At 33.8% G+C, this 123887-nt stretch overlaps 22 protein-coding genes and 1 long non-coding RNA gene across 25 annotated transcripts; 7 read left to right on the forward strand and 16 right to left on the reverse strand.

The window, feature by feature from the left end:
- The first annotated feature begins 3349 nt into the window (after window positions 1-3349).
- LOC142240941 (trypsin-1-like) lies at window positions 3350-4256 on the forward strand. Its single transcript, XM_075312686.1, has one exon. It carries the CDS (start codon window positions 3393-3395, stop codon window positions 4170-4172), a length of 780 nt encoding a protein of 259 aa, XP_075168801.1. The 5' UTR covers window positions 3350-3392; the 3' UTR covers window positions 4173-4256.
- Window positions 4257-8145: 3889 nt separating this feature from the next.
- Window positions 8146-9109, reverse strand: LOC142240933 (trypsin zeta-like). Its single transcript, XM_075312679.1, has one exon. It carries the CDS (start codon window positions 9051-9053, stop codon window positions 8229-8231), a length of 825 nt encoding a protein of 274 aa, XP_075168794.1. The 5' UTR covers window positions 9054-9109; the 3' UTR covers window positions 8146-8228.
- Window positions 9110-17752: 8643 nt separating this feature from the next.
- Window positions 17753-18640, reverse strand: LOC142240939 (trypsin eta-like). Its single transcript, XM_075312684.1, has one exon. The coding sequence runs from the start codon at window positions 18621-18623 to the stop codon at window positions 17835-17837; it is 789 nt and encodes a 262-aa protein (XP_075168799.1). The 5' UTR covers window positions 18624-18640; the 3' UTR covers window positions 17753-17834.
- A 3237-nt stretch (window positions 18641-21877) lies between these two features.
- LOC142240932 (trypsin zeta-like) lies at window positions 21878-22806 on the reverse strand. Its single transcript, XM_075312678.1, has one exon. It carries the CDS (start codon window positions 22771-22773, stop codon window positions 21931-21933), a length of 843 nt encoding a protein of 280 aa, XP_075168793.1. The 5' UTR covers window positions 22774-22806; the 3' UTR covers window positions 21878-21930.
- Window positions 22807-24167: 1361 nt separating this feature from the next.
- On the reverse strand, window positions 24168-25050 carry LOC142240934 (trypsin-like). Its single transcript, XM_075312680.1, has one exon. It carries the CDS (start codon window positions 25010-25012, stop codon window positions 24221-24223), a length of 792 nt encoding a protein of 263 aa, XP_075168795.1. The 5' UTR covers window positions 25013-25050; the 3' UTR covers window positions 24168-24220.
- Window positions 25051-26134: 1084 nt separating this feature from the next.
- Window positions 26135-26993, reverse strand: LOC142240952 (trypsin-like). Its single transcript, XM_075312697.1, has one exon. It carries the CDS (start codon window positions 26953-26955, stop codon window positions 26188-26190), a length of 768 nt encoding a protein of 255 aa, XP_075168812.1. The 5' UTR covers window positions 26956-26993; the 3' UTR covers window positions 26135-26187.
- A 2071-nt stretch (window positions 26994-29064) lies between these two features.
- On the reverse strand, window positions 29065-29915 carry LOC142240955 (trypsin-like). The gene has a single exon (XM_075312700.1). It carries the CDS (start codon window positions 29871-29873, stop codon window positions 29109-29111), a length of 765 nt encoding a protein of 254 aa, XP_075168815.1. The 5' UTR covers window positions 29874-29915; the 3' UTR covers window positions 29065-29108.
- Window positions 29916-34517: 4602 nt separating this feature from the next.
- LOC142240945 (trypsin-like) lies at window positions 34518-35353 on the reverse strand. Its single transcript, XM_075312690.1, has one exon. It carries the CDS (start codon window positions 35333-35335, stop codon window positions 34562-34564), a length of 774 nt encoding a protein of 257 aa, XP_075168805.1. The 5' UTR covers window positions 35336-35353; the 3' UTR covers window positions 34518-34561.
- A 4295-nt stretch (window positions 35354-39648) lies between these two features.
- Window positions 39649-40694, forward strand: LOC142240936 (trypsin-like). The gene has a single exon (XM_075312681.1). The coding sequence runs from the start codon at window positions 39662-39664 to the stop codon at window positions 40451-40453; it is 792 nt and encodes a 263-aa protein (XP_075168796.1). The 5' UTR covers window positions 39649-39661; the 3' UTR covers window positions 40454-40694.
- A 4978-nt stretch (window positions 40695-45672) lies between these two features.
- On the reverse strand, window positions 45673-46584 carry LOC142240944 (trypsin alpha-4-like). Its single transcript, XM_075312689.1, has one exon. It carries the CDS (start codon window positions 46532-46534, stop codon window positions 45761-45763), a length of 774 nt encoding a protein of 257 aa, XP_075168804.1. The 5' UTR covers window positions 46535-46584; the 3' UTR covers window positions 45673-45760.
- Window positions 46585-48756: 2172 nt separating this feature from the next.
- LOC142240943 (trypsin alpha-4-like) lies at window positions 48757-49748 on the reverse strand. Its single transcript, XM_075312688.1, has one exon. It carries the CDS (start codon window positions 49614-49616, stop codon window positions 48843-48845), a length of 774 nt encoding a protein of 257 aa, XP_075168803.1. The 5' UTR covers window positions 49617-49748; the 3' UTR covers window positions 48757-48842.
- Window positions 49749-57678: 7930 nt separating this feature from the next.
- LOC142240947 (trypsin alpha-4-like) lies at window positions 57679-58581 on the reverse strand. The gene has a single exon (XM_075312692.1). It carries the CDS (start codon window positions 58543-58545, stop codon window positions 57775-57777), a length of 771 nt encoding a protein of 256 aa, XP_075168807.1. The 5' UTR covers window positions 58546-58581; the 3' UTR covers window positions 57679-57774.
- Window positions 58582-60475: 1894 nt separating this feature from the next.
- On the reverse strand, window positions 60476-61404 carry LOC142240946 (trypsin alpha-4-like). The gene has a single exon (XM_075312691.1). It carries the CDS (start codon window positions 61367-61369, stop codon window positions 60599-60601), a length of 771 nt encoding a protein of 256 aa, XP_075168806.1. The 5' UTR covers window positions 61370-61404; the 3' UTR covers window positions 60476-60598.
- Window positions 61405-67099: 5695 nt separating this feature from the next.
- Window positions 67100-67951, reverse strand: LOC142240948 (trypsin beta-like). Its single transcript, XM_075312693.1, has one exon. The coding sequence runs from the start codon at window positions 67913-67915 to the stop codon at window positions 67145-67147; it is 771 nt and encodes a 256-aa protein (XP_075168808.1). The 5' UTR covers window positions 67916-67951; the 3' UTR covers window positions 67100-67144.
- Window positions 67952-68279: 328 nt separating this feature from the next.
- Window positions 68280-69132, forward strand: LOC142240950 (trypsin beta-like). The gene has a single exon (XM_075312695.1). It carries the CDS (start codon window positions 68315-68317, stop codon window positions 69083-69085), a length of 771 nt encoding a protein of 256 aa, XP_075168810.1. The 5' UTR covers window positions 68280-68314; the 3' UTR covers window positions 69086-69132.
- Window positions 69133-73848: 4716 nt separating this feature from the next.
- LOC142240951 (trypsin beta-like) lies at window positions 73849-74701 on the reverse strand. The gene has a single exon (XM_075312696.1). The coding sequence runs from the start codon at window positions 74664-74666 to the stop codon at window positions 73896-73898; it is 771 nt and encodes a 256-aa protein (XP_075168811.1). The 5' UTR covers window positions 74667-74701; the 3' UTR covers window positions 73849-73895.
- Window positions 74702-75029: 328 nt separating this feature from the next.
- LOC142240949 (trypsin beta-like) lies at window positions 75030-75877 on the forward strand. Its single transcript, XM_075312694.1, has one exon. It carries the CDS (start codon window positions 75066-75068, stop codon window positions 75834-75836), a length of 771 nt encoding a protein of 256 aa, XP_075168809.1. The 5' UTR covers window positions 75030-75065; the 3' UTR covers window positions 75837-75877.
- Window positions 75878-79374: 3497 nt separating this feature from the next.
- Window positions 79375-80073, forward strand: LOC142240958 (dynein axonemal assembly factor 19). Its single transcript, XM_075312702.1, has 2 exons — window positions 79375-79621; window positions 79704-80073. The coding sequence occupies exons 1-2, from the start codon at window positions 79464-79466 to the stop codon at window positions 79810-79812; spliced, it is 267 nt and encodes an 88-aa protein (XP_075168817.1). The 5' UTR covers window positions 79375-79463; the 3' UTR covers window positions 79813-80073.
- A 9125-nt stretch (window positions 80074-89198) lies between these two features.
- LOC142240957 (death-associated protein 1) lies at window positions 89199-90357 on the reverse strand. The gene is made up of 4 exons (XM_075312701.1): window positions 90210-90357; window positions 90057-90132; window positions 89647-89735; window positions 89199-89582 (listed from the first exon to the last, which is right to left on the reverse strand). The coding sequence occupies exons 2-4, from the start codon at window positions 90103-90105 to the stop codon at window positions 89427-89429; spliced, it is 294 nt and encodes a 97-aa protein (XP_075168816.1). The 5' UTR covers window positions 90106-90132; window positions 90210-90357; the 3' UTR covers window positions 89199-89426.
- A 2019-nt stretch (window positions 90358-92376) lies between these two features.
- Urod (uroporphyrinogen decarboxylase) lies at window positions 92377-94297 on the forward strand. Of its 2 annotated transcripts, XM_075312704.1 has the most exons (5): window positions 92377-92536; window positions 92705-92989; window positions 93060-93218; window positions 93550-93849; window positions 93912-94297. In XM_075312704.1, exons 1-5 carry the CDS (start codon window positions 92522-92524, stop codon window positions 94221-94223), a joined length of 1071 nt encoding a protein of 356 aa, XP_075168819.1. In that variant the 5' UTR covers window positions 92377-92521; the 3' UTR covers window positions 94224-94297. The 2 variants fall into 2 exon arrangements, with proteins under 2 accessions (XP_075168819.1, XP_075168818.1); XM_075312703.1 differs by lacking the exon at window positions 92377-92536 and having other exon boundaries at window positions 92612-92989.
- An 82-nt stretch (window positions 94298-94379) lies between these two features.
- On the reverse strand, window positions 94380-95002 carry LOC142240960 (transmembrane protein 234 homolog). The gene is made up of 2 exons (XM_075312705.1): window positions 94594-95002; window positions 94380-94530 (listed from the first exon to the last, which is right to left on the reverse strand). The coding sequence occupies exons 1-2, from the start codon at window positions 94916-94918 to the stop codon at window positions 94433-94435; spliced, it is 423 nt and encodes a 140-aa protein (XP_075168820.1). The 5' UTR covers window positions 94919-95002; the 3' UTR covers window positions 94380-94432.
- A 2036-nt stretch (window positions 95003-97038) lies between these two features.
- On the reverse strand, window positions 97039-100498 carry LOC142239432 (borealin-like). 2 transcript variants are annotated; one of them, XM_075311218.1, is made up of 4 exons: window positions 100014-100498; window positions 99818-99944; window positions 97970-98405; window positions 97039-97903 (listed from the first exon to the last, which is right to left on the reverse strand). In XM_075311218.1, exons 1-4 carry the CDS (start codon window positions 100233-100235, stop codon window positions 97711-97713), a joined length of 978 nt encoding a protein of 325 aa, XP_075167333.1. In that variant the 5' UTR covers window positions 100236-100498; the 3' UTR covers window positions 97039-97710. The 2 variants fall into 2 exon arrangements, with proteins under 2 accessions (XP_075167333.1, XP_075167332.1); XM_075311217.1 differs by having other exon boundaries at window positions 97970-98417; window positions 100014-100495.
- Window positions 100499-121388: 20890 nt separating this feature from the next.
- On the forward strand, window positions 121389-122822 carry LOC142238804 (uncharacterized). The gene is made up of 3 exons (XR_012722822.1): window positions 121389-121818; window positions 121884-122247; window positions 122312-122822. It is a non-coding gene; the product is annotated as an uncharacterized LOC142238804 (long non-coding RNA).
- The last annotated feature ends 1065 nt before the right edge of the window (window positions 122823-123887 follow it).

Here is a 123887-nt window from a genome sequence, read left to right on the forward strand (position 1 = left end):
GTGGCCAACTTACCGGTCCATTTCTTGAGATGAATTGTTCTCCGAAGTTTTCCCTCAAAATGGCCATAGAATCGCGAGCTGTGTGGCATGTAGCGCCATCTTGTTGAAACCACATGTCAACCAAGTTCAGTTCTTCCATTTTTGGCAACAAAAAGTTTGTTAGCATCGAACGATAGCGATCGCCATTCACCGTAACGTTGCGTCCAACAGCATCTTTGAAAAAATACGGTCCAATGATTCCACCAGCGTACAAACCACACCAAACAGTGCATTTTTCGGGATGCATGGGCAGTTCTTGAACGGCTTCTGGTTGCTCTTCACTCCAAATGCGGCAATTTTGCTTATTTACGTAGCCATTCAACCAGAAATGAGCCTCATCGCTGAACAAAATTTGTCGATAAAAAAGCGGATTTTCTGCCAACTTTTCTAGGGCCCATTCACTGAAAATTCGACGTTGTGGCTCGTTAGTAAGTCTATTCATGATGAAATGTCAAAGCATACTGAGCATCTTTCTCTTTGACACCATGTCTGAAATCCCACGTGATCTGTCAAATACTAATGCATGAAAATCCTAACCTCAAAAGAATCACCCTTTAAAATGTGGCTGAATTTTAACAAAAAAGTGGTAAAGTGTAAAAATGAGGCGCATAAATAAAAACAAGTATATACGGCCGTAAGTTCGGCCAGGCCGAATCTTATGTACCCTCCACCATGGATTGCGTAGAAACTTCTACGAAAGACTGTCATCCACAAATTTTACTCACATGGTTGTTAAATATCATATACTACCACCACGTATCAAATTTTAACCAGATCGGATGAATTTTGCTCCTCCAAGATGCTCCGGAGGTCAAATCTGGGGATCGGTTTATATGGGAGCTATATATATTTATGGATCGATATGGACCAATTTTCGCATGGTTGTTAGAGGCCATATGCTTAAAACACGTACAAAAATTTCAACCGGATCGGATGAATTCTGCTCCTCCAAGAGGCTCCGGAGGTCAAATCTGGAGATCGGTTTATATGGGAGCTATATATAATTATGGACCGATATGGACCAATTTTTGCATGGTTGTTAGAGACCATAAACTAACACCACGTACCAAATTTCAATTGGATCGGATGAATTTTGCTCCTCCAAGAGGCTCCGGAGGTCAAATCTGGGGATCGGTTTATATGGGAGCTATATATAATTATGGACCGATATGGACCAATTTTTGCATGGATGTTAGAGACCATATGCTGACACCACGTATCAAATTTCAACCGAATCGGAAGAATTCTGCTCCTCCAAGAGGCTCCGGAGGTCAAATCTAGAGATCGGTTTATATGGGAGCTATATATAATTATGGACCGATATGGACCAGTTTTTGCATGGTTGTTAGAGACCGTATACTAAGACCACGTACCAAATTTCAACCGGATCGGATGAATTTTGCCCCTCCAAGCGGCTTCGGAGGTCAAATCTGGGGATCGGTTTATATGGGGGCTATACGTAAACGTAGTCCGATATGGCCCATTTTCAATACCATCCGACCTACATCAATAACAACTACTTGTGCCAAGTTTCAAGTCGATAGCTTGTTTCGTTCGGAAGTTAGCGTGATTTCCACAGACGGACGGACAGCCGGACAGACGGACAGACGGACGGACGGACGGACATGCTTAGATCGACTCAAAATTTCACCACGACCCAGAATATATATACTTTATGGGGTCTTAGAGCAATATTTCGATGTGTTACAAACGGAATGACAAAGTTAATATACCCCCATCCTATGGTGGAGGGTATAAAAACGTATGTCCCTTCATTTCTTAAAATTTTTATCATTTAAATAGTTGACCTAACTCCTTGGGCAAAAAATTGAAAGACCGCCAAAATTTAATTTTCACCCGGAATCCATTAATCACAATTTCTTTTCTACATGGTGCCACATTTCAAAACAATTATTATGAAAATGGAAAAAAAAACTTTGGCAAAATTGTATTTTGGGTCACGGACACGGTTGCCACTCGCGCCAAAAATAATCTACCAAAATTTTAAAAAAATTTTCCAAAATTCTATCAAACTTAAAAAAAATCATGATTTTTGTGTATGGAAAATTTCGTCAAATTTTTATTTCTATAGAAAATTTATTTCAAAATTTCATTTCCATAGAAAATTTTGTAAAAATTTTATTTCTATAAAAAATTTTGTCAAAGTTTTATTTCTATAGAAAATTTTGTCAAAATATTATTTCTATAGAAAATTTTGTCAAAATTTTATTTCCATAGAAAATTTTGTCAAAATTTTATTTCTATAAAAAATTTTGTCAAAATTTTATTTCTATAGAAAATTTTGTCAAAATTTTATTTCTATAGAAAATTTTGTCAAAATTTTATTTCTATAGAAAATTTTGTCAAAATGTTATTTCTATAGAAAATTTTGTCAAAATTTTATTTCTATAGAAAATTTTATCAAAATTTATTTCTATAGAAAATTTTGTCAAAATTTTATTTCTATAGAAAATTTTGTCAAAATTTTATTTCTATAGAAAATGTTGTCAAAATTTTATTTCTATAGAACATTTTGTCAAAATTTTATTTCTATAGAAAATTTTGTCAAAATTTTATTTCTATAGAAAATTTTGTCAAAATTTTATTTCTATAGAAAATTTATTTCAAAATTTTATTTCTATAGATTTTTTTTTCAAAATTTTATTTCTATAGAAAATTTATTTCAAAATTTTATTTCTATAGAATTTTTTTTTTTCAAAATTTTATTTCTATAGAAGATTTTGTCAAAATTTTATTTCTATAAAAAATTTTGTCAAAATTTTATTTCTATAGAAGATTTTGTCAAAATTTTATTTCTATAAAAAATTTGTTAATGTTTTATTTCTATAGAAAATTTTGTCAAAATTTTATTTCTATAGAAAATTTTGTCAAAATTTTATTTCTATAGAAAATTTTGTCAAAATTTTATTTCTATAGAAAATACAATAGTTATCATGCCGGCCTTGCATGGGTTCAGTCCCAGTTTCGGCCAAACCCCAAAAGGTTTTTCAGCGTTGGAATACCTCAGATAACATTTCTGAATTTTCAAAGCTTCTATTTCGGTTAGACATTGTTAACAAACAACTTATAACCATTATCCCCATGTCTGTTTCCTTATCATACCATCTACAAGGGGCTTACCATTAAATCTAGCACCATATCCAAACTCATTCAAAATATCTAAAGTCTGCACTCTTACAATTCCCTACGATAAGACGATAACAAAATAGCTCTTGAGTATGAAGTATGGAAATTGTAGGGTTCTAAGGGTTGTGAAAGTTCCTATAAAAGTGCAACACATTTCGTAGATCAAGCATCATTAGTTTCTGTGGTCTTTTGGGAACATTTGAGCTATGCGTTTCTTCATTGCCTTTGCTGCCCTCTTTGTGGCTGGCTGTTCAGCTGCCGTACCTCGTATGCCTCGTTTGGATGGTCGTATTGTTGGAGGCTTCGAAACCGACATCAAGGATGTGCCCTTCCAAGTATCCCTTCAAAATGGATGGCATTACTGTGGAGGTTCCTTGATTGCCAAACGCTTTGTTCTTACTGCTGCTCACTGTACCGATGGCGATTCCGAATTCTATCCCAACTTCAATGTTCGCCTTGGATCTTCTTATTCCAGAAATGGTGGTCTCTTGGTTAAACCCGTTCGCATCCATCAACATCACAAATATGATGGCAGCACTGTTGACTACGATTTCTCCATTTTGGAATTGGAGGACTATGACGAAACTGTCTTGCCTTTCGAATTGACCTATGCCAAATTGCCTTCTGGTGATGATTTAGCCGATGGTACTCTCCTAACCGTTTCCGGCTGGGGTAACACCAAGAATCCCAACGAAGACAATTCAGTTTTGAGAGCTGTCCAAGTACCCAAAGTAAGCAAGGATGTGTGCGAAAAGGCATACAGTGGTTTCGGAGTCATTACCGATCGTATGTTGTGCGCTGGCTATCCTCAAGGTGGTAAGGATTCTTGCCAAGGTGATTCTGGTGGCCCAATGTCTCGTGAAGGTACTTTGTACGGTGTTGTCTCCTGGGGTTACGGTTGCGCTGAACCCAACTACCCTGGTGTCTATGCTCGTGTCTCATCTGTCTTGCCTTGGATTGCCGAAAAAACTGGTCTTTCCTTGTAAATCGATGAACTGAGGACATTTGATCTTACAACAAAATTCTAATGTTAAATTTAAATACATGAAAAATATTTGCTAAATATAAAATCCGATGTTTTATTTCTTCCTTGGAATTAAATCAAAGAAAAACTAATTGGGATTAAGTTAGGTTGCTTTGCATTGGCATAGAGCTTATTGTGATATAATTTTGGGAACTATAAATAAGTGATTCCCCAATCTAATTTTACCAGTATACAATGTGGATGAAATTTAAGGAAAAATGGCAAAGTGCAAAAATGAGGCTCATAAATAAAAAACCTTATATCTCCTCATTTCTTAAAATTTAACTCATTTAAATAGTTGACCTAACTCCTTGGGCACAAAATAGAAAGACCGCCAAAATTTAATTTTCGCCCGGAATCCATTCATCACAATTTCTTTTCTACATGGTGCCACATTTCAAATCAAAGTTTTTGTAGAAAGAAGTCGGAATTATAGGCCGACAACTATTAGGTTTTACACCATCGCACCCCGTTCGTCCCGGGAAACAGTTTTGAGACAATCAAAAAAATTAAATGTCTCAAAACTGTTAACAAAATAATTGAGGCACACGGTTGCCACTCGTGCCAAAAATAAGCTACCAATATTTTAAGAAAAATTTTCCAAAATTTGATCAAACTTTAAAAAAAATCATGATATACAAACTATGGAAAATTTCGTTAAAAATTTATTTCTATAGAAAATTTTGTTAAAATTTTATTTTTATGGAAAATTTTGTCAAAATATTAGTTTTATAGAAAATTTTCTGAAAATTTGATTTCTATATAAAATTTTCTCAAAATTTTATTTCTTTAGAAAATTTTGACAAAATTTTATTTCTATAGAAAATTTTGTCAAAATTTTATTTCTGTAGAAAATTTTGCCAACATTTTATTTCTATAGAAAATTTTCTAAAAATTTTATTTCTTTAGAAAATTTTGTCAAAATTTTATTTCTTTAGAAAATTTTGTCAAAATTTTATTTCTATAGAAAATCTTGTCAAAATTTTATTTTTATGGAAAATTTTGTCAAAATTTTATTTCTATAGAAAATTTTGTAAAAATTTTATTTCTTTAGAAAATTTTGTCAAAATTTTATTTCTATAGAAAGTTTTTGCAAACTTGTATTTCTATAGAAAATTTTGTCAAAATTTTATTTCTACAGAAAATTTTTGCAAAATTTTATTTATATAGAAAATTTTGTCAAAATTTTAGTTTTATAGAAATTTTTTGCAAAATTTTATTTTTATAGAAAATTTTTCCAAAATTTTATTTCTATAGAAAATTGTTGCAAAATTTTATTTCTATAGAAAATTTTGTCATTTTTTTTTTTTGGAAAAATTTTATTTTTATAGAAAATTTTGTAAAAATTTTATTTCTTTAGGAAATTTTTTCAAAATTTTATTTCTATAGAAAATCTTGTCAAAATTTTATTTCTATGGAAAATTTTGTCAAACTTTATTTCTATAGAAAATTTTGTCAAAATTTTATTTCTATAGAAAATTTTGTCAAAATTTTATTTCTATGGAAAATTTTGTCAAATTTTATTTCTATAGAAAATTTTGTCAAAATTTTATTTCTATAGAAAATTTTGTCAAAATTTTATTTCTGTAGAAAATTTTGTCAAAATTTTATTTCTATAGAAAATTTTGTCAAAATTTTATTTCTATATAAAATTTTGTTAAAATTTTATTTCTATATAAAATTTTGACAAAATTTTATTTCTTTATAAAATTTTGTCAAAATTTTATTTCTATAGAAAATTTTGTCAAAATTTTATTTCTATAGAAAATTTTTGCAAAATTTTATTTCTATAAAAAATTTTGTCAAATTTTGATTTCTATAGAAAATTTTGTCAAATTTTGATTTCTATAGAAAATTTTGTAAAAATTTTATTTCTATAGAAAATTTTGTCAAAATTTTATTTCTATAGAAAATCTTGTCAAAATTTTATTTCTATGGAAAATTTTGTCAAAGTTTATTTCTATAGAAAATTTTGTCAAAATTTTATTTCTATATAACATTTTGTCAAAATTTTATTTCTATATAAAATTTTGTCAACATTTTATTTCTATAGAAAATTTTGTCAAAATTTTATTTCTATAGAAAATTTTGTCAAAATTTTATTTCTATAGAAAATTTTGTCAAAATTTTATTTCTATAGAAAATTTTGTCAAAATTTTATTTCTATAGAAAATTTTGTCAAAATTTTATTTCTATAAAAAATTTTGTCAAATTTTGATTTCTATAGAAATTTTTTACAAAATTGTATTTCTATAGAAAATTTTTGCAAAATTTTATTTCTACAGAAAATTTTTGCAAAATTTTATTTATATAGAAAATTTTGTCAAAATTTTATTTCTATAGAAGATTTTTGCAAAATTTTATTTTTATAGAAAATTTTTGCAAAATTTTGTTTCTATAGAAAATTTTTGCAAAACTTTATTTCTATAGAAAATTTTGTCAAAATTTTATTTCTATAGAAAATTTTGTCAAAATTTTATTTCTATAGAAAATTTTGTCAAAAATTTATTTCTATAGAAAACTTTGTCAAAGTTTTATTTCTATAGAAAATTTTGTTAAAATTTTATTTTTATAGAAAATTTTGTCCAAATTTTATTTTTATAGAAAACTTTGTCAGAATTTTATTTCTATAAAAAATTTTGTCTAAATTTTATTTCTGTAGAAGATTTTATCAAAATTTTTTTTCTATAGCAAATTTTTTCAACATTTTATTTCTATGGAAAATTTTGTCCAAAATTTTATTCTATAGAAAATTTTGTGAAAAATTTTATTTCTATAGAAAAGTTTGTGAAAAATTTTATTTCTATCGAAAAATTTGTCAAAAATTTTATTTCTATAGAAAATTTTGTCAAAGTTTTATTTCTATAGAAAATTTTGTTAAAATTTTATTTCTATAGAAAATTTTGTCAAAATTGTATTTCTATAGAACATTTTGTCAAAATTTTATTTTTGTAAAAAATTTGGCAAAATTTTATTTCTGTAGAAGATTTTGTCAATATTTTTATTTCTATAAAAAATTTTGTTAAAATTTTATTTTTATAAAAATTTTTGTAAAAATTTTATTTCTGTAGAAGATTTTATCAAAATTTTATTTCTATAGAAAATTTTGTCAACATTTTATTTTTATAGAAAATTTTGTCAAAATTTTATTTTTATAGAAAAGTTGGTCAAAATTGTATTTCTATAGAAAATTGATGTACCTCTTATTTGGAAAGGTATATTTTGCAAAATCTACCAAAACATAATTGGAAAATTTTAGGTTTATCGCTTTCCGTGAACCACAAGTCCCGTGATCATTTCTCAGACCCTAAGCGCTTTTCGATATTGCACGTTTCTATAAATTCATCTCGACTACTGAACCCTGAAGTTCACTATCACTGGCACACAATCCACCAATAATAAAATCACAAATAAGATCATCTATAATAAATTTGTTAGCTTTCTCCAAAATCCAATAATTTCAAGTCATATATTGCTATAAATACCAGGTTACTCAGGGCTAGCAAAGCTCGCAATATAGAAAATAAATAACAAAACAAAGTCGTATTATTTTTCAAAACCCCAAATTAAGCCCTGAAAGTCCATACAGTGGTATAAACATCCTGGTTTTTAAGAGGTCAAACTATATAAAATATATATATAAAAGTCTTACTGTTGTTTTTTTCGCGCAGTAGTGCATATCACAAAACCCCCATTTTAGGAGCCTGAAAATATGCAAATATCTAATTGGAAAGTTTTAGTTTAGCGCCTTTTAGTATTGTTTTTTTGGAAATTCACTGCAAAATGTCCCAAGGTCGTTTCTCAGTGCTTTTTGATATTGCATTTTTTTATGATTTCACTTCAATTTCTTCTGCTGAACCCTGAAGTTCCATCTAGCTGGTCCACAATTCACCAATAATTAATATGAAGTTTCTTGGAACAAAAACACACATCGGTTCAGCTTAATGATATATACTTAAAAATTTTACACAAAATACTTTATTCGCAAATAAGATCAACTGCAATAGAATATTTACATTTAAATCTTCATTCCTTCGAACTGATGAGCTTTCTCCAAAATCCAATCACTTAAATTCCATACATTCGAATAAACTCCAGGATATTCAGGACGAGCACAACCAGCACCCCAAGACACAATACCTGCCAATTTATTACGAATTGCCAAAGGACCTCCAGAATCACCTTGACATGCATCTTTACCACCTATACCTCTAAGGCCGGCACATAACATTTGATCGGTTATGTCTCCATTATAATCTTCATTGCATAGATCTTGGCTAACAACCGGAACTTTAACTTCATACAATTCCAAAGGTGGATCACCGCCTTCTGTCAGTGTACCCCAACCAGTAACGGATGCCATAGCTCCAGCAATGGGAGCCGCATTTATCAACTCAATTGTACGTATTGTAAAACCATTCAGAGGTAATGGTACAGCCAATATCAATAGAGCAATATCATAGTTATACTTATTAGGATTATAGAGTTCATGCATAATAATTTCCTTAACGGGAACCATAACACCATCATTACCCATACGAAAATTGGAACCAGCTACCACTTTAAATTCACTGGGAACACTTGCTATAATACAATGGGCGGCTGTTATGATTATATTTTCGGAATATATGCAACCACCGCATATGTGCCAATAAGGAACTTCCGGATTGAATATGCTCTTCTTCCGTAAACTTATTTGATAGCCAAAGGCCCCAATATCGGCCGGTTGACCTCCAACAATACGAGACTCATAATTGTCCAATAGCTGGAAATTGTTATCCTCTGATGGTATGTTGTGACCTAAGGTCAATGGTAGACAAATAAGTAGAATGGCAAATTTCATATTTGCCGTATGAACAATGTTAGCCTAAAGAATTTCTAAACTATACTGATCTAAAGGTCATTATGGTCAATTGATATTGATATATGTACTAATGAGTTTGATAGATTTTTCATTTGTTCTTTGATAAAAATAACGCTTTATCATGATTTTTATCATACGCTATTTATTATCGTTATTTGTGCTAATATAGGATTCAGTAATTAGATTGTTGCGGGAAGTTTATTGGTTCCATAGATTATAATGGAATAAAAAAAGATTTCCTAAAAATATGCCACAATTTCAAACGATTATTCGACGCAATCAGCGTTATCGTTGAGAATTTCTAAAAGTTGGCAATAAAAAACAAGTATATATGGCCGTAAGTTCGGCCAGGCCGAAGCTTAAGTACCCTCCACTATGGATTGCGTAGAAACTTCTACTGAAGACTGTCATCCACAATCGAATTACTTGGGTAACACTTGCCGATGGCGAGGTATCTTAAAACTTCCTAACACCGTAATATATACCACATAGTCCATACGTGGTATATATTAAACTAAAAGGGCCGATTAAATACGTATATAATTAAGTTTAAAGTTTCTATAGATAGATTATTTTTGGCTCGAGTGGCAACCATGATTATGAACCGATATGGACCAATTTTTGTGTGATTGGGAATCGGCTATATATAACTATAGACCGATATGGACCAATTTTGGCATGGTTATTAGCGGCCTTATACTAACACCACGTTCCAAATTTCAACCGGATCGGATGAATTTTGCTCCTCTAAGAGGCTCCGGAGGTCAAATCTGGGGATCGGCTTATATGTGGGCTATATATAATTATGGACCGATATGGACCAATTTTGGCATGGTGGTTAGAGACAATATACTAACACCACGTACCAAATTTCAATCGGATCGGATGACTTTTGCTCCTCTAAGAGGCTCCGGAGGTAAAATCTGGGGATCGGTTTATATGGGGGCTATATATAATTATGGGCCGATGTGGACCAATTTGTGCATGGTTGTTAGAGACCATATACTTATAAAGGGTGATTCTTTTGAGGTTAGGATTTTCATGCATTAGTATTTGACAGATCACGTGGGATTTCAGACATGGTGTCAAAGAGAAAGATGCTCAGTATGCATTGACATTTCATCATGAATAGACTTACTAACGAGCAACGCTTGCAAATCATTGAATTTTATTACCAAAATCAGTGGCAGAAAATCCGCTTTTTTATCGACAAATTTTGTTCAGCGATGAGGCACATTTCTGGTTGAATGGCTACGTAAATAAGCAAAATTGCCGCATTTGGAGTGAAGAGCAACCAGAAGCCGTTCAAGAACTGCCCATGCATCCCGAAAAATGCACTGTTTGGTGTGGTTTGTACGCTGGTGGAATCATTGGACCGTATTTTTTCAAAGATGCTGTTGGACGCAACGTTACGGTGAATGGCGATCGCTATCGTTCGATGCTAACAAACTTTTTGTTGCCAAAAATGGAAGAACTGAACTTGGTTGACATGTGGTTTCAACAAGATGGCGCTACATGCCACACAGCTCGCGATTCTATGGCCATTTTGAGGGAAAACTTCGGAGAACAATTCATCTCAAGAAATGGACCGGTAAGTTGGCCACCAAGATCATGCGATTTGACGCCTTTAGACTATTTTTTGTGGGGCTACGTCAAGTCTAAAGTCTACAGAAATAAGCCAGCAACTATTCCAGCTTTGGAAGACAACATTTCCGAAGAAATTCGGGCTATTCCGGCCGAAATGCTCGAAAAAGTTGCCCAAAATTGGACTTTCCGAATGGACCACCTAAGACGCAGCCGCGGTCAACATTTAAATGAAATTATCTTCAAAAAGTAAATGTCATGGACCAATCTAACGTTTCAAATAAAGAACCGATGAGATTTTGCAAATTTTATGCGTTTTTTTTTAAAAAAAAGTTATCAAGCTCTTAACAAATCACCCTTTACCATGTTCCATATTTCAGCCGGATCGGATGAAATTTGCTTCGCTTAGACCAATCGCAAGCCAAATTTGGGGGTCCGTTTATATGGGGGCTATACGTAAAAGGGGACCGATATCGACCAATTTTTGCATGTTTGTTAGAGACCATATACTAACACCATGTACCAAATTTCAGCCGGATCGGATGAAATTTGGTTATTTTAGAGGCTCCGAAAGCCGAATCGGGGGATCGGTTTTTATGGGGGCTATATGTAATTATGGACCGATATGGACCAATTTCTGCATGGTTGTTAGAGACCATATACTTATACCATGTACCAAATTTCAGCCGGATCGGATGAAATTTGCTTCTCTTAGAACAATCGCAAGCCAAATTTGGGGGTCCGTTTATATGGGGGCTATACGTAAAAGAGGACCGATATCGATCAATTTTTGCATGTTTGTTAGAGACCATATACTAACACCATGTATCAAATTTCAGCCGGATCGGAGAATATTTGCTTCTCTTAGAGCAATCGCAAGCCAAATTTGGGGGTCCGTTGGGGGCTATACGTAAAAGTGGACCGATATGGCCCATTTGCAATACCATCTGACCTACATCAATAAAAACTACTTGTGTCAAGTTTCAAGCCGATAGCTTGTTTCGTTCGGAAGTTAGCGTGATTTCAACAGACGGACGGACGGACATGATCTGATCGACTCAGAATTTCACCACGACCCAGAATATATATACTTTATGGGGTCTTGGAGCAATATTTCGATGTGTTACAAACTGAATGACAAAGTTAATATACCCCCATCCTATGGTGGAGGGTATAAAAAGAAGTTATTTCACTACGATGAAATTCAACAATTAAATGCATTTAATTGTTGAATTTCCTTAACCCTGTAATGCCCAAGCCCGCCTTTAGGCGGTCTTCATTTAATAAGGAAGCTTTTAGTAAGACACACCTTAAGACAACAAAAATGGGTAAGATAAAAAGAAAACTTCGTTAACCCTTATATTATGTTGGGGTCATTTGATGACCCACATCGCATTTTTCATCAGCGCATTTCTTACTGTTGAAATATAAATAAAAGTTCTTACTACTCAGTGCATAATTTGTTGACATGTACTGAATTCTTGCTGAGTAGTAAGAACTTTTAAAATATATTCCAACAATAAGAAATGCGCTGATGAAAAATACCATATGGGTCATCAGATGACCCCAACGTAATATAAGGGTTAAAACTGTTCAAGAGGCTTTGCAGCATATACTGAATTTTACCGTATAATTTTTTCTTGTTTAGTTTCCTTGCTTGCTTTCGTTAACATTGAAAATTTAATCAGCTGGCAAAAAATTTGAGGCATTAAAGGGTTAATGAAAAAGTGTGTCACTTTTTGTGCCACTTTTTTTAAAAGTATACCTCCCTTTATGGCTTGTGACATTTTTGGTGTCACTTTGTAAAATTTCCTAACGGTAAAACTGTTTATATTTTATTGAAAATCGCTTCTTGAAATTGGTAGCTCAGCGGAGTAACGAAACCTACACACTCAACAAATTTTTATTTGTATACTTTTAGGCGGTATATGTCTCCGCTTCAAAAGATCATGGTACGAATAGGGAAAATGCTCACAAATACAGTATTTAAAAAAATTAATTAAAAATTGGTAAAACATAACAAAAAAATGCCAAAAACATTAAAAAAGAATAACGTTTAGTGGCACATCGGTGACATTGATAGCAATGGATTGTAAAAGCATTTAGTTTGGGTTAATATGCCCCTCTGTTACACCCATTTCCTTCTGGTATATACTGAAACATGAAATCTAACACAGTACGTATTTCCCAATAGTGCCAATCGTGGAGAAAGGCGGAGGATGACGTGTTTGATCACTACTAGGTCAGATTATGCATAAATAACAGCCGTCTATGAACAATCAGATTAAGATTTTAATTGCATTAAAAAAAAATCCATTAACAATTTTTTTAATCCTATTAAATTTTGTCTTAATTAAAAAAACAATGACTTATAAAAATTAATTGTAAAGAAATTCTCATATCTGTAATTGAAGAAATCTCAATTAATTGGATTAGATAATTTCGTGATTGAAGGCAAAAAATACCTTTTCTCTAAGTCAAGGAATATCTGCGCCATTTAGTGATAATCGACACATAAGCCATTGGGACACCACAGTAACAGTCGAATCAGTAGAGTATGCCCGCTGAACGTATTCAGAAGGAGGCACACGTTAAATTTGGATCAATTAATTTTTTTCATTGACGATAATGGTTGTTACTACAATTTCCGTGATTGACGAAATTTAAATCAAACATTAATTTGATCATTTAATTTCGTGATTGAAAACAAAAAAATAATTTTTTTCTGTGCAATTTAAAACCCAGCTGCAATAAAATTAAAACAAATACACAGAACAATATTTTTTTAACTAAAATTTTAATTGAATCTGAAAAACATCCATTAAATGTTCATTATCCCCCATGTTCCTAAACTCGGAATCGCAAATAGCAAAAAATCTTAGTTCTCTTTAGTGAGAAGTTCTAACCAAAATTGTATTCGAGTCCGAGAGTATCTCTATTTTTTCGTTACAAGAAAAATAAATGCTTGCAATTTGCTATTCCGAACGTCGGGGTATATATATATATATATATATATATATATATATATATATATATATATATATATATATATATATATATATATATATATATATATATATATATATATATATATATATATATATATATATATATATATATATATATATATATATATATATATATATATATATATATATATATATATATATATATATATATATATATATATATATATATATATATATATATATATATATATATATATATATATATATATATATATATATATGTGTGTATATAAAAGACATAGCGGCACATGTGTGGATATGTATATATATATATGTATATATATATGTATATATATATATATATATGTATATATATATATATATATATATATATATATATATATATATATATATATATATATATATATATATATATATATATATATATATATATATATATATATATATATATATATATATATATATATATATATATATATATATATATATATATATATATATATATATATATATATATATATATATATATATATATATATATATATATATATATATATATATATATATATATATATATATATATATATATATATATATATATATATATATATATATATATATATATATATATATATATATATATATATATATATATATATATATATAAAATCGCTATACATGGTTACTTCTCAAACGTGCCTAAAAGTATATCACACTTTAGTAAGATTTATAAATACTTTTATACGTAACCCAACATATATTTTATGTATTGGTTGTTAAATATGAACATTAATGCAAACATATCACAAAACACTATGTTATACACTGAAAGAAGAGTTTTCTTTTCTGGGGAACGAATTTTTAAGCCAAGTTTTCTTTTAACGCTAAAATTTTTTCTTTTTAAACGAGATAAATAATATTATCGATAATCTGAGGATCTTGCTCTTGCAAACAATAATTTAGGGCGTTTTCGTTTCGCAAAAAATATGTTGCCCTGGTGTTACACTACTTTTTCCCTCAAATAATAGTGTCATTCCAAAGATATTGTTAATTCATAATATTGTGAGGGATACAGGATCCAAAATCTATGACAGTGTCCTTTATATTTGGCAATCAATTTCGAGAATGTTGCACCTTTTTTCCCAATCGAAATCGCCATTAGATTAAAGTGGTATTTCTTTTGTCAAAAATTTTGTTCCGGAGGAATAAAATATTTTTATTAGAAGACCAGCGAATTTAAATTATGAGCTGTACAAAAATACAAGGACAGACATACAGACGGACATCATCAAATCGACTCAAAATTTAATTCTAAGACGATTGGTATACTCAGACCCTTCCTTTTAGCCATTACATAGGAATGCTGAAATTTATTGCACTCAAAATACAGTGAACCCACCACGAAGGAAAGCTTTTGTTAATTTTGGAAAATTTTAACTGTATTACAAAAGCACATGTCACGCAGATTTCACAAAAAAAAATATTTTTAAACAAATTCAAGAAAACTAAATTACACATAATTAATATGTGTGATGTAAGAAAACTACATAGTTCAAAATTACAAAAATATCTTAGTACCATACAAAGTTCCAAATAGGCGCATTATTGATAAAACAAGCAATTATTACCCAAATAACCCAATATGTCATATATTAATTAAAAATTATTAACTATACAATTGAAATAATTAACTAGGCAAAACAACTATCGCAGTAGCTTATCAATATTCTCCATTATACATGAGTTAGTAAAATACATTTTCTCATAGCCCCTAAAAATATGGAACATTTTTATACCCACCACCATAGAATGGTCATTCCGTTTGTAGCACATCGAAATATCGATTTCCGACTATATATATTCTTGATCAGGGAGAAATTCTAAGACGATATAAGCATGTCAGTCTGTCAGTCTGTCCGTCTGGCCGTCTGTCTCTTGTAATCACGCTACAGTCTTCAATAATGGAGCTATCGTCCTGAAATTTGGCACGGAATCGTTTTTTGTCTGCACGCAGGCCAAGTTCGACGATGAGCTATATCGGTCCAGGTTTTGATACAGCTCCCATATAAACCGACTGCCCGATTCGGGGTCTTGGTCTTCTAGAATCCGTAGTTTTTATCCAATTTGCCTGAAATTGGAAATCTCGAGGTATTCTAAAGGGTGATACGGTCAATATAAACTTGACGTATTTCTTTCAATTTTGCATTTAAAAAACCTGAAAACCCCTCATTTTGAAGGTGTGTGTGTGTAGAATGTTGCTCCTATTTTGATTTTGGAATTCACTCTTCAGTTGTCAAAATGCCGTCCAAGCAAGAAGAGCAGCGTATCAAAATTTTGCTCGCGCATCGCGAAAATCCGAGCTACTCGCACGCAAAGCTGGCAAAACCGCTAAAAGTTGCCAAATCAACCGTTACAAATGTAATTAAAGTGTTTGGGGAACGTTTGTCGACAGCCAGGAAGTCTGGATCGGGGGGAAATCGAAAACCGGAAGCCGCTGAGACGACAAAGAGAGTTGCCGATAGTTTCAAGCGAAGCCCTAACCTCTCTCTCCGAGATGCCGCAAATAAGCTGGGTGTATCGTCTACAACCGTGCATCGAGCCAAAAAACGAGCCGGACTATCGACTTACAAGAAGGTAGTGACTCCAAATCGCGATGATAAACAAAATACGACGGCCAAAGCGCGATCCCGGAGGCTGTACACGACGATGCTGACGAAGTTTGACTGCGTGGTAATGGACGACGAAACCTACGTCAAAGCCGACTACAAGCAGCTTCCGGGACTGGAGTTTTATACGGCAAAAGGAAGGGGAAAGGTAGCAGATATTTTCAAGTACATAAAACTGTCAAAGTTCGCAAAGAAATATCTTGTTTGGCAAGCCATCTCTACCTGTGGCTTGAAAAGCAGCATTTTCATAGCTTCCGGGACTGTCAACCAAGAAATTTACGTGAAAGAGTGTTTGAATAAACGTCTGCTGCCTTTCCTGAAGAAACACGGTTATTCCGTACTGTTTTGGCCGGATTTGGCATCTTGCCATTACGGTAAAAAGGCCATGGAGTGGTACGCCGCCAACAACGTGCAGGTGGTTCCCAAGGACAAGAACCCTCCCAACACGCCAGAGCTCCGCCCAATTGAGAAATACTGGGCTATTGTCAAGCGGAACCTAAAGAAGAGCAAAAAAACTGCTAAGGACGAGCAGCAGTTCAAGGCAATCTGGCTTTCTGCGGTGGCTGTACAAAATCTGATGGCAGGTGTCAAGCGTGAGGCCCGGCAATTCGGATTTGGAAAAGCGAAAGCCTAACTGAATATTTTCCTGAATTTTATACTAATTGAATTTGAAAAACAAATTTAATTTGATTTTTTAAATAAACGATTTCACCGATTTACACGCGTTTTCCCTTGACCAAATTTTGACCGTAGCACCCTTTAGGACCATAAAGAGGTGTGCTGAAAATTGTGATTATAGGAACATGTTTTGATATAGCCCCCATATCGACCGATGTCCCAATTTTACTTCTTGGGCTTCTAGATGCCGTATTTTTTACCCGATTTGCTTGAAATTGGAAATCTCGAGGTATTCTTGGACCATAAAGAGGTTTGGCGAAAATGGTGAGTACCGGTCCATGTTTTCATATAGCCCCCATATAGACCGATCTCTCGATTTTACTTCTTGGGCTTCAAGATGCCGTATTTTTTACCCGATTTGCTTGAAATTGGAAATCTAGAGGTATTGTAGGACCATAAAGAGGCCGAATATATTGTGTATCAGTACAGTATCCAAAATCTGACCTAGACTTCATAGGTAGAATCTTTAAATTTATCTTCGGGAAAAGTACTGGTTGAGTTGATCTGCTTGGGAGAATATTTGTCATCAATTCCCCTTAAATTCTCTATATAGTAACCAGCTACGATGAAGAGTTTTCAAAGTAAACTATTATACTTTATTCATGATGGTGGGTATTTAAGATTGGATCCGGCCGAACTTACTACTGTATATACTTGTTTTTTAATAGTTTCCTTAATCCATTCATGCAAAAGAGAAAAATTTTTCTTTGGTTGTAGAATATTTTTATCAATCCACTTAAATCGCATAGAATATTAAACATTTTGTTACATTTGTTTTTTTTAATATATTTTTTGTATTGGTTCGGTGTAAAGTTGTTTTTTCTTATTACTTTTTATTTCCATTAATTCTCTTGTACTACATTTTCAATCCATTTTCCAAAATAAACCACATTAGCATAGACACCAGGATATTCAGGACGACCACAACCAGTGCCCCAGGAAATAATGCCCACCAATTCATTGTTTGGATTCATCAAAGGACCACCAGAATCATTTTGACAAGCATCACGACCTCCTGCAGCTACACCAGCACACAGCATACTTTCAGTTATGCGATCAAAACCATAAGCCTCTTCACACTGGCTATGATCGATAATGTTCACCTCGACTTCTTGAAGTTTTAAAGAATTGGCACCTCCCTCCGAGGTGGTACCCCAACCACTAAGAATAGCCTTAGAGCCTGCTTTTGGCTCCTCTACAGCCAACTTGGCCGATTTAATTGTATACAAATTCATATCCAATGGAGTGGCCAAAAATACCACAGCTATATCATTATCCGTTAAGGCAGGACTATAGGCTTCATGTACAACAACTTTTTCTACGATTCCAATAAAACCATCTGCCCCGGAACGATTATCACTACCGGCAACAACAACAAATGAATTCGCTTCCCGTTGATATACACAATGGGCTGCAGTCAGGATGGTTCGCTCATTATAGATAACTCCACCACATGCATGCATAAACGTGCATCCATCACATGTCTTATAACGCAATGATATTTGATATGGATGTTTAGCTATAGTCACTGCGCGACCTCCAATAATACGACCTTCACTTGTGGCGGCTGCCCAGGTGGAAGCCACAGTTACCGTAAATAAAACAACGAATACAAGAGACTTATACACCATATTGAAGTGATATTGATTACTAAATAATGCCAATAGAAAGCAATGACTCTAGGGTAGCATATTGAAATGGTTGCTGCTAAAATGTTTATCATAGTCGGATTATCAAATACACAAAGCTGCCGAATTTTGAATATTTGATAAGAATTTATAGTGTTTTTTTATGAGCAGCCTACAATTGATATTGAAATGGGGTAATATGAAGTTAAAAAAAACATACACGGAAAAATATTTTTGGGTTCTAGAAATATCCATTGATTTGTTGATGTCTTAGAAATTTTCCATTTCCGCAACTGTAAGTCCAAAAATCCATTGGACGTTATTGAAATTAAAAAGTATGATGGTTTTTAAGATTGAACCCATTTGTCACTTTTTTCAAGTGTTGACATTTTTGTGTCACGAAATACCACACAGTTTTGGGCCACCCTTTTACCATGTTGTGCCACTTTTAATTAAATATAATTTTGCTGATATAATTTTTGTACATTATAATTCCGGATTCGTTTAAAATTACCGATGTGATCGCTGCCTTAAGGCCGTTATAAAGTTTATTCCCCCATCACGCGAACATATACAAAAGCCTTGTAAAATCCATTTAATTCATATTTTTGATTTATAAAAATATATGACATTTTTTTAACAATAGTATGCCACCTTTTATTGCGAATGACACTTTGTACTAAATTCTAAACGGCAATGCCAAGGGCAAGATGTCTATACATGGGATATGTTGTGACGCCTGAAGATATGCAAAGAAATTCGTCTGTAGCGTAACGCCTGAAAATTTGCAAACAAAATTTAGTAGATAAACTCCCTACTTAAACTCCCTTAAACAGTTAATTTCTGGGATTAAATTACGATGAAATTGGAAAAGAAATGGTTATTGGGTTTATTTTGACTAAATCGAAAAAGCTCGACTTCGAAATTTCATATTATAAAACTTGTAAAATCCATGTAATTAGTTTTTTTTATGTATGTGACACTTTTTTTAACAATAGTATACCACCTTTTATTGTGAATGACACTTGTTGTGCCACTTTTTAAAAATTGTAAGCGGCAATATGTCTATACATGGAAAAAGTTGTGACGCCTGAATATATACCAAGAAATTCATCTGTAGTAGATAAACCGGTTAACGCTTAAAGATATGCAAAACAAATTGTAGTAGGTAAACAGGGTTCTCCCTTAAATAGTTAATTTCAGGGATTGATTTACAATGAAATTGGAGAAGTAATGGTCGTTGGGTTTATATCACTAAAAAAAAAAAAGATTTCGTCAAAAATAGTACCAATATTCAAGGACAAACATCGCCGAATTGACTCCAAATTTAATTCTGGGACGATTGCTATATTCAAACCCTTCGTTTTAGCCATTACATACGAATGCTGAAATTTATTACTCTCAAAACTTTTTTAACAATAGTATACCACAACCTTTTATTGTGAATGATACTTTTAAAAATTCTAAACGGCAACGATGAGGGCAAGATGCCTATACATGGGAAAAAGTTGTGACGCCTTAAGATATGAAATGAAATTTGTCTGTAGTAGATAAACCGGGTTCTCCCTTGAACTTGAATTCAATTTGAAAAAAAACGTCTTCAAAATTTCGTAGCAAATACCTTATAAAATCCATTTAATTCATATTTTTTTATTTGTAAAAATGTTTGACACTTTTTCACAATAGCTTGCCGCATTTTAGTGCGAGTGATATTTTTCAGAAATTCTAAAATATAACGCTGAGGGCCAAATGTCCATACATAGGAACGTTGGGCCATACATATATATGGAAATCATATCTATTTGGGAACAATTATGAGGTCTGAAGATTAGCAAAAAACGAGTTCTCCCTTGAACTTCAATTTATTTTGATATAATTAAATAAAAAATTAAGTAATTTTTTCATGGAAAAAAGTATAAAAATCCGTTTAATTATTTTATTTTTTTATTAAAAAAAAATAATAAATAATTAAAGGAACGTTGGGCCATACATTTATATGGGAATCATATCTATTTGGGAACAATTATTAGGTCTGAAGATTAGCAAAAAACGAGTTCTCCCTTGAACTTCAATTTATTTTGATATAATTAAATAAAAAATTAAGTAATTTTTTCATGGAAAAAAGTATAAAAATCCGTTTAATTATTTTTTTTTATTTTATTTTTAAAAGTATGTTATGGGAGCTATATCTAAATCTGAACCGATTTGGCTGATATTTTCCATATCTTACGAAAGCCCCAAAATATTTCGCTGCCCGAAATTTTGAGAAAATACGTTGATAAATACGTCAATTATGGCCAGATCGGTGATAAATATATATGGCAGATATACCTAAATCTGAACCGATTTTTTATTCAAAATCAATAGCGTTTGTCTTTTAGCCAATGTAAAACTCTGTGCCAAATTTGCGGACTTAAACTGCGAGTTGTATTTGCACACAAAATTACATATACAGACAGACAGACGAACATCGCTAAATCGACTCAGAATTTAATTCTAAGACGATCGGTATACTAAACGATGGGTCGCAGACTTTTCCTTCTTGGCGTTACATACAAATGCACAAACTTATTATACCCTGTACCCTGTACCACAGTAGTGGTGAAGGGTATAAAAAAGAAAAAAGAAATTTTAACTAAACTGTATTAAAAAAGCAGATGTCACGTCGATTTCACAAAAATAAATATTTTTCGACAATTTTACACAGAAAAAATTTCAAGAAAAGTTTTCCAATTAAAATCTCAATTGAGTTTTAAGAAATATTCAATTAAAAATTTCATTGATTCAACTAATCTTTTTATTGAAACTAAAATCAATCACAAAAAATAATCGTATCAATTAATTTTTTAATTGGATCAATTAATTTCGTTATTGAATTAGAAAAAACAATTTTTTTGTCTATAATTTTCCCCCCATTTTTAGTTCAATTAACTAACCTACACAAAAAACGATTAAAGTCAAGGAAACTTTCTCAAAACGTAATACTTTAACTAAACTGGCTTTACTGACATATAGGGTTTACTTTTTTTGTCGTAACCCATTATAACAAAGCATTTCGTTAAGTGCATTAAAATGTGAACAAGCAATTATTACCCAAATAACCCAATATGTCATATATTAATTAAAATTTATTAACTATACAATTGAAATAATTGACTAGCCCAAACAACAACAATCGCAGTAGCTTATCAATATTCTCCATTATACATGATTTAGCAAAAAAAACATTTTCTCAAAGCCCCTAAAAATATGTCAAATTTTTCTTTAAATCAATTTCATTTTTATTTTCAACATTTATTAAAAATTTTCTTTACATATTTTTTTTAATAGTTCCCTCAATCCAATCATACAAATATGCCACACTAGCATAAACACCAGGATAATCACCCAAAGCACAACTGCGACCCCAAGAGACAATACCAGCGAGTTCACCATTAACCACCAAAGGACCACCAGAATCACCTTGACAGGCATCTTTGCCACCCTCACCCTCAACACCAGCACACAGCATACTATCCGTAATGCGACCAGGACCAAAGCCCACAGCATAGTAATCATCACAACGTTCATTACTCACAATTGGTACATTGACAGCCAACAATTGATCTGAAGCATAACCACCCGATTGGGTTGTACCCCAGCCTGTTATGGTGGATTTCGAACCATGTGTAGGAACTTTAGTGGCCAGGGGAATAGGTGCCATAGTTATACCATCCAGAGGTAATGGTGAGCCCAAGAACATTAGAGCAACATCGTTGGTATATATGGAACCATTATAATTCTCATGCATAATGATTTTATCAACTCGTGCCACAACACCATCGGCAGCATTACGAATGCTGGTGCCAGCCACAATGACGAAGTTCTCTGCATAACGACCATTAACACAATGAGCGGCGGTGATTATAACATTCTCATTGTAGATAGATCCACCACAGGTATGTGAAAAAGCACATGTGTCACAGGATTTGCGTCTCATAGAAATTTGATAGGGATGATTGGCTATATTGACAGGATAACCGCCTACTATGCGACCATCAAGTCTCAAAGATGGTTCAATGTCATCGATATCATTATGTTCTAATGGCAAAGTAGCTCCCAAGGCTATGGTGACTCCAAAAAGTAAAATTGTTAGAGAAACTAATTTGCACATTCTGATCGGAGGTTTATGGAGAAACTAAAAATTCTATCAAACATATTCCTTGCACAGACTTTATGACCATGAAATATTTTTTCCAGATTATCAATCAAATCGCCGATAGTAAATTTAAATGACCGCAAAAGATTAGATGGCAATTGAGGTGTTTAGATATTTCACACTGAAAGAAACAACATGGTGAGAACGAGAAAGTATGTTCGACATTGGAATCCAATAGTGATATTTAGAGAATTTTGCTTTAGATCAGAACGAGAAAATTAAACTCGACTCCATACCCTAATTCTGAACTGAACGAACAAATGTTCACCAGTACTTTGTTTACTGAAAAAGTACCAAAAAAAGTACTAATGGATCAACTTTATCAAACCTGCTTCCAAATGCAAGCCAATGGAATTTTTGGAGGATTTTGATTTAGATTAAAACACGAGACACGAACTCGACTACATACCCGAGCGAACTGATGTTCGCCATTAATTTGTTAACTAAAAAGGTACCAAAAAGGGTACAAATATTTTAATTTTATCAACCTTGTGCTTTCAAATGTGACTACACATAGTATATGTCTACACTAGCTTCTTTTCATTTTTGAGTATTTTTTCAGTGTTAATGCCTTTATTCCACAAAAGCCAAAACATTATCAATTATAGCGATATCATAACTTTCGATTCTATTTTCTAATCTAAGGCTTTAAGCATAAAATAAGCATAAAAAGTGTAAAAGCTCCAATAGATGGAACCTTCAGTTTGAAATCCGTAATTCCAGAACATTGCAACTTCAAGGAAGAATCCTCAAGGAAGTAGCCTCTGTACTTCAACCCTAAAAATACCAAGTAATGTTACCAAAGAAGGCAGTAGAGCCTATGAGTATCTACAATGTTATCAAATAGTCTATGTGAGTCGGGCTCAATTTTTTTTTTTGAATTGCTTAACCCCAGCTATATATTCGACCCTCACCACAAAGCAAATGATATTTTGTCAATCTTTTTGTAAAGAAGCTTCATGGTAAGGGAAATATTTGAAGAAACAAATATGAGACTGAAATAACAGACTGCAACTTCTAAGGGAGGTAGGGCTCAATTTTCTTTGGAATAACTCAGCCCCCAGCTATATATTCGACCCTCACAGAAATGCAAATAAAGTTTTTGTCAATCGTTTTGTAAAGAATTTTTTGTAAACGTTTCATGGTAAGGTTATGGCCACACGAGGCGAATATTTGAAGAAAATTAGTTTCACATAATTTTCTAGAGGTATTTTCCGAAATACCGAAACTATTTGCAGAATATACCACTAACTTGAGGGTCTGGGTGTAATGACGACATTTTTTTTTTAATTTCTTTCAAATATTCTCTCCATGGGACCTTGCAGTAACCTCATTCATATTTAACTCTCTTATTTTAATTTGCGATTTATTTCAGTTTTTACAATAAAACCTTAACCCCAATTTACATCTCCTTGGAAGTTTTTTCGATCCAACCTCTTACGGATGCAATATCAGCATATACTCCAGGATAGCCTGGGGCAGCACATCCAGCGCCCCAAGAAACAACACCAACCAATTTGTCATCAACCACCAATGGGCCACCCGAATCACCTTGGCAGGTACCTTGGTCAACGGCATAGGCACAGACCATGGTCTCCTTAACGTCTGAACCATAACCATAATCACTGGAAGCACAAGTCTTATAGTCCAAAATATCAACTTCAACTTCTTGCAAATTTTCAGATAAATCGCATGTAATGAAGCACGTAGTACCCCAGCCAGTGACAACAGCTGTTGTACCGGTAGCGGGTGTCTTCTCCACCAATGGAATATAACGCACATTCTTCGACTCTCTAACTGGAGTAGCCAGTTTAACTAAAGCCACATCATTCATTTTACTGTTTGGATCAAAGTTATCATGAATTTTAAGTGATTTGACGGCAACTAATTCGCCACCCATGTTGTATTTGGAGGCACCAAGACGTACTTTAAATTCGTGGGCCTGAATTTGATAGTCTTTGAGGCGCTCAAAGACCATCATACAGTGGGCCGCAGTAAGTATGATATCTTCAGCGATAATGGAACCACCACAAAAGTGGCTGCCATCATTTGTTTGTAATGAGACCTGATGGGGATGTTGTTGTATGGTGGTATAAACACCATTTACAATACGACCATCCAAAGGGATATTAGGCAAGAGCCCCCCAAAAACAGGGATCGAAAATGCAAAACCAATCAGACAACGTAGATACATTTTTTTCGACCACGAAAGTAATAATGAAACTGTTCGTCACTTTGCAAAAGTTGATATTTTATAGTCTAGAATTTTCGGAAGTAATGTGAAATTTCAAAGAATATTTTCTTCTTATCACTGTTGAGACTTTTTAATGCAAAAGGTATTAGGGTGGATTATTCGTAACGTAATGTAAAGAGCTTTTGAAAGATTTATGACGAACTTGAAAATTGCATGGCTCAATTGTTGTTAGAGATAAAAAATTCCACTTTTAGAAAATTCCATACACAGGAAACCCTTAAGGAATTTCATACACTTACAGCGAATGAAGAGAGTATGGAGACCTACTTGGCAAAAATGTCCGACACAGACAAAACGTGACCCATCTGGTTCTCTGGTATCGTATATACGTCAAGTTCTCTGATGTCTTGTACCCGATTATTTTCACTACTGTTGGAACTGAGTTACCATTAAGAATTTCCAAAAAAGTGGCACAAACAGTGTCATTCGCATTAAAAGGTGGCTCACTAATTGAAAAAAGTGGCATACATTTAAAAAATTACAAATATAATCAAATTTTCCTAGAAGTATGACCTCCAGTTCATCTATAATCACATCTTTTGTCCACCTTAGTTCTAAATTCAATATTTTTTTTTTTTTGAAGCAAAGATTATAAACTTTATTTTAATAAAAATTTCATTATTTGAAAGAAATTTGTCCTTAATAGTCTGTAAATTGCGCATCCTAATATTTAGTTTGCATAATCTTTAATTGGCGTAAATATTTTTTTTTCAGTGTGAGTGTTTCAAACCTTCTTTAAGGGATTTCATCGTAATGTAAAACGACCTTTGGACTCGGCTATATAAAGAATGACCCCAGTCATTTAGCTATACATGGAGTCGGGCAGCATTCAGTGGTAATGAACAAGTTTTGCACTGTGCTTTCGCAGCAGACTTTGGTTTCACTGTTAACAAACATTTTAAGAAAATTAGTGTGAAATATTTTTCCAGAGCTATTTTCCGAAATACGGAATATTTTCGGCATACCCCAATAAATTCATATTGTCTTGATACACACATGGACTGATGATACTTTTTTCTCTCAATATCATCTTGCAAACAACCGCAATCATATCTAAATCTCTTATTTTAATTTGCGATTTATTTCACTTTTTACAATAAAACCTCAAACCCAATTTACATCTCCTTGGAAGTTTTTTCGATCCAACTTCTTACGGATGCAATATCAGCATATACTCCAGGAAAGCCTGGTGCAGCACATCCAGCACCCCAAGAAACAACACCAACCAATTTATCATTCACCACCAATGGGCCACCCGAGTCACCTTGGCAGGCATCTTTGTCAACGGCATAAGCACAGACCATGGTCTCCTTAATATTTGAACCATAGCCATAATCACTGGAAGCACAAGTCTTATAGTCCAAAATATCAACTTCAACTTCTTGCAAATTTTCAGATAAATCGCATGTAATGAAGCACGTAGTACCCCAGCCAGTGACAACAGCAGTAGTACCGGTAACAGGTGTCTTCTCCACCAACGGAATATAACGCACATTCTTCGACTCTCTAACTGGAGTAGCCAGTTTAACTAGAGCCACATCATTGATTTTAGTGTTTGGATTATAGTTATCATGACTTTTAAAGGATTTCACGGCAACCAATTCGCCACCCATGTTGTATTTGGAGGCACCAAGACGTACTTTAAATTCGTGGGCCTCAAAGACCTGCATACAGTGGGCGGCAGTAAGTATGATATCTTCAGCAATAATGGAACCACCACAGAAATGCCTGCCATCATTTGTTTGTAATGAAACCTGATGGGGATGCTGTTGTATGGTGGTATCAACACCATTCACAATACGACCACCCAATGGGATATTAGGCAAGAGCCCCCCAAAAACAGGGATCGAAAATGCAAAAGCAATCAGGCAAGGTAGAAACATGTTTTAGTCCACGAAAGTAATAATGAAAACTGTTCGTTACATTGCAAGAGTTGATATTTTATAGTCTAGAATTTTCGGACGTAAATTGAAAGAATATTTTCTTCTTATCAGTAGATATTAAGGTGGATTAATCGTTAAGAACTTTTGAAAGATTTATGGCCACTTTTACAAAAGTCCATACATAGGAAACCCTTAAGGAATTTCATACACTTACAGCGAATGAAGAGAGTAGGGAGACCTACTTGGCAAACATGTCCGACACAGACAAAATGTGACCCATCTGGTTCTCTGGTATCGTATATATTCCAAGTTCTCTGATGTCATGTACCCAAATAGTTCTCACTACTGTTGGAACTGAGTTACCATAAACAATTTCCAAAAAATGGCGCAAACAGTGTCATTCGCTATAGAAGCTGGCTCACTGATTGAAAAAAAGTGTCATACATTAAAAAAAAATCCAATTAATAATGTCCACAAGTTCATCTATATCACTACTTTTGTTTACGTCAGATCGAAACAGGAAATAATGAAGAGGTATGTCCGCCTTGCATAGAAAGTGTCGCGTCGTGGATACAATCCCTGCTTCGACCGAAGACCAAAAAGTTTTTCAGCGGAGGAGTTTCCTCAATACTCAGTAATGTCATCAGCATTACACACAAAAATTTGTTTTCTGATTCAATCACGAAATTAATTGATCCAATTAATATTGTAATTGATATGTCTTCAATCACAGAAATGATAGTATCAATTAAAAAATAATTGACAGTCAATTAAAAAATTAATTGATCCAATTAAAAAATTAACTGATACTATTAATTTGTGTGATTGATTTTTATTCCAATTAAAAAAATTGTTGAATCAATTAAATTTTTAATTGAATATTTCTTAAAACTCAATTAGGATTTTAATTGGAAAAATTTTCGTGAAATTTTTTTCTATGTACTGAGTGTTGTTTACAAGCTTCTCTAAGTGGTTTCACTGCAATGTGAAACGCCGTTTGGACTCGGCTAGAAAAAGGAGGTCCTTTGTCATTGAGTTAAACATGGAATCGGGCAGCACTCAGTGATAAAAGAGAAAATCATCACTACACAAAAAAAAAATTCTGATTCAATCACGAAATTAATTGATCCAATTAATTTTTAATTGAAATGTCTTCAATCACAGAAATGATAGTATCAATTAAAAAATTAATTGATGGTCAATTAAAAAGTTAATTGATCCAATTAAAAAATTAATTGATACTATTATTTTTGTGATTGATTTTTGTTTTAATTAAAAAAATTTGTTGAATCAATTAAATTTTTAATTGAATATTTTTTAAAACTCAATTAAAATTTTAATTGGAAAAATTTTGGTGAAATTTTTTTGTGTGTATGGTATCACAATGGACATTATAGTCTAATTGAGTCTGAAATATGAGCCTAACCTAAGAGGTTATGGTGGCATGAAAATTTAAAAATTATGTCCTTTGGAGGCCAAAGTTATCAGGGCTTAGAAAAATTGGCATAATTTCGTATTAAGTGGAAAAACGTCCACATGAAAAATGTGGCAAAATTAGCACTAAAGTAGGTAATAGGAAAACGATGTGCTTATAGAAAATATTTCACGAAAATGTTTTAATTGGATCAATTAATTTTTTAATTGATACTATCATTTCTGTGATTGAAGACATTTCAATTAAAAAATTAATTGAATCAATTAATTTCGTGATTGAGTAAGAATTTTGTTTTGTGTTGAAGCAAAAGACAAAAGATGCAATATGACATTATCATCATGTGTACATGTTTCACTGATTGCGACAGAGATTTACCAGGACGCAATTCATTCAAATTGTTCCAGAGCACCTCAGCTTTTCAGCGGTCACAAGCTTGCAATACCATAGAGTATTAATTGACTAAGTTTGCGTATACAGCATACGATATATGCTCTTGGTAAGTGGTTTACCTAGATTTTGTTGGGTAGGAACTTCCTTGACAGACTAGGCAGGATCAGAAAAATTTAGTTATCTCTACTCCAACTTAATCATATTGATAGCATGAGTCATGACTTCTTTCCCATTCATGTGCCCAACTTCATAACAACAAAGCCATTAAGAAAAACCACTCTTGCTAATGATCAGCTAATCCCATTTATTTTATTCTCATAATAAAAATTTACAATGCCTTGGAAGTCTTTTCAATCCAGCTACGGAGAGAAGGAACATCAGCATATACACCGGGATAACCAGCCATGGCACAGCCTTTACCCCAAGAAACAACACCAACCAATTTACCTTCAGCAACCAAGGGGCCACCAGAATCACCTTGGCAGGCATCCTTGTTAAGAGCATAGGCGCAAACCATGGTTTCTCTGATTTGAGAACCGTATTTGTATTCACTGGAAGCACAGGTTTCCTCATTAACAATACCAACTTCGACTTCTTGCAAAGTTTTGGGTAAAGTATTGCAAGCCAAGAAACAAGTGGTGCCCCAACCGGTGACAACAGCTGGTGTACCATTGGCAGGAGTCTTCTCGGCCAATTTAACATAACGGATCGAAGCAGATTCCTTGACGGGACGAGCCAATTTGATAACAGCAACATCATTCACCATTGTCTTGGGATTGTAACCTTCATGGAATTTGAAAGCCTTAACTTCAACCAATTCACCACCTTTATGGTATTCAGTGGATCCGAGACGAACTTTGAATTCAGAGGCCGAGTAGGATTGCATGCAATGGGCAGCAGTAACGACAACATCTTCGCTAATGATGGAACCACCACAGAAATGGCTGCCAGAATTACTTTGCAAAGACACTTGATAGGGATGAGCTTCAATGGTAGTATCCACACCATTGACAATGCGTCCTTCCCAATCGTTGGAGGAAGGACCGGCGAAGGCCGAGCAGACCAAAGCAAATACGGTTACAAAACGAAACATTTTGTTACTCCAAGATGTAAAACAAAACTGATAAAGTTCCAAGCAAACCGTGGCCCAATTTATAGGGCATGAGTTTCGATACTTGAAAATATTTTCAGTAGGATTTGCACGGGAATTGCACTTATCTTATTTCCGTATAAAAGATAGTTATGAAGTGCAGATATAACTGGAATTATAGGAATTAAGTACTTATTGTCCAGTACTTGTATGTGGCATAGAAATGATGGTGCCATAATATTACGTTCTACTCTCATTAAATGTAAAACATCCACCTACTGCAAACCTACTTGCAAACTTTAGTATAAAAATTATTGCATAGTTTTAGGCGAACGGATTTAGATCCCATAGTATTCAGTTTGGTGAGCAACGTTGTTCATAATTCTATTTCTACTCATAATCTAACAAGTTCACTTGGATCCAAAGTCTTGATCGATAGATGCGGCTTCTTTAAACTAAAGATAGGAAGGAAGTATAGGAAGCTATCTAGATTCTAGAATCTAGGCCCTGTAAAATTAAAATTACCTTATAGATCTTGGAAAAACTTTAGCGTTTGCCCAACATTGTTTATTATTTTTTATGAATTTGAATTGTCTAAATAATGAATTCCTGAATATATGTTATACTTATCGATTTTTTTCAATTACCCATAAATTTTATCCATTTTGAATTACTTTCGTTTTGTTTTGTTTTGTTATTGTTGGTTTTGTACTTTAATCACTGTTGTTGTTTTTTTTTTTTTTTGATTTCAGCTTAAAACCATGCATTGACTAAACTACAAGTGTAGCTTAACCAACAGAGGAAAAGAATTACATTTACTAAAAATTCGCTGAATTGATATCGATAACGTCTATTGTTAATATTAGCTTTATAAAATTTAGCTTAGTGTATCTAAGCTATCTATTCCTTAAGATCCTTACTTTCACTTCACAACACAAAAAGGAGCAATGTCTGGACTGGCTGAGCGTTATCGTGATGCAATATCGTATCTTTCCAAATATTCTGGCAGTTTACCACGAATTATTCGGCTCAAAAACGAATTATTCGGCTCCTTTGTTCCCTTTGAGTCAGCTGTTCGCAAGTAAAAACATAGACAAATTAAAATAGAGACATACCTTGATAATTCACCATGGTTTTGTTTATTTGCAGTGCGCAGTCATTCCACTCAATTGCTCAGTCAAGTGACTCAATTTCTTTTTAGAAAACGAGAATTACCGTGCAAATCAGTCAATTTGCATTAAAAAAAGGTGTGAATGCATAGAATTTTACATGTTTTTCCAATATTTGGTGTTTCATCAAAAGAACAAAGGAAAGAAAACAAATTAAAGCCAAATTAAAAAACACTATATCATACCCTAAACCACCATTACTGAATTAGTAATCATAAGCATTTGTGGGGTAACATATAGGTCTGGGAGATAAACCGCAGTTGCATATTTAAGAAAATTAAGGGGTACATGTCTATGGGTGCTTTGTGTCAATCTGACAATGTTGCCAGGGAAAATGTTCGGCTTACCCTACAAGGACAAAAAAAGTTCCCTACTTTCCTATACATTCCCAAACAATTTTCCCTACTATATTTTTCGTTAAATTTAAAAAATTTTACAAAACAAAAATGGTTCTAAGTACTTTATTATCTTAAAACATGAATATGCAACGTATAAATATAACTTAGAATATAAATTTGTATTACCACCACGGTTGCCACAGTTGCTAGAATTTTACCCAAATTAGTAATCTTTTTTGTTAAATCTCTATAAAAATAAAATTGTGGAAAAAGTTTTTATAAAAAAATTTTTGTAATTAATTTTTCTATAGAAATAAAATTTTGACAATAAATTCTATAGAAATAAAATTTTGAGAAAAAATTCCACAAAAATAAAATTTTGAGAAAATTTTTTATAGAAATAATATTTTGAAAACAATTTCTATAGAAATACAATTTTGACAAAATGTTCTATAGAAATAAAATGTTGACAAAATTTTCTACAGGAATAAAGTTTACCACACATTGTTAAAGATCAAGCCTTGCCGGCTTCTAATTTCCTCCTCTAGAGCCACCAAAATGTAAAAATTATTACAAATTGTGTTGAGTGAAAATGTCCTACATTGTGGCCCTACGTCCCTACAAGACGCTAAATATTAGAAAAACCCTACATATAGGGAATTTCCCCTACTTCTAGCAACACTGGTTGTGTTGATATTGCACCTACGGGGTTAGTATGCCACTAAATTTGAGCCCATTATTAAAAAAGAGAAAATCGTTAAATTAGTGTGGGTAATAAATACAAATTTGTAAAAATCGAGCAATATTCTTATGTAAGAGCTACAAGTACGTATAAGTACGATCGGCTAGTACATCAAAATTTGAAATTTGAGTAACATTGGTTAATAAATAAGAGTACTATGGCCAAATTTGGGAAAATCGAGCGATGCATATATATGGAAGCTATATCTAAATCTGAACCAATTTGCATAATATTTTGCGGGTTTAATTAATACCACAAAAGGTTACCTTGTGCAATATTTGTGTAAGATCAGTTACGAAATGAGGCCTGTATGGTCAAACATAAGGTTATAGGGGCGAATTTTTCAAAATCGGGCAATACATATATGGGAGCTATATCTAAATTTGAACCGATTTCGATGAAATTTTGCACATATAGTTAGTACTATAGAGAACTGGATCTAGCGAACTTTTAGTAAGATCGGTTAATAAATAAGGGTTCTATGGCCAAATTTGGGAAAATCGGGCTATATATATATATATGGGAGCTATATCTAAATCTGAACCGATTTCGACGATTTTTTGCACATATAGTTAGTGCTATAGAAGACTACATTTAGCCAAATTTGGGTAAGATCGGTTGATAAATAAGGGTTTTATGGCCAAATTTAGAAAAATCGGGCGGTACATATATATGGAAGCTATCGCTAAATCTGAACCGATTTCGATAATTTTTTGCACATATAGTTAGTGCTATAGAAGATTATATTTAGCCAACTTTGAGTAAGATCGGTTGATAAATAAAGGTTTTGTGGCCAAATTTGGGAAAATCGGGCGATATATGAGAGCTATATCTAAATCTGAACCGATTTGGATAAAATTTTGCAGACTTGAAGGGCGATAGAAAAGATTACCTTTTGGCAAATTTGGCGACGATCCGTTTGAAAAAACGCGCAACGTGACCCCATTTGTCGAAATCGGGCGATACATATATATGGGAGCTATATCTAAATTTGCTCCGATTTCTTCCAAATTCAATAGCGTTCGTCCTTGTGCCCAAAAAACTCCCTGTACCAAATTTCATCAAAATCGGTTAATAATTGCGACCGGAATCCTGTGAACAACAAATACATGGACAGACGGACGGACGGACACCAAGCGCTAGATCGACTCAGGAGGTGATTCTGAGTCGATCGGTATATATTTTATGGGGTCGAAAATCAATATTTCTGGTAGGCACATTTTTTGGCCGATCAAACTTATTATACCCTGACCACTATGTGGTTTAGGGTATAATGACTCAATTGCAGACGAAAAAGAGCCCTCTACGGTATGCAGACAAACTACAGCTCTGTGAATTCACTTGAGATGTCTATACCTTCCTTGGTCTATGGTAAAAACATAGACCAATTGAGTGATTTTTTAATTTGGCTTTAATTTGTTTTCTTTTCTTTGTTCTCTTGAACAAACACCAAATATTGGAAAAACATGTAAAATTCTATACATCCACACCTTTTTGTAATGCAAATTGACTAATTTGTACGGTAATTCTCATTTTCCAAAAAGAAATTGAGTCACCTGACTGCGCAATTGAGTGGAATGACTGCGCACTGCGCAAATAAACAAGACCATGGTGAATTATCAAAGTATGTCTCTATATTTAATTGGTCTATGGTAAAAATTTTCAATTTTCTAGTTGTAGTTCTTCTTAATCGTACTCAATTTCCTTGCTTTTGAATATTTCCCAATGGTTTCAATCGATTGCGCGTAACTTCGGCCAGTTCTTTCGCGAGTTCTCATCATCAAAATGCCACCAATTTAACATCTTCAAACTTCTTCGAATTTCCTGGCCGTTGTCAGTCTTCCACATCAAAATCTCCACTTCTGACACGAACAAACTCGCATCCCGTACTACGCCATCTATTGACAATCCTGTCATCACTAATTTATGCTCCCAATTTTTTTAAAAATTTTACCTCTATTTGAAAGGTCCAATATCTAAACTATTAACTAAAGATTATTAAGTTTTTGTACTTAATATTGTGTAAATTGCATGTTCTAAAATTTAAGTCGTATAATCTTTCGTATCAGATCAATATTTTGCCAGTGCAGAACAGTCCATACAAATATTGCTAAAATAAAACAGGTCTATTGTATTGTTCAGTGGGAGAGATTTCTATCTATCCCTTTTCCTCATACCAAATTTTTGATATCTTATCGTCATCGATTTGCGCCATCACATAATTTCCAAAAATTTTAACTAATGAAATATTCAACACATACAAAATGGAAAGTTTCGACACGCCCTTTATACCCTACACCACTGTAGGGTATAATAGCTTTAATCTGTATGAAAATGGAACTAACAGATATATCGTTGCTAAACGCTTGCAAGGCTATATTCGCAATACAAACAGAAATTTCTTATTTTTACATTTATTTAAAAAAAATCTAACATTCGAAATTATTCTTCGCGCAAAGCCTTAGCAGTAGCCTCGACCCACTTGTGAAGAGAAGGAACATCAGCGTAAACACCTGGATAACCAGCTCTAGCACAGCCATAACCCCAGGAAACGACACCAACCAATTTATTTTCAGCAACCAATGGGCCACCAGAATCACCTTGGCAGGCATCCTTGTTCTCGGCATAAGCACAGACCATAGTTTCTTTGATTTCGGAACCATATTTGTATTCGCTGGAAGCGCAAGCCTTCTCATCAACAATGGCTACATCAACAACTTGCAAAGTCTTGGGCAAGCTAACACAGGTCAAATAGCATTTGGTGCCCCATCCGGTGACAACAGCGGAAGTGCCGGTTTTAGGTGTAGAAGTGGCCAAAGCAATATAACGGATTTTAGATGATTCTCTAACAGGGGTCTTCAATCTAATGACAGCAATATCGTTGACCATAGTCTTGGAATTGTAACCCTCATGGTATCTGAAAGATTTGACTTCAACCAACTCACCACCGGTATTGTATTCAGTAGAGCCAAGACGTACTTTCATTTGGGAAGCGGTATAGGATTGCATACAATGAGCGGCAGTTACAATAATATCCTCGCTGATGATGGAGCCACCACAGAAATGGCTGCCCGAGGTGGTTTGCAAAGAAACCTGATAGGGATGTTTCTCAATAGTGGTGTCTACACCATTGACAATGCGGCCATCCAAATCATCGGGCAAGAAGCCGGCAAAGGCACAGCTGACCAAAGCGAAAATGGTTACAAAACGAAACATTTTGATTACTAATAACGTTTGCCACTTCCATTTGGCTTTTATAGGAAATAGTTTTTTGATTTTCTAATACATAGTCCCACAGCCATCTTATCTTAATCTTGATATTGGGGTTGAGGTTGCCATTTCGCCAATGTAGATCAATGTCTTCCACAATGTGGCTGGCTATGTTCCAGATAAGACTATGCCAACTATTTATCTTCTATAGAAAATTACCTTCAGCGAAAAATATTGTCTGAAGAGCCAACTATACACACTGCCAAGTTTGTTATGATTTTAGCATATTTTAATCTTTGAGTGTATCGATAAATATTCGCGTTTCACCAAACACCTATCATTCGCCTCTATTATCAACTGTGTGCTATGGATACTGATAGCAGCTCGCTACAATGTTCTATGATAAGTAAAAGTCAATGGGAAAATATGAAAAAGCTGCTTCGATATGAAGCGAGGATTCAAACGTTGATTGAGCTTTCCCAAGATGAGTCGATTTTTTGCAATCATAAAATCGACTTATTGACCTTTTCCAAAATTTTTTCGAAAAACTTTTGCCACTCTGATTGAGGTATCTCCAAAACATGCATTCTAAACGCATCAACCGCTTCTTCGTGTGTCGAAAAACATCGAAAAAGTCATTCGGTGGCAAGGCAGAACTATACGGCGCATGACACATGAAATGGATGTTTTCAGTGGCCAAAAATGCTGATGTTACAGCCGATGTGTGAGAGCTCGCATTGTCTTGGTGATCCATCTTCGACGGCTGATTTTCCTGATTTTGTTAGAAGAGAACTGACAAACAAATGGTTGTGTACCGCCAAGGAATGACTGTCCTTCTTTGCTCTAGTGGTACGATTGTGATATATCCAGTTTTTTCGAAAAACAGGCAATCATTTACTTGGAAGTGATCCGTGCGCAAGCAACTTTTGTGGGATTTGGCTCATCATTAAAAACCCATATAGGCGACTTCTGTTTACTTTTGGGCTCATAAGCATAAAGCTACGATTCATAACCTATTACAATGTCATAGGCGTGCTTCGAAGCACCGCGATCGTATTTTTGAAGCATTTCTTCGACCTTTTTGAGCGATTGAAAAATTGTGTGGAACCCAACGCTAACAAATTTTTTCGGCGGTCAAATTTTCATGCAATATTGGATGTATGCTGATCCCACTAATGCCTAAGGTTGTCTCAATCTCACGATAGGTCCCATGATGATCTTGCATATCAGTTAACGCACATCATCAATGGTTTCCGGGGCAACAACTGATTTTCGACGTCCCTCACGAAATTCGTCTTGGAGTGAACTACGACCTCGTCATACTATTGATAAATATATGTCCGTGAGCCACCGTGGTGTAATGGTTAGCATGCCACCGTGGTGCAATGGTTAGCATGCCCGCCCGGTCGTGGGTTAGATTCCTGCTACGACCTAACACCAAAAAGCTTTTCATCGGTGGATTATCCCACCTCAGTAATGCTGGTGACATTTCTGAGGGTTTCAAAGCTTCTCTAAGTGGTTTCACTGGAATGTGGAACGCCGTTCGGACTCGGCTATAAAAAGGAGGTCCCTTGTCATTGAGCTTAACATGGAATCGGGCAGCACTCAGTGATAAGAGAGAAGTTCACCACTGTGGTATCACAATGGACTGAACCGTCTAAGTGAGGCTGCCATATAACCTAACCTAACCTAACCATGCCCGAATTGCATACAAAGGTTGGCGGGGTTCAATCATCAAGGCTAAACAGCAACTTTGTCAAGTACGACAAATGCAGCTTGTACGTGTAGGCCGGGTTCATAGGCGATCTCCAAAGCTGAAATATAATTCGGCGTACATCTGGAAATTTCGAAGTATGAATTCCCCCAAATCAAGTCGGTAGGATAAAAACATAAAAAATATTAATCTTGCCATATAGGCCGATAAACGTTTTCATTGCCCAGCATAAAAAAAATTGGAAGTTATTCCACAAACATTTCTTTTAAAGCGCATCCTGGAATCCCCCATCAAGTCCACAAACATTTCATTTAAAGCGCATCCCGGGATCCCCTTCGATTTCTTTTCACTTCCGATGCAATCCTTTTGGACAAGTCTTAGAATGTACGGAATTAGGCCGTTGTAAGTGAAAATTAAAGTTTTGGACAATTAAATTTCGCATAAAAGAATAGAAAATCAATAAAAAGTAAAAAATAATCAAATAAACAAATCATCCCCGCTGGGATTTGAACCTGTGCCTTTTGACTTTTTCTCTTGCATGGAAGTTCTTTTGAGAAGGTTTTGCAAATAACGATCATTTTTAATATTTTGTTTTAATGGAAAAAATATATTTATACAAAAATATATGCCAAAAAAAAAAAAACAAAATAAAATAAAAAACGATGTATAACATAAAAAAAAATATTTTCATTCATAGCAATAAACAACATCTCAGGAAGTATTTAGAATGTCATGCCTTGGAGCTCTTCTCCAGAGGACAGCCTGCATACTGAGATTCTGTCCGGGCAGTATAGAGAGACGAACCATATGGCCACGGAGCATGTTTATCATAACAAACCGACATACATTATACCAAGTATAGAGGAGTGGCAAGACAGGAGGATACCCTTCGGAACCCTGAACATGTATACGGACCGGTCAAAGATGGAGGAAGGAACGGCCAGCGGAATCTATTGCAGTGAACTACAAATAAGGGAGTCTTACACGCTGGATAGTGATTGCAGTATTTTTCAAGGTTCTCACTGAACAGCATAATATAACTCTGTGCTGGGTACCTGGGCACTATGGGATAATAGGAAATGAGGAGGGCGCTCGTGGAACGAATAATGTCCTAGCGGACGTTTTTCCTCCACTGTCTTCCTATCATTCCAGAATAGAGGTAAAATATGACGAACTATGGCGAAGACGCTGGGTTTCTTCGGTTGGTTGCGAGCAAACCAAATTGATATGGGACGAAAAGAAACGTAGGAACTGCGAAATTTTGATGTCGATGAACAGAGAAGAATTGCGGCCACTGATTGGTATCATAACAGGACATAATACACTTGGGATAACACATGGTAAGAATAGGACTTAAAGACGATGATATCTGTAGATGGTGCCTGGATCCGGAAGTTACGGAGGACTCGTACCACTTCCTGTGCCAGTGTCCAGCTTTATACTTTAGAAGAAACAAGATACTGGGCTCCTTTTTCGTTCAGGCTCTCACTGATCTGCGGGAGTGCAGCTTAAGGGACATACTTGAATTCATCAGGGCCTCTGGTTGGTTGTTCTGAGATTTCTTTAAAAGAGAACGAGTAGGAGGAAGCTCTGGGACAAAGCGGACCGCATCGGAAGGAAGAATATGGAAAGATCACATCGAGGAATCACAATGGACCTATACTGATCTAAGTGGACATCAATTTCAACACAAAAATTGATGTCATCCTCTACAACCTAACCTAACCTAACCATGCCTCGGAGTCATATTAGGTCCATTTGAATAGACGTCCATTTGAATGGACATCAATTTCAACACAAACATTGATGTCATCCTCTACAACCTAACCTAACCTAACCATGCCTCGGAGTCATATTAGGTCCATTTGAATAGACGTTTTGATACATTGTGTTCAATGGCGTTTGTGGCTGAGTGTGCTAAGGCGTTCGGTTATGGTGCCAACAGACCAAGGTTCAACCCCCGGTGGAAGCGAAGAAGTTTTTCAATTTGTAAAAATTAGATAATAAGAAAATAAAAGTGTAATAAAGTGAAATTGGAAAAAAAATGTTTTTTAGTTTTTTAAATTTCTTTATCCAAATGAACTTCCAAGGCACAACTTCTAAAGCAATGCAAAGGATCAAAAAATTGAGAACTTCCGTCCTATGACAAGCCCATGTAAAATGCATTGGAGATGATCAAAATTTACACTACTTCCGGATCACAAATTCGGGATCCAAACTACTTTTTTGGAAGCTTTTCTTTTTCTGGGTTAATCTGAACTGCAGCAACCAAAAATATGGAATTTATTTGCACAACTTTATTTTATGCAGCGCAAAGTTCAAACTATAACCTTCTTATTTGTCATCAATAACTTAGTTCCTTTTCTATTGAATTTAATTTGCTGTACTAGGAATTTCTAAATATTACCAAATATATATACAATTATTTTGTGATATCAGTTTAATAATTTTGGCAAAATACTTATCATTTAAATTGACAAACATATAGAAATGCACTCATAGATAAATGCATTAATTGTCTAAATAGCAAGAAGATAAGCACGAAATTAATTTCATTAATACTTTGTTTGTTTTTTTTTGGCCATTTAGTATAAATACTGGATCAGTTTGGCTACTGAATGCAGTCAGTTTTATTTGACATCAACATGTTCCGTTTCGTAGCCGTCTTAACCTTGGTAAGCTGTGCATTTGCCGGCTTTTTGCCCGATGAATTGGATGGCCGCATTGTCAATGGTGTAGACACTACCATCGAAAAGCATCCCTATCAGGTGTCTTTGCAAACCAACTCAGGCAGTCATTTCTGTGGTGGCGCCATCATCAGCGAGGATATTGTTGTAACTGCCGCTCATTGTATGCAATCCTATACCGCTTCCCAATTCAAGGTACGTCTCGGCTCTACCCAATACAATACCGGTGGTGAGTTGGTTGAAGTTAAAGCTTTCAAATACCATGAGGGTTACAATTCCAAGACCATGGTCAATGATATTGCTATCATTAAATTGAAGACCCCTGTAAGAGAATCCTCCAAAATCCGTTATATTGACATGGCCACTTCTACTCCTAAAACTGGTACTCCCGCTGTTGTCACCGGATGGGGCACCAAATGCTATTTGACCTGTGTTAGCTTGCCAAAGACATTGCAAGAAGTCGAAGTAGCCATTGTTGATGAGAAGGCTTGCGCTTCCAGCGAATACAAATATGGCTCCGAAATCAAAGCCACTATGGTCTGTGCTTATGCCGAAAACAAGGATGCCTGCCAAGGTGATTCTGGTGGCCCATTGGTTGCTGAAAATAAATTGGTTGGTGTCGTTTCCTGGGGTTATGGCTGTGCTAGAGCTGGTTATCCCGGTGTTTACGCCGATGTTCCTTCCCTTCACAAGTGGGTCGAGGCTACTGCTAAGGCGTTGTAAAAAGTAAAGAACTTTTCGCATTTCAATGCACACTGACTAATAGCTCATACACATTAAGCTCAAAAACTACTAAAACTTGATTTGAAATCCATTTTCTTTATAAGGCAAATGACAGTTGAAATCTAGTTAAAGTGGATTTTGAAAGTGTAATGTGAATGAGTCTGTTATTAAATAACACTATACATGCATTGTATATTAATTGAAAAAAAAAAAAAATAAAAATGTATTTTATAAAAAAGAACTATGATTTACATTGGGGCCATATATCATCATGGGCCATAAAATCTGAAGCAAGTTTTAGGCAACTTTAGGCAAAAGTGTATTTATGATTTATCAGTCGAAATGGTGACATTACGAGGAAAATACTTGTATTTTGGCCATTTTTGCCGAAATCGGAAATACATATAACAGGTTGGCTGATAAGTCCCCGGTCTGACACATAGATAGCGTCGCTAGTATTAAATGCATATTATTTTTATATAGTACCAACCTTCAAATGGTTCGTGTCAAAATTTGACGTCTGTAAGTCAATTAGTTTGTGAGATAGAGCGTCTTTTGTGAAGCAACTTTTGTTATTGTGAAAAAAATTGAACAAAAGGAATTTCGTGTTTTGATAAAATACTGTTTTCTGAAGGGAAAAAATACGGTGGAAGCAAAAACTTGGCTTGATAATGAGTTTCCGGACTCTGCCCCAGGGAAATCAACAATAATTGATTGGTACGCAAAATTCAAGCGTGCTGAAATGAGCACGGAGGACGGTGAACGCAGTGGACGCCCTAAAGAGGTGGTTACCGACGAAAACATTAAAAAAAATCCATAAAATGATGTTGAATGACCGTAAAATGAAGTTGATCGAAATAGCAGAGGCCTTAAAGATATCAAAGGAACGTGTTGGTCATATCATTCATCAATATTTGGATATGCGGAAGCTCTGTGCAAAATGGGTGCCGCGCGAGCTCACATTTGACCAAAAAACAACAAAGTGTTGATGATTCTGAGCGGTGTTTGCAGCTGTTAACTCGTAATACACCCGAGTTATTCCGTCGATATGTAACAATGGATGAAACATGGCTCCATCACTACACTCCTGAGTCCTGAGTCGACAGTCGGCTGAGTGGATATCGACCGGTGAATCGGCTCCGAAACGTGGAAAGACTCAAAAGTCCGCTGGCAAAGTAATGGCCTCTGTTTTTTGGGATGCGCATGGAACAATTTTTATCGATTATCTTGAGAAGGGAAAAACCATCAACAGTGATTATTATATGGCGTTATTGGAGCGTTAGAAAGTCGAAATCGCGGCAAAACGGCCCCATATGAAGAAGAAAAAAGTGTTGTTCCACCAAGACAACGCACCGTGCCACAAGTCATTGAGAACGATGGCAAAAATTCATGAATTGGGCTTTGAATTGCTTCCCCACCCACTGTATTCTTCAAATCTGGCCCCCAGCGACTTTTTCTTGTTCTCAGACCTCAAAAGAATGCTAGCAGGGAAAAAATTTTGCTGCACTGAAGTGGTGATCGCCGAAACTGATGCCTATTTTGCGGCAAAACCGAAGGAGTACTACCAAAATGGTATAAAAAAATTGGAAGGTCGTTATAATCGTTGTATCGCTCTTGAAGGGAACTATATTGAATAATAAAAACGAATTTTAACAAAAAAAATGTGTTTTTCTTTGTTAGACCGGGGACTTATCAGCCAACCTGTTATATGTGTGGGAGTTATATCTAAATGTGAACAGATTTCAACCAAATTTGGCATGCATAGTTACATTGTTAATTCTACTCCCTGTGCAAAATTTCACGTAAACCGGATTACAACTTTGACGTCTATGGTCATATGGGTTAAAATCGACCGAAGAATATATATGGAAGCTATATCTAAATCTGAACCGATTTCAACCAAAATTGGCATGAATACCCCGAAGGTTAATTCTACTCCCTGTACAAAATTTAAAATAAATCAGGGCAAAACTCTGGCCTCTGTGTAAATTTGATGAAGGATATATATATATATATATATATATATATATATATATATATATATATATATATATATATATATATATATATATATATATATATATATATATATATATATATATATATATATATATATATATATATATATATATATATATATATATATATATATATATATATATATATATATATATATATATATATATATATATATATATATATATATATATATATATATATATATATATATATATATATATATATATATATATATATATATATATATACATATATATATATATGGAAGCCAAATCTGAATTGATTTCAACCAAATTTGGCACACTTTACGACATTGTCAATTGCATTCCTTGTGCAAAATTTGAATCAAATCAAGCTGAAATCAGGCTGGCTTCTGGGCCCATATTAGCAGATATCGGGCCAAAAATATAAATGGGAGCTATATCTACAACGGAACCGATTTCTTCCAAAATCAATAGGATTCTACTCTGATCCAAAACACAAATTTGTACGTAATTTGAAGTCCATTGAACTAAAATTGCGACCTAGACTTTGATTTGACAAAAATGTGTTCACAGACCGGACAGACGGACGGATGGGCATGGCTGGATCAACTACTCAGGGGTCGTCCCTGAGCAATATTGCCAAAGACACCACGTGTCTATCGCGTCTCCTTCTGGATGTTTCAAACATATGCTACTAACTTATAATACCCTGTTCCACAGTGTGGCGTAGGGTATAATAACTATTTTTTTTTTTTTGCAAAACTTTCCACTGATAAGGCATTTTTGACGCACTTCATTTTGTTTGTAAATAAAGAACACCCATTTCAATTTATTTTTGGAAATCAAATTCACAATCAAAAAGTCGTAAGACTATGTATAACAATAGCAAAATAGGTACTTCTGATGATAATAGACACAAATTTCGTTATGATAGCAACGTTTTCTTTAATATCTTTTATATAAGCTTTGCGACAGAGATGATCGGGTGAATAAAATTTCAAATTTTAATCATGATTATGAAGCGTCTCTCGCTTATTTATACTTTGAAGTTAATTGAAAGTTGGTTTTTTTTTCATCTTTGGAACTGGTCAATTGGCCTCCTAGATCGTGCGATATAACGCCTTTAGACTATTTTTTGTGGAGTTATGTTAAAGCTCATGACTATACAGACAAATCCGCTTCAATAGATGCATTGGAAGACAACATCGAAATATTTGATACCGGTCGCAATGTTGCAAAGAGTATGTCACAATTGTACTAAGCGGATATACCATTTGAGGAGCAGTCGCGGTCTACATTTGCATGAAGTAATCTTCAAACATTAAATTAAATGGACCTTACCATCGATTCAAATAAAGGTTAAGTTCGATTCAAATAAGGATTAAGTTTTATTTTTAAGAATTTTCCTATAACTCCTAAAAATCACCCTTTACTGCTTAACTCGACTCACGCTTCGTGCCTCAGTTTCACGAATCACGACAATTTCCAAGCACTTACACATCTCTAATCATTTGCGTAAGGAATTAAAATAACTTTACTTATAAATAATAAAAATAAAATAATAAAATCACATTTTATATAAAACAAAATACAAAGGTATGAAGACAAAGTCTATTTAGATCTAAGATATCATTTAAAAAAATATATATAATCTCTTAAGTATGTCTAATATGGCTGATTGATTGATTATGGAGGGACACAAAAACATCGAACACGCGACTGTCCGCTTCATAATGAAACCAAATTGATTAGGAAGCATAATTCCGAAAATAGTTTGTTATAGAAGAGCGTGTAAGAACGTCAAAAATCACATTCAAGATATTAAACTATTTGTAGTGGCCCTTAATACGTAACTGAATTCACTTAAAAAGAGAGAACAACAAATCAATTAAATGTTCAAGGACAAAATTTTAGAACTAGAAATAAAATGTTGACAAAGGTTTAGAACTAGAAATAAAATTTTGACAAATTTTTCTCTAGAAATAAAATTTTGATAATATTTTCAATAGAAATAAAATTATGAAAAATTTTCCATGGAAATAAAATTTTGACAAAATGTTCAAAAGAAATACAATTTTGACCAAATTTTCTATAGAAATAAAATTTTGACAAAATTGTCAAAAGAATTACAATTTTGACAAAATTTTCTAAAGAAATAAAATTTTGACAAAATTTTCTTTAGAAATAAAATGTTGACAAAATTTTCTAAATAATTAAAATTTTGACAAAATTTTCTATAGAAATGAAATATTGACAAAATTTTCGAAAGAAATAAAATTTTGACAAAATTTTCTAAAGAAATAAAATTTGACAAAATTCTCTAAAGGAATAAAATTTTGATAAAATTTTCTATAGAAATAAAATTTTGATAAAATTTTCTATATAAATAAAATGTCGACAACATTTTCTATAGAAATAAAATGTTGACAAAATTTTCTATAGGAATAAAATTTTGACAAAATTTTTTATAGAAATAACATTTTGAGAACATTTTCTATATAAAGAACATTTTTAGAAAATTGTCTATAGAAATAAAATCTAGAGTATTTTACCCCACAGAGGGAAAATTTCTATAGAAAATTTTGACAAAATTTTCTAAAGAAATAAAATGTTGATAAAATTTTCGATAGATATAAATTTTCTATATTAAGAAATAAAATTTTGACAGAATTTTCTAAAGGAATAAAATTTCGACAAAATTTCCTAAAGAAAAAAAATTTGACAAAATTCTCTAAAGAAATAAAATTTTGATAAAATTTTCTATAGGATTAAATTTTGATAAAATTTTCTATAGAAATAAAATGTCGACAAAATTTTCTATAGAAATAAAATTTTGACAAAATTTTCTAAAGAAATAAAATTTTGACAGAATTTTATAAAGAAATAAATTTTTGACAAAATTTTCTAAAGAACTAAAATTTGCACAATTCTCTAAAAAAAATAAAATCTTGACAAAATTTTCTATAGAAATAAAAATGTTGACAAACTTTTCTATACAAATAAAATTATGACAAAAATTAAATAAAATCGACATTTTCTAAAAAAAATAAAATTTTGATTAATCTATCTCTAAGAAACATCCTAATTCTCATCCTAATTTTATAAACACTCCACCATTATTTCAAAATTTTCTATTGAAATAAAATTGTGAGAATATTTTGTCTAAAGAAAACGAAGGTCCTCCGAAAAAGAAAGGAAATGATCTTAGAGAAAATATTTTTTTTTTTTTGGTTTAATTCCCAATTTTTATTGTGCTTTTACTTCAAAATATTTTTATAACCATTTTTTGTAAGAAAAATATAAATTAGACTTTGCGAGCAGTTTCCACAACCCAGGAGCGGAGAGCGGCAACATCGGCATAAACACCAGGATAATTAGGCATAGCGCAACCAACGCCCCATGATACAACACCAACCAATTTACCACCAGACACCAATGGGCCACCAGAATCACCTTGGCAAGCATCCTTACCCTTGGAGTAAGCACAGATCATGGTTGGACGGACGTTGGAGCCATAACCATAAGTGGAGGAGGAGCATACTTCTTGGCTAACCATTTCCACCTCAACGAATTGCAAAGTAGTGGGGAGAGTAAAACCTCCAGATTGTAAAGTACCCCAACCAGAGACAGCTGCGGCAGCACCATCAACTGGAGCCTGAGTGGCCATTTCGATAGCCTTGATGGTAGGACCAAATGTCAAGGATGAGCTCAAACGGATGACAGCAATGTCGTTGACCATAGTAGAGGGATTGTAGCCTTCATGATTTTTGTAAGCAGCCACAGATACCAAATGTCCACCAGCATTCCAGGTAGTGGAACCGGCACGAACCTTCAATACCGAGGTGGAAACACCACCTTGCAAGCAATGAGCAGCAGTAATGATGATGTTGGCCGAGTAGACAGAGCCACCGCAAGAGTGGGAACCACTACGTTGAAGAGAGATTTGCCAGGGGAAAGCACCAATTGTGGTAGCGGTACCACCGACAATGCGTCCATCCAATTGGGGCAACATACCCTGGGGCACTTCAGCAGCCAAGGCGCAGGCTACAGCCGATAACAAAATCACGAACTTGAACATGATGATTCCACATAAGTTTGATGCACAACTGTAATCACTGAATATTGGGAGTTTTCGATAGATGGGTGTATTTATATGGGAAATTTTCTGTAACAGATATTGACCTAATGTATGCGTAATAGTTGACGTCTTGTAATTATTAAGCCAATGGTCATTGACAATTTTAAGTAACTTGCATATAAGTCCTCAATACCTTATCTAGGCGATTTTGCCCAAGTGGCACTTAACTTTTTTACGATGCTTGTAACATTTCATTAGAAATTTTACAATATCTGTGTCGACCAAATGTTCTAAATTTTAAAATATCGACGGTATGTTCTATAAAAAATATATTAGATAATTATCTTTTGAACTGAAATTTTAACAAAATATTTAAAATTGTTGCAAAGGAAATGTGATTAATAAGGATGCTGATGAGGAATGTGGCAGTTCAAGCTACTCTCGTAGTTCAGTCAATGCATGGTAGAGGTGTGCACGTGACACAAAATTGTCGTGACTAACGCGTGAGTCGCATAAAATACTTACTAGTTGAATTCGTTTATAATTTTAGTGACATCCTAGGTGGTAAGAGTATTATAACGCACTCCATTTTAAACATACTCATGTTTTCAGTCAGGTTCTGTAGGTAAATCACTCATAAAATTATTCGTGATTCACGACATTTTTCGTGAGTCACGACATCTAAAAGATTTTCGTGCGTGAGTACAAATTTTCTTTTCGTGAGCGTGTGTGAGCGCGAGTCCTACCAAAATATATCGTGCGTGAGTGTGCATGAGCGTGAGCAAAATATTACTCACGTGTACACCCCTCATGAGTTGTTTAAAGCCAACAATAACAAAAACAGAGAAATTGAAATAAAATTTCGTATAGCAACAAAATTTTAAAAATTTTTTAGAGAACTAAAATGTTGAAAAATATTTCTATAGAACTATAATATTGACAACAATTCCTATAGAACTATAATTTGGACGAAATTTTCTATTGAACTAAATTGCTATAATTTTGAGAAAATTTTCTAACGAAATAAAATTTTGACAAAATTTTACTAAAGAAATAAAATTTTGAAAAGATTTTCTATATAAATAAAATTTTGACAAAATTTTGTATAAAAATAAAATTTTGACAAAATTTTCTATAGAAATAAAATTTTGATAAAATTTTCTATAGAAATAAAATTTTGACAAAATTTTTTAAAGAAATAAAATTTTGACAAAATTTTCAAAAGAAATAGAATTTTGACAAAATTTTCAAAAGAAATAAAATTTTGACAAAATTTTCTAAAGAAATAAAATGTGGACAAAATTTTGTATAGAAATAAAATTTTGACAAAATCTTCTAAAGTGCTAAAAATTTGACAAAATTCTCTAAAGAAATAAAATTTTGACAACATTTTCTATAGAAATAAAATTTTCTATAGGAATAAAATTTTGACAAAATTTTCTATAGAAATAACATTTTGACAAAACTTTCTATAGAAATAAAATTTTGACAAAATTTTCTATAGAAATAATATTTAATGAAATTTTTCTTTCAAAATTAAATTTTAAGAACAACAGCAACATTTGTATATAAAATGGACGTGGAATTTTTACGAAATTTTCTACAGAAATAAAATTTTTACAAAATTTTCTATAGAACTAAAATAAAATTTTGACAACATTTTCAAAAGAAATAAAATTTTGACAAAATTTTCTAAAGAAATAAAATGTGGACAAAATTTTGTATAGAAATAAAATTTTTACAAAATTTTTTATAGAACTGAAATGTTGAGTAAATTTTCTGTAGAAATAAAATTGTCAGAAATTTTTCTTTAGAAATAAAATTTTAATTTTATTTCTAACGAAAATTTTGCCAAAAATTTTTTAACAATAAAATTTTGCCAAAAATTTTTTTTAACAATAAAATTTTGACAAAATTTTCTATAGAAATAATATTAATAAAGAAATTTTCTTTAGAAATAAATTTTTACGAACAACAGCAAACATTTATATAAACTAATAAAATGGACATCATTTTCTAAAAAAATAAAATATTGATTAATCCATCTGTAAGAAACATATACGGCTCAGCCACTATGTACCTAGAGAAAACGAGGATCAAAACATCTTTGGAAATAAAAGTTTCAATAGAAATAAAATTTTGCCAAAATTTTCGATAGAATTTTGAGAATTTTTAATCTAGAACAAACGAGGGTCCTCAGAAAAAGAAAATGTTAGAGAAAGTTCTATTTTTTTTTATTTAATTCCCAATTTTTATTGCGGTTTTATTTCGAAATATTTTTTAAACATTTTTGTAAGAAAAACATAAATTAGACTTTGCGAGCAGTTTCCACAACCCAGGAGCGGAGAGCGGCAACATCGGCATAGACACCAGGATAATTAGGCTTAGCACATCCAACGCCCCATGATACAACACCAACCAATTTACCACCAGACACCAATGGGCCACCAGAATCACCTTGGCAAGCATCCTTACCCTTGGAGTAAGCACAGATCATAGTTGGACGGACGTTGGAGCCATAACCATAAGTGGAGGAGGAGCATTCTTCTTGGCTAACCATTTCCACCTCAACGAATTGCAAAGTAGTGGGGAGAGTAAAACCTCCAGATTGTAAAGTACCCCAACCAGAGACAGCTGCGGCAGCACCATCAACTGGAGCCTGGGTGGCCATTTCGATAGCCTTGATGGTAGGACCAAATGTCAAGGATGAGCTCAAACGGATGACAGCAATGTCGTTGACCATAGTAGAGGGATTGTAGCCTTCATGATTTTTGTAAGCAGCCACAGACACCAAATGACCACCAGCATTCCAGGTGGTAGAACCGGCACGAACCTTCAATACCGAGGTGGAAACACCACCTTGCAAGCAATGAGCAGCAGTAATGATGATGTTGGCCGAGTAGACAGAGCCACCGCAAGAGTGGGAACCACTACGTTGAAGAGAGATTTGCCAGGGGAAAGCACCAATTGTGGTAGCGGTACCACCGACAATGCGTCCATCCAATTGGGGCAACATACCCTGGGGCACTTCGGCAGCCAAGGCACAGGCTACAGCCGATAATAAAATTACGAACTTGAACATGATGGTTCCAGATAAGTTTGATGCACAACTGTAATCACTGAATATTGAGAGTTTTCAATAGTTGGGTGTATTTATATGGAAAATTTTCTGTAACAGATATTGCCCCAAAGTATGCGTAATAGTTGTCGTCTTGTAATTGTTAAGACAATGGTCATTGACAATTTAAAGTAACCTGCATATACGTCCTCAATATCTTATCTAGGCGGTGCACTTGACTTTTTTACAATGCTTGTAAAACTTCAATATGAATTTTGCAGACAATTTTCTGAGTAGGATTAGAAATTTTAATAAAGTTTGCTTTGATTTCATTTACAATTCCCCATAAAGTTATCAATGAAATGACGCAAGTTGTCTTAAAGTCTTATAAGTGGCTAATAATTAATAGCAGATTTCTTGACTCAAATAATTTTGATTGTAGTCGCAAATGGTCATGCTATTTCTGGTCTATTGGAAAATATGATTTGATTGGAAAATTCCGCAAGTATTTGTGTGTGTCATCAACATTTCCTTGAAACTTAGATGTTTGATCTTTAATTCCATGTCTCTATTCATTTAATTATTATTCCTTTAATCCAAAAATCCAAATCTTTATATCGAAGGAAATTAGCCTTACTATAACATGGCATTAACGGTAGGACGTAAATTTCGTAGATGAGCGTCTTAAATTTAATTAATAAAATTTTTAAGACAAATATTTATTAACCTTGTCTTGATTATAATGTCTTTGTTTTAAAGAGATTAGTCCTTAATATTGGGTCAATTATGCATACTAAAAACTAGCTTGCATAATGGTTTCTACACTCAAAAAAAAGTTTACTTGGACCCAAAGATTTTGACCTTTCCTTAAGGATTTTGGTATTGATTCCGAGCCAAAGATGCGGCTTCTTTAAAATAAAGAAATTTTTTAGCGACCTATCTGGCTTAAAATATAGGATGAATAAAATTAAAATTTGGATACAGATCTCATTTATCAAATGTTCATTCCTTTTTCGCGGTTTATTAATAAAGGTACTCACGTACAAACAAATGCCAGTTTAAAAATCCAAATTATAACGGATACTTCAAAGTAAAAATTTTTTTCTTAATTAAAAAAAAAAAAAAAAAAACTTTAAACCAAAGACGCTAAATCCTCAAAATAAGTCTTAGCCTATATTTGAAGCGTTTTTATCTTAAATTTAAAGTTTCAATATTTCAGTTAATTTAAGGGCAATTTCTTTAAATCAAAAATGTGTTTCTTTACTTAAAGGAAAATTAGCTTTAGTTCAAAGACATGCGACTTTACCGGAGGGACGCAAATTTATAAAATTTGTGTCCTAAATTTAATGAATAAAATTTTCGAAGCAAAGATTATAAACTTTATTTTTATTAAAATTTCATTATTTTAAAAAAATTTGGCCTTAATATTTTGTAAATTTCTCATCCTAAAATTTTTTTCAGTGTATATTAGGTCAATATTTTTTTAGCGTAAACACAAAAAAAACCTTTGCGCTTGCAAATCATTTTAAGGTGCATTCTTTTAACAAATAACCAAACTACAGTAAATCCAAACAAAGTATGGTAGTGTATGATCTTATCAAATAATAACACAGGATTTAGATAGGAGACCTAATATTACAAAGTTGCATCACAGGCCTCAATGCATGAGAACTTTCGTATAAATAAACGAAGAACTTGACACAAAAACATATTCAGTGAATACATCATGATCAAGTTTGTGGTTCTATTGTCGGCTGTAGCCTGCGCCTTAGCTGCTGAAATCCCCCAGGGTATGTTACCCCAATTGGATGGACGCATTGTTGGAGGTACTGCCACCACAATCAGTGCTTTCCCCTGGCAAATCTCTCTACAACGTAGTGGATCTCACTCTTGTGGTGGTTCCATCTATTCGGCCAAAATCATCATTACCGCTGCACATTGTTTGCAAGGTGTATCCACCTCGGTCTTGAAGGTTCGTGTTGGTTCCACCACCTGGAATGCTGGTGGACAATTGCTATCTGTTGATGCCTATAAGGCTCATGAAGGCTACCATTCTGGCAAAATGATTAATGATATTGCTGTTCTTCGTTTGAGTTCATCCTTGACTTTCGGACCCAATATTAAAGCTATCGAAGTTGCTTCGAAGGCTCCTGCTGATGGTGCTTCTGCTGTTGTCTCCGGTTGGGGTACTTTGACGTCTGGAGGATCTATCCCATCTGTTTTGCAATATGTCGACCTCGATATTGTTAGCCGTGAAACTTGTGCTTCCTCTTCCTTTGGTTATGGCTCTGAAATTCTTCCCACTATGATCTGCGCTTATGCCAGGGGTAAAGATTCCTGTCAAGGTGATTCTGGTGGCCCATTGGTATCGGGTGGAAAATTGGTCGGTGTTGTATCATGGGGTTATGGATGTGCCATGCCTAATTTCCCTGGTGTCTATGCCGATGCTGCTGCTCTCCGTCCTTGGGTTTTGGAAAATGCTAATTCGGTTTAAGGAAGTTAAATTTAAAGTAGTATGAAGAAATAAACAGCTATAAAAAATACGTTCTATTTTTTTTGGTGTATTAATAGTCTGGTGATTTATGGCCCACATATTATCCCTATCTAAAATTCGAGACCCTGCTTAAGGAGATTTTGAAATTTATTTATTTTCACGGCTAATAGCAGCCGTGTAAATAAATAAATTTTTAATTCAATTAAATATAATTCCATATTCTAAGTGGGCCAGAAGGGACCCTATAGGTCAGTAAGGACCACAGTGAGTCAGAAGGGACTACCAAGCTGGTTTTTCGAGATGGGTCAGTAGGAATAGAGTCAATAGAGCTCCATGGTACTCAATAAGGTTCAACATATATAAACATTTGGGCCAGAAGGGACCCCAGACAAAGTTTTAGAAATTCCATCATACACTGTAAGAGCGCGGAAAACAGGATTATAGAAACAGCAATTGGATGTGCAGGATCAAAAATTTTTACAATACAGCTGGAAATTTAGAAGGCAACAACCCTTGGATCAGAAACTCTGTTGTTAAAATTAAGTATAATTTCCTTAATGACAGGAATCGAATCAGTTAAAGAAATCAATGAATAGACCAAATTATATTTTTTATATATATAAAATTAACGGCCATTTTCATGTAGCTCCGTTAGACTTTAACTTCCAGTTAACAGAAAGTAAAATGAAAATATCTTCTCTCCGGTTAACTTTAACTGAAAAATTTTTAGGAGTTAAGTTCCTAACTGGCATTTTGACTTTATTAGCAAGATGGCAGATGTGTCCATAGTACGGTTTAAAAGTTCGTTAGCTAACGTAGCACTAACGGAGCTTCATGAAAATGGGGGTAAGTGGATTAAATAATTCATAGTTATGTCTGCAAAATTCTGTCTTACGAATACAAATTTTCTAGTTATACGATTTGGAACATTATAGCAAATTCTCGAGGTTAAGTAGTATGAATCAGTAATATCTGAAGGTCTGGATATTGAATATGAAAATGATTTCAAGGAGTTACGATCCCTTAAATTTGCATGTGAATGCCATTTCCAAAGTCTAAATTTGATGATGAGGCAATTTCAATTTAGAAAATGCAATGGAATAAATTGGGAAAATACATTAGGGAACAAGAATACTGGACCTTGATGAAGGTTATAAGCAGATGAAAAGAATAACTTCAGAATCAAAAGGATCAATCAATACATTGATCCTTGACAGGCTCCTTCTGGGGATGATTAACGTATTGGGGGAAAGACGATATCCTACAACACTTCCTTCATACATTCCATCCCATAACAAAGCGATCTATACTGGGTTGAAGGAGTATCTTCCAAACATTCAATAAGAGTGACGTGGCACAATTTTTAAACGAAGTGTCAGGTGTTATCCTCTACATGTGTTCGAGTGCAACATCCAAGAGCTTAACCTTAGCGACGCTGTTAAAATTCCCAAGCCTTGTCCTACTGGTTGTTATCTTACCCTCTTTCAGTAAATCCTTGTTTCTGATACCGTTTAGGTTCCCCTGCAGTGTCCTCGTCCTTTTTTGACCTTCCTACAAATGCTTTCAGCTTCCAATTAGAGTGACATGACACAATTTTCAGAGCAGTTGCCCTCGCCAAAACCCTACATTTGTCAAAGTTCATCACAACTATTCAAGACTTTAGCTCTAGCGACACTGTTAAAATTCTCATGATCATCTTACCCTTCATCAGTGGCTCTCTGTCTACGATCCTTAAGGAGATGCCGTGAAATTTCTTCAGTAGTCCTCTATAGTACCAGTTTTCTGATCCCGTTTGGGATCCCCTACATTGACATCAAGAATGACCTTAAATATCTGGGAGTCTACTAAGATAGCAAATTTACAATGAAGGAGCATTTTAGGATCGTATCTATCTACTAGGGCGAACCTAGCAAGGATAATGCAAAATTTGAGGTACCAAATATGAGAGAGCGCAAGTACTTTTCGCAGCTTCTACTTTCAGTAAGGCAGTGGAAAATAATGCTGGTCTCAAGAAAATGCCAGAGAAGGCGAAAAGATTGTGATATCTGCTAAAAAAATCTCCATATCCGCATCATTCATCCTTGCTGGGATCCCTCCATTGAATCTGCTAATAACGGAAAGAGCGGAGATAGTTAACGAACTGGCATCGGTGCATCAAAGACTACTGAATAAATGACAAAGAAGATGGTTAGCAAAGGAAGATTGCTACGAACTTATTCCGAAAATAAAGAGCTGGATAAATGGATCTCATGCTGAAGGTGCAAAGAGTGTGTTCCCTCCGTGATATCTGCTTACCGTAAAATCTTGACATCCACATAATCAATCCCTTCATTGGGTCTGCTAATAACAGAGAGAGTCGAGATATTTATCGAGCAGGCATCAATGCTGAACACTGTTGCTGAATCAGCATCATAGAAAAGACGCATCAAATATTAAGCACGCGAAAAAGATAACTGAATAAATAACAAAAGAGATGAAACACAGATGACAGAGGAAGATGGTCTTATCAACTTATTCCGAATATAAGGAGCTGGATAAATGGACCTCATGGTGGCACCATAAAATACGGGAAACAAACATATATGACCTGTGCAACATTGAGGAAGATGAGGAACGTGCAACACCCACACTTGAGATGCGTTTTCATGAACAACACAAGAGAAGGAATCATTCCGTCATGGTCCGAAGTAAGATTCTTCGAGAATGTGAAACGTATGTTAAGAACTAAAGAAAAGTGCAACAATACTGCGAATGGCGAACTCTTAATCTGTAATCTACTGACGTATGTAGAAAATTAACCCACCCGCTAAGTAATGTTAAGCGGTCCCTGGTGGTGGTTCTAGATCATAATGCGCTATCGCTACGCCAAAAACTGACGTAGATTTCTGCCCAACGTGTAACTTTGACTCAATAATATTGATTTTCTCGTGGATAGCTACATTTCCAACTACTACTGATTCATGTAGGACCGCTTAGGAACCACTCGCTCCTAGAGAAGCAGAATTGTAACATCGTTCTCATAGCAGATAGGTTAAAATCCCTTTTCAGACCATTGCATTACAGGGATCCTCAACAGTAGTCTTGATGAGGACTTTCAAGGGAAATTTTTCCTAATTATTTGTTTACGATGATCGTGGGAAATATTGTATATTTCTCCTATTTGTAAGACCTTCCGATGTATCGAATAATATTTGTCCGAACACTATCGCTATCAGTTTATACTGACGCGTGTCTACAATTTTGATTGCTTATTATTCAAAAACCATAGATTAAGAGATAAATATACAAACCAAGTTCCCGAACAAATATACAAAGATTTAGATAAGTATACGTCAAACAAGAGTCCACTTAAGAAACTACGTTTTAGTTTTAAAACTATACATATTCTTCAAAATAGTCATTTGGTTATGAGAGCATTATCACCGAGAGGGGTTTAGCCAAACATCATTTTGGAATGGAAGGGATGATTAGCGATTATATTAAGAGCGATACCAAACTCATCACTTGTAAGATAAAGAAGGGATACATGACTTGGCGCTACTTGCTAGAGATAAAATTTGAGATTAAGAAAACATTTGGACCCTATGACATCTAAATTGAGGCATTCTCTTAACACCGTGAACTGGACTGGTCTGGTTTTAGATTTCCCCACATACAAGAAAAACTAATATGTATATGGAAAACTATTGACAGACCGGAAGGTATTATGATTGAAGTTTTTCGTTAAACTATGTGCGTTGAGACGACCAACTGGTTCAGAAACTATTGCTCATTTTGAAATTCATCGTAGAACTATGGTAGGGTACCCGATTTATACCCAACAAAAGTAGTTTTGTAGCGTTCCGAGGAACTACTTCCAATGAACGATTGAGCAAATGGAATGACCGGTAGTTTGGTCCCTTTCGTTCCCGAATTCCTTTTCTTGTCTCATTGCACGTTGCAATTTGACATTATCAGAAACCAAGGAATCCTCCGAAAGAAGATTCGAGAGAATGCAGCCAACCAATCAACTTCAGGTTGCTATCATTTCTAAACCGCTTGTCTTACAGCTCTATTGCATTCAGAAATTAAGTTATTTGTGATGAAATGCAAGCGTTATATGTTACTGTGATTGCTTTATATGTGGGACTATAAAACCACAAGTGGACATCGTTAGAGCCTTTCAACATTTAAATCGGAATAAATCTTTTGTTTCTCGTACCATTGCTAGTTACCGTTACACTGGTATTGCTGCGTCGCGTTCAAAAAGTGGACGAAAACTATCCATAACAAGACCAGAAATGATCCGAAAAGTCGTGACCATATTTGAATGAAATCCACACGGCAGGGATAGGAAATTTGCTCTTGGGTTGAACATATTGTGAGATCGAATGCAACCCATATTGAAAATTAACTTGGACTACAGCCATTGAAGTTCCAAAAAATTCAATAGATCGCCGATGGACAAAGTTAGACTTTAAAGGGACAAAGCAATTTGTGTCATCTGAAATTTTACACATTCGATTAATCACCAGGACTCAAGTGTCACCGATTGTGAGCCGCCATAACGCAGATGGTCGCTCCCGGTGGGGTCAAAATAAATGCTGAATATTATCGGAAATTTGTCCTAAAATTCTCTTATTGAAACCCTGGCCAGAAAAACATTTCGGCCGTAGACCATGGGCATACTAAAAGGACTCAGCATGCGTCAACAACGAATGGCTTAAAAAGGAGATTCCTCACCTCATTTCTACCGCACAATGGTCACCAAAAACTCCGGATCTCAATCCATTGGACTTTTGTGCCTGGGTTATTTTGAAGAGGAAAATAGGCACTAAAAAAAACGAAGTGTCGATCATCTCAAAATGGCGCTTTGCCGGGAATGATCCAAAACACCGCAGAGCTACCAGAACTCAAACGTAATCGATGGTAATGGTGTAGGCGGTCGTAACGACTGATGATCGCGTCCTGTGGGATCAAATAAATGCCGAATATTTTCGGAAAAGTGTCCTAAAGACAGTGTTGAAGATATGGACAGATAAACATTTCGGCCACAGATCATGGACATTCTAAAAGGAATTGTTGTTCCTCACCTAATTTCTACCGTACAATGGCCACCAAAATCTTCGGATCTTAAACCGTTGGACTTTTGTGCCTGGACCATTTTCGAGAGGAAAGTAGGCACAAAAAATACCGATCACCTCAAGACTGCGCTTGGCCGTGAATGTGCCAAAACACCGCATAGCCACTTTCACCTTCTCAACAAAATGGAAAAGTAAAATACACGGTCGAAAGATCGGCCATGCCGAATAATATGGACCCTCTACTATGGATTGTGAATAATGTTCTTTTTTTAAGAATTTTTTTACTTTAAATCATCTGTTATAATTTTTAAACTGATATTTATTTGTAACACATACGTAAATATGAAAAATGTCTTGTCTAAAATATTAGGTTTGAGGTTAGGACTTTATGTGGCTATATATTGGAAATTCTTCCAATATTCCCATTTGCCCTGAATATGTCATTCCCCGAAAGCCAATTCTCAAGCTCCATCATTCAGCTTCCGAGCAGAGAATAGATACCAGTTTAATAGTGAACGAATGAGTGAAGTTCTTCTTTACACAAAAATATATTTGCACTTACAAAAACAAATGTATAATAATTTCTAATGTAGATTCACTTCTATTCTAAGGAGTGTATCACAAATTAAACGGAAGCAGCAGCATCTATAACCCAGGTACGTAGAGCAGCAACATCAGAGTATACACCAGGATATCCTTCGGCAGCACATCCCTTACCCCAAGACACAACACCAACCAATTTACCACCAGATACCAAAGGACCACCAGAATCACCTTGACAGGAATCCTTACCCACGGCATAGGCACACAACATGGTGGGTTTAATTTGATTACCATAACCATATTCGGATGAAGCACATTTCCCCGGGACAACAATGCTAACTTCAACATATTGTAAGGTCTCGGGTAAGATAGAACCACCAGATTCTAAAGTACCCCAACCAGAGACAGTAGCAACGGCACCATCATCAGGGGGCTTAGTAGTCAATTCAATTGGTTTTATGGTGGGACCAAAAGTCAAGGATGAACTCAAACGAAGAACAGCAATATCATTCATCATATTCACAATACTATATCCTTGATGCGTTTTGAAAGCCAGAACCGAGACCAAAGTTCCACCTTCATTCCAATTCGTTGAACCGGCACGAACCTTCATAGATGAGGAGCGGGCAAATTGTAAGCAATGGGCGGCAGTAACAACAATATAAGGTGAATAAATGGAACCACCACAAGAGTGAGCACCTCCACGTTGAAGAGAAATTTGCCAAGGATATGAATTAATGGTGGTTGGAGAACCTCCGACAATACGTCCATCCAATTGAGGCAGCAAACCTTGGGGAACAGCGGCGCCCAAGGCACTGGTAACAAATACTGATAAAATCAAAAACTTTATCATTTCTACTTGAAACTACAGGCGATGTTTAGGGTCTATTTTGCAAAATGACTGTATTTATACTCACAGAATCACAGAAACTTGAATGTTTCCCAAAGTAAATAGGACATTTGTAAAGTATTAGCTTCCAAGTGTTATCAATAAAGCAAAATCTGTACACAATGCACTATCAGAATAGTAGAGATAACCATTACAAAAAAAAAAACAAACTATGAATTTCCAAATGCATTTTCGTAAAAGATAATTATCTTGGAATAAATACTAATCGAGTACATAAGCTTCTCCAGTTGAAATTTTTAAAGGTTGTACAAAAATGTTGTACATTCTTGGAAATAAACTAAAAAAAAACGTCTACACTAACACAAAAATATTGTCGTGAGCACGGTTGCCACTCGAGCCAAAAATAATATACCAAACTTGGTTTACCAAACAAAAAATATTATTTTGCAAAAATTTATTTGTATTGAAAATTTTGTCAAAATGTTATTGGTATAGAAAATATTATGAAAATTTTATTTCTATAGAAAATATTGTGAAAATTTTATTTCTATAGAAAATTTTGTCGAAATTTTATTTCTATAGAAAAATTTATTTGTATTGAAAATTTTTTCAAAATGTTATTGGTATAGAAAATATTATGAAAATTTTTTTTTCTATAGAAAATATTGTGAAAATTTTATTTCTATAGAAAATTTTGTCGAAATTTTATTTCTATAGAAAAATTTGTTAAATTTTTATTTCTATAGAAAATTTTATCAAAAGTTATTTCTATAGAAAATTTTGTGAAAATGGTATTTGTATAGAAAATTTTGTCGAAATTTTTTTTCTATAGAAAATGTTGTCAAAATTTTATTTTTATAGAAAATTTTGTCCAAATTTTATTTCTATAGAGAATTTTGTCAAAATTTTATTACTATAGAAAACCTCGTCAAAATTTTATTTCTATAGAAAATTTTGTCAAAATTCTATTTCTATAGAAAATTTTGTCAAAATTTTATTTCTATAGAAAATTTTGTCAAAATTTTATTTCTATAGTAAGTTTTGTCAAAATTTTATTTCTATAGAAAGTTTTGTCAAAATTTTATTTCTATAGAAAATTTTGTCAAAATTTTATTTTTATAGAAAATTTTGTCAAAATTTTATTTCTATAGAAAATTTTGTCAAAATTTTATTTCTATAGAAAACCTCGTCAAAATTTTATTTCTATAGAAAATTTTGTAAAAATTTTATTGGTATAGAAAATATTTTGCAAAATCTACCAAAACATCAATAATTCTATCAATCTTCCAAACATTAAAAAATCTACCATTTTTGGTAGAATTCTACCAACTATAGCAACCGTGATCTCAATCTATTGGACTTTTGTGTCTGGGCCATTCCGAGAAGAAAGTAGGCACTATAAAATACCGAAGTGTCGACCACCTCAAAACTAAGCTTTCCTGGGAATGTGCCAAAATACCACTTTTGCGCAGCATGTGATAGCTTTGTCAAAAAAGATGGACAAGTAGTATATACGGCCGGACGAATATTATGGACTCTCTACCATGGATTGCATACAACGAGCCACTGAAAACTGTTACCCATAATCGAATATAGGCCAACTCTTTAGAGTTTTTTTGTCTGAAGAGAACAATTTGTTTTTACTTTAAAGTATCTGTTATAATTTTCATTTTTAAACTTATATTTATTTGTACGTGAATAAATGTAATAAAATGTAAACTGCGAGTCTGAAACCCTAAGAACTTAGTTCAGGACTTTATCTGACTATAAACACTTGATAACAAGGTCTGGGGAGAGATTCTTCCAATATTTCCAAATTTGATGGGAATATTTCTCAAAAAAAATTTCAATCAAATGCAATTCGGAGCGTCATTCTCCGAAAGCCAATTCCCTAGCCCCATCATCCAGGTTCCAAATAGATAAAAGAGAACAGTTCAATAGTGAACGATTGAATAAAGTTTTTTTTTGCACAAAAATATATTTACACTTACAAAAAAAATGTATTTCAATAATTTCTAATCTAGATTCACTTCTACTCCAAGGAGTGGATCACAAATTAAACGGAAGCAGCAGCATCAATAACCCAGGTACGTAGAGCAGCAACATCAGAGTATACACCAGGATATCCTTCGGCAGCACATCCCTTACCCCAAGAGACAACACCAACCAATTTACCACCAGATACCAAAGGACCACCAGAATCACCTTGACAGGAATCTTTACCCACGGTATAGGCACACAACATGGTGGGTTTAATTTGATCACCATAACCATATTCGGAAGAAGCACATTTCTCCAGACCAACAATACTAACTTGGACATATTGTAAGGTCTCGGGTAAGATAGAACCACCAGATTCTAAAGTACCCCAACCAGAGACAGTAGCAACGGCACCATCAGCAGGAGCCTTAGTAGTCAATTCAATTGGTTTTATAGTGGGACCAAAAGTCAAGGATGAACTCAAACGAAGAACAGCAATGTCATTCATCATATTCACAATACTATATCCTTGGTGCTTTTTGAAAGCCAGAACCGAGACCAAAGTTCCACCTTCATTCCAATTCGTTGAACCGGCACGAACCTTCATAGATGAGGAGCTGGCAAATTGTAAGCAATGGGCAGCAGTAACAACAATATAAGGTGAATAAATGGAACCACCACAAGAGTGAGCACCTCCACGTTGAAGAGAAATTTGCCAAGGATATGAATTAATGGTGGTTGGAGAACCTCCGACAATACGACCATCCAATTGAGGCAGCAAACCTTGGGGAACAGCGGCACCCAAGGCACTGGCCGCAAATACTGATAAAATAAAAAACTTAATCATTTTTACTTGAAACTACGAGCGATGTCTAAAGCCTATTTTGCCAAATGACTGTATTTATACTCAAATCACAGAAACTAAAATGTTTCCCAAAGTAAATAGGACATTTGTAAGGTATTAGCTGTCGAGTGTTATCAATAAAGCAAAATCTATGCACAATGCACTATCAGAATAATATAGATAACCATTAAAAACAAACCATGAATTTCCAAATGCATTTCAGAAAATTATGCAGTGTTATCAGGTAAAAAAAATCAATACTTAAGTCCAGGAATTTATTGACCAATAAAAACAAGTATTTGCACGGCCGAATCTTATATACCTACTACCATTTATCCAAATTTAAGAGTTTCCTTTGAAAACCTATCGATTAGTAGGTTAATATATAGAATTTTCGGTGGATTCCAAGATAATTATCTTACCATAAATACTTATCGAGTACATAAACTTTTCCGGTTGAAATTTTTTATCATATATGGCAGTGTTGTACATGTTTGGAAATTAAATTTTTAAATTTCACCACAAATGCGCCCATCGCGAACTTCGTATGGGCCAAAAGACATTCTTGTAATTTTGAACTCCAAGTTTTTCCTTAAAACTACGAAATTTTTCTTTTACAAGTGAAAAAAAAATGACTACGCCTACACTAAAAAACATATTGTCGTGAGCACGGTTTGCCACTCTAGCCAAACATAATATACCAAAATTTGGAGAAAATTTTACCAAGAAACTACAAAACAAAAAAATATTGTTTTGCAAAAATTTAATTTCTATAGAAAATTTTGTCAAAAATTTTATTTTTAAAGAAAATATTGTCACTCTAGCCAAACATAATATACCAAAATTTGGAGAAAATTTTACCAAGAAACTACCAAACAAAAAAATATTGTTTTGCAAAAATTTAATTTCTATAGAAAATTTTGTCAAAAATTTTATTTTTAAAGAAAATATTGTCAAAATTTTATTTCTATAGAAAATTTTGTCAAAATTTTATTTCTATGGAAAATTTTGTCAAAAATTTTGTTTTTATAGAAAATTTTGTTAAAATTTTATTTCTCTAGAACATCTCATCAAAAATTTATGTCTATTGAAAATTTTGACAAAATTTTAGAAAATTATGTCAAAATTTTAGACAATTTTGTCAAAATTTTATTTCTATAGAAAATGTTGTCTTTTTTTTCTATAGAAAATTTTGTGAAAATTTTGTCAAGATTTTATTTCTATAAAAAAATTTTCTCAAAATTTTAATTCTATAGAAAATTTTGTCAAAATTTTAATTCTATAGAAAATTTTGTCAAAATTTTATTTCTATTGAAAATTTTGTCAAAATTTTATTTCTATAGAAAATTTTGTCAAAATTTTATTTCTATAGAAAATTTTGTCAAAATTTTATTTCTATAGAAAATTTTGTCAAAATTTTATTTCTATAGAAAATTTTGTCAAAATTTTATTTCTATAGAAAATTTTGTCAAAATTTTATTTCTATAGAAAATTTTGTCAAAATTTTATTTCTACAGAAAATTTTGTCAAAATTTTATTTCTATAGAAAATTTTGTCAAGATTTTATTTCTATAGAAAATTTTGTCAAGATTTTATTTCTATAGAAAATTTTCTCAAAATTTTATTTCTATGGAAAATTTTGTCAAAAGTTTATTTCTATAGAAAATTTTGTCAAAACCTTTATTTCAATAGAAAATTTTGTCAAAATTTTATTTCTATTGAAAATTTTGTTAAAATTTTATTTCTATAGAAAATTTTGTAAATTTTTTTCTACAGAAAATTTTGTCAAGATTTTATTTCTATAGAAAATTTTCTCAAAATTTTATTTCTATAGAAAATTTTGTCAAAAGTTTATTTCTATAGAACATTCTGCCAAAAATTTATTTCTATTGAAAATTTTGTCAAAATTTTATTTCTATTGAAAATTTTGTCAAAATTTTATTTCTATAGAAAATGTTCTCAAAATTTTATTTCTATAGAAAATTTTGTCAAAATTTTATTTCTATAGAAAATTTTGTCAAGATTTTATTTCTATAGAAAATTTTGTTAATTTTTTTCTATAGAAAATTTTGTCATAAGTTTATTTCTATAGAAAATTTAATCAAAATTTTATTTCTATAGAAAATTTTGTCAAAATGTTAGTTCTATAGAAAATTTTGTCAAAATTTTATTTCTATAGAAAATTTAGTCAAAATTCAATTTCTATACAAAATTTTGTCAAAATTTTATTTCTATAGAACATTCTGTCAAAAATTTATTTCTATTGAAAATTTTGTCAAAATTTTATTTCTATAGAAAATTTGTGAAGTAAAGGGTGATACGGCCAAAATTTGGTCAATATAAACTTGACGTATTTACTTTCTATTTTGCATTTAAAAAACCTGAACACCCCTCATTTTGAAGGTGTGTGTGTGTGTGTAGAATGTTGCTCCTATTTTGATTTTGGAATTCACTCTTCAGTTGTCAAAATGCCGTCCAAGCAAGAAGAGCAGCGTATCAAAACTTTTTCTCGCGCATCGCGAAAATCCGAGTTACTCGCACGCAAAGATGGCAAAATCGCTAAAAGTTGCCAAATCAACCGTTACAAATGTAATTAAAGTGTTTGGGGAACGTTTGTCGACAGCCAGGAAGTCTGGATCGGTGGGAAATCGAAAACCGGAAGCCGCTGAGACGACAAAGAGAGTTGCCGGAAGTTTCAAGCGAAACCCTAACCTCTCTCTCCGAGATGCCGCAAATAAGCTGGGTGTATCGTCTACAACCGTGCATCGAGCCAAAAAAACGAGCCGGACTATTGACTTACAAGAAGGTAGTGACTCCAAATCGCGATGATAAACAAAATACATAAAACTGTCAAAGTTCGCAAAAAAATATCTGGTTTCGAAAGCCATCTGTACCTGTGGTTTGAAAAGCAGCATTTTCACAGCTTCCGGGACTGTCAACCAAGAAATTTACGTGAAAGAGTGTTTGAATAAACGTCTGCTGCCTTTCCTGAAGAAACACGGTTGTTCCGTACTGTTTTGGCCGGATTTGGCATCTTGCCATGACGGTAAAAAGGCCATGGAGTGGTACGCCGCCAACAACGTGCAGGTGGTTCCCAAGGACAAGAACCCTCCCAACACGCCAGAGCTCCGCCCAATTGAGAAATACTGGGCTATTGTCAAGCGGAACCCAAAGAAGACCAAAAAAACTGCTAAGGACGAGCAGCAGTTCAAGGCAAACTGGCTTTCTGCGGCGAAGAAGGTGGACAAGGTGGCTGTACAAAATCTGATGGCAGGTGTCAAGCGTGAGGCCCGGCAATTCGGCTTTGGAAAAGCGAAAGCCTAACTGAATATTTTTCCTGAATTTTATACTAATTGAACTTGAAAAATAAATTTAATTTGATTTTTTAAATAAACGATTTCACCGATTTACATGCGTTTTCCCTTGACCAAATTTTGACCGTATCACCCTTTAGGAGAGTTATAATTTCCAAAATCTACCAAACATAAAGCATTCTACCAATCTACCAGACAGTAAAAAATCTACCATTTTCGGCAGAATTCTACCAACTGTGGGAACCGTGGTAAGTATATGGTATCTTACAACCATGCGACACTTGGTCCGTATCGGTCTATAGTTATATATAGCTCGAAGAAAAACCGATCCCCAATCACACAAAAACTGGTCCATATAGGTTTATAATTGTATATAGCCCCCATATAAAGCGACCCCCATATTTCAATTCTGGCTCTCTAATTACCGAGAAAACGTTCATATCGGTTCGTATTTATTTGTAGACCTCCAAATATATACTGGTCAAGAACTGAATTATATATTACCACAACCCAATTAATTGGATTGTGGGTGACAGTCTTTAGTAGAAGTTTCTACGCAAGCCATGATGGAGGGTACATAAGATTTGGCCTAGTCGAACTTACGGCCGTATATACTTGTCTTTTTTTCACTACGATATACTTAACAAGTAAGGAAAGTCTAAAGTCGGGCGGGGCCGACTATATTATACCCTGCACCACTTTGTAGATCTAAATTTTCGATACCATATCACATCCGTCAAATGTGTTGGGGCTATATATAAAGGTTTGTCCCAAATACATACATTTACATATCACTCGATCTGGACAGAATTTGATAGACTTCTACAAAATCTATAGACTCAAAATTTAAGTCGGCTAATGCACTAGGGTGGAACACAATGTTAGCAAAAAATAAATATGGGAAACATTTAAATCTGGAGCAATTTTAAGAAAACTTCGCAAAAGTTTATTTATGATTTATCGCTCGATATATATGCATTAGAAGTTTAGGAAAATTAGAGTACTTTATACAACTTTTCGACTAAGCAGTGGCGATTTTACAAGGAAAATGTTGGTATTTTGACCATTTTTGCCGAAATCAGAAAAACATATATATGGGAGCTATATCTAAATCTGAACCGATTTCAACCAAATTTGGCACGCATAGCTACAATGCTAATTCTACTCCCTGTGTAAAATTTCAACTAAATCGGAGTTAAAAATTGGCCTCTACGGTCATATGAGTGTAAATCGGGCGAAAGCTATATATGGGAGATATATCTAAATCTGAACCGATTTCAACCAAATTTGGCACGCATAACTACAATGCTAATTCTACTCCCTGTGTAAAATTTCAACTAAATCGGAGCAAAAAATTGGCCTCTGTGGTCATATGAGTGTAAATCGGGCGAAAGCTATATATGGGAGCTATATCTAAATCTGAACCGATTTCAACCAAATTTGGCACGCATAGCTACAATGCTAATTATACTCCCTGTGCAAAATTTCAACTAAATCGGAGTTAAAAATTGGCCTCTTTGGTCATTTGAGTGTAAATCGGGCGAAAGCTATATATGGGAGCTATATCTAAATCTGAACCGATTTCAACCAAATTTGACACGCATAGCTATAATGATAATTCTACTCCCTGTGCAAAATTTCAACTATATCGGAGCAAAAAATTGGCCTCTGTGGGCAAATGAGTGTAAATCGGGCGAAAGCTATATATGGGAGCTATATCTAAATCTGAACCGATTTGGTTGATATTTTGCAAGTTTTTCGAGACTCATAAAATATTCGGATGTACTGAATTTGAGGAAGATCGGTTGATATACACGCCAATTATGACCAGATCGGTGAAAAATATATATGGCAGCTATATCTAAATCTGAACCGATTTTTTTCCAAAATCAATAGGGATCGTCTTTGAGCCGAAACAGGACCCTATACCAAATTTTAGGACAATCGGACTAAAACTGCGAGCTGTACTTTGCACACAAAAATACATCAACAGACAGACAGGCGGACAGACGGACAGACAGACAGACAGACAGACAGACAGACAGACGGACATCGCTAAATCGACTCAGAATTTAATTCTAAGACGATCGGTATACTAAACGATGGGTCTCAGACTTTTCCTTCTTGGCGTTACATACAAATGCACAAACTTATTATACCCTGTACCACAGTAGTGGTGAAGGGTATAAATATCATTACATCTGAAGAACTAATGAGAAATCAATGAAACGGATGCTTTAAGCAATAAATCCCCCACTATGACAAGGTCATGTAAAATTCAATGCTTCTGATGCTATTTTGCACTGGAACCCAAGGGATATCTTCATTGGTTTTTGGCTACACTCTTATTTTGTAGGTTTATGTTTAACCTCTTCCCCCATTGTCACTTCCCCTAATAACTATATTAAAAAAATTCATATTCGATTTTAGTACATTATAAAAATTTTATTTAAACCCAGAATTTTTAAACCGAAGAAGCAGCGCTAACAACCCAACTGCGGAGATCAGCAACGGAAGCATAGACACCGGGATAGTTGGTGTAGGCACAGCCATAGCCCCAGGAAACAACACCGACCAAGAGACCACCAGATACCAATGGGCCACCAGAATCACCTTGGCAAGCATCCTTACCGACAGTGTAAGCACAGATCATGGAAGCCTTGATTTCAGAACCATAACCATAGGTAGAAGAAGCACAGTTGGTACGGCTGACAATCTTGACATCAACGTATCTCAATTGGGTAGGGATGGAGGAGGAGCCAGATTTTTCAGTACCCCATCCAGAGACGGAAGCGGTAGCACCATTAGCGGGGTTGGCGCTAGCCAAGCCAATGGTCTTGATGGTGGAGCTGGTGGTCAATGCGGAGGACAAACGAATAACGGCAATATCGTTAACCATGGTGCTGGGGTTGTAACCTTCGTGATTCTTGAAAGCGGCAACGGAAACCAAGGTACCACCAGAGTTCCAGTAGGTGGAACCAGCACGAACCTTCAAGGAGGAGGCAGAGACGGATTGCAAGCAATGGGCAGCAGTGACAATGATCTTATTAGTGTATATGGATCCACCACAAGAGTGAGAACCACTACGTTGCAAAGAGATTTGCCATGGGAAGGAGTTGATTGTGGTGGCGGAACCTCCGACAATACGGCCATCCAATTGAGGGAGCATACCCTCGGGAATGGTGGCTCCCAAAGCGCAAGCCAAAGCAGACAATAAAATAACGAACTTGAACATGTTGATCGAGTTGAACCAACTACTGAATGTTTGAGTACAAACATCGAGTTTTTATATCAAATACATTTCGATATGACGAGCTATGGAAATACACTTCGCACTGAATGTATTGAGCAGATACGTCCACTTGTTGGAAATCTAGATTAAAGTAGTGCTTATGTTCCACTGACTGACATCATTGATAACGGATGAGGAGTTCATTTGCAAAAATAAAGTTTCTTTTTTTGTATATTTGTACACATTCGCATGACCACTCTTGATAATCCATAGATTATGGTTTATCAGATTTTCCGCTCAATATAGCAAATTAATATATGCATAATTTTTCCCTCGGGATATTTCTCTATAAAAACTAAGTAAATTTCGAAAAACTTCAGTAGTTGGTTCAACTCGATCAACATGTTCAAGTTCGTTATTTTATTGTCTGCTTTGGCTTGCGCTTTGGGAGCCACCATTCCCGAGGGTATGCTCCCTCAATTGGATGGCCGTATTGTCGGAGGTTCCGCCACCACAATCAACTCCTTCCCTTGGCAAATCTCTTTGCAACGTAGTGGTTCTCACTCTTGTGGTGGATCCATCTACTCTACTAAGATCATTGTCACTGCTGCCCATTGCTTGCAATCCGTCTCTGCCTCCTCCTTGAAGGTTCGTGCTGGTTCCACCTACTGGAACTCTGGTGGTACCTTGGTTTCCGTTGCCGCTTTCAAGAATCACGAAGGTTACAACCCCAGCACCATGGTTAACGATATTGCCGTTATTCGTTTGTCCTCCGCATTGACCACCAGCTCCACCATCAAGACCATTGGCTTGGCTAGCGCCAACCCCGCTAATGGTGCTACCGCTTCTGTCTCTGGATGGGGTACTGAAAAATCTGGCTCCTCCTCCATCCCTACCCAATTGAGATACGTTGATGTCAAGATTGTCAGCCGTACCAACTGTGCTTCTTCCACCTATGGTTATGGTTCTGAAATCAAGGCTTCCATGATCTGTGCTTACACTGTCGGTAAGGATGCTTGCCAAGGTGATTCTGGTGGCCCATTGGTATCTGGTGGTGTCTTGGTCGGTGTTGTTTCCTGGGGCTATGGCTGTGCCTACACCAACTATCCCGGTGTCTATGCTTCCGTTGCTGATCTCCGCAGTTGGGTTGTTAGCGCTGCTTCGTCGGTTTAGAACTGTTGAGTTGAAATAAAATTAAATTGAAATAAATTAACACGAAATATGTTTTTGTTTTATTGCATAAATTGTTAGGCACTGACTTGATGAAGCGGTCAAAGTAATAGTGTTAAACCCCCATTTTCATGAAGCTCCATTAGTGCTATGTTAGCTCACGGACTTTTAAACCGTTCTATGGACATATCTGTCATCTTGCCTATATATTCCATATGCCAGTTAGGAATTTAGCTGCTGAAAATTTTTCAGTTAAAGTTAACCGGAGAGAAGATATTTGAAATTTGCTTTCTGTTAACTGGAAGTTAAAGCCTAACGGAGCTACATAAAAATGACCGTAAATATGGATTTTTGGATTTTATGAGCTATCGGTATAAAAAGGCTTCACTATTTCCTCTTAAATAAAGACCGAATTTTCGACTTTTTTGTTAAAATAGGTTCGTTGATTTTGCACGGAAAAAAATGTTTACGAAATTTTTCCAATTAAAGTCTTAATTGAGTTTTAATTGATTCAACAGCTTTTTAATTGAAACAAAAATCAATCACAAAAATTAATAGTATCAATTAATTTCGTGAAAAAAGATCCAAAAGACGGTTAGTGGAATTTGGGCCACAAATGTGTGGCGACGCTTCATAATAAATGAGCCCCATCCAAAAACCAAATCTGATGCGGTATGTTCACGGTTGCCGCAATTGGTAGAATTCTACCAAGAATGGTCGATTTTTTAGATTGGCAGAAGTCTTGGTAGATTTTAATTCAATTACCTTTATTTGTTTTCCTATACTGACCACAAACATTTGATCAAAACAAAAAACCATATAATTGGTAAATTTTTGGTAGAATTTTCATAAAATTTTACTAGATTATTTTTTACTCGAGGGGCAACTGTGGATTAGAGCTCGACCGAAGCGGGTTTTTTTGGCCGAAGCCGATGTTCGGCAAAAAAAGCAATAATAGGCCGAAGCCGATTATTTTCCTCCAATTTGTAATTAAAGAAATTTGGTGTGTTTTAGTTCAATATTCGAATATTTTTCCAACAAATGCATACACCCAGAAAAAAGTGTCTTCGAAACTAAAGGAAAAAATTTTCATCAATTTAGTTTAGCCATTTTATTTCCATTCAGTTAAATTTTTGTGTGAAATAATATAATTTACTTGTTTCAGTAATCCTAAACTAAAAGCAGTTAGGAATTGTTCATTAACTAGAATAAGGCATGTAATTTTACTAATACTCTTTTCTTCGCTGGGTATAAGAATTTACTACTGAACAAGAAAATTTTATTCACTGATAACAAAGCATTCGTAAAAATAAACAAAAACCGAACTAAAACCAAGTTTCCTCCAATTTAGTAAAATTTCTTATAAAATGATCAATTTATATATTTATTTATATTCCTACTACGAAGTATTCAATCTTTTCAAAACTTAAGGGAACACACTTATTAGAATATAGGAAAATTTCCTACATTTCTTTTATCTACCTGTAACCGATACTTGCCATCGATATGTTTGCGCGTGGGTTGTTTTTATACCCTCCATCATAGGATGGGGGTATATTAACTTTGTCATTCCGTTTGTAACACATCGAAATATTGCTCTAAGACCCCATAAAGTATATATATTCTGGGTCGTGGTGAAATTCTGAGTCGATCTAAGCATGTCCGTCCGTCCGTCCGTCTGTTGAAATCACGCTAACTTCCGAACGAAACAAGCTATCGACTTGAAACTTGGCACAAGTAGTTGTTATCGATGTAGGTCGGATGGTATTGAAAATGGGTCATATCGGTCCACTTTTACGTATAGCCCCCATATAAAGGGACCCTCAGATTTGGCTTGTGGATCCGATCCGGCTGAAATTTGGTACATGGTGTTGGTATATGGTCTCTAACAACCATGCAAAAATTGGTCCACATCGGTCCATAATTATATATAGCCCCCATATAAACCGATCCCCAGATTTGGCTTGCGGAGCCTAAAAGAGAAGCAAATTTCATCCGATCCGGCTGAAATTTGGTACATGGTGTTGGTATATGGTCTCTAATACCCATGCAAAAATTGGTCCACATCGGTCCATAATTATATATAGCCCCCATATAAACCGATACCCAGATTTGGCTTGCGGAGCCACAACGGGAAGAAAATTTCATCCGATCCGGCTGAAATTTGGTACATGATGTTGGTATATGGTCTCTAACAACCATGCAAAAATTGGTCCATATCGGTCCTTAATTATATATAGCCCCCATATAAACCGATCCCCAGATTTGGCTTGTGGAGCCTCTAGGAGAAGCATATTTTATCCGATCCGGCTGAAATTTGGTACATGGTGTTGGTATATGGTCTCTAACAATCATGCAAAAATTGGTCCACATCGGTCCATAATTATATATAGCCCCCCCCCCCCCCATATAAACCGATCCCCAGATTTGGCTTGCGAAGTCTCCAAGAGAAGCAAATTTCATCCAATCCGGTTGTAATTTGGAACATGGTGTTAGTATATGATCTTTAACAACCGTGCCAGAATTGGTCCATAACGGTCCATAATTATATATAGGCCCCATATAAAACGTTCTCCAGATTTTACCTCCGGAGCCTCTCGGAGGAGCAAAATTCATCCGATCCGGTTCAAATTAGGAACGTAATGTTAGTATATGGTCGCTAAGGACCATACCAAAATTGGTCCAATCACACAAAAATTGGTCCATATCGGTTTATTGGTTGCCACTAGAGCCAAAAATAATCTACCAAAATTTTATTTCTATAGAAAATTTTGTCAAAATTCTATTTCTAGAGAAAATTTTGTTAAAATTTTATTCCGTTCATAATAAAATTTTCATCATTGCTAAAATTTTATTTCTATAGAAAATTTTGTCAATATTTTATTTCTATAGAAAATTTTGTTCAAATTTTATTCGGTTCATAATCAGGTTGCCACTCGAGCCAAAAAATAATCTACCAAGATTTTATTTCTATAGAAAATTTTGTCAAAAGTTTATTTCTATAGAAAATTTTGTTAAAATTTTATTGCTGTAGAAATTCTTGTCAAAATTTTCTTTCTATAGAAAATTTTGTGAAAATTTTTATTTCTATAGAAAATTTTGTGAAAATTTTATTTCTATAGAAAATTTTGATATAATTTTATTTCTGTAGAAAATGTTGTCAAAATTTTATGTCTACTTTGTCAAACTGAATTATATACGTATTGGATCGATCTTTTTTGATTTAATATATACCACGTATGGAATTACATACAATTTAGAAGATGGTGTTAGGAGGTGTTAAGATACCTTGCCATCGGCAAGCGTTACCGCAACTTAAGTAATTCGATTGTGGAATGCAGTGTTTAGAAGAAGTTTCTACGCAATCCATGGTGGAGGGTACATAAGCTTCGGCCTGGCCGAACTTACGGCCGTATATACTTGTTTTTAGTTGGAATCGCGTTGTTATGGTATACGGCGAGATTGTTAAAAAATAATATAGTAAAATAATGTAATAAAAAACAAATAAAATATTTGTTATTTTAAATAAGTGAAAAAATTTTCGTTTTTTGAAAATTGGTTTATAGAAAAAAGAAAACACCAGCAGAATAACAACCCCTTCATTCGACTTCATTTTGGAATCGTCGATTATCAGGTAATATTCAGTGACGCTAACATTTTGTGAAAATTTGGTTTAGGATTTTTTGTTTATATTTCTAGGAATTGAAATTGTAAAAGGTGGACAAAATTGCTAGGCAGCAACTTATTCGAAGTGAATGGTACTAGAAGAAGAAAAAATGTGTTTTAATATTTCAAGGCCAGTTGATGCTGTTGATTCTAAATAAATATATTTAATATATTAATAAAACATGTATTTTATTGAAGAAAAAATTGCCTATATAAATAAATAAAATTCTATTTAAAAACGAAGATAAGCAGTTCTAATTTTGAAGTAAAAGGTTTACCACAAATATGTAAGATTTATCCAAATGAATGAAAAAAGTTCAAGAAAATCATTCCATATATGAATTCAATTCAGTTAAATTTTTTCATTCTGTAGTATAGTGGTACATAAATATAGGAAAATGTTAACTCATATATGAAATGCATTCTACCTAATTTCTACGAAAATCATATCGTTCAAACCAATAAAAATGTCTTTGGCGCTATACGAAGTTCAATTTTCTTCACAATAAGTTCATTTTAACTTAAAGAAGAGGTCACTGTTTTCTGGATGCACGAAATTAATTGATACTATTAATTTTTGTGATTGGTTTTTGTTTCAATTAAAAAGCTGTTGAATCAATTACACTTTTAATTGAATATTTTTAAAAACTCAATTAAGAATTTAATTGGAAAAATGTTCGTAAAATTTTTTTTCCGTGCAAAATCAACGAACCTATTTTTAACAAAAAAGTCGAAAATTCGGTCTTTAATAAAGAGGAAATAGTGAAGGCTTTTTATACCGACAGCTCATAAAATCCAAAAATCCATTTTTACGGTCATTTTTATGTAGCACCGTTAGGCTTTAATTTCCAGTTAACAGAAAGTAAATTTCAAATATCTTCTCTCCGGTTAACTTTAACTGAAAAATTTTCAGCAGCTAAATTCCTAACTGGCATATGGAATATATAGGCAAGATGACAGATATGTCCATAGAACGGTTTAAAAGTCCGTGAGCTAACGTAGCACTAATGGAGCTTAATGAAAATGGGGGTTTAACACTATTACTTTGAGCCCTTCATCAAGTCAGTGCCTAACAATTTATGCAATAAAACAAAAACATATTTCGTGTTAATTTATTTCAATTTAATTTTATTTCAACTCAACAGTTCTAAACCGACGAAGCAGCGCTAACAACCCAACTGCGGAGATCAGCAACGGAAGCATAGACACCGGGATAGTTGGTGTAGGCACAGCCATAGCCCCAGGAAACAACACCGACCAAGACACCACCAGATACCAATGGGCCACCAGAATCACCTTGGCAAGCATCCTTACCGACAGTGTAAGCACAGATCATGGAAGCCTTGATTTCAGAACCATAACCATAGGTGGAAGAAGCACAGTTGGTACGGCTGACAATCTTGACATCAACGTATCTCAATTGGGTAGGGATGGAGGAGGAGCCAGATTTTTCAGTACCCCATCCAGAGACAGAAGCGGTAGCACCATTAGCGGGGTTGGCGCTAGCCAAGCCAATGGTCTTGATGGTGGAGCTGGTGGTCAATGCGGAGGACAAACGAATAACGGCAATATCGTTAACCATGGTGCTGGGGTTGTAACCTTCGTGATTCTTGAAAGCGGCAACGGAAACCAAGGTACCACCAGAGTTCCAGTAGGTGGAACCAGCACGAACCTTCAAGGAGGAGGCAGAGACGGATTGCAAGCAATGGGCAGCAGTGACAATGATCTTAGTAGAGTAGATGGATCCACCACAAGAGTGAGAACCACTACGTTGCAAAGAGATTTGCCAAGGGAAGGAGTTGATTGTGGTGGCGGAACCTCCGACAATACGGCCATCCAATTGAGGGAGCATACCCTCGGGAATGGTGGCTCCCAAAGCGCAAGCCAAAGCAGACAATAAAATAACGAACTTGAACATGTTGATCGAGTTGAACCAACTACTGAAGTTTTTCGAAATTTACTTAGTTTTTATAGAGAAATATCCCGAGGGAAAAATTATGCATATATTAATTTGCTATATTGAGCGGAAAATCTGATAAACCATAATCTATGGATTATCAAGAGTGGTCATGCGAATGTGTACAAATATACAAAAAAAGAAACTTTATTTTTGCAAATGAACTCCTCATCCGTTATCAATGATGTCAGTCAGTGGAACATAAGCACTACTTTAATCTAGATTTCCAACAAGTGGACGTATCTGCTCAATACATTCAGTGCGAAGTGTATTTCCATAGCTCGTCATATCGAAATGTATTTGATATAAAAACTCGATGTTTGTACTCAAACATTCAGTAGTTGGTTCAACTCGATCGACATGTTCAAGTTCGTTATTTTATTGTCTGCTTTGGCTTGCGCTTTGGGAGCCACCATTCCCGAGGGTATGCTCCCTCAATTGGATGGCCGTATTGTCGGAGGTTCCGCCACCACAATCAACTCCTTCCCATGGCAAATCTCTTTGCAACGTAGTGGTTCTCACTCTTGTGGTGGATCCATCTACTCTACTAAGATCATTGTCACTGCTGCCCATTGCTTGCAATCCGTCTCTGCCTCCTCCTTGAAGGTTCGTGCTGGTTCCACCTACTGGAACTCTGGTGGTACCTTGGTTTCCGTTGCCGCTTTCAAGAATCACGAAGGTTACAACCCCAGCACCATGGTTAACGATATTGCCGTTATTCGTTTGTCCTCCGCATTGACCACCAGCTCCACCATCAAGACCATTGGCTTGGCTAGCGCCAACCCCGCTAATGGTGCTACCGCTTCCGTCTCTGGATGGGGTACTGAAAAATCTGGCTCCTCCTCCATCCCTACCCAATTGAGATACGTTGATGTCAAGATTGTCAGCCGTACCAACTGTGCTTCTTCCACCTATGGTTATGGTTCTGAAATCAAGGCTTCCATGATCTGTGCTTACACTGTCGGTAAGGATGCTTGCCAAGGTGATTCTGGTGGCCCATTGGTATCTGGTGGTGTCTTGGTCGGTGTTGTTTCCTGGGGCTATGGCTGTGCCTACACCAACTATCCCGGTGTCTATGCTTCCGTTGCTGATCTCCGCAGTTGGGTTGTTAGCGCTGCTTCTTCAGTTTAAAACTGTTGAGTTGAAATAAAATTAAATCGATTAACACGAAATATGTTTTTGTTTTATTGCATAAATTGTTAGGCACTGACTTGATGAAGGGGTCAAAGTAATAGTGTTAAACCCCCATTTTCATGAAGCTCCATTAGTTCTGCGGGGCTGCTTTATGGATGTGAACTGTTCTCGAATTGCGATGCTAATAGTAAGTCTAAATTGAATAGGCTTTTTAATAACATCACACGATATGTTTATGGTTTGCGACGATATGACTCGGTTTCTGAATATAGGGATGCATTGTTTGGGGTATCGTTGGAGAAACTAATGTCTATTAGAACTCTGATATTTTTACACAAGATTATACACTCAGGACATCCTTCATATTCGAGTCAAAGGCTAGTGTTTGCAAGATCAAACAGAGGAAGGAAGATTATACCTTTTAGACATACGAGCTTAGTCTCAGAATGGCATTTTTTCATAAATAGTGTCCGTCTCTGGAATTCACTACCAAATAGTTTACAACTCACCAGCAGCGCAGTAAATTTCAAATCTTCGTTATTCGACATCTTTAGTGTTCCACGTTAATGAATAGCCAAAGTTATCTATTCTTTATTATTATTATTTTTATTTATTATTATTATTATTATTATTATTATTATTATTATTATTATTATTATTATTATTATTATTATTATTATTATTATTATTATTATTATTATTATTATTATTATTATTATTATTATTATTATTTTTCTTTTTTTTTAATGTAAATTACGATCAATTGTTTTCTTTTTAATTTTTATTTTCCAATTGTTCTTATTGTTTATAATGTTACAGTGTTTTACTTTTAATTTTCCTATGCAATATTTGTTTAAGTTCTAACTTTGTATTATTGAAATTTAAAATCTTTGTTAAAATGTTTATGTTAGTTATAATGTTAATATTGTTATATTTTTCCGTTTTCTCACTTTGTAATACCTCATTATGGATACGTTTCCTGCACTCTAATTATAAGATATTGTTCTTGTTGTGCAGGACATAACAATAATAAATAAATAAATAAATAAATAAATAAATGAAATAACGCCTTGATTTAAAATCTAACAGATTTTTACCCTCATTATTTAAATGATTACCAGAAGTAAAATCTGGAAACTATAATTCAGTTTCAAGCAATTTTCATTGTCAGTGCACATGGACCGTTATTCACCATTTTCGGCACACCTCTTTATGTTCCTAAAATACTTCTAGATTTAAAATTTCATGCAAATTTGATAAAATTATGGTTTCTAAAAGCCCAAGAAGTAAAATCGGGAGATCGGTCTATTTGGGAGATAAACGAAAACATGGCCCAATACACGCCATTGTCGGCTCTCATATTTAAGGTCCTAAAATACCTCTAGATTTCTCATTTCAGGCAAATTGGATAAAAACTACGGTTTCTAGAAGCCTAAAAAATAAAATCATTTCTTGCACACCTATTTGTATTCCTAAAAACCTCCAGATTATCGATTCCAGGAAAAGTGGACAACAATTAGGGTTTCTAGAAGCCCAAAAAGTAATATCGGGAGATCGGTCTATCTGATGACTATATCAAAACATGGACCTATACTCACCCTTTTTCGGCACACCTCTTCATTGTTCTAAAATACGTCTAGATTTCCAATTTCAGGCAAATTGGATATAAACTACGGATTCTATAAGCCCAAAACCCCAAATCGGGAGATCGGTCTATATGGGGGATATACCAAAACCTGGACCGATACTCACCATGTTTAGCACACCTCTTTATGGTCCCAAAATACCTCTAGATTTCAAATTTCAACCAAGTTGAATAATAACTACGGATTCTAGAAGCCCAAGAGTAAAATCGGGAAATCGGTCTATATGGGGGCTATACCTAAACATCAACCGATAGTCACCATTTTTGGCACACCCCTTTATGGTGCTAAAATACCTCTAGATTTCTAATTTCAGGCGACTTGGATAGAAACTATCGATTCTAGAAGCCCTAGAAATATAATCGGGAGATCGGTCTATATGGGGGCTATACCAAAACATGGACCGATACTCACCATTTTTGGCACACCTCTTTGTCGTCCTAAAATACCTCTAGATTTCCAATTTCAGGCAAATTGGATAGAAACTAAGGTTTTTATAAGCCCAAGACCCCAAATCGGGAGATCGGTTTATATGGGGACTATATAAAAACTTGGACCGATAAAGCCCATCTTCGAACTTGACCTGCCTGCAGACAAAAGACGAGTTCGTGCGAAATTTCAGCACGATTGCTTTATTATTGAAGACTGTAGCGTGATTACAACAGACAGACAGACGGACATGGCTATATCGTCTTAGAATTTCTCCCTGATCAAGAATATATATACTTTATATAGTCGGAAATCGATATTTCGATGTGTTACAAACGGAATGACAAACTTATTATACCCCCGTCACCATTCTATGGAATTAGTCCATATCAGTCCATAATAATAGGTTTATAGCACTCATATAAACCCCTCCCAGATTTGATTTTCGGAGCTTCTTGGAGGAATAAATTTTATTTCTATAGAAAATTTTCTCAAAATTTTATTTATAACGAAAATTTTCTCAAATTTTTATTTCTATACAAAATTTTGCCAAAATTTTATTTCCATAGAAAATTTTGCCAAAATTTTATTTCTATAGAAAATTTTTGTTAAAATTTTATTTTTATAGAAAATTTTCTCAAAATTTTATTTCTATAGAAAATTTTTGCAAAATTTTATTTCTATAGAAAATTTTCTCAAAATTTTATTTCTATAGAAAAATTTGCCAAAATTTTATTTCCATAGAAAATTTTGCCAAAATTTTATTTCTATAGAAAATGTTTGTTAAAATTTTATTTTTATAGAAAATTTTCTCAAAATTTTATTTCTATAGAAAATTTTTGCAAAATTTTATTTCTATAGAAAATTTTGCCAAAATTTTATTTCTATAGAAAATTTTGCCAAAATTTTATTTCTATAGAAAATTTTGCCAAAATTTTATTTCTATAGAAAATTTTGCCAAAATTTTATTTCTATAGAAAATTTTGCCAAAATTTTATTTCTATAGAAAATTTTGCCAAAATTTTATTTCTATAGAAAATTTTTGTTAAAATTTTATTTTTATAGAAAATTTTCTCAAAATTTTATTTCTATAGAAAATTTTTGTTAAAATTTTATTTTTATAGAAAATTTTCTCAAAATTTTATTTCTAAAGAAAATTTTTGCATTTTTTTATTTCTAAAGAAAATTTTGCCAAAATTTTATTTCTATAGAAAATTTTCTCAAAATTTTATTTCTACAGAAAATTTTGGCAAAATTTTCTATAGAAATAAAATTTTGGCAAATTTTTATTTTCATAGAAAATTTTGCCAAAATTTTATTTCTATAGAAAAAAAATATGAATTATTTTCGATAGACTATTAAGTACAAATATATACATTGACCAACAGATACCAACTGCTGTTTTTAGTAGATTTTTTTCTATGAGTGTAACATTTCATTTTGGTTACCAATGGCAACGGGGTTTGTTAGTTTGTCACAAACAACCGTAAATAAAATTCCTTCTTTTACTTAAATCTCAATTGAATAATCAATTAAATTTCAATTTATTTCAATGTTTTCCAATAACATCTCCGAGCGTATAACACCCAACGAATTGCAAAAACTTCAAGAAACCTACATGGAACGTATAAAGATGTCTGAACTACATACATTGCGAAATGATGCCAAATTAAGAGCAGTCAATAATACAAAAAGTTATGAGGAATTCAAGTAAGTAATCTCAACTGATATATAAATTCAAAAATTTAACTATGATTTTTTCATAAATTTAAACACTTGTACATATCTCTAGAGACATTGTAGATGCCGCACATTTGAAACCCATATCCAAAGCTGATAAAATGAATGCCAAAACCAAAAATCGTCTATGGAATTCAGCTGCAACGGAAATGGAAGATTAACATGGGTGTTTGATTTACTTCAATATCTTCTAACAATGGAACCAGATAAGTGGACATCATCTTAACTTAGACAGTGTTGAAAATAATTTGTAAAAAAAACGAAATATTAGTGGACATAAATAAGGGACCGGTTCAATCAACGTGAATAGCTCATAAATAAAGCTGAGTACTATGTTCAGTTTTCAAGCTGAAAACCAGCTTGTTTTCACTGTTACTTTTTTAAATTAATTAAACTCTAAATATAAAATGATTCACAATCAATTCCTTAGATCTTTTCCATTCTTTATTTCACAAGACTTTATAAAAATATAATCGTCTTCATATAGATTTTTGTACTTTTAATTTAGTGTTTTGGTGAAAAATACGAACATAGTACTCACCTTAAAGGAGAAAGGCGGAGCTAACTATGTTATATTCAACATGACTGTCGGGTTATACTTTTATATCTAAAATTTATATTTAATTTATATATACACCCCCAAATACAAAAAAAAAAATCTTAAAGAAAACTGCAAGTCTACTTTTGCCATAGAAATTCCTTCGATAAACTGTCAATAAATTGTTTTGCATATGGGCGACAGTTTATAAATTTGAACACATACACTCAAAGAAATGGCATGAAAATTGATATTGGCTGGGCGAAGCGAAAATCTTGTTGAGGATTTTCTTTTCTATTCTAGACAGTTTCTCTAAATGGCAAGAACTCTTTCCTTCTACTAAATGCAAGTTGTCAAAATTTTAATAGAGAAATTATTTTCAAATTGGTGATTTTTGGGGATGAAAGCCTACTAATTTGGGGACATGACCTAGAAAAATACTGGTAACACTGTTTTTTGGTTTTACTGAAAAAATCGAAGCATACATAGGGAATATTTCCCCAAATTGGGTATTTTTTCTGTGAATGGGGATCAATTGTTTGACTTGCGGCCTTGGGAGTTTGGGGAATTTCAATAAATCTTATAATTTTGCTCAGGATTATTTGAAATATATTTTATTTTACCAACAGTCAGTTTTTCGAAGTCGCTCAAACTATTTCCTTCGACTAAAATTCAAGTTCTCAAATTTTTAAAGAGAAGTCCAGTGCAAATTGAAGATTTTTGGGGACGTAAGCGTTCTAATTTGAGGACATGGCATAGAAAAATACTGGCAACACTGCTTCAATCAATTGGTTTTATTCAAAAACTCAGAGCATGGATAGAGAATATTTCCCCAACTTGGGTAATTTTTCTGCGAATGAGGGTCAGTTATTTGACTTTGAGGATTTTCTTGGGGATTTTTGGAAATCTTTCTATTTTGCCAACAGTCAGTTTCGCTAAATCGCGCGAACTCTTTCATTCGAATACAATGCAAATTGTCAAAATATTAATACAGAAATTCAGTGCAAATTGATGGTTTTTGGGGACGAAAGCGTACTGATTTGGGGACATGACCTAGAAAAGTACTGGCAACGCTGCTTCAATCAATTGCAGAGAGAATAAAAACACAAGAGGACGAAAAACAAAAACGACAAATGTCAACCGTATAGATGTCGCACAATGCCTGCAGCTTTGGTATTACCGACGTTGCAGTCGAAACGCTGTTTTGATAAATGGTTTATAAAGGCATCGGCAGTTATAATTTCAAATTGTCTGCCAAAAAAATTTAATGGAGTGAAAACATTTATAAAAAAGAATATTTCTTGCTACAAAGTAGGTTTTAAATCCCATTTTCTTTACGTTTCGTAAAGTCAGCAGAGGACTGAACTGGGTGCCACCGACGCAAACTGTCTGATATTTGAGAAATTTTCCTCATGGCTGCCACCTACTGAGGCAGTTTCGTTCTCTTGTGTTTTTATTCTCTCTGTCAATTGGTTTTGCTCAAAAACTCGGAGCATGAATTATTCCCTATTCATGCTTACCTCAAGTTGGGTCATTTTTATTTTTATTCTTTTTGTAAATGGTGGTGATTATTTGAGTTTGGGAATTTGATGGAGAATTTCAAGAAATCTAAGGATATTGTTGGGGATTTTTACACTGTCTGGTTATACTTTTATATCAAAAATGAATATTTAACTTATATTTACAATCTATAAATCTGAACACATACACCCAAAGAAAATGCATGAAAATTGATATTGGCAGGACGAAACGAGGATTTCATTGAGGATTTTCTATTCTATTCTAGCTAGTTTGTCTAACAGGCGCAAAATCTTTACTCCGAGTAAAATGCAAGTTGTGAATATTTTGACAAAGAAATTCTGTTCAAATTGGTGAGGTTTGGGGACGAAAGCGTACTGGTTTGGGGACCTGACCTAGAAAAGCACTGGCAACACTGTTTTTGGTTACTGAATGAATGGGGAATATTTCCCCAAATTGATATTTTTTCTGTGAATAGATATCCACAAATTTCAAAAAATATTACTCAAAAAGGCCAGGACATAAGAAACTAATTTTCTGAAAAAAATGTAGCAAATTTGTCTATCAACAGTTCTAGACTTGCAACACTTACTCTCATGCCATACATCATGACAAACTAAATGCTGACTTTAATATACTCACCCACTAATGTAGAGGATATACCGTCTTGGTGGTGAATAATGAAAATTGATTACTAAGACTTACTAATCTAATCGTTTAACAATCTCCATTTTATAGTGGAAAACACTTTGATTTGTTCTTTTTCACCACCGATAATAAAAAAATTCACCAACGTCGTTGAAAGATTTGATAATTTTTGCCTTTGAAAACAAAAACCCTCCATCCAACGAAAATGTCATGCTCACAGTGGTAGTAGTAGCAAATCCATCAACATGTTCAAGTACATAATTTTGTTTTCTGCTATAACCTGCGTTTGTTGGGGTGCAGCCTTACCTAAGGGCTTGTTGCCACAATTGGATGGTCGCATTGTTGGAGGATCTTTTACCACAATCAGCTCCTTCCCTTGGCAAATATCATTGCAGCGTAGCGGTTCTCATTCCTGTGGTGGTTCGATCTACTCAACCAACATCATTGTGACTGCTGCACATTGTTTGCAATCAGTTTCCATTTCGGTGCTCAAAGTACGTGCTGGTTCTTCACTGTGGACCTCTGGCGGTGTTCTAATACCTGTGGCTGATTTTATGAATCATGAGGGTTACAATCCAGAAACTATGGTCAATGATATAGCCGTCATACGTTTATCATCATCATTGACTATGAGCTCTACCATTAAGGCAATTTCATTGGCTGAAACTGCCCCGGCTAATGGCGCTGACGCTGTTGTCTCTGGCTGGGGAACCACTCTGTATGGTTCTTCTTCTCTTCCCACTCAATTGAAATTCATTAATGTAAACATCGTTGGTCGTACCCAGTGTGCTTCATCGAATTACGGTTATGGTGCTGAAATTAAAACAACCATGATTTGTGCTGCTGCCACGGGTAAAGATGCTTGTCAAGGTGATTCTGGTGGTCCTTTGGTACATGATGGTCATTTGGTTGGTGTTGTTTCCTGGGGTTATGGTTGTGCTGAACCAAATTATCCTGGTGTTTATGCAGATGTTGCCGCCCTACACAATTGGGTCGTTGATGCAGCCACCAAAGTTTAATCTTATATGTATAAGGAAATTTATTTTAAATATGAATATTTTCTTACTTTTATGAAAAAAAAAATAAATAAATGGGGTTTTAATTATTCTGTTATTATTAACAATTTTATAAAAAAAGAAATACTTTTTTTTAATAGATTCTGAAATTTGTTAGTTAGACGCAGCAGAAAATTCTGATGAAATAACAGAAAATCTGCTGAATAAGGGAATGTTGTCACTGTTATAGCTGATATAAAAAGGAAAAACAATATTGAAAATTTTGTCAAATTTTATTTCTACAGCAATAAAATTTTGACAAAATTTTCTAAGAAATAAAATTTTGACAAAATTTTCTATGGAAATAAAATTTGGACAAAATTTTCTATAGATATAAAGGGTGGTTAAATTGTAGGGGCCGATGTTGAATATGAAACACACCTACACGCCAAGTTTTTTTTCCGAATTTTATTTGACATTTCCCTATTTCATACTTATTCAATTTGAACCATGGAGAGATACACAATCCAACAACGTGTTAAATGGTTCCAAGAAATGGCAACAGTGGATGATCAATTTTCGAAGAAAATCATCTTCAGTAATGAGACACATTTTCACCTCAGTGGATTCGTCAATAAACAGAATTGCCGCATTTGTGCGAATGAGAATCCAAGAGTGATTGTCGATAAACCAATGCATCCACAAAGAGTGACTGTTTGGTGCGGTTTATGGGTTGGGGACATCATCGGGCGTATTTTTTCCAAAATGAGGCCGGTCAGGCAGTTACTCTGAATGGTGTTCGCTATCGTGCGATGATAACGAACTTTTTATGGCCCGAATTGGAGGATATGGATATGGACGATATGTGGTTTCAGTAGGACGGTGCCACTTGCCACACAGCTAATGAAACAATGGCCCTTTTGCGCAATAAATTCAATGGCCGTGTTATCTCACGTAATGGCGATGTCAATTGGCCGTCAAGATCATGTGATTTGACACCGTTGGACTTTTTTCTTTGGGGTTATTTGAAAGAAAAGGTGTACGTCGATAAGTCAGCAACAATTCAAGAGCTAAAGGATGAGATAATTCGGCACATTAACGGCATAGAACCTACATTATGCCTCAGCGTCATCGAAAATTTGGACCATCGGATGAAGGTGTGCCACCGAGGTCGCGGCGCCCATTTGGCCGATATTTTGTTCCATACATAATCGAGTAGCACCAATATATCATAATAAAATAAAATTACAATAATTTCCTAAATAGTTTGTGTTTTATTCAAAATCAACATCGACCCTTGAAATTTTAACCACCCTTTACAATTTTGAAAAAAATTTTCTATAGAAATAAAAATTTTCTATAGAAATAAAATTTTGACAAAATTTTTAATAGAAATAAAATTTTCACAAAAATTTTCTATAGAAATAAAATTTTGATAAAAATTTCTATAGAAATAAAATTTTGACAAAATTTTCTATAGAAACAAAATGTTGACAAAATTTTCTATAGAAATAAAAATTTGACCAAATTTTCTATAGAAATAAGATTTTGACAAAATTTTATATAGAAATAAAATTTTGACAAATTTTCTATAGAAATAAAATTTTGATAAGAATTTCTGATCGACTATGTTACATTCATGCAGAAATAAAAATAATAATAAAATAAAATACAATAAAATAAAAATAAATAAAATTTTGACAAAATTTTCTATAAAAATAAAATGTTGACAAAATTTTCTATAGAAATAAAAATTTGACAAAATTTTCTATAGAAATAAAATTTTCTATAAAAATAAAAAATTTTGTTAAAATTTTCTATAGAAATAAAATTTTCACAAAAATTTTCTATGAAAATAAAATTTTTACAAAAATTTTCTATAGAAATAAAATTTTCACAAAAATTTTCTATTTATGGGCTGGCAGCATGAGATGTCTTGGTGTAGTGTTGGATAGGAGACTTAGTTTTGAACATCATGTTGACTCTATTTTTTCGAAAGTTATGTCCACTCTTCGGAGGCTTTACTCGCTAAATTTGTTTATGCCAGTTCATATTAGGAAGAGATTGGGTTTTTCATTACTAATGTCTTCTGTTAATTACTGTATTGAAGTAGTATCAGGTGCGAATTTGGCTTGTTTTAGTAGGCTACAACGAATAGTGAATATGATTGTCCGGTTTGTTTTCTCTTTAAGGCGCAATGATCACACTTCGGGCAGTGTATTAGGGGTGCCTTTTCCTATGTATATTGAGCATAAGGTTTTGATGTTGTTTTATAGGCTAGTAAATACGGGTTCTCCACCTCTGCTCCGAAGCCGCTTTATTTTTTCGAGGTCAATCAGAAATCCGCAGATAATTTTCCCTCGCTTTAATACGGCTGTTTGTGTTCGATCTTATACAGTGCGTGTCGCTAGAATCTGGAATCATCTTCCGCTTCATTTAAGAAAGTTTTCTTACTCTACTAAGGAATTTTCTCGAAGACATTTTCTTCATTTATTCATTGATAAATGATAAAAATCATTTCTTTTTCTAGTCATCAATAATGGACCATAATTTCACATATTTTTTTATTTCTTTATTGTTGTAGGCTGGGGAGCCAAGGTCTTGTAATTTAAAAAAAAAAAAAAAAAATTTAATTTATATATATATATATATTTTTTATGTTAATTCTAATATTTTTATTATATATTTATTTATTAGCTTAATTGTTATTCAATTCTTTTAGATTTTTTTTTTTAAATATTTTTTCTTAATAAACCTGTTATTGTAGTTAGTTTATTACTGCATAAATCTGTAATATATTGTTAATTAGGCCAGGTTTGGCTTTGTGTATATTACTTTGGAGAATAATAAATGAAAATGAAATAAATGAAATGAAATTAAATTTTCACAAAAAAATTTTATAGAAATAAAATTTTGACAAAAATTTCTATAGAAATAAAATTTTGACAAAATTTTTCTATAGAAATAAAATTTTAACAAACGTTTCTATAGAAATAAAATTTTGAACAAAATTTTTCTATAGAAATACAATTTTGACAAAATTTTCTATAGAAATAAAATTTTGACAATATTTTCTATAAATAAAATTTTGCCAAAATTTTCTATAGAAATAAAATTTTGAAAAGATTTTCTATAGAAATAAAATTTTGAGAAAATTTTCTAGAGAAATAAAATTTTCACAAAAATTTTCTATACAAATAAAATTTTCACAAAAATTTTCTATAGAAATAAAATGTTCACAAAAATTTTCTATACAAATAAAATTTTCACAAAAATTTTCTATAGAAATAAAATTTTGACAAAATTTTATATAGAAATAAAATTTGTGTTGTTGTTTGATAGTTGACCTTTAAACTGTTAATTATATTTGTTTAGTTCGGCTTGAGGATAACTTTAAATAAAAAGTACAACTCAAAAAACCAACAACATCTGTTTTTATTCACATGACCTCAAGCCGAACTAAACAAATAAAAATAAAATTTTGACAAAATTTGCTATAGAAATAAAATTTTTTGTTTGGTAGTTTTTTTTTGGTAAAATTTTCTTAAAATGTTGGTAGATTATTTTTCCTCGAGTGGCAACCGTGAATGTAGGGGGTATCGTAATATAAAAAGACAGTATATACGGTTAAATTGTGGCATAACAACCAACAAAATGTTAGCTGGTCGTAGTTAGAAGCTTTTAAGAATATTGGTTTCATAGTTCTTGAATAGCCATTAGTCACACTTTTCTTAAAGAAAAAGTAACAATTACACGAATTTATATCAATGTTTTACACAGAATATAGAAAATTTTCTTTGCATATTTTTAGGAGGTACATTTGTATTCCAGCCAAAAAATACTCATTCCTTTAGGAAATTATCTGAATATAACTACTTCCAAAATACAAAACATTTTTGGCAATATTCTTTACCTGGATGGAGTAAACACTACATCAGAATCTCAATTTTATAATTCCGCTTCTATGATACAAAACCGAATTGAATGTGTGGTATTCCATTACGTATAGAATTGTTTTCAATTGGATATTGTGATCAATGGAACTACTTGCTTCTTGAGCATAAAAGAATTTCCACCGGAAGTCTCATACCTTTATAAAAAGAATCGATCGGAGAAGCAGAATGGGCAGTAGTGCCACGATATATAATTAATTCCCAACTGCATTTCAATTTTGGAAAATTGTTTACTCGAAACTGGAAACATTAGGGTAAAATTATGGTAAAATCAAAAAGCCTAAATAAAAATGATAGTCCAAGCAGGGGGATTTTCATTATCCCATCAATTGGAAAACCTATTTCAAAAAACTTATTCCATTCATTGATTCATATTCAGTTATTGAGATCGAGCTTAAAAAACCCACATCTCCTAACGAAGAAACAAGAAACCTTTTTATTTTACTATAAATTTAAAGCCACTGAATAATATCATTATACATTTTATAAGCAATAAATAAAAAAAAAATACATTCATTTTTTATTAATTCTTCAGTCTTTCGTTTTGAATTCTTCAGGTTGAGTTACATATCATGCGTTAATCCGTGCGTTGATGGAAGGGTTGATTTTCAGTTTGAAGCACTTTAACTAAACTGTTGCTTTCAAAGAGAAAATTCAACTCTTCAATCAACGGACGCATTAATGCATGATATGTAACTCAACCTTTGTTCTAATATTTGAAAAACTCTTCAACGATACCGAAAAAACATTTTTAATAGATGGTTAAACAAACCACTTAGAATTCATGGCACATCAACATGGTCAAAATGTATAATTAGGGGAAAATTAAAATCGAATTAAATTTTGTCATTGAGCTTAACATGGAATCGGACAGCACTCAGCGATAAGAGAGAAGTTCAGCGATGTGGTATCACAATGGACTGAATAGTCTAAGTGAGCCTGATACAAGGTTAGGTTCGGTTAGGTTAGGTATAGTGGCAGCCCGATATATTCAGGTTCACTTAGACTATTCAGTCCACCTGACACCACAGTGGTGAACTTCTCTCTTATCACTGAGTGCTGGCCCATTCTATGAGCTCAATGATAAGGGACCTACTTTTAATCGCCGAGTCCGAACGGTGTTCCAAATTGCAGTGAAACCACTTAGAGAAGCTTTGGAACACTAAGAAATGTAACCAGCTTTACTGAGAGGGGATAATCCACTGCTGAAAAACATTTTGATGTTCGATCGAAACATGGGTTGAATCCCCGACCCTATGTATGCAAGGCGGGCATGCTAACCATTGCACCACGGCGAACTAAAGGCCTGTACTAAGTTCGATTTTCACCTTGTAATTTTCGCGTTTACTTTATTCAGAAAGTTCGATATAAGACGGTTAACTTATCAATTTTATATAATTTAATGCACACAATTCCATTTTTTCATCCAGACTTATTGAAGATATATATTTCATTCATAATTTTGATTATTTTAGAAAAAAAGATTAAGAAATAAAGTTATATGCAACTCTAAAACCGAGCTTAGTATCGTTAATAAACTTTAATTCTCATTTAAATATTCCCCTTGCCTCTTCGTGTACATTGAATGCAATACAAAGGCTTCAAATATTTCGTATTTTGGTATAATTTTCTTACACATCAACATTGCTTTGCAAAGCCAAAATTTGCTTTATCTTCTTTCTACATGAGTACAATAAAAATCAATATAATAACAAATGTTATCAGTACGGTCCATTTCGAATCACATGGTTTCGATAATGAAAGCCATTCTTATTTCTTACGTTGTTGTACACATTCCAAATTAGTGCTTGAGTTGCTTTGGAACACGTTTTTAAGGTTAATCAACTAAACCACTATGTACAAATCATTTTGTGGAGAATAACAACAAAATCATATACAAAAATGTTTTGATTTATTTAATAAAAAAATTTTCTGATAATATATAAAATATATATATTTTTTTTAAGTGAATACCATTGAATTAAATCCACAAAGCCTTAAAATATGCAAAGGTATATTACGTTTAGCAGAAGTTAATGTAAAAAAAACGCACAAATGAGGAATGTAGTATGGGTTTTGATTATCTTATATATAAGGGTATACAAGTCGTCTGTCCAGGCAGCTCATTTGCGAGGTTGTTGAATATTCATAGGAGGTTTGACAGATACAAAATGTGGAGGTTTAGGCGAATGTGCCACCTGCACAGCCGCTTCAGTGTAATCAACATTCCCCTTAACTGGAGCTCCACTCACTGACATTGTATTCACATTAACAGGTTGCTGTGAAATATATGAATTGTTTTAATAAATATTTAAACAAATATAATTAAATTTCAATGCTTACAGTTAATCCTGTACAGTCCTCTGCATCTTTGGCAGGTCGTTCATGAGTATGAGTTTTGTGTTGCACAATACGCATTCCGCCGGCTTTTACTAAATTCGTGAAAAATAATAAGAAGTAGAAGAAAATATTATTACAATTATGTACTTCAGTGTCTAAGCTACTCAAATCCTCATCCCACCAAGTTTACAAATTTTCCAAATACAAAGCCAACGCAAGGTCAAGTCTATGTGAAGTCATTCCTCTAAATTCTCACGTACTTTTATAAGAATGTTTGTTCTTTATGCATGCATATCTTTACAAACACATTCACATGTACCCAAAAAAAAGCTACTTTGTCTACAACAAAGTTCTGATGCGTAGTTACAAAAAAATGAAATTTGGAATTCATAAGAATATTCTATACGACGTACCTGCAGGTGGATGTCCAGCCAAAAGTTGTGGTTGCTCTTCATCGGCCATTACTTTAGTTTCCTTTGTTTGTATATGCTATCAGGAAAATATTTTTATTTATTTTATTATTATTTTTTTTCAGCACAACTTCACTTCGTATCTCCTGGACTTACCTTAAACGAATGATTTTTTGAAATTTTGACACGACTGCACTTTTATATGATATGTCGATATTTCTTCTCCTTATCTTTTGTTGTTGTCTTCCTCGCCTTTTATTTATTACCAATGCAACAAGGTTACCACCACAGCACATACATATCCCAAAAACTGGGAGTTGCTGTTTAGACTATAATCTAAATATCAGCGTAAACGTTTTGCGCAAATCGGGACGATTCACAATAGTTCAAAACAGTAACGGAAATTATCCATTGCTTGAGCAAATTTCCAGTATATTATCCATTTGAAAATCAATAATTTATATTAATATAAAATAAACAGTACTGACAGTATTAAGTTCGCATTATCGGGCTAAATTAGCCACTTTTAACGGGGACTCTTCTTTAATATTCATTTCATGCTATGCTTCCACTCGTTTTTCCAAAACGTTTCACAGTTCCCACCGAGTTGAGATGTTTTAGTTTTACAGTTACCATGGAAACTAGAAATTCCCACTCACTCTAAATTCAAATATACGCAACGTTTGTTCAAATAAATACCGCGACCGCAAAGGAAAGGTATTAGGTATTTTCACAACCCTTCAAAGCCTTTGTTTTTTCGTTTTTTTTTTTCTGTGAAATTTATTTCAATAATTTGACAAATATTTTGTAAAGAGTATGTTTAGTCAGAGCCTATTCCAAATTAGGAGAGTTCACATTCTACAATTGACGTGTTTTTTAGGGGAGTTCACATTCTAAAATTGACGTGTTTTTGATTTTTTTGTATGGGGAAAATGATTCGTTTTGAATCGCCTTATTAAAGAAAATAACCTTTTTTTAATTGTTGCTTTGGGTCATTTTCCATTAAAGGTGAGTACTATGTGCGGTTTTTTCACCAAAACACTAAATTAAAAGTACAAATATATTTATGAAGACGATTATATTTTGATCAAGTCTTGCCAAATAATGGATGGAAAAGATCCAAGGAATTGATTGCAAATAATTTAAATTTCTAAATTAATTAATTAAAAAAAAATTATTCTGCTTTTACAGATTCATTTTCGATTGCAGTGGCTAAACTGGAACTTATTACGCACATTTAATTTTAATTAAAAAAAAAAAATAATTTTATTCTGCTTTTACAGATTCATTTTCGATTGCAGTGGCTAAACTGGAACTTATTACGCACATTTTCCTACCAGCATTTCATAGTTCGATTCCTACCAGCATTTCATAGTTCGATTTTATACCGATCCTTTCCATAGAAACTTAAGTGACACTATAGCAATCATCAAATAACAAATTTTATTATGCCATCACTATTATCAAAAGAACCTTTTTTGAGATTTTGTAAAATTTCAAGAGTAAACAGGTTCTTATAAATTATTAAATGAAAAAAGACAGCACTGAACACATTTTCGTTTTATTGCTATTAACATTATTCACTAATAGGTGAGTAATCGTCCATATTGTTGCTGCCTCTACAAAGGATAAAATCAGTGGCTGTCAGGTAGGGCTGCCATAAGATAAGATCGCGTATATTTGATGAAACTTTGGATGCCTTGATATTTGTAAGATGTTACTTAAAACGAGGAAGCGTAAAAGAAATTCCTTAAAATCTTGTTGAGTACGAAAGCAATATGAAATAGCTTTTAATTTATTTTTGTGTTCATATTGTTTTGTTAAGTAGCAATTGTAATTGCTCTTTAATTTACACTTATGTTTTGTTAGTAAAATTGAATTAAACCAAATTTGATTAATGTACTACAATTTTTTGGTGCATAAATCAGGAACAAACGTGAATGCTATTTATATTATTATTATTTTTAATTCATTTTACTAGCACCCTGTTTGCTCTTTGAACTCTTTTCTGACCGTTAAATATATAGCATGGTTTTAAGTTGCTGGCAACTTTTTAAAAATATATAGGCCGTACAGGCAAAATTAAAGCAGCAAAATACCATAAGTCATCTGTGGCATTTGCATTTTTTAAATAAATAGAGAAATAATAAATGTACCGATCTTTCGACGTGGTAGGGATTGTAAAAATGTTGACAGTGAATGGAATCTATGGAGACTTCTATATCTATGGAGTCACCCATACATTTCTTCAATTCTCTCTGAATAACCAATTAGACTTATTGTGAATAGATACCATTCCCAGATCAGCTGAATATTCCCAATGACATATCAATAAAAGAAAACATCAGTCAGTGTCCAATTTGTTGAAATCACGACATATACAAAATTACAGCACAAATTTTGCAAAAAAAGACTGAAACCTATGCCAACGAAAGCATAAAGAGCAAAAAATAAAGAAAACGTACACCATGAAAGATACCAAGGTAGGTATAAAAACACAAACTACAATGAGAGCAAAAACATGCAAATTTTAAAATTACATCACATGTAATTGACGAGGGTTGTGAAGAACAATGCTGTGGAATTTGTTAGCAAGATTGACCATATTTATATTGACATTTGAAATGAGTTTCTGTCCTATGTCCACACAGAATTTTCCAGTACTAAAAAATGATAATGTTTTGAGAGCAGCACGTGGAGAACCTGTTGACAGAGTCCCGGTATGGGTAATGAGACAAGCCGGCCGCTATTTGCCCGAATTCCAAGAAGTACGTAAGCAACATGATTTTTTCACGGTTTGTCGCACACCAGAATTGGCATGTGAAGTAACAATGCAACCTTTGAGACGCTTCGATTTAGATGCCTCTATAATATTCTCGGATATACTTGTCATTCCACAAGCGTTTGGAATGACTGTAGAAATGCAACCTGGAGTAGTAAGTAATGGGTTATGTATATATAAAAAAAATAATTAACTGATATTTTTTCCTGCTCACTATTTCACAGGGACCCGTATTCCCGGATCCTTTGAAAACTCCTGCAGACTTGGCAAAACTAACACCAGACGGTGCTGTGGATCGCTTAAAATATGTTGGTGATGCCATAACTATGATGAGACATATGTTGGATGGAAAAGTGCCTTTATTGGGATTCACCGGAGCACCAGTAAGTAATGCGACAAATTTCCGAAATGACGGTCAAAGTTCAAGGTGGTCGGTAAAGCTTTTAAAATGGAAAATAGTTTGCCAAATTTTGGTATTTAAAAAAATTAACATGTCAATGTATTTTAAAGAGACAAGGGATATTTCTCTTGTTTTAATCGGTGCAGTCTGACCCCAATCCTTGTGGTATAAATATGAGCCATTAACGTAGATATATTTTACAAGACTGAAATACGCGGAAGCATCGTTACTATGAGTTGTTCATTTGTGTTTTTTTACCCAAAAACTTCATTTATTAATGCTAATAATAATCTCAATATCTTGTTAATTTGCAGTGGACTTTAATGGGATATATGATTGAAGGTGGTGGTAGCAAAACCATGTCAAAAGCTAAAGCATGGCTAAGTGATTATACAGAAGATGCCAAAAAATTATTGGCTATGCTGACTTCTTCGGTTGTTGACTATTTGGAAATGCAGGTTAAGGCTGGGGCACAAATGTTGCAAGTATTTGAATCATCTGCAGAGCATTTAACAAAAGAGGACTTTTTAAAATGGTGCATGCCCTATTTGAAAGAAATCAATGATAAGCTAAAGCAACGTCTAACAGAACAAAATATTCCATTAGTACCCATGGTAAATATTGTAGAAAAATGCTATTTTATTTTGGAAATCGTAAAAGAATTTTTCAATTGCAGACTGTATTTGCTAAAGGTGCTGGTCACTCTCTTGCCGAACAAGCTACATTAGGTTATGAAGTTATTAGCTTGGATTGGACTGTTGATCCTGTGGAGGCCCGCAAAATAGTTGGCCCTAATATTACATTACAAGGCAATTTGGATCCTCAGGACTTGTATAAATCACCCGAGGAAGTTCGAGAACTAACAACTGCCATGGTGCGTAAATTTGGCAAAACACGTTATATTGCTAATTTGGGTCATGGTATAACACCCCAAACACCCATTGTTAGTATGGAGGTGTTGGTAGATGCTGTCCACAAGGCCTTATAGAATAAGAACAATAATTTTTTTATATGTTAAAAAGCAATAAACCAATAAAAAAAAGGGTATTTGGTTAATATTTACTAGTTATGTTTGTTATTTATTACCTATAGGCAGTGATGTGGAGCCTAGAAAACTTCCATATGAAATAATAAGTTATTTGACTTACCAGTGATTAATTTGGATCAATAGATTCCTAAAATTTCAAATACTTTATTTTAATTCTTGTTTACAATTTCCCGGTTTTCTCTTAACGTTTGATCGTATAACATAATAGATGATCCAAGGCAAACCAATAGGGATCCAATAATGACATCTAATTTTTTAGAAGAATAAAATGTAACGATCTTAATCAAAATGCAATATCCCATATACTTACTTTTTCCAGGTATCTTTTCACCCAAAAGGTAACCGGTAAGAGCTGTAAAAGCAAATGTCAAAGAGTTCGCCACCGGTACTGCAACAATGATATTACTCGTTTGTAATGTCCACACATAGAGAACACTTCCCGATTGGTTTAACACGAATGGTATCCAATATTTTAAACGCAATGCAATAGTTTTCATTTCTAGCCATAAATTTTTGGAAGACGACCCGGTATTTATTTTCTCTATACCTTCACTGCCCAAACGTATGAAAGGATTTGTACATCCCCATAGTAGACCCACGCATATTAAGGACAACGTATTTGTGACGATGGTCATAATTCTACTTCAATATTTTAATTAATTTTCCCTCGCAATTTCATCAAATGTTTTCTTTCTTTTACAAAACAATGTCATTCACAATAATCTAGTTGTTGTTATGGGGTCTTCACAACGAAAGATTTTTTGGAGCATAAGGTGGTTTATTAAATCTGTAAGAACAGTATAAAATTATATCTATTTTTCCCGTTGTCCTGTTACTTTCTATATGACGATTTATTTGGCTTTACCACTTTTAATATCACTTAATTCGACAAATTAATCACAATTGCTATTATGAATTTGAGTAAACGTCACTATCAAAAAACAATTGGCAACACATACACGATGCCAAATACAAAGTAAAGGGTGATTCTTTTGAGGTTAGGATTTTCATGCATTAGTATTTGACAGATCACGTGGGATTTCAGACATGGTGTCAAAGAGAAAGATGCTCAGTATGCTTTGACATTTCATCATGAATAGACTTACTAACGAGCAACGCTTGCAAATCATTGAATTTTATTACCAAAATCAGTGTTCGGTTCGAAATGTGTTTCGCGCTTTACGTCCGATTTATGGTCTACATAATCGACCAAGTGAGCAAACAATTAATGTGATTGTGACCAAGTTTCGCACTCAGTTTACTTTATTGGACATTAAACCAACCACACGAATGCGTACAGTGCGTACAGAAGAGAATATTGCGTCTGTTTCTGAGAGTGTTGCTGAAGACCGTGAAATGTCGATTCGTCGCCGTTCGCAGCAATTGGGTTTGTGTTATTCGACCACATGGAAGATTTTACGCAAAAATACGTATAAAATACAGCTCGTGCAAGAACTGAAGCCGAACGATCTGCCACAACGTCGAATTTTCAGTGAATGGGTCCTAGAAAAGTTGGCAGAAAATCCGCTTTTTTATCGACAAATTTTGTTCAGCGATGAGGCTCATTTCTGGTTGAATGGCTACGTAAATAAGCAAAATTGCCGCATTTGGAGTGAAGAGCAACCAGAAGCCGTTCAAGAACTGCCCATGCATCCCGAAAAATGCACTGTTTGGTGTGGTTTGTACGCTGGTGGAATCATTGGACCGTATTTTTTCAAAGATGCTGTTGGACGCAACGTTACGGTGAATGGCGATCGCTATCGTTCGATGCTAACAAACTTTTTGTTGCCAAAAATGGAAGAACTGAACTTGGTTGACATGTGGTTTCAACAAGATGGCGCTACATGCCACACAGCTCGCGATTCTATGGCCATTTTGAGGGAAAACTTCGGAGAACAATTCATCTCAAGAAATGGACCGGTAAGTTGGCCACCAAGATCATGCGATTTGACGCCTTTAGACTATTTTTTGTGGGGCTACGTCAAGTCTAAGGTCTACAGAAATAAGCCAGCAACTATTCCAGCTTTGGAAGACAACATTTCCGAAGAAATTCGGGCTATTCCGGCCGAAATGCTCGAAAAAGTTGCCCAAAATTGGACTTTCCGAATGGACCACCTAAGACGCAGCCGCGGTCAACATTTAAATGAAATTATCTTCAAAAAGTAAATGTCATGGACCAATCTAACGTTTCAAATAAAGAACCGATGAGATTTTGCAAATTTTATGCGTTTTTTTTTTAAAAAAAGTTATCAAGCTCTTAACAAATCACCCTTTAGAAGGCCCAGTTTTGTCATAGCAAAACTGAAAACTAAAGCATAATGCGCTTTACAGACTATAAGTGAATTAAACACCACAACGATGATAGAATATTAATATTATGTTGGCAGAGACCCCTTATGCTTCAGTTTTGTTATGACAAAACTGCATCTTATAGGTAAACCCTAACATGAAACATGTACACAAATATTCCATCGAATTCCACAAAAAAAGACAGGCCTAATATTAATCTATAATGGAAATGGCTGAAGGCAACGATATAGAGCGTCAACTACATCTGGCTAAAATCTACTTTAGTACAAGTTGTCCGATTGGCCAGTGTGTTGATTTTTCCATTCTAAACTCAAAATGTAAAATATAATCGGCGTCATATATATATTTTTGCGCTATTAATCTCGAGATTTGGTGGAAAAGCCAAATTTAGGACTGCCCTATAACCGATTTATTTTGCCAGGAAACTCAACAAATAAAAATTGGCTAGTGTTTTTAATATTTTATTTATAATTTATAAAATTGTAATAAAAACTTAAATTTAGATGTTACAAAAAAATGAAAGATTATTATAATCATATTTAATTAGTTTTTAAAGAATAAAATGTAAGCAAAATAAAAAGTACTTGAACAAAAAAATGTTTGCAAAAGAAAACGCTGTCAGCAACGTTATGATAGATATTTTAAGTATGAAAATATAGGGCATGTTTATCGTTGTACAAGTTTTTGCAAACCCCAAAACAGGTCAAAAACAACACAACTGGATCAACAAAGTTAACAGGCACATGTTGTTTTCCGTTAAAAGAAAAAAATCTTTTAAATTTTGTACATGTTCCCACAGGTGAGAGATGTTGCTACTTGAACTCTCAGAAAAATAGATAATTTTATGTATTGGCATTCAATGAGATTATTAATAATATTTAATACTACATCATCAACTAATTAATAGAAGTACAATAATATATGTATAAAATGAGAAGATTTACTGAAGAATATGGGGGGTAATTCGCATTTGGTATAAATACCTATTTGGGGAAAGTATACACATATTGCTAATAAATATCTGCATTATAGATTATATTTGACTGTCTTTTGTCGATCATTTGTGTTTTATGCAAAACAGTTTTATATCTAAATTTTGTAGCTATAGCTTTGTATTCTATATGAAGCCGGCTTTGTCTGCCATACTGACAATCTTATCGATATTGGCATGCAATGTTCTCAATTGTTCTAGAGTTTCAGGATCCATAGCTTCCAATATATCTGGTGTTAGTTCGGCAAGTTTTTTAGGGCGCATTGAAATAACACCATTTCGTAAGGGTATATTAAGATGAGCAAATTTATCAGGCAATCTAATAAAATAAGATATAATTAAATAAAATAAATTATAAATTTTCAAATGTAATTATTAAACTTACGTATTGGCCACCAATGGACTGCCACATTTAGATAACACCAATTCACCGGCACGTGGAAATCGTAAAAATGTTGGCGGTGAATGTGGGGCATCAGTATCAAGACCTATTTTTGGAGTTCGATCAGCACTAAGGGCTTTTGATCTAGATGCCATGGGAGTCCTCATTTTACTACGCGAATGATGTTCACTGTTCATTCCATTAACCGACAATTGCGAAGAGCTTTTATTTTTCATTGCCGATCCTGGTATGCCGTAATCTCCACATGCTGAGCGACTACGTCTTGGACGTCTGGCTCTTGCCGAGCTCAATGGCCCTGGAGTTCGCAAACGCGCAGTTTGATGTGGAACAAGTGATGGTTGCGTACGCATATTCGACGAATTAAGATATGCTGCATTGGTGCTAGATGATCCTAAACTACCACCGGTGGAACTATCCTCTGTAAGGTAGCCTTTACCAAATAAGTCAAGTAGCCCAGAGAATTTATATAAATATGATTAGGAAAAGTAGTAATGAGATGAGGCGTGTGCGTAGTTTTGTTATACATTTAGATATATATACAAATAATTGGGTGCAAAAAAGTAAAGAACAGAAGATAGAAGGATATATGTTATTATATAGAAACAAGTTGCTGGTCATTTTATCAAACTAAGTCTATAAATTATCGTGTCCATAAATAGTATAGAGATATTTTGTTAACTGATAATTTCTTCTACGCAGAAGTGATAGGCAAAAATATTAGAAATTAAAAATAAGCAAGAGCAAAGTTCCGTCGTAGCGGAATTTGTTAGTTAAATTCCGCTACGACGGAACTTTACATCATTTCAAGCGTATGATGTTTTTTTTTTTGAAAAATTGTCAGTGCATACATGTTTAACCCTGAAAGCCGTCCTTTTTTTGTACACTAACGTCCTCCTTCGTCATTTTGACTACTGCTTATTTCAATAAGATGCTATAATTTGCATCGTGAAAAGAATGAGTACAAAAATTGAGTTTATTTTGTTATTCAATTTGTTTTTAATTAGTGTAAAACAAGAATTCATAAAATAGCTGAATTAGTTTAACTTAAATTTGTCATTTCCTATCGTCTAAATTGTATTTTAGATCGAAAATAACGCGTCGTCATTTTGACAAAGGATGACTGTCCAGGGTTAACAGATACCAAAGCCAAAGATCGCATATCCTCTACCAGGTAAATATTAATCAATTCCATAATCTTGGTGTTCTACTCTCCATATTAACTGGAATTTTTGGGCAATTGATGCTCTAGCGTAAGACATGGTGGATGTCGAATTATGTCCGCAATGATTTAAATAAAAAAATCTATTCTACTTATTTTGATTCAAACACAAGTGAATTTTTTTTCGTAAAAAATAACATGGAATTCAGGTCAATAAATTTTCACTTTCGTGGATTTGTTATTAATAGAGGAGATGTAATAGAAGTGGATATCCGATCATGAGTGCAAATCAGTTAAAATTTGGCGACACATATGATAGCTATGGTATAAATCTGTGATAAAGGGAGGGGATAACCTTGTCCTATATATGAAATAAACCGCCGGTATTAGATACCTAATGTTTCTACTTGCAAATCTTCATTCATAGAAGAAACATCTGTCCAAATGTAGCAGATGTCTATTAAAAAAAAACATAGTTGGGGTGCGTTTTTATGGAAATAATTTCACAACACATGGGAAATTTTCGTTTCTTTGTTAGATAAGTCATCTTAAATAAAATATGACGATTTGTAGTGTGGGAAACTAAAGCTAAAATACCTTAAACCAAAAAACCAAGCAAAACCACAACCAATAATGGAAGATACATAGGAAAACATTACAATATCGCTCACCTTCATCATTGGGATTGGCGACTTTAGCAGATTTAAGCAATGTAGAGTTGATTGAATTTGAAAGGGTATTATCATCATTTCTTTGTTTTGTCATAAATTTCTCCCAATCGGCAAATCGTTTTAAATCCTATGGAAAAAAATCATACAAGTTCTTGACTAGCTTCTTAAGTTTGGTTGTGTGTGTGTGACAACTTACCATTTCAAAAAGGTCACATATTTTCATTTGTAAAAGAGCTGTGCCTGTACGCTGCATAAGCATTTTAAATTGTCTTTCATATGTCGATAGATAATCTTGAATTTTAGCTTCAAAACTATTTTGGAAACCTTCCAATGTATTTTCAAACTCCCTTATCTTCTCCTCACGATATGCAGCCTCGCGATTGCGTTTTGAACTCTTTGAAACCTTGGTGCGCGGCATTCTGTTTGTTGTTGTTGGATAAAATAAAGCCTTTTTCTTAACAAGCCTCGGTAAATGTTGGTAACTTTCAAAAAATCTTCCAGTAGGCTTAGTAGCGATTTTAACAATCGCTTTATGGATTAATTATCAAGAAAATGGTACAAGTTCCCTCTACTGAAACATTTCTTTCCGTAACAAATAAATTAATCCTGGCGTCTGATACTATTACAAATAAATGATGCCGCGCTTCACTCAGCTCTAATGTTGGGAAAGTAACGAGTATTTGACTACAAGTACTCGTTAGTGACTAATTTTTTGAGTACTCACCGTTTGTTTTAAAACATCGAGTTCATTCGGGTGGAGCGTAATTAAATTATATGAGTGATATATACGCATCGCATAGACAGTAGAAAATATAGATTACCCGTCACTCTCACGGATGAACCGCGGATGAACTTATTCGAGAAGCAACGAATAATTTTTGTGACGTTTGCTTTAGTTTCATTCGTAGGAGAAATTAAGAGAATTTTTGACATTCACAGTAGGGAATAGAATTTTTGAAATTCACAGTAGAGGCAATATGTCAATTCTGTGAATGAATTACAGAATGTCAGAGAGAAAGCCGAACTGTGAAGACGAAATCACGTTTGTTGTAAAATTGGTAAGTAATTTGTTTTTACTATTTTTCTTTTCAGGTTTTGTACATTTTGTATATATTTTTTCATCATTTTGCTTTTTTCTTTAAAGGATTTTATTTTTTCTTTACTTTATCTTTGCAGGTTTTCTTCTCTTGTTGTCTCCAGGGATTTGGTTATGTTGCAGATTTCGTTCCAAATAACCTGTTTATGAAATAATAATTAATCAATTTTTTTCTTTTTCTTTCAGAATTTCTGCCAATGTAAAATGTTTGCATCGTGGTATCTGCGGCTAAATGTGTCTAATCACCACAATTATTGCAGGTTTCCATGATGCAAACTTTTTATTTTTCTGGTGAGAAATTGAGGAGACTTGGGATGGGAGAAGTATATCCCTCCATTAGCAGACATCCCTCTCTCTGCAACGTTGGACTGGGAATAGGGGTGGGAGATGATAATCCCTCACAGGCATGACCCCCCTTTCTCCATCATGGCAATATGAGGAAGTAGCTTTTTTGCCATTCCTCCAACGTGGGATAATATAATTAAAAAAAGTGCAAAGTTCCATGCAAAAAAGATTTGCGTGGGACTTTGGCGAAAAGGTGGTTTTGAGGCGCCCACAGGGTCAAAAATGCCTCACCTCTGCGAAGCTCCACGCAAAATTTTTTTTGCATGGAACTTGGTGGGGGGGGGGGTTTATTTCATGCGGAGTTGCGCGCAGTTATTTTGCGTGGAGCTTCGGTTTTTTTTTCAGGTTTAATGTGCAATCCAACGTTTTGTTGGATTGCTGCTCATGAGGAGTTCCGCGCAAATTTATTTTGCGTGGAGCTTCGGTTTCTTTTTCAGGTTTAATGTGCAATCCAACGTTTTGTTGGATTGCTGCTCATGCGGAGTTCCGCGCAAATTTATTTTGCGTGGAGCTTCGGTTTCTTTTTCAGGTTTAATTTATGTGAATATATTTATGTAAGTATTTAATTTTAAAATAATTATTAAATTTTTTCAAATTTAAATTGGGTTAAAAAAATGAGGGAAGAAAAAGAGGGGATCTTTTGATCAAATTTTAAATTTTTTTTAAGAGAAAAATCTTTGTAGGTGGATTTCTTAGTTTTTCTGCAAAGAAACTCAAATTTAATTTTAGCGCCAAATGAAAAGTTCCATTTTTTATAAAAGAGAGCGTAATTGTTTTTGCTTTTTTTTAAGTTTTCTGTAAAATTAAATTTTGGCGCAAATTTAAAAAAGAAAAAGAGAGTGAAAGACTTAGTTTTTCTGCAAAGAATTAGAGATTTGAATTTGAAAGAGTAACTGAATTTGATTTTTTTGCTTTTTCTGCAAAGAGTTAAAGAGATTTCCAACCAGATTTCGCGCCAATTAGAAAAAATCTTTAGTCATTGAAAAGACTTCAAACCAATTGGAAGTTTAATAATTTGTCATCCAAAAGGTTTTTTTAAATAAAAGAAAATTATGGAGTGTGTTGTGCATAATTGTCCCGGTCGGAATTCTGGCCAAATAAGGCTATACGGAATTCCGACCGATTTTTTGGACAAATGGTGTTCCAATATTAAATTGAATGTGGATGCAGTAAACTGCTACTCGAAAGTGTGCAGTCGGCACTTCGATGAGCAGTGCTTCTTGGACAAGAAGCTGAAGAGGGGATCAATGCCGACCAAATTACTGGGTAAGTGTAATCATCATAACTTAAAAGTATATACAGCAGTAAGTTCGTCCGGGCCGAATCTTAAATACCCACCACCATGAATCAAACATACTAGTTTCCTTAGAAAATTTCATGGGGGTTTGGAGGCCTTACCAGCGTTGCAACAACGAATTTTTATTTTGGACCAAATTTTTCCAAAATTCGTACCAGTTTTCTAATATAAATTAATATTGTATTTACTGCACAAAAAATTTTCCAAAATTTCTATTGATAATTTTTTCAAATTTTTATACCCTGCGCCACACTGTGGAACAGGGTATTATAAGTTAGTGCATATGTTTGTAACACCCAGAAGGAAACGAGATAGACACATGGTGTCTTTGGAAATAATGCTCAGGGTGGGTCCCTGATTCGATATAACCATGTCCGTATGTCCGTCCGTCCGTCTGTCTGTGAACACATTTTTGTGATCAAAGTCTAGGTCGCAATTTAAGTCCAATCGCCTTCAAATTTGGCACATGTTCCTAATTTGGGTCAGAATAGAACCCTATTGATTTTGGAAGAAATCGGTTCAGATTTAGATATAGCTCCCATATATATCTTTCGCCCGATATGCACTAATATGGACCAAGCAGTCAGAGTTTTATACCGATTTGCTTGAAATTTTGTACAAACATAACAATTAGTCGTATAGTCAAGTGTCCAAAATTTGATTGAAATCGGTTCAGATTTAGATATAGCTCCCATATATATATCTTTCGCCCGATATGCATTTATATGGACCCAGAACCCAGAGTTTTATCCCGATTAGCTTGAAATTTTGCACTAGGAGTACAATTGGTAGTGTAGTCATGTGTGCCAAATTTGATTGAAATCGGTTCAGATTTAGATATAGCTCCCATATATATGTTTTTCTGATTTCGACAAAAATGATCAAAATACCAACATTCTTAGAATTAAATTCTGAGTCGATTTAGCGATGTCCGTCTGTCTGTCTGTTCATGTATTTTTGTGCGCAAAGTACAGGTCGCAGTTTAAATCCGATCGTCCTCAAATTTGGCATAGGGTCGTTTTTTAGGACAAAGACAATCGCTATTGATTTTGGAAAAAATCGGTTCAGATTTAGATATAGCTGCCATATATATTTATCCCCGATCTGGTCATAATTGGCGTATTTATCAACTGATGTTCTTCAAATTCAGTACATCCGAATATTTTATGAGTCTCGAAAAACTTGCAAAATATCATCTAAATCGGTTCAGATTTAGATATAGCTCCCATATATATCTTTCGTCCGATTTAGACTCATATGACCACAGAGGCCAAATGTTACTACCGATTTTCGTGAAATTTTGCATAAGGAGTAGAATTGACATTCTACCAATGCTTGGTAAATTTGATTGAAATCGGTTCAGATTTTGATATAGCTCCCATATATATCTTTCGTCCGATTTGCACTTATATGGCCTCAAAAGCCAGAGTTTTGCCGTGATTTAGTTCAGATTTTGCACAAGGAGTACGTTTAATAGTATCGATAAGTGTACCAAATTTGGTTTTATTTACTACACAAAAAATTTTCCAAAATTTCTATTGATATTTTTTTCAAAATTTTATTTCTATAGAAAATGTTGTCAAAATTTTATTATTTGTTTGGTCTACGTTTTATTTCTACAGAAAATTTTTTCAAAATTTTGTCTCTATAGAAAATTTAGCAAAATTTTCTTTCTATAGACAAGTTTTTCAAAATTTTATTACTATTGATATTTGTTATAGAAAATTTGATCAACATTTTATTTATATAGAAAAATTTGTCAAAAATTTATTTATGTAGAAAATTTTGTCAAAAATTTATTTCTATAGAAAATTTAGTCAAAATTTTGCTTCTATAGAAAATTTTGCAAAATTTTATTTACTACACAAAAAATTTTTTAAAATTTTCAAAATTTTGCTTCTATTGATAATTTTTTAAAATTTTTTTCTATAGAAAATTGTGCGAAGATTTTCTTACTATAGATTTTTTTATAGAAAATTTTAAAATGTAGTCTAAATTGTCTTTCTGTAGAAAATTTTGCAAAATTGTATTTACTACACAAAATATTTTCCAAACTTTCTATTGATATTTTTTTCAAAATTTAATTCTATAGAAAATTTTGTCAAAATTTTATTACTATATTTTTTTTATAGAAAATTTGGTAAAATTTTTATTCATATAGTAAATTTTGTCAAACATTTATTTATATAGAGAATTTAGTCCAAATTTTGTTTCTATAGAAAATTTTGCAAACTTTTATTTTTCTAAAAAATATTCAAAATAATATTACAATATAATATGAAAATATAAACCTAAATTAACGTTATTATACATACTATTATTTTACAAAAAAAATCATGTACATTTGATGAAAACCGAATTTTCTTATCTATTTTGAGCTGGTGATTTCGAAAATAAATTAAAAAAAACAAAATTAAATTAAAAAATGATTTTGAGATATCCCGTTTTTTTTAATTTTCACTAAACACAATATATCTCGAGTTAGAAATGTCCGATTATTGATACTTAAATGAAAGGTTATAAGATAACAAATAAACGTGTCCAATTGGATTTGTGATAAGTTAAGTGGTTCAAAAAATACAAATTCGAAAAATGACAAAGTTATAAGCAGAGTACATTTTGAGTGTTAACTAGTGTTATTATATGTTCACATGTTTGAAATTTGATAATATTGGATCCCATTGAAATTATTTTATTATTATTCGGGCAAGTTTTAATATATACAAGAGACTACTCTTTTGGCTAATCATTAATTAATGTTAAACAATAAATAAAGACTCAAAGCTAGCTAACTAACTTTTAAACTGCACTCTGGACACATCTGTCGTCATCTAATTGAAACATTACCATAGGTAGGGTGGCACACAAGATCTTCAGCTAATGTAAAGCTGAAACCAGAGTTAGTTATTTTTTGATTGCGTAGTTTAGCCAGGTGTACATGTTAACCGAAGTGATGCCTGTAAAAATAAAAACCAAAAATATAAATAAAAACATAGTGATAATAATTTTTTATGATATATGATAGTTTATGATATGTTATTATGATTTTTTACATATGAATTTTATTTATTATTCATACTTATATATTTTTATTATTCATATATTTTTCCTACGGCAGGGCATAACGACGTCATTTTTCCATCTGAGTTTATTGTCGATGGACCTCGAGTTAGGAAATGTTCTTTGAAGGGTTGCACAGGAGCATACCCTTCATCGATCATTTATTCATTTCCTACCGACATACAAGAACGGGAGAAATGGATGCAAGCTGTAATCGTCGGTGAGACTTCAACAGATTTGAAGCAGCTTTATATCTGCGGAAAACATTTTTCCGCCGATATGAAGTACGCTAAAAAGCTGAAGAAGGGGGCATTGCCAATCTTTTTCACGGGCCGTGAAAAAGAAAAGGAGGACTACGATGGTTCGGGGTTAGGAATTAGTTATGTAGGTGGGAAAAGTGTTATAGGTCGGTACGAGGAATTGCCGCGTTTAAACATGAAGCGATATCGTGAAGAGGATTTAGATTTAAGACCATCAACGTCAAAAGGAATTCGACACGACGATGATGACAATTTGGATTATAGACCCTCAACATCCAAAGCAGTCCGACGAGAAGATGATGGAGCAAAAAAGGAATGGAAGCAGTTGCAAACAGGGGAAATGGAACATCAAGAGGACAACGATATTATGATCGGTTTTTGGAACGATCATAATTATGCCAATATGTCAAAGATAAATGAAGATCCAAAGGCTGAAAAAGAAGAGTTTGGTTGCTATAACGAAGACGTTATGATGGAGGAAATAGAGCGTCTCAAACAAGAAAACCAGCAACAAAAGGAAGAAATCGAAAATATTTATAAAAATGTTATCGATGCACGACATGCGAGTGAGAGTGCAAAAATATTTAGCAAAGTTATTTGTAGCACCAACCGCAAAATGTTCTCCAAGGAGGAGAAGGAAGTAATACAAAATTTGTATTATGTCTCCCCGAGAGCTTTGGCATACATGAGGGATACTGAACATTTTCATCTTCCAAGCAAAAGTACCCTCCAACGTTGGAAACCTGTAAAAGGATTAAAAGCTGGTCTTAACCCTATCGTTATAAATGGATTGAAGCAGATGGTAGATGGAATGGCAGCTAGGGACAAAAACATCATGTTGCTGTTTGACGAAATGTCAATAAGGACATCATGCGAATACAACACTCAGCATGATCTTTTCGATGGGTTGGAGGACGATGGCAGAGGTATGCGGACAAAACACTTTGCTTCAAAGGTGATAGTATTTATGATTAAAGGATGCTTCCGGTCATGGAAGTTTGTATTATGCTACTCCTTTGTCCATAGTACTTTACATGGAGAAAAATTTCGTGACATGGTTGTGGATATCATTAAAACTTTGGAGAGGAAATGCGGACTTACGGTGAGATGCCTCATAAGTGACCAAGCTCCGACAAATGTGAGCCTTTATAATTTATTAGGATATTTTGATAATCAATATTTTATCTTCAATGGCCATAAAATTTATTTGCTATTCGACGTTCCCCACATGTTTAAAGGTGTACGCAACGGATTCCTGGCACATGATATTGAAACCCCAAATGGAATAGCAAAATGGGACGTGATAAGAGAGTTTTATGAAGTAGACAGTTCTTCAAACTCTGTGCGATTGGCACCGAAACTCACGAAAGACCATATAAGTCCATGTCATTATGCTAAAATGCGTGTGTACCTCATGGCGCAAACGTTTAGCTGGACAACAGCTAATGGCATAGAATTTGTCCATGTTGCAGAAGGCCTAAAAAGGAATGAAGGTTATGTTGAGGCAACTATAGATTTCCTCAAAAAACTCAATAATGGGTTCGATTACCTTAACGGTACATCATTTGGGCATAAGAATCCTAATAAACGTCCAATAACGCGAACAAATAAAATGATGGAAAATATTTTGGAATTTGGAAACTATATTGGAAATATAAAAGTTAGCAAAAGCAAAAGTTTCCACAATTTGGCAAGATTCGCTGAGGCATTCGTACAGATGGCTGGCGAAATGTTCTCCGAAGACGAAGATCTTGTATTTATTTCTCAAGGAAGATTTAATCAAGATGCCTTGGAGAACCATTTTGGCATGCTAAGATCTCGCGGTGGCAATAATAACAATCCCTCAGCAAGAGAAGTATCAATAATGGAGTCAAACATTTTATCCATGTCATTCGTGAAACAGCATTGCACCCCTTTTACCAACTGCAAGGACGATGGGGATGAATATTTGACATGCGAATGGTCCCAAATTGTTGAGAACCAAAAAGTTGCCGGTAATGCGAAAACATGCGCAACATACGACTCTGATGATGATTATGAAACATCAATCACTGAGGGTGCCGCACAGAGATACTTTGGAGGGTATGGCATCAGACGCCTCAAGAACAAAATAAAATGCACGAATTGCGAAAAGTACCTCTCAAAAATTGGCGATATTTCTGATTTGTCCGAAATATTTATTTCGCTCAAAAATTACACGGAAGAATTGCGGCTGGCAAATCCCACAGATGAGTTTTACCAAGTTCTCCAGAGCCACTTTAATATTTTTAACGAAATATTTCTTCAGCATTTCCACGAAGCGGGGATTAGAAGGAGAATAATGGAGGAATCAATAAAAGTAAACGCAGAACGTTTCCCAAATTTTTTCCAGGGTGATTGTTCTACACACAGGATGGACATTTTAGAACATCTAACTATTGTTCTCTTGCGGAGGAAAGGGAAATGGATGGTCGAAACGGAGATGACGAGAAAATCGAAAATAAAAATGGAGCAAAAATTTAAAAAAAAACACGTAAAAAATTAATGTTATGACATTTGTGCGGACCCAGTGTTATATCACCTCTAGCTTATTTCGCGTTAACATAACATAGAATAGGTTTATAACGAAAGACGTCTGTGCGGACCCAGAATCTTTTTTATAGTAGATATTGCGTGTCAAATATTTTGGGGGCGATGGTAAGAATAGTATCAACAGGGCTTTGGCATATGTGCGGACCCAATGCCAAAAGGACATGGAACCAACTGTGCGCACCCAGTATCATCAACAGGACTTTGGCGTATGTGCGGACCCAATGCCAAATATTTAACAAAACTTTGGCATATGTGCGGTCCCAATGCCAAAGACTTCGGAAAATCTGTGCGCACCCAGAAGGGGATTCAAGGGGAAGTGATGCGAATGCAACTTGCACATATAGCCTCTCCTTCTCAAGTCAACCTCACCCTCCGTCACTATGGCCTGGCGGTCCCCGTTTCCACAGACGAGGCTCTGGCGAATATGTTAATTTATAACCACATACACCCAGAAAAAATTGACCCCTTTTTTTAAGTTAAAATGAACTCATTGTGAAGAAAGTTGAACTTCGTATAGCGCCAAAGACATTTTTATTTTGTTTGAACGATGAGATTTTCGTAGAAATTGGGTAGAATGCTTTCCATATATTAGTAAACATTTTCCTACATTTATGTACCACTATACTATGAAATAATAAAGTTTACTTGTTTCAGTAAAAACATCCTAAATTGAAAGCAATTAGGAATAGTTCATTAACTAGAATAAGGCATGGGATCTTACTTATACTGTTTTCATCGCTGGGTATAAAAAAGAAATTTTATGCAATTTTATTCACGGATAACAAAGCATTCCTAAAAATAAACAAAATCCGAACGAAAACCTAGTTTCCTCAAATTGAGTAAAATCTATATATATATATATAAAATTCTAATTATGTTTGTTTTTTTGTTTGTTTATTTGTATGTTCCGGGTTGGCGCGGAAACGGCTGAACCGATTTACTTGAAACTTTCAGAGATCGTGGGGGGCACTAATGTGCTGAAAATAGGGTACCTCATTTTTTGACATATGGTCGCGGAGAGGAACCTCCCCTTTGTCCGACTTTTTGAAAATTGGACCAAAGTTGACCAATTTGCTTGAAATTTTCATTGAAGGTTGGAGTTGGCATCTAGACAAATATCCACTACTTTATTTTTCGATATTTGGTCGCGAAAGTGGACCTCCCCTTTGTTCGACTTTTTAAAAGTACAGTGAAAACAGTGAAACTAAGTTCCTCCGACTGAAATTTTAGGGGAAAAATGGGTGAGGTTATGAAATTTATATCAGGTTCCTTCAGGGTTTTAAATATTTGGTCGGAGAAAAATAAAAGGACATAGAGAGACATCAGCATCTCCTAAGTACATACAGAGAAACAAATAAACTTTTTCAAGCTACTTGAAATTTACAGAAGACGTGGGGAGAGGTTACGATATTAATATTGGATGCCTCAATTTGTGATATTTTATCTGTTTTTTGGGCTTATAATTTGTTTGATATTTTCTGGGACGTTTACACAAGATACGCAACATCATTGTTCCATATTTGGTCGGGGCAGAACCTCCTTGAAAACTAAAAAAAAAATTCTCAAGTTTTTTTGAAATTTTTAAAGTTATGAAATTATTTCGGTATTTGAACGGGGAGGCAACCTCCTTGCTCCACCATTGAAGGAAAGTTTCCAGATTTTCTTGGAAATTTCAGGGAAGGTTAAGTGTGCTATTCACTTCGTTGTATGTCGATATTACATCGGGAAAAGTGACGTCCCTTTTAAACAATAGAGCAAAATTTAACCTTCTCCGGTTTGCTTGATAGTCCGATTTCTTTGAAAGAATTCAATTTTTTTCGAATTTGTTCCTGCTTCGGAAGGCGCAGCAAAGCGGGCCGGGTTACGCTAGTTTCTTATAAAATGATAATTCTGACTTCCTTTATTTAGTTCATCCTTTCAAAACAAAATAACAAATAAAATATTTGTTATTTTAAATTAGTGAGAACAATTTTCGTTTTCTGAAAATGATTAAACACAAATAACAAACAATTAGTCTATCAATGTTCATGTGGGTGTATAAAGAAAGACAACACCAGCAGAATAACAACCCCTTCATTCGTCTTCATTTTGGAATCTTCAATTATCAGGTAACATTCAATGATGCTAACCTTTTGTTTAAAAGGAGGATCAATCGTATTAAAAGTAAAAGGTACAAGAAGTAGAAAGAAATGCGAAAAGAAATTTCCAGTTTATTTTTAATAAATATATTTAATATAAATATATTTAATATACTTAATAAATATATTTAATATATTAATATTGAAGAAAATTTGCTTATAAAAATAAATATAATTGTATTTAGAAACGAAGGAAGGCAGTTTCAATTTTGAAGTAAAAGGTTTACCACGAATTTGTAAGATTTGTACAAATGCATGGAAAAAATGCAGTAAAATAATTCCAAATATGAATTGAAGTCAGTCAAATTTTTTCATTTTGTAGTATAGTGGTACATAAATGTAGGAAAATGTTTACTAATATATGGAAAGCATTCTACCCAATTTCTACGAAAATCTCATCGTTCAAACAAAATAAAAATGTCTTTGGCGCTATACGAAGTTCAACTTTCTTCACAATGAGTTCATTTTAACTTAAAAAAAGGGGTCAATTTTTTCTGGGTGTATGTGGTTATAAATTAACATATTCGCCAGAGCCTCGTCTGTGGAAACGGGGACCGCCAGGCCATAGTGACGGAGGGTGAGGTTGACTTGAGAAGGAGAGGCTATATGTGCAAGTTGCATTCGCATCACTTCCCCTTGAATCCCCTTCTGGGTGCGCACAGATTTTCCGAAGTCTTTGGCATTGGGACCGCACATATGCCAAAGTTTTGTTAAATATTTGGCATTGGGTCCGCACATACGCCAAAGTCCTGTTGATGATACTGGGTGCGCACAGTTGGTTCCATGTCCTTTTGGCATTGGGTCCGCACATATGCCAAAGCCCTGTTGATACTATTCTTACCATCGCCCCCAAAATATTTGACACGCAATATCTACTATAAAAAAGATTCTGGGTCCGCACAGACGTCTTTCGTTATAAACCTATTCTATGTTATGTTAACGCGAAATAAGCTAGAGGTGATATAACACTGGGTCCGCACAAATGTCATAACATTAATTTTTTACGTGTTTTTTTTTAAATTTTTGCTCCATTTTTATTTTCGATTTTCTCGTCATCTCCGTTTCGACCATCCATTTCCCTTTCCTCCGCAAGAGAACAATAGTTAGATGTTCTAAAATGTCCATCCTGTGTGTAGAACAATCACCCTGGAAAAAATTTGGGAAACGTTCTGCGTTTACTTTTATTGATTCCTCCATTATTCTCCTTCTAATCCCCGCTTCGTGGAAATGCTGAAGAAATATTTCGTTAAAAATATTAAAGTGGCTCTGGAGAACTTGGTAAAACTCATCTGTGGGATTTGCCAGCCGCAATTCTTCCGTGTAATTTTTGAGCGAAATAAATATTTCGGACAAATCAGAAATATCGCCAATTTTTGAGAGGTACTTTTCGCAATTCGTGCATTTTATTTTGTTCTTGAGGCGTCTGATGCCATACCCTCCAAAGTATCTCTGTGCGGCACCCTCAGTGATTGATGTTTCATAATCATCATCAGAGTCGTATGTTGCGCATGTTTTCGCATTACCGGCAACTTTTTGGTTCTCAACAATTTGGGACCATTCGCATGTCAAATATTCATCCCCATCGTCCTTGCAGTTGGTAAAAGGGGTGCAATGCTGTTTCACGAATGACATGGATAAAATGTTTGACTCCATTATTGATACTTCTCTTGCTGAGGGATTGTTATTATTGCCACCGCGAGATCTTAGCATGCCAAAATGGTTCTCCAAGGCATCTTGATTAAATCTTCCTTGAGAAATAAATACAAGATCTTCGTCTTCGGAGAACATTTCGCCAGCCATCTGTACGAATGCCTCAGCGAATCTTGCCAAATTGTGGAAACTTTTGCTTTTGCTAACTTTTATATTTCCAATATAGTTTCCAAATTCCAAAATATTTTCCATCATTTTATTTGTTCGCGTTATTGGACGTTTATTAGGATTCTTATGCCCAAATGATGTACCGTTAAGGTAATCGAACCCATTATTGAGTTTTTTGAGGAAATCTATAGTTGCCTCAACATAACCTTCATTCCTTTTTAGGCCTTCTGCAACATGGACAAATTCTATGCCATTAGCTGTTGTCCAGCTAAACGTTTGCGCCATGAGGTACACACGCATTTTAGCATAATGACATGGACTTATATGGTCTTTCGTGAGTTTCGGTGCCAATCGCACAGAGTTTGAAGAACTGTCTACTTCATAAAACTCTCTTATCACGTCCCATTTTGCTATTCCATTTGGGGTTTCAATATCATGTGCCAGGAATCCGTTGCGTACACCTTTAAACATGTGGGGAACGTCGAATAGCAAATAAATTTTATGGCCATTGAAGATAAAATATTGATTATCAAAATATCCTAATAAATTATAAAGGCTCACATTTGTCGGAGCTTGGTCACTTATGAGGCATCTCACCGTAAGTCCGCATTTCCTCTCCAAAGTTTTAATGATATCCACAACCATGTCACGAAATTTTTCTCCATGTAAAGTACTATGGACAAAGGAGTAGCATAATACAAACTTCCATGACCGGAAGCATCCTTTAATCATAAATACTATCACCTTTGAAGCAAAGTGTTTTGTCCGCATACCTCTGCCATCGTCCTCCAACCCATCGAAAAGATCATGCTGAGTGTTGTATTCGCATGATGTCCTTATTGACATTTCGTCAAACAGCAACATGATGTTTTTGTCCCTAGCTGCCATTCCATCTACCATCTGCTTCAATCCATTTATAACGATAGGGTTAAGACCAGCTTTTAATCCTTTTACAGGTTTCCAACGTTGGAGGGTACTTTTGCTTGGAAGATGAAAATGTTCAGTATCCCTCATGTATGCCAAAGCTCTCGGGGAGACATAATACAAATTTTGTATTACTTCCTTCTCCTCCTTGGAGAACATTTTGCGGTTGGTGCTACAAATAACTTTGCTAAATATTTTTGCACTCTCACTCGCATGTCGTGCATCGATAACATTTTTATAAATATTTTCGATTTCTTCCTTTTGTTGCTGGTTTTCTTGTTTGAGACGCTCTATTTCCTCCATCATAACGTCTTCGTTATAGCAACCAAACTCTTCTTTTTCAGCCTTTGGATCTTCATTTATCTTTGACATATTGGCATAATTATGATCGTTCCAAAAACCGATCATAATATCGTTGTCCTCTTGATGTTCCATTTCCCCTGTTTGCAACTGCTTCCATTCCTTTTTTGCTCCATCATCTTCTCGTCGGACTGCTTTGGATGTTGAGGGTCTATAATCCAAATTGTCATCATCGTCGTGTCGAATTCCTTTTGACGTTGATGGTCTTAAATCTAAATCCTCTTCACGATATCGCTTCATGTTTAAACGCGGCAATTCCTCGTACCGACCTATAACACTTTTCCCACCTACATAACTAATTCCTAACCCCGAACCATCGTAGTCCTCCTTTTCTTTTTCACGGCCCGTGAAAAAGATTGGCAATGCCCCCTTCTTCAGCTTTTTAGCGTACTTCATATCGGCGGAAAAATGTTTTCCGCAGATATAAAGCTGCTTCAAATCTGTTGAAGTCTCACCGACGATTACAGCTTGCATCCATTTCTCCCGTTCTTGTATGTCGGTAGGAAATGAATAAATGATCGATGAAGGGTATGCTCCTGTGCAACCCTTCAAAGAACATTTCCTAACTCGAGGTCCATCGACAATAAACTCAGATGGAAAAATGACGTCGTTATGCCCTGCCGTAGGAAAAATATATGAATAATAAAAATATATAAGTATGAATAATAAATAAAATTCATATGTAAAAAATCATAATAACATATCATAAACTATCATATATCATAAAAAATTATTATCACTATGTTTTTATTTATATTTTTGGTTTTTATTTTTACAGGCATCACTTCGGTTAACATGTACACCTGGCTAAACTACGCAATCAAAAAATAACTAACTCTGGTTTCAGCTTTACATTAGCTGAAGATCTTGTGTGCCACCCTACCTATGGTAATGTTTCAATTAGATGACGACAGATGTGTCCAGAGTGCAGTTTAAAAGTTAGTTAGCTAGCTTTGAGTCTTTATTTATTGTTTAACATTAATTAATGATTAGCCAAAAGAGTAGTCTCTTGTATATATTAAAACTTGCCCGAATAATAATAAAATAATTTCAATGGGATCCAATATTATCAAATTTCAAACATGTGAACATATAATAACACTAGTTAACACTCAAAATGTACTCTGCTTATAACTTTGTCATTTTTCGAATTTGTATTTTTTGAACCACTTAACTTATCACAAATCCAATTGGACACGTTTATTTGTTATCTTATAACCTTTCATTTAAGTATCAATAATCGGACATTTCTAACTCGAGATATATTGTGTTTAGTGAAAATTAAAAAAAACGGGATATCTCAAAATCATTTTTTAATTTAATTTTGTTTTTTTTAATTTATTTTCGAAATCACCAGCTCAAAATAGATAAGAAAATTCGGTTTTCATCAAATGTACATGATTTTTTTTGTAAAATAATAGTATGTATAATAACGTTAATTTAGGTTTATATTTTCATATTATATTGTAATATTATTTTGAATATTTTTTAGAAAAATAAAAGTTTGCAAAATTTTCTATAGAAACAAAATTTGGACTAAATTCTCTATATAAATAAATGTTTGACAAAATTTACTATATGAATAAAAATTTTACCAAATTTTCTATAAAAAAAATATAGTAATAAAATTTTGACAAAATTTTCTATAGAATTAAATTTTGAAAAAAATATCAATAGAAAGTTTGGAAAATATTTTGTGTAGTAAATACAATTTTGCAAAATTTTCTACAGAAAGACAATTTAGACTACATTTTAAAATTTTCTATAAAAAAATCTATAGTAAGAAAATCTTCGCACAATTTTCTATAGAAAAAAATTTTAAAAAATTATCAATAGAAGCAAAATTTTGAAAATTTTAAAAAATTTTTTGTGTAGTAAATAAAATTTTGCAAAATTTTCTATAGAAGCAAAATTTTGACTAAATTTTCTATAGAAATAAATTTTTGACAAAATTTTCTACATAAATAAATTTTTGACAAATTTTTCTATATAAATAAAATGTTGATCAAATTTTCTATAACAAATATCAATAGTAATAAAATTTTGAAAAACTTGTCTATAGAAAGAAAATTTTGCTAAATTTTCTATAGAGACAAAATTTTGAAAAAATTTTCTGTAGAAATAAAACGTAGACCAAACAAATAATAAAATTTTGACAACATTTTCTATAGAAATAAAATTTTGAAAAAAATATCAATAGAAATTTTGGAAAATTTTTTGTGTAGTAAATAAAACCAAATTTGGTACACTTATCGATACTATTAAACGTACTCCTTGTGCAAAATCTGAACTAAATCACGGCAAAACTCTGGCTTTTGAGGCCATATAAGTGCAAATCGGACGAAAGATATATATGGGAGCTATATCAAAATCTGAACCGATTTCAATCAAATTTACCAAGCATTGGTAGAATGTCAATTCTACTCCTTATGCAAAATTTCACGAAAATCGGTAGTAACATTTGGCCTCTGTGGTCATATGAGTCTAAATCGGACGAAAGATATATATGGGAGCTATATCTAAATCTGAACCGATTTAGATGATATTTTGCAAGTTTTTCGAGACTCATAAAATATTCGGATGTACTGAATTTGAAGAACATCAGTTGATAAATACGCCAATTATGACCAGATCGGGGATAAATATATATGGCAGCTATATCTAAATCTGAACCGATTTTTTCCAAAATCAATAGCGATTGTCTTTGTCCTAAAAAACGACCCTATGCCAAATTTGAGGACGATCGGATTTAAACTGCGACCTGTACTTTGCGCACAAAAATACATGAACAGACAGACAGACGGACATCGCTAAATCGACTCAGAATTTAATTCTAAGAATGTTGGTATTTTGATCATTTTTGTCGAAATCAGAAAAACATATATATGGGAGCTATATCTAAATCTGAACCGATTTCAATCAAATTTGGCACACATGACTACACTACCAATTGTACTCCTAGTGCAAAATTTCAAGCTAATCGGGATAAAACTCTGGGTTCTGGGTCCATATAAATGCATATCGGGCGAAAGATATATATATGGGAGCTATATCTAAATCTGAACCGATTTCAATCAAATTTTGGACACTTGACTATACGACTAATTGTTATGTTTGTACAAAATTTCAAGCAAATCGGTATAAAACTCTGACTGCTTGGTCCATATTAGTGCATATCGGGCGAAAGATATATATGGGAGCTATATCTAAATCTGAACCGATTTCTTCCAAAATCAATAGGGTTCTATTCTGACCCAAATTAGGAACATGTGCCAAATTTGAAGGCGATTGGACTTAAATTGCGACCTAGACTTTGATCACAAAAATGTGTTCACAGACAGACGGACGGACGGACATACGGACATGGTTATATCGAATCAGGGACCCACCCTGAGCATTATTTCCAAAGACACCATGTGTCTATCTCGTTTCCTTCTGGGTGTTACAAACATATGCACTAACTTATAATACCCTGTTCCACAGTGTGGCGCAGGGTATAAAAATTTGAAAAAATTATCAATAGAAATTTTGGAAAATTTTTTGTGCAGTAAATACAATATTAATTTATATTAGAAAACTGGTACGAATTTTGGAAAAATTTGGTCCAAAATAAAAATTCGTTGTTGCAACGCTGGTAAGGCCTCCAAACCCCCATGAAATTTTCTAAGGAAACTAGTATGTTTGATTCATGGTGGTGGGTATTTAAGATTCGGCCCGGACGAACTTACTGCTGTATATACTTTTAAGTTATGATGATTACACTTACCCAGTAATTTGGTCGGCATTGATCCCCTCTTCAGCTTCTTGTCCAAGAAGCACTGCTCATCGAAGTGCCGACTGCACACTTTCGAGTAGCAGTTTACTGCATCCACATTCAATTTAATATTGGAACACCATTTGTCCAAAAAATCGGTCGGAATTCCGTATAGCCTTATTTGGCCAGAATTCCGACCGGGACAATTATGCACAACACACTCCATAATTTTCTTTTATTTAAAAAAACCTTTTGGATGACAAATTATTAAACTTCCAATTGGTTTGAAGTCTTTTCAATGACTAAAGATTTTTTCTAATTGGCGCGAAATCTGGTTGGAAATCTCTTTAACTCTTTGCAGAAAAAGCAAAAAAATCAAATTCAGTTACTCTTTCAAATTCAAATCTCTAATTCTTTGCAGAAAAACTAAGTCTTTCACTCTCTTTTTCTTTTTTAAATTTGCGCCAAAATTTAATTTTACAGAAAACTTAAAAAAAAGCAAAAACAATTACGCTCTCTTTTATAAAAAATGGAACTTTTCATTTGGCGCTAAAATTAAATTTGAGTTTCTTTGCAGAAAAACTAAGAAATCCACCTACAAAGATTTTTCTCTTAAAAAAAATTTAAAATTTGATCAAAAGATCCCCTCTTTTTCTTCCCTCATTTTTTTAACCCAATTTAAATTTGAAAAAATTTAATAATTATTTTAAAATTAAATACTTACATAAATATATTCACATAAATTAAACCTGAAAAAGAAACCGAAGCTCCACGCAAAATAAATTTGCGCGGAACTCCGCATGAGCAGCAATCCAACAAAACGTTGGATTGCACATTAAACCTGAAAAAGAAACCGAAGCTCCACGCAAAATAAATTTGCGCGGAACTCCTCATGAGCAGCAATCCAACAAAACGTTGGATTGCACATTAAACCTGAAAAAAAAACCGAAGCTCCACGCAAAATAACTGCGCGCAACTCCGCATGAAATAAACCCCCCCCCCCCCCCACCAAGTTCCATGCAAAAAAAATTTTGCGTGGAGCTTCGCAGAGGTGAGGCATTTTTGACCCTGTGGGCGCCTCAAAACCACCTTTTCGCCAAAGTCCCACGCAAATCTTTTTTGCATGGAACTTTGCACTTTTTTTAATTATATTATCCCACGTTGGAGGAATGGCAAAAAAGCTACTTCCTCATATTGCCATGATGGAGAAAGGGGGGTCATGCCTGTGAGGGATTATCATCTCCCACCCCTATTCCCAGTCCAACGTTGCAGAGAGAGGGATGTCTGCTAATGGAGGGATATACTTCTCCCATCCCAAGTCTCCTCAATTTCTCACCAGAAAAATAAAAAGTTTGCATCATGGAAACCTGCAATAATTGTGGTGATTAGACACATTTAGCCGCAGATACCACGATGCAAACATTTTACATTGGCAGAAATTCTGAAAGAAAAAGAAAAAAATTGATTAATTATTATTTCATAAACAGGTTATTTGGAACGAAATCTGCAACATAACCAAATCCCTGGAGACAACAAGAGAAGAAAACCTGCAAAGATAAAGTAAAGAAAAAATAAAATCCTTTAAAGAAAAAAGCAAAATGATGAAAAAATATATACAAAATGTACAAAACCTGAAAAGAAAAATAGTAAAAACAAATTACTTACCAATTTTACAACAAACGTGATTTCGTCTTCACAGTTCGGCTTTCTCTCTGACATTCTGTAATTCATTCACAGAATTGACATATTGCCTCTACTGTGAATTTCAAAAATTCTATTCCCTACTGTGAATGTCAAAAATTCTCTTAATTTCTCCTACGAATGAAACTAAAGCAAACGTCACAAAAATTATTCGTTGCTTCTCGAATAAGTTCATCCGCGGTTCATCCGTGAGAGTGACGGGTAATCTATATTTTCTACTGTCTATGATCTATAGCAATATAGAGTCTATGACGCATCGGGTTACAGTGTTGCCAATGCAAATTTGTTGTATATAATGGGGCGTTTATATTTAAAGTTTTATGTAGGTACTAATTTCGAGTTTAGCCGCTAGAATCAAAACTATATCAGCAAAAAATGTATAAAAATATACCTTTTTGATGCCAATTTTATTATAACTTGATGGGGAATAGCCCAAAGTAAGTTTCCATTAAGTTAATATCTCTTAAAATGGATTATTAAAGAAAATCGTCGAAAATGGCGGCTAAACTCGATCTTAATACCCATTCATGGCGCTGAACAAATAGTTACTACAATAAAATTGTGAATGGTATATTGGTGACAAATTGGGATCTTAACCCTCTAATGCCCAACCCCGCCTTTAGGAAGCTTTTAGTAAAACACACCTTAAGACAACAAAAATGGGTAAAATAAAAAAGAAAACTTAGTAAAATCTGTTCAAGATGCTTTGCAGCATTTACTGAATTTTACCGCATAAATGTTTTTTATTTCTTTTTCTTGCTTTTGTGTCGTTAACATTGAATATATAATCAGCTGGAAAAAAATTGGGGCATAAGAGGGCTAATGGCATTTTCTTTTCTTGTAAAAAATGAGCCCTTTTTTTGCATTTTGCCCGGAAAATTTACTTTTTAGGTTCTTTTCTAAAAACAACAGGCAAAAGTGCGAAAAGGCTTCGAATCCTGTTGTGAAAATAGCGCCACGCATAGAGGTAAATTACGGGCATTTTCAGCACTACCAACGAGAGTGCTGCGATTGCCCTGTTTCCTTCTTTGAATTCTTTTCTGCCCGCTGAAATGATAACATTTTTTTAGGTTGCTGGTAACATTTTAAAAATGCGCATTCTGTACAGACAAAATGAAGGCAAATCACTTTTTTCAGAAAAGAAAACACCATATGTTATCTGATGCGCCGTCCAGACTATAAGTTTATCCGGACGACAGTCGCACATATCCCAAATAATGGCTACACTATAAGTTCTGCTCGAAGATATAATCGATATTACTGCTTGCTTATGGGATCGATAACACATTAATCGATATTTTACTTATGTCCGACAATAATTAGCGTTCGGCCACACTGTAAGATTCTTTACAAACACAGACATTAAATCCGGAAAAACTTACAGTCTGGACGGCGCATGAGGCATTTAACATTAGGGCATTAGGGCTGTTTTCTTTTTGCACTGAATGCAACATTTGTATGAGCTATCCAGAACATCGTTGCACTGGTGTTCTATCCAGAACATCTCATCAGTGCAAGTCGCGCCGATGTTACCAGATTTTATTTAGATAAAGGGAAGCTTCATCGATTCACAATAGCAATTTATTGTGACTACCCAATAAACACAGAATGAGCGTTTTTCAAATGGAACAACTTTTCAGTTTGAGGGTAAATATAATTTTCAACATAAATTCAACTTGACTTGAAATAGCTCATCTGCAATACATCTTCAAATTGTTTGCGAATTACTTCCAATTTGCCAAAATGTTGACGAAATCTTTGAAAAGGTGTTGAAGATGATATGAGAAAACTTTGACAAAACACTACCCTAAAATGCAACGAAAAAACCATGTGGTTTTCAATACTTAGGGCCAGTTTCTCAATGTTGTTTTATTATTTATCGTGTCGATAAAACAGCTGATCCCATACAAAAATTTTACTAACCGGAGGTCTATCCTCCGGTTAAAATTAATCGGAGGATGAGAAACTGGCCATTATTTGTGCAACGAAGTTCGTGGTCAATTGCAAGAAATAAAAAAAATGGAAAATTTTAGACAAATAACCAAATAGTATATAAAAATAGGTAAGTGAAAATAAAAAATGAAATAAAACTTTAAGGAAGTCACTAAATGTATATCTCTTTGCAGAAAACTAAAATTATGTGACTTCTTTGGATGCTAAAATCTTTGGATGCTACATTCTTGCAAACAATAAGAAGCTGACCAATGAAAATTGAGTGGCTTATCGACAAGAAAAAGTTTCCAAAAACATTACAAGCGCAACCAATTAAAATTGTTAATAACAACAAATTGTTGAAATCAACAACTTCTGGATGAAAATGTGCATCACATCATCAGTTTAATTCATATGCTATTATCAGTTTAAAATGGATAGTTTGTGAATTCCTTCTGCTGAAAATCAATTCTCACACGCGATCCAGTACGTTCCTAATTTCAAATTGCTCGCATGTTAATAAAAGGAAGGAACCAAAAGGAAGGAAATCGAATTATCAATGCAAAAGTGTTTACTAATAATGTTTAAGATATTTAAAGTTTTGTTATTTGTTTTTTTTTTGTTCTTATTTGTTGACGAAAAAACCACATGGTTTTCAATACTACTTTGGACAACAAAGTTCGTGGAAGAAATAAAAAAATGTCGACATTTTTTAATAATCAATTGAAATTGCTTATAATAATTGGTAAGTAAAATTAAAACACGAAATGAAAACTTTAAGGAAGTCACTAAAATCAAATCTCTTTGCAGACAACTAAAATATTTGGATGCTGATTCTTGGACACATTAAGAGACTGGCCGATGAAAAATGATAGTGGCTTATCGAGAAGAGAAAGTTTCCATAAATCAAAGTGCAACCAAAAAAACTTGGTATTTATTCTTTTCCATATCAACAACTACTGGATGATAATTCGCATCACATCGATAGTTTAATTTGCATCGCATCATCGGTTTAATTTGTTATTTTGTGAATTGAAATTGCTGGAAATTTATTCCAATTATCTAGTCATCAAGTTCCTGAAAATTGCCAGTATTTTAATAACAACAATTTTGTAAAACCAACGTTCTTGAGGAAAACACGAAGTACGTGGTCAGTTGGAAGAAATACAAATTGGTAAGTCAAAATAAAAAGTGAAATGAAAACATAATGGAAATCACAAAACTCGATTGTTTTGCAGAAAACTAAAATCATTGGATGGTATATTCTTGGAAGATGTTGGCCGATGAAAAACCGATGAAGGGAACAACAAAGAAAAGTTTTCAGAAAACTTACAAGGTGCAACCAATTAAAACAAAGTGCAACAATTCCTATATCAAGAACTTCTGGATGAAAATGTGCATTACATCAATTTACATCCCGTCATCAGTTTGATATTTTGTGATTTCCTCTTGCTGGAATCTATTCTAACACACAAGCCAGCAAGTTCCTCGATAGTAATTATTTCAAATTGCCAGGATATTTATTAATAGTTATTTGACACCAACATTATGGAGGAAATGGAATTATACATGTAAAAATGTTTAAGATATTTAAAGTTGTATTCATAGTTTTATTTATTAATACGTTTAATAAGATAATTACATTTTGATTGGTATTATATTATTATTTTTATATATTATTAATGTTATTTTTAAGATTATTATATTTGTTAACGAAAAAAATAATAAAATTTACAAAATCTCTAGAAATTTAGTATTGACTTTCAGTTAGAACTAGGATTGACTTTCATACAAATTGTGGTTTGAAAGTATTCGCAACAATGCTATTTTTTTATTTTTATCACATTGAAAACTGTTTGAGAAATTATTGAGTAGCGATGCATTTCAATTTGAGGATTACAATTGAGAAATTATTGCTATTGTGTTGAATTTTACTGTTGAGGGTAATGTCTGTTTTTTGTTGAGAACGCGATTTTCTCAACAATTTCTCAACTTGAATATTACCCTAATCCTTTGAAAAAATGTTTGAAAAATTATTGAATTTTAGTATTTTTCAAACGTTTGTGTTTATTGGGTAATTTGTCGAAAAACATGAAATTCAAAGTGGTACAGTGTCATAAATAATCGCAGCAGTAAATATTTATTACTAATTGGAGCATTTACATACATTAAAAATGCAAGATTTAACTTCTTTTCTGTGATTGTTTTTAAACAGCTGATGACAGTGTTGCATATTTTTGGAGATGTCCTGGATAGACGAGTACTCTGTTTTCTTTTAGTCATTCACGGCTTAGCATATCCAGTGCTAAAAGAAAATATCCCTATTGAAATCTTATATTTATCCATTTGAAAAGTCGTTATTCGCTACGCTTAAGTGTTTCAAAATAAACGCATTGTAAAGATACCCCAAAAACCTTTCCACTACCTATAAGATGTCGAAATTCCATGACACGATATTATCGATTGTTTATATTTTTGATATATTTAATACGTGGCAAATCTCTTTTATTGGCAAGTAAAAGAAAGTTCCACTAGAGGTGCATACCGGACGTTTATTGTGAATCGAAAATCCTTCCTTCATTATTATGTTAAGCCTGCTACGCACTTCAAGTGGAAACTTCCGCAACCCATAAGGAATGTATTAGTATATTAACAGCAAATTTCTCATATCCGAAACGAATACTTACGTTCAACTAGGATGCCCAAAACGGCTGAATTTGTAAAGGAATTTCATCTGTTTTTGGCATTTCCCCGGTGCGTCATTATCAATTTTTTATATTCTCAGTTATCGACACACTAACCAAATTTCCACTC

This window comes from Haematobia irritans, chromosome 5, assembly GCF_050003625.1.
Source record: "Haematobia irritans isolate KBUSLIRL chromosome 5, ASM5000362v1, whole genome shotgun sequence".
Classification (NCBI taxonomy): Eukaryota; Metazoa; Arthropoda; class Insecta; order Diptera; family Muscidae; genus Haematobia; species Haematobia irritans.

Coding starts and splice junctions, on each gene's coding strand:
- LOC142240955 (XM_075312700.1), bottom strand. CDS start 29,873: ATGTTTCGTTTTGTAACCGTATTTGCTTTGGTCTGCTCGGCCTTCGCC.
- Urod (XM_075312703.1), top strand. CDS start 92,627: ATGCTGTGGAATTTGTTAGCAAGATTGACCATATTTATATTGACATTT. Junction 92,990..93,059: donor TAGAAATGCAACCTGGAGTA/GTAAGTAATGGG, acceptor ACTATTTCACAG/GGACCCGTATTCCCGGATCC. Junction 93,850..93,911: donor ATATTCCATTAGTACCCATG/GTAAATATTGTA, acceptor TTTCAATTGCAG/ACTGTATTTGCTAAAGGTGC.
- LOC142240947 (XM_075312692.1), bottom strand. CDS start 58,545: ATGATAAAGTTTTTGATTTTATCAGTATTTGTTACCAGTGCCTTGGGC.
- LOC142240936 (XM_075312681.1), top strand. CDS start 39,662: ATGCAGTCAGTTTTATTTGACATCAACATGTTCCGTTTCGTAGCCGTC.
- LOC142240934 (XM_075312680.1), bottom strand. CDS start 25,012: ATGTATCTACGTTGTCTGATTGGTTTTGCATTTTCGATCCCTGTTTTT.
- LOC142240945 (XM_075312690.1), bottom strand. CDS start 35,335: ATGTTTCGTTTTGTAACCATTTTCGCTTTGGTCAGCTGTGCCTTTGCC.
- LOC142240941 (XM_075312686.1), top strand. CDS start 3,393: ATGCGTTTCTTCATTGCCTTTGCTGCCCTCTTTGTGGCTGGCTGTTCA.
- LOC142240946 (XM_075312691.1), bottom strand. CDS start 61,369: ATGATTAAGTTTTTTATTTTATCAGTATTTGCGGCCAGTGCCTTGGGT.
- LOC142240932 (XM_075312678.1), bottom strand. CDS start 22,773: ATGTGCAAATTAGTTTCTCTAACAATTTTACTTTTTGGAGTCACCATA.
- LOC142240949 (XM_075312694.1), top strand. CDS start 75,066: ATGTTCAAGTTCGTTATTTTATTGTCTGCTTTGGCTTGCGCTTTGGGA.
- LOC142240943 (XM_075312688.1), bottom strand. CDS start 49,616: ATGTTCAAGTTCGTAATTTTATTATCGGCTGTAGCCTGTGCCTTGGCT.
- LOC142239432 (XM_075311217.1), bottom strand. CDS start 100,235: ATGCCGCGCACCAAGGTTTCAAAGAGTTCAAAACGCAATCGCGAGGCT. Junction 99,945..100,013: donor TATGTGACCTTTTTGAAATG/GTAAGTTGTCAC, acceptor TTTTTTCCATAG/GATTTAAAACGATTTGCCGA. Junction 97,904..97,969: donor AGTCCATTGGTGGCCAATAC/GTAAGTTTAATA, acceptor TTATTTTATTAG/ATTGCCTGATAAATTTGCTC.
- LOC142240948 (XM_075312693.1), bottom strand. CDS start 67,915: ATGTTCAAGTTCGTTATTTTATTGTCTGCTTTGGCTTGCGCTTTGGGA.
- LOC142240958 (XM_075312702.1), top strand. CDS start 79,464: ATGTTTTCCAATAACATCTCCGAGCGTATAACACCCAACGAATTGCAA. Junction 79,622..79,703: donor AAAAGTTATGAGGAATTCAA/GTAAGTAATCTC, acceptor ACATATCTCTAG/AGACATTGTAGATGCCGCAC.
- LOC142240950 (XM_075312695.1), top strand. CDS start 68,315: ATGTTCAAGTTCGTTATTTTATTGTCTGCTTTGGCTTGCGCTTTGGGA.
- LOC142240944 (XM_075312689.1), bottom strand. CDS start 46,534: ATGTTCAAGTTCGTGATTTTGTTATCGGCTGTAGCCTGCGCCTTGGCT.
- LOC142240957 (XM_075312701.1), bottom strand. CDS start 90,105: ATGGCCGATGAAGAGCAACCACAACTTTTGGCTGGACATCCACCTGCA. Junction 89,736..90,056: donor GGCTGGACATCCACCTGCAG/GTACGTCGTATA, acceptor TCACGAATTTAG/TAAAAGCCGGCGGAATGCGT. Junction 89,583..89,646: donor AGGACTGTACAGGATTAACT/GTAAGCATTGAA, acceptor TATATTTCACAG/CAACCTGTTAATGTGAATAC.
- LOC142240933 (XM_075312679.1), bottom strand. CDS start 9,053: ATGAAATTTGCCATTCTACTTATTTGTCTACCATTGACCTTAGGTCAC.
- LOC142240960 (XM_075312705.1), bottom strand. CDS start 94,918: ATGACCATCGTCACAAATACGTTGTCCTTAATATGCGTGGGTCTACTA. Junction 94,531..94,593: donor TGAAAAGATACCTGGAAAAA/GTAAGTATATGG, acceptor CTAAAAAATTAG/ATGTCATTATTGGATCCCTA.
- LOC142240939 (XM_075312684.1), bottom strand. CDS start 18,623: ATGGTGTATAAGTCTCTTGTATTCGTTGTTTTATTTACGGTAACTGTG.
- LOC142240951 (XM_075312696.1), bottom strand. CDS start 74,666: ATGTTCAAGTTCGTTATTTTATTGTCTGCTTTGGCTTGCGCTTTGGGA.
- LOC142240952 (XM_075312697.1), bottom strand. CDS start 26,955: ATGTTTCTACCTTGCCTGATTGCTTTTGCATTTTCGATCCCTGTTTTT.